The 123,732-nt window shown below is 29.7% G+C and overlaps 9 protein-coding genes across 12 annotated transcripts; 5 read left to right on the top strand and 4 right to left on the bottom strand.

Annotated features, from left to right (window-relative positions):
• Nucleotides 1–1,721: 1,721 nt before the first annotated feature.
• LOC132925098 (uncharacterized) lies at nt 1,722–8,069 on the top strand. Its single transcript, XM_060989521.1, has 4 exons — nt 1,722–2,120; nt 5,826–7,170; nt 7,252–7,261; nt 7,758–8,069. Exons 2-4 carry the CDS (start codon nt 5,888–5,890, stop codon nt 8,067–8,069), a joined length of 1,605 nt encoding a protein of 534 aa, XP_060845504.1. The 5' UTR covers nt 1,722–2,120; nt 5,826–5,887.
• A 12,079-nt stretch (nt 8,070–20,148) lies between these two features.
• Nucleotides 20,149–24,199, top strand: LOC132925097 (uncharacterized). Its single transcript, XM_060989520.1, has 3 exons — nt 20,149–20,270; nt 23,658–23,924; nt 23,989–24,199. Exons 1-3 carry the CDS (start codon nt 20,149–20,151, stop codon nt 24,197–24,199), a joined length of 600 nt encoding a protein of 199 aa, XP_060845503.1.
• A 4,685-nt stretch (nt 24,200–28,884) lies between these two features.
• LOC132927802 (uncharacterized) lies at nt 28,885–38,079 on the bottom strand. The gene is made up of 3 exons (XM_060992390.1): nt 37,630–38,079; nt 31,131–31,337; nt 28,885–31,057 (listed from the first exon to the last, which is right to left on the bottom strand). Exons 2-3 carry the CDS (start codon nt 31,312–31,314, stop codon nt 30,009–30,011), a joined length of 1,233 nt encoding a protein of 410 aa, XP_060848373.1. The 5' UTR covers nt 31,315–31,337; nt 37,630–38,079; the 3' UTR covers nt 28,885–30,008.
• A 6,581-nt stretch (nt 38,080–44,660) lies between these two features.
• LOC132925096 (SCAN domain-containing protein 3-like) lies at nt 44,661–46,592 on the bottom strand. The gene is made up of 3 exons (XM_060989519.1): nt 46,467–46,592; nt 45,608–46,085; nt 44,661–44,944 (listed from the first exon to the last, which is right to left on the bottom strand). The coding sequence occupies exons 1-3, from the start codon at nt 46,590–46,592 to the stop codon at nt 44,661–44,663; spliced, it is 888 nt and encodes a 295-aa protein (XP_060845502.1).
• A 10,567-nt stretch (nt 46,593–57,159) lies between these two features.
• LOC132925095 (zinc finger MYM-type protein 1-like) lies at nt 57,160–60,678 on the bottom strand. Its single transcript, XM_060989518.1, has 7 exons — nt 60,603–60,678; nt 60,391–60,450; nt 60,192–60,260; nt 58,697–60,057; nt 58,404–58,585; nt 57,898–58,019; nt 57,160–57,413 (listed from the first exon to the last, which is right to left on the bottom strand). The coding sequence occupies exons 1-7, from the start codon at nt 60,676–60,678 to the stop codon at nt 57,160–57,162; spliced, it is 2,124 nt and encodes a 707-aa protein (XP_060845501.1).
• A 2,148-nt stretch (nt 60,679–62,826) lies between these two features.
• Nucleotides 62,827–65,283, top strand: LOC132925094 (zinc finger MYM-type protein 1-like). Its single transcript, XM_060989517.1, has one exon. The coding sequence runs from the start codon at nt 62,827–62,829 to the stop codon at nt 65,281–65,283; it is 2,457 nt and encodes an 818-aa protein (XP_060845500.1).
• A 3,245-nt stretch (nt 65,284–68,528) lies between these two features.
• Nucleotides 68,529–71,071, bottom strand: LOC132925093 (zinc finger MYM-type protein 1-like). Its single transcript, XM_060989516.1, has 2 exons — nt 71,002–71,071; nt 68,529–70,423 (listed from the first exon to the last, which is right to left on the bottom strand). The coding sequence occupies exons 1-2, from the start codon at nt 71,069–71,071 to the stop codon at nt 68,529–68,531; spliced, it is 1,965 nt and encodes a 654-aa protein (XP_060845499.1).
• Nucleotides 71,072–86,000: 14,929 nt separating this feature from the next.
• Nucleotides 86,001–86,856, top strand: LOC132925092 (uncharacterized). Its single transcript, XM_060989515.1, has 3 exons — nt 86,001–86,034; nt 86,128–86,292; nt 86,441–86,856. Exons 1-3 carry the CDS (start codon nt 86,001–86,003, stop codon nt 86,854–86,856), a joined length of 615 nt encoding a protein of 204 aa, XP_060845498.1.
• An 8,612-nt stretch (nt 86,857–95,468) lies between these two features.
• LOC132926667 (uncharacterized) lies at nt 95,469–101,213 on the top strand. Of its 4 annotated transcripts, none has more exons than XM_060991054.1 (12): nt 95,469–95,627; nt 98,616–98,834; nt 98,909–99,031; nt 99,227–99,406; nt 99,492–99,572; nt 99,667–99,717; nt 99,811–99,891; nt 99,965–100,030; nt 100,195–100,260; nt 100,341–100,585; nt 100,644–100,803; nt 100,967–101,213. In XM_060991054.1, exons 2-12 carry the CDS (start codon nt 98,636–98,638, stop codon nt 101,095–101,097), a joined length of 1,383 nt encoding a protein of 460 aa, XP_060847037.1. In that variant the 5' UTR covers nt 95,469–95,627; nt 98,616–98,635; the 3' UTR covers nt 101,098–101,213. The 4 variants fall into 4 exon arrangements, with proteins under 4 accessions (XP_060847037.1, XP_060847038.1, XP_060847035.1 ...); XM_060991055.1 differs by having other exon boundaries at nt 98,606–98,834; nt 99,667–99,708; XM_060991052.1 differs by having other exon boundaries at nt 98,606–98,834.
• The last annotated feature ends 22,519 nt before the right edge of the window (nt 101,214–123,732 follow it).

Below are 123,732 nucleotides of genomic sequence, written 5' to 3'. Positions count from 1 at the left end.
ACCAACTTTTCTACAACTTTATCGCATGCTTTCAGTCTATACTGTTATCAAACCTCCCAAAACAGGAAATTGTACAATATTTGAAGGTGAAAAATTAAATGTTTAAGTTTTAAACAAAAACAAAATAATTCATATTATTATCAATATTTCTTAAAACAGAATAAAAATTATTAATTGTATACTCTTACACCCTTTATAGATTCAATTCCTGTAATATCAATTAAAGACTTGAAAGAAATTATAAATGACCCGGAAAATATTTCAGAACGAACCAAAAAAATTGATTTGTTGAAAGAAAAAATTAACAAAATTATTGAAGACGAATGCTGGGATCTGGATGATATTCTATTAGAACATGATTATGCCAACTCTACAGTTTTTGACTGTGTCGTTTATTTTATGGCTGGGTAAATTATTTTATGAATTAGTTACCTAATAACATTAAATAATACTTTTATTTACTTACTTCAAATAGGTACATTGCTAAACGATTGGTAAAAATTACTAAATGCCAGTTATGTATTGTAAGTATAAAAAACTTAAATACTTCGTCTGTAGGTACTGAAGCTGATTTACTTAACAATAAATCAAGAGGATACTTAACACACCCAAATCGTAATTTATATTTAATTTTGAAACATCTAGAAACATGTTTTTCAAAACATGCAGCTTCTCATGATGTGTTTGAAGATACATATAATGAATTTTTTAGTATGAATATTGGTTTAAAGTTTCCTTGTATAGAACACCAAACTGATATATTAACAAATATATTTTCGTTTTATATAACGATGAGAATGAGACAGTATTCATACTTGGTAAATCAAAACGAAAAAAAACAAAATAAAACAAAAAAAAAATTATCTAAATTAGTTAAGACGTGATTTGTAATTTAAGTATATTAGTACATAGTATTTTATTCTAATTATACATAATTATAAACATAAATATTTCGTTTTATTATTTTGTCATGATATTATTTAAAATTTGTTAATACGTTCCTACATTAGTATATATTTAATTCCCTTGGAGCGCTAGTATACCTTTGCACATGGAAATTCACTTTAGGACCTCCTTATCATTATTCGTTGGGTATCCAGTATATTTTAATTCGTGAGTATAACGTAGGTATATTATGTTTGTTATATACCTGTGGGTATAGACAAGGGTTTGTGACAAATCATCTGTGGATAAATATGCTAGAAGTTGCGTCGCGCATGTGCACGTTGAATACCTACCTAACTCGCCAACTCGGTGACTCGTCGCTGATATTGACAACATTTTTTTTTTGTTTTGGTCAATACGCTGTAACTACATCCATAGTACCCATATGATCTAAGGAGAGTACTACTGTAATATACGAGCAGTCTGTCTCCAATCCACATTGGAGTGGCATATCGATTTTTATATTATCTATGTGTCCTTTACATTTTTTTAATTATTACCTATGGGAAGATACCATCCATACTACCCATGAGCTCAATAGTGGATGTACGTAACATTTTGTCGTAATATTTTAAAGCTACTGATTGCTGATATGATGTACGAGACGTTTGTAGCAGGCTGGCTTGTTGGTCGGGCGACCATCTTAGTTTTTGGCGTCCATCGACCGCAATACTAACATTCGATTGTTTGATGCGGGGTTCGATTTTCGTTATTCGATAGACCGTATAACATGGTAAAGTTTTACTATATAGTATATTTACACGACTGGAATCGAATTAACGAAAGTCGGCAATCGATAGTTAGATAGGTTGAGAGGAAGCCGATGACGGTTCACGGCGTCGGAAATGGAATATGTACGAGTTTAAAGTTAAACGACTAGTCTCTAGTTCATTGTGAACTGTAATTAATTTTTGTACGTGAAAATAATTGTGACTTGATATGTTTTGATTTATATTTCTTGACATTACTTTTGAGTTGTGATGTGATTGTTATCTGCTGTTGGATTATCCATCATCAGCTTAATAATATTATTATTCATATATATTTCTTGTTTATCTATTGCCAATTGCCATAGTTTGTAGTGTGAAAACTACTGGCAATACCCGTCATTATAAATGTCACAATGCACGTTATATCAGCAGTACTTCAGTATTAGACTTAGATATACCTAGGAGGTAGGTGCGGTCATTACATCCGTCATTATTGTACATTTTTTTTATGTGATCGTTTGTTTTTAATAATTTTCTTACGATGTGTTGTACGCGTATTGTAGTCCGTTGTTGTACTTGACACGGCGCATTAGGATTTACGTAAATTGTTTGAGCGACGATGGCTGTAGAATACGATTTTACCATAATATTTTGCATTTATGCTGTATTTTTGAAAATAGAATTTTCATTTTACAAAGAAATAACGGTGATACTCGTTTGCGGACATCGAAAAACATGAAAACCAGCTAATACAAATGTTAACCCAAAAAATGACTCGTTTGCGTACAACTATTAAATTTCATTCCTAATGTAGACTTATATTGTAACTTGCAGTGCATAATAATGATATGATTTATCTTAAAAATTTGATAAGATACACGTAATCCAAAAAGTTTTTGATTAACTAGTGTGTGGTTCTGAACGATTAATGCGATTTTAGATAAATGTGTGCATTATTGACGACTACCGGATGTTTTGGCAATGTTTTGAGTCATCATATTATTATATGCCTATTGTTGAGTTAAATGTGTACTGATATTGAGACACTAGTTAATAGTGCATTAGTCATTTTATTTTGTGTAGTACCGTAGATATTAAAATATCCATGTATATAGTCCTAAGCCTGTAAAAGTGAGAAGAAAAATATTTGAGAATAATCCTACAAATCAAGTAAACATTATTTTTTTAAAAGTTATTTTGAGTTTTAGTAGACTTACCGCAGGTATATTATATGCATTTGTGTGTACAATTGAGTTGTACATTTGTACGTAAAAATGTTAAATGAATGCAAACGGGTATCACCCTTAAACAACTCTACAAAAGTGGTTTATGACTTTTTTATTTTAGATCATTATAAATAGTATGCTATTAGTCATATATTACATTAATAAGAACTGTACTACAACATCTGCATTATTTTTTAAATTACAGCTACTGACTTTCCAATTAATTTACATACTGTAGAGTACAGACTGATTCACGTTTCAATTGTTCTGCAATTGATAAAATAGTAAACACCTAGGTGAATTGTCATGTTCTGTGTAGATAGTTCATTTTTTAATTTTATTTATATCACTGAATATTATTTATTTATTAATTTAAATACAATATTTTCAACAAAGTAAATAAAATAAATATTTAAATATTGTTCTTAAATTAGTAAATATTTAAAAACTATAAATACCTATTGAACTTGATTAATAGGTATGCAATGTTGAAAAATATTAGTTATTTTTCAATAAATATTAGCTACTTTTGTTAAATTCTTAGTATATATGTACATTTAGTAAACATATTTGATACTTTTATTAATTATATTGGATTTTATATCTACATTTAATAATTTTAGAATAACCTTGTATTTTTATATAAAATAAAAATTGCAGCTTTGATTATTAAAACAGTAAATGATACTGTACAAATAAAATTTTTATTAATCTAAATCCAGTTTTCTTTAACTGGCTTACTTGCCAAGTACTAAAATAATCAAATGAGCTAGTAATTTGTGAATAAATTGTTCAGACAATTCTTAAACTTTGTCAAGTATATTCATTAGTATGTTAGTCGTGTCTTTAACTTGTATCAAATTTATCGACTATCATCAAGAAATGCATTATTAATTATTGTTCAAATACATTAGCTGTAGGAATGTAGCTTATTAATATTTTATTATTTTTCACATTATTTAGTTGTAATTGAAAGGTAGCGCTTACATTTTCTTTTAAACTTTATGGTCGTTTTGAAATTTTTGTTATTTAAACTACTTTGGCTATAACCAAGAATAGACAATATATATATATATATAATATATATAATTAATTTTTTTAAATTTATACTATTTTTAATAAACACAATTTAAGATAAATTAGGTTAAGATCTCTAATAAATTTAAAAATTTTGACTTGGTAGGAAGAATATTTTTTTGAAAATCATTTATCTATTATTTCATTATAAATTATATTTTGTTTATTTTACTTTGAAAAAAATATTGATAAACAAACCATTAATTCCATTTCCATAGCCACTTATGTGTTTAATTATTGTTAAAATAAAAATTTTAAAAGATCTATAGTGTTCTATCCATTAACTGCAATTAAATATTATTTAGTATAACTAATTAATTATTAGATTTTGTGGAAGCATAGTGATATTGTATAATTAAAAACATTTTATCCTAGATGAGTGAATAGTGCAGTATCTGATGATGAGATATTTTATTTTCAATAAATAAAATAATTTTTATAGTACAAATAATTTAAAAATTTAGCATCAGTTGAAATATTGTTTATATTATGAATAAAAAACAAATGTGGTATTATTTAATATTGTAGGTACTATTTAAAAATGATAAAATAATTTTAACATCAATTTTGTATGTTCTTGATGATATGTGATAAGGCATATTGTTATAAAAGTGTTTCCAGGAAATACTAATTTAAGTTTTTGGAGATTATTAGAAAATAGCCAAAAACAATATTATAAAATATAATTACTCAATATGAAAATTAAATTAACTGAAAACATTATTAATTGGTAAACACTATTCAATTTAAAAATAGAGTTAAGTGGTGTTGATTACAATTATAATTAATCATCATAACATTTTCTTATTTAAATATATTATATTACTTGTATTGAATTAAATTTTCATTTAATGATTATCAATAAAAACCATTGAAAATGGTGAAAATAAACATTCCATTATAACCTTAGGATTTAGAAAATGTTGTAAGTGCGAAAACATTAAAATAAAATAATAACTGTTCATAAAAAGTATAATTAAATAATATTATAATCAGGGTTGTAATTATTAATTTAAATGTACATAATTGTATTAAAGTAACATGTTGAATTTGTCTATTAAAATAATCATTAATAAAATTATATATTTATTTCATAGTATTGAAATGAAATTAATAAAAATAAATACTTTTTTGTGAAAGCATTTTTGTTTTTGTCTTACTATTGATTTTATCAAAATAATATTTTTTTATTCATTAGTTAGGTACCTAGTTATTCAATAATATAAATTTATTATCTATTGTTTTTTTCTGATTACATTAATTCTGATTCAGAATATGAAATATAACAATAATAAATATTAATAAATATGTTTAAAAAAAAAGTTATTTCAACTGGGAATTATGCAAAAAAAAAAATATATCAAAAATGTAAATGGATTTTTAAATAATAATTGTTTAAAAAATGAAACTTCATGTTTATCTATTGAGTAAGTTTTAGCTAAAAAAAAAAACTATAAAATATTTGTAAACAATAGGAATGTTTATTAACAATAATACATAATTAATTTAATTAGTTGGTTGTTATGTTATACAAAAAAACATTTACGGGTGGGGGAGAGGATTTACAAAATATAGCAATACAAATTGTACTGCAACCTAATAAAACAATTTTTACCTCATTACTCAAAATTATTTCCAGGGGGGGGGGTTGAACCCCAAAAACCCTTCCCTGTATACGCCCCTGGTTATGTTGAAATCTTCTTTAAGTATAAATAATTTATTAATATTATTCAATATGTCACAACTAGTGTTTTATTGTTTTATTACTTATACACTCAATATTTAAAAGTCAATTATAAAATCAGTACAAACTGATAATAATTTATTAAGTCCTACTAATAAACATTTTTTTATACTTATGTTTTAGGAATGAATTTTAATAAAATAACTTCTGTTTCAATGTAATGAATTGTGGAACTTGATAATGAAATGGAGTACTGTTCTACTGACATAACAAATGAAAGTAAATCTAATACTGAAATTATACATACATATGATGCAGAAGAAGATGAAGATGACAATTGTGTTGTTACTGATAAAACAGCGAAACAACTATTACCTACCAGTATAAGACTATTAGCAGGAAATATATGTGCTATAGATGACGAACCATGGACAGTTGAAGAAAGTGATGACTTCATTGAAGATAATTTGGATAATCCAAAAATTACACCACAAAAAACAATTGGTGATGAAAAACTTGAAAAATCTAGTTCGGTTATTTCAAAAATATTTTCCAATGTCAAAGAAACAGAAGAAAAATTACATCTAAAAAATAATTATGTAGAAATGTTCATTAATTCAGAATTAGGTAAAATATTTGAAAATATTTTTGAAACAGATAATGTCTTAAATATAGATCAATTAAAAATGGAAGAGAAATCTGAATTCGGTGAAAAATTAATTGTTAATGAAAATATAAGTAATGACCTAGACTTAAATGAAACCAATAACATTGCAAAGAATACTAAATACATGTCTGGTATATCTTCTCCTACATCTTTACCTGGCCCTTCATATTCAATCGACCTACCTGTTCCCTCTTGTTCTAAATCTTTACCTGATCACTCTTCTTTTACATCTTTACCTGGCCCCTCTTCTTTTACAACTTTACCTGTTCCATATAATTCTAAAAGTTTGCCAACTAAATTAGATACCAATTTAAACAAATCAAGTATAGAAAAAGACAATGCAATGGAAAATTTAATAGATAAAATTTGCAATGATTTTTTTAGAAAAATAGAAACAACTAAAACTAATACTGATACAAATCAAGATTATTCAGAATTCCCAAAATTAGGAGATGGCAATGAAAATGAAGGGAATTTTGAATGTTTTCAGGAAGACCCTGATACTGTTAACCCTGATATTATGTATAATATTGATCTCAATGAACATTACAAATACATGGATCTATTAGTTCAAAAAATTGAAAATGCAACTTCTAAATCTGAAAAACAAACAGTATTAAACGAATGTGTGCAACTTATGCCAATTCCTCAAATTGAGCATGAGCCCCAATTATTTACTGACAATGAACGTTCAAATTTTTCAAATGGCATTTGTGAATGGGAGTATAAAATTGAGCGTGATGATTGGGATAATATAATGATTAAACGTGCAGTTATATTTACAGCTCATGCTGGATTTGACGAAGCAAATGAAGAAAGTTTGAGTGTATTATCAGATATAATTATTCATTATATAAAAAGGTTGGCCATTATAATAAAAAAGAATTTTGATCTCCAAAGTCAAAGCTCTTGTCCAGATAAAATTGATCCTATTGATAATAGTCTTCAAGAGGTGAGTTGTGGTCATAAGTTTAAGATATCATTTTTAATAAATAATACATTTTATACCTAACTACAAAAGTAAAAAAAGAAAATTATACTATAATTTTGAGATAAATTGTATATATAGGACCTATTATTATACTTAAGCTTGCTAATTTTATAAAAAATAATGAATATTAACAATTATTTTAGGTCATAACAGTTTGATATAACTGTAATCATTACCTACATAATTTAATTGTTTGTATATGCAAATCTTCTTAGAACTATCATTCAGATTTTATTTTTATTATATTTTTATGTTACTTAAAATAATAATATTTTATGATTATTTTAAGTTTAAACTATTTTCTAAAAATCAATTAATTATTATTTAAAAATAATACAGTGTTTAATATTACTTGATTTTAATTCAACACTACTAACCATAATTAAACATTTAACTATATATTTTTTATAAATAAATATATTAAAATACTAAATCACTTGTTTATGGTTTATTTCAGATTGGTGTAAGAGGTGGTTTAAGGGAACTGTTCAAACATCATGATAATGATATATTTGGTAGACGCAGAGCATTAATAGATAAATGTAAAGAATTGCAAAAGATTATTGACAAGTTTGTTGAACAGGCCAAAAATACACTTTTTGATAAAGCCAATGAAGAAATCTTAACAAATAAAGAAGTTATTAACGAGGACATTTTAAAAGATCAAAGAGACAAAACTAAAATAGAATCAAAATCTAAGATGGATACCAAATCATCTATTGAAGGAAATACTGATATTCAGCAAAATTTAGAACATTTAGATGATTGACAGTACAATTTATATAATAATAAATTCTGATTCAAATTAAATTGAATATATTAAATTAATTTTCATAAGAAAATAGTGAGTAAAATATTATATTATAATGACATTTTTACAAAAAGATTTTATTTTCATATGTTTATTTTTATAATTGAAGAATTTCCAAGATTTAATTATTTATTTTATAGAATTCTTATCACATTTTTCTCAGTGTTCCTATAGATAAATTAGAAGCTGTGAAAATGTTATTTATTAGTATATTGATAAAATACAATTTTAAAAATATTTTGATGAAACTGTATTTTTTAGTAAGAATATTTTCTTAGTGAATGTTTTGTTATGTGTTATAAATTACTTAAAAAATAATTAAATCAGCCAAAAAACATGTTTTAAAAAAAAATTAATCGCATTTTGTAAAATTCATAATATAATTAATTAATTTTAATAATAACTTATTGTAAACACGGATAACAAATATTTAATATATATTTATTAATATGAACGTGATTCTGAAATGTAATTTAGGTAATTTAAATATTTAGTTTAATTAAGATGTTGAACACACTCTTATTGCTAATAATTAGAGCGTGGATTTTTATGTTCTAAAAATTATTAAAATATGTCATATAATAAGCAGTCAAAATTGTAAAAATATGCAATAAATATGCAAAAGAAAATTAATTATTTATAAGACAATTTTTGACAATATTAATAGAAATATTAATATTGGTATTTATATTTAAATATTATAAAAAAGGTATTATAAATTTAAAAATTAATACATATTTTATATTTTATTTATTATTAAAAAGAATAAACATTTTATGCATTTCTAATTATTCTTCAGTGAAGCTGTGACGTTTTCTGTCAACATATTTTTAAATACAGATGAGAACATCGTTCAGTGTCAACCGAAGTGGTTGGGGCATATCTGAAGCAACTATATATAGATAACTGTATATATATAATAGTAATAAACAATAGTAATAGCTTAAAATTTTTCTTTTATTTCATCAATTATTGAAATGCTTTTATATAATGTTATATTTTAAGTTTCTATACATATATAATTTCTTTATTGCAATCACTTAAAATTGCAAATTATTATACATAAAATAATAATTCATTGACAACATTACCATTTTAAAATTATATCTAGAACTTTTTAAATTTTTCTACTTGATAAAAATTTTATTTTAATTCAATGCAAGACATTTTGAATTTCGTTAAAATATTCAAAATTATGCAATAATCATTGAATATGCAGAAATATGAAAAAAAAATTGGCCAGTAACTTAAAACTATTACGATTTATAATTCAAAAAAAATTACTGACAAAAATTCAAAATTATGCAATTGCAAAGTTATTTATTATATACATTTCAGAATGTTCAATTCTAAGAATAATCAATAATGGTAGCTATAAATTTAACGTTTCTACTCAAATTATTGAGCTAATATTACTCTAGGTTTTATAAATAATTGAAAAAAGACGCTTAACGTCATTCAACCAGGCTCGCGGTAATCTATATGCGTAAATGTTATTCGCTTCACACATTAATTTATCTACCTAGTACGTATCTGATGTGTTATTATATATTGAAAACGTTAGTGGAACCAGCACTTTTCTGAAGTGTAGTTTTTTTGAAATATTTAAAATCTTATAAAAGTAATTTTGTTACGAACACGCCTCTGTAACTGCAGCAGTACAACATAACATGGGGATGGTTTTGTACCGCGAGCGGTTCATGTTTAGCGCGTAAATATTTCTTAGTATTTTTATTATTAAAAAAAAAACAAACGTTATAGTGAAATTCTGATACTTATATTGTCTTTAGCATAAAAAATTACATGTTTGAATGTTTCTACATAAACCAAAAATAAAATGTTTAAATTGATAAATCATTGTGTAAAGCGAAAACTTTTACATGCGTAAGATAGGTGATTATGCCGAGCCCGGCCCAATGATGTGACGTGGTTATTAAAACCAAAAAATTAACGGTGAATAACCAATGTGATAAAATTCACTAGTATTATATTAAATAAGTTATTATTATTATGTATCTATTATCTTTATACGACACTGCTGACACTGGTTAACTTTTTATACGATTACTAATTTATTGAATTCAGTCCTTTCAAATAAATTTAGTATTTGACGAATGATATAAGCTACATTATTTATTCTTATCAAAGGTTAATCTCTATTATTTACTTCTTCGGCATAAACTTTTTCTTTCATAAAACTACATAAGAAAAATTCACATAGGTTAAAATCAACGAAGTGCCCATATTATGCCTTGACAATATTTAGCGTTGTTTCTTCTCCGCTATCAATAAGTTGGTCAAGGAAAAGAAAATATATTTGTTGTCGAACTACATTTGTATGATGAGTAGGTGTGCCATCTAATACATACCATATTGTTTCTTGTTCTTTCAATGGTACGTTTTATAATTGTTCCGAGAAGTTATACGTTGGGGAACATGAAGCAAACTGGGGACGTTAATGTCTTACGGTTTGTAATTTACTTAAAAATCAATTTTTCCTTTAAAATGTTCACAATCTTTAGATCAGTGGTGTAGCAAGGGGGGAGGCTAAAGGGGCGATAGCCTCCCATCCATTAGCCGTATTTTTTATATTGTTTTGAAATATTTAAATTTAAATATGGAAATTGTCTTATAAATTTCATTTATTTAAAATAATAAATACGTTAACGGCAAATCAACGTTAATATGTTACCAGTATTGTTTTGTTGTTTCTTAGATTTTCAATAACTCGAAATAAAGGAATTTAGTCTCCCCCCAATAAAAAATACTGAATACGCCTCTGCTTTAGGTTATGGTAATTAATAATGTATTTATTATGAAAATTTGATTTGATTTTTTTGTAGTTTAAAAGGATGTAAAAAAAGTAAAGTTTACAAAATCAATAAAAAAAATCATTTAAATTCCATATATTTTAAATAATTTGACAAACACAACAAATTATTTAAAAAAATTATTAATTTACATAAATGTATAACTTAACTTAAAATAAATGAAAGTATAAATTGTAACTTTTTAAATGTAAAAAAAATATTTTTAGGAACACAATTCGCAGTTAAACATGGTTTCAAAATTGTATTCTTCGATCCTAGCACAGAGACCATGAATGTTGGTTGTTTTTTCTTTTATAATGACTAATTATTCTAAAAATGCATCATTTAGATTTCTTTATTTGGGGCCGCGGGCCATCCCCACCTTGCCTCAATTAATTGACTTACCTAGATCTTTTAATTTGACGGCATACTAGTTGTTGTCGCGGAGGATTTTTAAGATAAGTACATATTACAGTTGCGGTCACGGATCACGCCAATTGTAGGTAATATAATATTTGCGATCACTGCATATGTAGGTAATATAATATTTGCGATCACTGCATATGTAGGTAATATCTAAGTCGTAGTCACAGCAAAGATTAAGCTTTTACAGTGATATTAAAATAAGTTTAAAAAAATTAATTTTAAACTTGGAAGTCCACAGTTTTTTAAGTAGGACCAATCTGGGAAAGTTTTCTTATGTACAAGTTCAATGCTTTGATATTGGAGTTTGGAGTTGACTTTAGAACTATTAAATACTATTTGATATGAGTTTATACTGTATAGATATCTTGGCTGCATTCTAGTTGGGTTCCGATTTTTTTTTATAAATTAATTGTACAAATACAACATAAATAAACAATAAAATATTGTTCAAAATTACATCTGTATTGGTAAAAATGTATAAGACATTACAAAATCAAATCCATTAATTATTTCTGCATTTTTTTTCATTTACATTCATTTCAATATTTATTTATTTATTTTGTCATTTATACATTTTTCTTTTAATAAAATCTAGTTTTTTTTTAATCATAGTGAGAATCTCATTTTAATATATGTGTAAATTTGTACGTTTTTAAAACTTCTAAGAACTGATAAGTATTTGGGTGTGCTGTGTAAAACATATAATTAAAATGCAAATGAAACAACAATATTATATATTTTAACATTTATAACAAAAGCAGTACCAATTCTAATAGTACTGAATAGGAGTAAAAATGTGACTGTATTGTGTTTTCTTAGATATTAATTGAGCACTGGCATATTTCATAGAGGAAAATACCAAAAAAAAAAGAATAATAGCTAAATATAAGTAATAGCTGGTTATGAAAATTCAGAAAAAATTACTAGTCCGTCAATGTTAACATTTTTAATATTTTTAATTTGCGTGTATTGTACCTACCTATATTTACTTAAAACACTTTGTTACTTACTTAAAATAATCCCGTACCTTACAAGTGTAGTACCCGAAAAAATCCCAGACCCAACTAATGTAATATCTGTAGTTAGACCCTAGTACTTGAAATCTAACTCGGATGCACCGGTTATATTAAATGATTATTAACCATTGTCAGTTACCAAAATTTGTTACGATAGTTTGTACGATTAGTTACCAACTTTTTTGTTGGTTGGCTGCAACTAATATGTAATTTTTGATTTTGATCACAATTAGTTAACACCATTTAATTTGATTTTATTCAAATAGTTAAATTCAAATAAAGAACTTTAATCATAAAACTAACCATATATACTTTTTTTAATAAAATAAAACATAAAATAATTGAATATATTACAAATTTCAATTTTTACAAATTATAAAATGCAAAAATTCCTGATCGTTTAATCTAGCTGGTAATCTGTGTGGGCCTAATGAAGTATTTTCAATTAATAAAAACTTTTAAAACATGAAAACAAATTGAAAATTTTGCTTAATGCCGTTTATTGAATTGAGCTTTACAACAACTAATGTTGATAATGTATGAAGTAGGTCAATCTCAATTCAATAAAAACGAAAAGAGTACAATTGTCAATTATATTGCACTAATAATAATAAGTACAAAATAAAATGTATCTATTATATCTTATAGAGTCAAAATAATTATGTTATAGTGATAACCAAAAACTGGAGTTTTGTAAATTACACAAATAGTTCTTGTATATATGTATATATAGTTATATGTGAAACTTATGACATAGGTAACAGATAAAATATGTTATTTTTTATTAAACACTTAGTTTAAATTATTTATAAATTAATGAAAATAAATTCAATCATTTAAGAATCAGTTAACGTCAATTTTGTTATTAATTAATCGACTTTGCAGTTGTTAATGTGAACAATTTAGATAATTAATCGGTATGATAAATTACCTACATCAAATAAATATTTCCATTGTATATTTTTCGGTTCTCAAACAGAACGATTTGTCGTACTACTTTTTTTTTTATTCTAGGAACTCGAGCATTAGGAAAACGCGCAACAAGTGTAAAAATAATATTATGCCTCCCTCCGCATGAAAATTTTGCAAGAAATATCATTTGAGTGTGGATTTTTAAATTTGAAACATTATTCTAAAAATAACTAGATTTTGAAGATTATAAAAAAAATATTTCGTAAATGGCATTAGTTATGGAATTATATTAAAAAATAGTTAAAAACGTGATTTAGCTCTAATAAATTAAATTTATTCTAATTAAAACTATTAATGAATTTATTGCACTTAAAGTAGGTACCGTAATTAATAAACTAGCAAACCAAAATTAATAATGGTACTATTTAAAATAAAAGTTGATAACTGTTAGTATAATTGCGTATTTAAAAAATGTTAAATTTCTTATTATTGATCTATTGTCATTAAATATTAAAACATATTTTATTATTATACAATATAAATATTACATATAGTTTAAAACTGTAGTAACTCATAGAAATTATATTATTAGGTAGGTACATGATAAAATATAAATATAATTGTTATAAAGTTTATAAAGTTTTAGTTAGGGTTGTCTAACCCTCTCCCTTCTCCCCTGCCACCATCGCACACCACCACTAAATACGACCCAAAATCGATCGTTCTGTTTGTAATAAATAATAATACATTCGACCAGCAGACCTACAATAGTCATTGTCTCGATACTGGGAACTACATTTTTGGTAGCACTGGCAAAGCTGCAAAAGCCAAAAGGTCTTAGCTACGATGTGCCGACCGTCGAGCCCTGGCGGCCGAAATGCTCCAGGTGGCAATTAATACTGCCAAATGATTGTACACACTAGACAGGCCTTGTGAGTCAGAGTCGTCGGACGGATGATTATTAAACGTACGATCGTGAAGCTGGTCTTGTTGATTCCATCTTAAACGAACAGTCATATAAGGCCATGAATACTGACAAGATATTAATTTTCGTGTTTTTGTTCATGATCGTCTTATCTTTTTTGCTGAGCCTCGGCCATTTGCCAACAAATCCTGAACAAAGGAGTTCTATGTTTTTATCCAGCGTTTTCAATCGGTTGCAAATTGTTGCCTTCACATTTTATTCAATGATGCACGTTTAGCGACAAAATAATCCAATATTTCGAGTTCAACCATAATTTTTCTTACATTTTATCCCTCGGTTTTGAAAAAAAAATGTATAAAATAAAATATTAAGCATATTGGAGCAATATCATATCCGTGTTCTAATATTATCTAATGGCGTCAAGGTTAGTATGATTCAATAATGGACACTCTATTGTAACTTTCTTCTAATTTTAATGCATGATGTATTATTATTTATTATTGTTGGTTTAAATAAAATAATAATAACATAAATAAAAGTAGAAAGGTATCTATTTGTTATTTGTAGTTGTTAATCTGTCTATCTAACATTTTCTGATATTTTAATTAATGATTTATAAAAGTAAATTTAAATTAGTGATATTTTGTATCAAATAATTAATTGATCTGGGTTTGAAGAGTACAGGTAAATTTTTAGCGCAATCTAGAATATATTTGTTATTATATTTTTATAAGTTAAGCCATACATTATCTTTTGAATATCTGAATGTTTAATCAAATGTTTTACAAATAACTATATACCTACTTATATTTTTATGGTAAGAATGTCATATTATTTAGATAGATAGTATTTAAAATATTTTTTAAAACTTCAGTTTACATTATAGAGACCTAAAGAATGTGACGACAAACACTATAAAAAAGATGATATTATAAAGAAGAAAATAACAAATATTGTCATTTTGAATATGACTAAACAATTTTGCTTTTACTTTTTAAATAATGACATAACATAATTCAGTCGTCTTTAAAGCTTAGAAGTTACATTCAGATTTTAAAAGTTTTCAAAAATTTCAAGTTGCTAAAGATGATTTTTTAAAGTTTTTTTTTTAAATTACATATTGTAAAAATATACATAAAGATAATAAAATCAACATACTAGAATTTGTTCGTTCAACTTCAAATTTATTATTTTTAAGACAATTAGAATTTTTTAATTTATTTTATTCTAATAGTTGAATTTAGTTAAACTTTACATTTTTATAATATTTTCTAAAATATAGTATGGTTATCAGGTAAATTTAGTATTTATCAAAAATATTATGTTATGTAATTTAAATTATAGTTATATACACATAAAAATGTAAAGGTAAAATAATGAATTATTAATTATTAATATTTTTGTCATATGATTCTCTATTTATATATTTATATTCAAAGTATTAACTCATTTAGAATTTAACCATTCTTTAATGTGTATCCAAAAAAAGCTATAAAATATTTTTTAATATTATAACAAATGTAACTAGGTAATTATTGAAAAAACTATGTCTAAAAACTTGTTTTCAAACCTAATGTCAGAATAAATGTTACAGAGTACGGCTAAGTTTAGAATGAGTTGTTTTGGCTCAATAATATGCAAGTGTCACACAAAATTAATTTCTCAATATTTTATAGTAAAGAAATATTCAAATATATGTATATGATTGACATACTTTTTTCCATTTAACCTCATAAAATAATAACCATAATTATTCACAAGGTATATTTCTTAGGGTTATCCGAGCAAGCTTAGACAAGTTAATAATATTTTTTAATTGAGTTAAGTTAAGGTGAAAGAAACAATTTTAAAAAGTTAATAGTTATCGATTATTATTCTTTTTTAACTCAATTTAGTTTTATGGAAACCTGTAATTAACTTAATTTAAGTTAATTTTTTTTAATACATAAATAGCTAATAGATAATTTAAAATATTAAAAATCATAAATATTATCACTATTACACATATGTAATACAGTTGAACATTTAGAATACACAAAACTAAATTTAGAAAATAAAGGTTTAGATGAAGATAATTACATATGTTGTATTAACTAGTATATAAAAAAACTTATTTTCAAGTCGCCAACTAATGTAGGCTATTGTGAAAATTATTTTGTTAACACTGTAATAAAAAAACAAAAAAACCGACTTCATAGAAAGTCATGGTTTAAAAAATATTAATCAAGTTTTATCCTTTAGGAACAGTTGCAGTATATCAGAGCCTCAAACAAAGATTGAGGATTATTGTGTATTTTTGTCTATAATGACTATATCTAGTTCATAATCCATTGACTATTGACCGTTTACAAATAATTAAATTATAATTTTAAATAGATAAAAGCATTAAAAACATATTGGTTTTAACTAAAAAAACAGTAACAACACTAATAACTTACTATGGAATTTTAGCAAAACATTTTATTATTTATTTTTTCTAGAACTCTACCTATAAGGTTATAACTTATGTTTATAACTAATTAGTTTTATTGGCTATGTATGTTATTAAAATAAATTAATTGTAATAATTCAGACAAAAGAAAAAATATTCAAGAAATTTCAAATTTGATTAAATTTTTTATTTCCTTATATACTATAATATTACACAATATGCATTATCAATAATCACTTTATTTTATTTTTATAAACTTACTAAAATTTGATAGAAATCATAGAACAAATATTTATTTTGAGAGTGGACTATTGATGATTTATAAAACTTAATATTCCAGCTACAAATGTACGATGTTATATTATTTAGTGAATAAACTATATACGTTCACAATGTTTGTATAAATAATTAATAATTATGAATCATTAATCTTAGAATTATTACAGGGTGTATTAATTAAAAAGTCAATTGATACATTTACATTGTTTCACATTCATCTCAACAGGACTAAACTTATAGGATAACTTAAAGGAGAAAAATATAAACGAATTGTTAATAAAGATGATGCAATGGAGTGTTGTAGTTACAGTTCAGAAATGAAGAGGTGAAATACTACAGGTATTTGTATACTTTATTTAGTTTAAGAATAGCTAAATTTACATATAGATACTAAGCCGATGTAACAGACCCTCGTAACAAGATTTAAGTGTCACAGTCTGTGACTGGTTGGTGATTTTGTGCAGTGTACTCATGATTTTTACCAGTCGAGTAGAAATTCTTATCCTGAATAGAATAGTGCAGGGGTCAACAATTAATATTTTTGAAGGACCACATTAGGAATCTGAAAATTTTTTGAGGGACATCAAAATTCTAAGTACATATTTACATTATTAAAAACCAATAATATTTATCAAAAATAATAATTTACAATCATAACACATATAATTTTGTCGTAATATGTGTTATTTATTCTTTATCTGCGGGCCAGATAAAATGTGTTCGCGGGCCTGCCATTTGGTGACCCATGGGATAGTATATACAATTTTTTTTAATACACATTTAATTAGAACTTTTGGTCATAGCAGGAGAACATCTTCAGAATCCAACATTTAGTCAATAGAAAAAATTCATAAAATGTGGAAGGTATTCTCTACTAAGGAAGTGATGATCAACATTGATACAAAATATAGTACAACAGAACTTTGTATTTTACTTGATAGTTAAATCAAGGAGCAATGCTCAACTCAAAGATTATACACACTAATAAAATAATATGCAATGTGATAAAACCTTATTTCGATACTTTCTGAACTTTGTTTTGGGAATAGAAAACTTTAAAACTGTGAATTAACATGATGTATTTAAAAATGCCCAAGTACCTATCATAATATCATATTAAATGTATATTTAGAAATTTAAGTAATTTACTTCCCATTAAACTTAAGGTTATTTTTAAGTTAATAAAATGTAGCTAACAATTTCAGTATTATATATTAATCACATTTAAGTGATAATCATTATATATCTTTTTATTAACTGTATATACATTATACAGGGTGATTCTTTTATCATAATAAACTCATAATTTTTTCAAGTGATACTGGTTTCACTATTAAATAAAATGGTGAAAAAAATAAAAAATTCATACAGTTTGAGAAAAACATAATACAATATATTTAAAAAAAAAAATTAAAAATGTCAATACTTGACAAAATAATGAGTGTATAATGATAAAAGAATCATCCTGCATACATTTATACATACATACTTTAATAAACATATTAAAAATTTAAAATGAAAAAAAAGACATCACTCATAAATAATAATTAAAAATGTATTTGAATGATAATATTATATAATGACACATATTAATAATAATATTGTAATATTTATAAATGTCTTAATATAATATTTAAATAAAACAAACAGATTGAAATAAATGTTGAAAACTAAATGTTTTAATTTTTTGATTTTGTAAGTTATGTTAATACTTCATGGTTTTTCACATACAAAAATGTTTGCAGAGTCAAATTTAATTTTTATACAAGATTAAGATACACTGTGTTATTATTTACTTTAAATTCTACTTATATGTTGCATAAATTTAAGATATTAAAAATCTAATTATATTTGTTAAAACTAAAAGGAGCACACTACACAAACATTTTTTTTTTTAAATTATTATTAAATGTTAAATCATTGTAGTAATAACTACTAAAAACTGTTTTATCAAAAAATCCAATCTGAAAACAAATATTATTTTATATTTTGTACATTTATACGGGTTCAGGACTAAAATTAAGTGATAATTATTTAACCATTAAAACAAGTTACGTGGATATAATATAATCATTTTGTGATGTTAAAATTGTTTAACAATCAATTAACATATCAATTGTACGAAGTGAAATGCAAACATTTTATAACTACTAAATTCAGAACCGCTTAAATACTATATAGATCTTAAACCAATTTATGAAATCATTTAAATAGCGAAATCATATACACCGATATAATTTCTTTTCAAGCTAAGCAATTTTTTCATAGCATGGATATTCCAGTTTTTTTCTGTAATACAAATTATTTTGACAACATATTGGTTAAGTTTTTTTAAAATATGTATTGAACACTTTTTGTCTAGTAAAAATATTGAATATTCAAGTACCCACTTTTAAATAGTATTAAAATATCAAAGTTGGGAACATGTAATTAACCTTTAATGTAAATGACGTTAATGATATTTTTAGAAACAATGATTTTGCTGATACTGAAACATTTAAATGTGTCGTTTGTTATGCAACAGGATAATGATGGCATATTTTTTATAATTCAAATGATTAATTACTATTTACATAATCATAGGATATTTGGAAAAATTTGCAAGCAAGAAGACTAGTAGTATAATATATGTTTATCTAAAACCTGGTTTTTACCTAACCATTCTAATACATATGTTGCAAAACTTGTCAACTTGAAGTCTTGTGGTTACTTGACACTGTTGGTAATTTGTTCATGATTCTAAAACAAATTGAGGAGTGTTTTTTCAACTTAAAGATAACCAAAATGTACATGAAAATACAGTTGAAGAATTTTTTTAATAATAATTACCTTATTATTTTTTCATTTGCAATCTATAAAGTAGATACTAGATAGGATTGAATTTATAGCCAGATGATAATATTATATAATGATGAGAATGAGACAAAATATACCCATGACAAATCACAAGACAATAAGCATTAATAAGATCAAGTAAAAATAGCAAAATAGGTATCGAAATGGTTTTGAAAGTTTTTAAGCGATATTATTACACTAGTATTTTTAAAATCTATAAACAAGTATTTTACATATCGTATTAATTGTTATAAAATTTTATAATATTTAATACTTAAATCAATGATAACATGCATTATATTATCATAGTTGTGTTTTTATTATTTATTTTGTTTATATCTACTGATAATCTATCATAAAAAACTAGTTATGGATATCGCCACCGCACCAACTATTTTGCGCCATGAGTTTGTTTGGGAATATAATCGAAGGCAGTAGTTTGGAAAATTGGAAACTCTCTAATCGTATAAACATTGATAACAGACTCTCGTTCGGTATCCTGTGGATTTTAATTCTTGCTACGTAGTACGTTCTTTGATTGGCCGCCAGAGTGAGAGGACAGTGGATACTGTCGGATTGTCACGTATTTTGCATTTATGCATTATGCTTTATACGTCGTTTTGTCAATTGTGTTTACGGTTTACTTATCACCGCCCATAGTGATTACGGGATTGTTGCAGCTCGCAACGCTCAATATAGTAAGTTGCTGAATAACTTTTATAAACTCAACGCGGGTTAACATTAATTGTACATACCATAGTAATTCATGTAATATAACTTACTTACTTTTAAGTCACCCGTTTTTTACTACTGGCTACCAACACTAGTTTGAGTACCTGCAACTTCACAGGTGTCGTTGGGTGAATCAATATCGCAATTATTATTACTAAATTTAATAAATAATAGTTAGTAGGGTTACCAACTTTTATAATTTCAAAAACTGGACACACCTATTGAAAACTTTTTTTTTTTAGTCGTAAGTTATTAATATAATTTGGCAAATACATTTGGCGTCCAGTTGAAAGGTATAACTTTACACTGGACAGGTATCAGAATATCTGAACTATCCAGGTAAAACCTGGACGGTTGGCAACCCTAATAATTAGACATAAATGTACTTAAAAAATGCATTATTTTTTTTAAAATCAGTTACATACTAAATAAGGAAAAATTTGTACTATCGCTCGTTTTGCGTGTTTTGGAAGATACGCTGATGGGTGTCAGGGTTTTAAAAACTAATTTTTACATACAATTCGGCGTCATTGCGTGAGGTTTACGCCCGAGATTCGGCTGTGATTAAGGCGGCTATTGTGCGCGCGTGCCTACTTGTTGAGAACCCCTGGGAAACAACTCGTCATCGGCTATCGGATCGATCGCAGTGACGTGCACAAAGATCAACAGCTCACTTTTGTTTTCTCTCACTATCTTGCACATACCGCTCCTTATCACGGTTACAAGCCTTTTTAGCACTCTTACTATTCTTCACTCTCCTCGACAAACCGCAAATCTATCGTACAACGATTATCATGGAATCATTTTTAGATGTATTATGTAAACATTTCACGTTTTTTTATCACCTACTGCTCGTTACAACTATACCAACCGCCTTCCAATCACTTCAAGCTGATTAAGCTCATAGTAATTGGGATCATTGACCGTTTTCAGTATCAGACCCGACAGACCCTTCCATTTTAATTACAGAGTATTTTTCTAATCATATTTTGCATGTGCTGTTCACTTTGGCTCCATTTTTAGCTCCTCTTAAAAAAAATATATGTATAAATTAATCTTTATACTAGGTACTATTTAACATGCAAGAAAAAAGCATAAAATCATAGATTAGTGTCTAGGCTCATGAAGTCATGAAAAGGTGAAAAAAACAATTGTAACAATATTGTACGAATAAGTGAAAAACACTAAGTTGTAAACTATTGTATTGAGTATTTATATCGTAAATAAAATATATCCATAATATTCCGTAGGTAACATTTTGAAGAGGGTGTGGGTCAAAATAAAAAAAATATATAAATTATCTTACCTAGTGCCTACTTAATACGATAACGATTAATGATTGTATTTTGGCCGTATATCATTTGCGCATCGTCTGTTTACCTATACCAAAATATCGTAAATCATTTGTGCATCAACGCTAATTATTGTTTACGCATTGCCTGTTTTACCTGCACCAAATTATCATACATCAACATGCTGAGCAATAGAATTGTATAAAAAATAGTTAATAATTGAAAATGTAATGATTTTCATAAATCATATGTAATAAATAATTCCAAATAAATAAAATAAATTGAATTGTAGTCATAATAATTATACAAATACACATATTAAAATGAACAATTTTGTTGCACATTAGTCTTAGTTAAAATATAAATATAATTTGATTAGAAATAAATTAAAAATAAATTGTATGAATTAAAATAAATAAATTAAGCTTTAAAATAAATAATATTATAAATCAATACTGGGTATATTATAATATCTCATTATTTTAATAAAATGAAACCTGTTTATTTCACCGGAAGTATACTTAAGCCAATGTTTATTAATGTAGTCTAATTTTTGACGTTCTGGTGCCCGTTGTACATGATGAATACTGAATATCTGTACAATATTTGAAAGTTGATGTATACATTTTATATTAACTTTTGGGTATACACCTATTTTTTAAATTATATTGTTAAATAATATTGATGCGCAAATGATGTAAGACCTTTTAAACGGCTGATGCGTAAATGATATATAACCCAAAAATCGAACGATGCACAACTGTCTTACAAAAAAGGTCAAAATTAACAATAGCGATGCGCAAATGACAACCGGCGTGTATTTTATACCTTGTGCAGTTTTATACCAAGTTCATATTCTAATGTAGTTAAACAATTTATTTTATAATATCTAACTCTAAGTCATTAGGTAATAATATTATGGTAGTATTTATTAAGAGGACGCCATACCCGCATGTGTGTCTCTGTCTTACTAACATACATCATAACAAATTTTCATTCAGCAGAACACATTTTGTGATGTTGGCTATTATCAAATGTAAAGGTAAAACATTATCTAGAAAACGATATATGCTTTTATTGATATTATAATTTTAAAGTGAGTTGTATAGTTACATTTTAAAGTTGTAATATTTTACATAGCTATAACTCACTTTAAAATAATATCAACAAAAGCATATTTCATTTTCTAGATAATATTCTTACCTTTAAATTTCATAATAGGTAAATTTACTCTAATATTAAAGCTAGCATCACAAAATGTTTACTACTGAACAGAAATTTGTTATGATGTACGTTAGTAAGACAGAAACAACACATACGGGTATGGTGTCCTTTTAAATTATAAGTTAATATTATTTTTCTCGTAAGGGACTCCATCTACCCCCGCCTTTATGAGTGTCCATCATGGGCGTAGCTAGAATTTTAAACCATTAAAATTAAATTTATAAGGCGTAAGAAATACAATTTAGTTTGAAGTGCAAGGGGAGGGCACCTCCCCCTCTGCCCCACCCAAGGTATATAAGGTATATTATATAATATAAATAAAGCGAATATATTTATCACGTATAATTAATATAAAAGAAGAAGAAATTTGATAGTCTGCAACTAATTTGTCTGGTGTCATATGTGCATCTATGTTTAAATAGTAAATACAATTAACTTAATTGACACCGGTATTAAGAATCTGTTACTTAAGTCCATATGTATAATTTCAATTATTACTATATTTCAATCTAATATTTTATAATGAAAAAAGTACCAAATCTGAAAAAAGTAATTTATATTAGATTGAAATATATAATAATAATTGATTAAATAAATTACTTTTTTTTTTTCAGATTTAGTACTTTTGTCATTATAAAATTATGGATGAGAAAACATTTTCAAGTAAAAAATTACTAACTGTGAAAAAAGAACCGTATGTAAAGCAAGTTAAGGGCCGAGGACGTCCTAAAATTGAGTGTCAACAAATTCTATTCTGCCCTCCGTTTATGATCAGATACGACAATAATCTACCACATTTCAACTATTCTACAGTATGGGCATGTAGAATTTGCAGCAAAACATTATTAAGCAAAGCTGCCGCTATAAGTCATGCGACTAAATGTAAACTAGCAATTACAAAAGAAGAAGATATTTCAATTGAAGATTTGGAGTAAGATTAAGTGAACATTTCTGTTTATTAGTTGCAATTTCAATTTTACATTTTTATTTTATAGGTTTATGGAAAAAAATATGTGTTATCCATGCAAATATTGTGATAAAAAAATGCGGAGAAAAGTGATATGGCTCAAGCATTTAAACGAACACGAAACACCAGAGTATGATGAAAATAAATGGGGAGTTGATATACCGATAAAAAATTTTAAATTACCAAAAAAGGTTTATATAAAACAGGACACGGACTTATCATATCCTTCCACTTCCTAAGTAATTGAATTAACCACAATAATATGATGTTTTATTTATATATTTATATTAATTTCATCCTAACTTTATTGGATTTACCATAAATCATAAGTTTCTAAATACCCACTAGAAACAAATTATTATACACTAGTAAAAACTAAAAATATTTATTCATAAAGTAAATATGTCCTATAAAATTTAGAGAATTTTACTAAGACTACTTATTTTAGTTCTAATTAATTTAACAAAAGGAATATTTAATTTAATAATAAAAAAATGTACTTGATAAAAATTATATGTTTTAGAATTTTAGATTCTGAACGGAGTGAGGAATGTATTGATTTTACAATGGTGTTTTTTTTGTGTCTGTCGCCACGTTTTGGAGTAGAAATAATGCTTTGATTTGACTTCAGCCCCTCTTTGAAAAGGAAAATTAATCTAGTTAGTACTTTGGGGGAAGGGGATCAAAAGTAAAAAATGTTCAGTAGTTTTCAAAAGCGTCAAAAGTAACGGAAAAACGAGAATTTTTAAGCATGATTAGTTTTTGACAAAATCGATTTTTTGATTTTGCTGTACCTAACTCAAAAACGAATCATTGTAAATACTTAAAATTTTCACCAAATATTTATATTAGCGTTATCTATTTACGATTAAATTTTCAAAATATTTTGACTTTTATTATAAGTTGTACTTATCGCATTAAAAAAAAAAACAAAAATCGTTAGTCACAATTTTTGTTGATAAGCATTTAAAGTTCAAATGTTTACAAAATATGTCAAAATCGCGAAAATTAGCAAGGAATTTTGAAGTTGAAAATTCATAACATTTTTGTGATTTATACCTAAGGTTAAGAATCCCAATACAAAGTTCTCCATAACTTTTTCTTCAAATGATTGAAAACAAAAATTCAAGCGTCAATATAGAAAAAATTTTATGATTTATGAAATTTTATTTTTTACGACATCGCGTAAAATATCGATATATTACAATTTAAATATAGATAATAATATCCTATTAATTATATCCTACTAATTATCATTGACTGACAAATCATCTCCGTTCAGAATCGTTTTTCGTATACAATGATACTTGTCATTGCATTCAAATTTAACACATCCATTATAGTGACCTACTCCATCTTTAGTATACAGCAGAGCGATACACACTTGTCCACCCTTTTTTTTAAATTGATGTATCTTCCAAAAGTATTGTTTGTTATGTAACGATAAAGATTATTTCATAAATTAACTTTGTACGAATTATATTATGTTGTTTGATATAAAGGTATACAATTATGATTACCTAATTATAATTTTTGATAAAAATAAAATATATATACTATTATTATTATTACTAGTTATAAATAGTTATTTTATCTTAAAGTGTAATCGGGGATAAAAAAAGTATAAGTATTTTTATCCTAGCTTTTGAGGTATGGGTATTTTTTTTTTAATTTTTAAATTTTGATTAATTTCCGGGACTTGCATTGAATTTCCTTATCTCCTAATCAACTTCGAGGGTTTATTGTCTGCTTCAAATACTACATTTTTCCTTTTCCGATCTGCTGCATTAAGATTCCTTAACATTGTCTTCCCTTTTGTAAGAAGCATTGCTTTTCTTCATTATAGATAAATTAACTGAACTTATAGTCACATTTAATCTAGAACCCTCGGGTGCACTTTTCATTAATTTCAATGCATCATTGAGCTCAAAGTAGTCATCATTTAGCAGCACCGGTGGTTCAAAAAGATTATTCGGCAGCCAATCGCTTAGAGCTATAAAAGGTGTGTGCTCGTCCATTCTGTTTCTTATGGTTTTTTCGAATAATAGAAAAGATTTCATTTCTTCAGAATACCTGAAAACTACTGCTAGTAGGTTTACAAATCCTATATTGTTCTTCAATTGTCCCTTTAATGTAGTTTGATGGTATACACTATATTTGTCTATAGAAAATGTGTAACATAATGTGTTAGAATGCTAAATAAGTTTAGGAAACCATCGATTTTTGTTCTCCACAAACTGTTCTGTCCATTATCCAAGTGGCAGTGTTCCTTATTGAGTATCCTGCCTCTTCTTGAAACCATCCAGCAGCATGGGAATTGAATACAGTATAATCACCATCTAGTATATTTTTCACCAAGACCTCTCTTTCAATATGGTATTTTATTGTTTCTGGTAGGCTTTCTGTAAAGTGTAAATAGAGTATCAAGGAGACATGATTAGATTTTATTTTTGGTGAAAACGTCATATCCTTTGGTTTTTTTTGTTTTTATCTATCACATAAACTATCTTATTTTGGTGGTCTTTTAAAACAGTTCCTTCGTCACTCACTTTCAGTTTATGACTCACTTTTTCCCTCAATACATAATCTATTTCTATTTTTACTCTTATCCCTGTGGAAGTGTCAAATTCTATTGGTGCTGGGTCTGAGTTCATTTTCTCTAAATATTGTAGGATTATTTGTTCCTGTCCTTCAGTTAATATTTTCTATTATTTACGTAATCAACTCATTTCAAATTCAATTCCCTAAAATCTAAATAATGGACTAGTTTTAAATTGTTGATTTGTGATTTTTCAATCCTATTTAAATATTTCAACAATATTATTCCAAATTCTTATACTAAGAAGAGGATACTCAGTAACCTTAAAATGATCTTAATCATTATGTTATATTAAATGAGAATTTCTTTTAAACGTTTAAGATTGTTGTGCTAAAAATTGACTAATAGAGCAGCATATTACCATTTCTTTTCTGATTCATAAAATGTGTCTTGTATATAATTGAGGGGTCCACTTTTAAAATCTAAAATTAATTTCGGCAATAATTTAAATTGCATTGATTTAACTCATATTTAGATACTATAAAAAGCTAAATGTTACTCATTAATAAATTGATTATTTGATTTTTTAAATAAATAATTTGCAGTAAATGCAATAAACACTATTATTAATAATAGAATATATAAACCAAGGCCAAATAATTCTTTAAATATTAATAATAATACAGTAATAATAAACTTTTGAAAACTTTCTGCTTCATTCAGCTAAAGGAAAGTTATAATTTTCAATTTGATTATTATGATGCATTATTTATATTTTAATACTTTCATTATTTAAATGTCCTGGCCATGTACCAAATATTATAATATTGTCTACTAATGTTTCTTTCATATTCATGGGATTCATTAAAATCTTTTTTTATATAAAAATTCTACAATTGTTTTGACTGAAAATGATTGGTTAGTAGTAATTGAATTAATAGAATTATCATTTGTTATTTCATTTTCTTGAGATGTATGTTGATTTTATAAATTAAATTAAACTGAGATTTGTTATAACAGTACAGTATCACCTTATTTAAATTGTATGAAATTAATAAATATATTAAAAACAATATAAATTATAATATATATTCATGCAAGAAATTATTTATATTCATTTGTATTAATATTATCAATCAAATTTTTATTAATATAATCGTGATCCTTCAGTTTCTATAGTTTGATACTATATGGAATGATAAATTATTTCTTAAATGTCTGTTAGTGCGGTCAGAGTTGTGGACATGAGAATTGATGATTAATCAGAAATCCTAGTGGTGAAATAATTATCCCATGTATTTTCATTTTAAAATTGCATCATAATTTTAAATATTTTTATGTTATATAATAAAAATTAAAAACTTATCAATTTGGTAAATTAATTTAATTTTGATTTACAATTTTTTAATATATACAACATATCATGCTGGGCGTACAAAATTCGCCTAAGCCTTTAAGTTGAGAGTCTCGGTACAGAATGAATTTAAAGTTGGCCCCGATTTTGTTTTTGATAAATACAAAAAATATGTTTATTATGATAAAAAAAGTTTCAAGTCTCCGCGAATAATATTATATTGAATTTCAAAAAAATAATAAAATCTTTTTGTCAAATCATTTTAATATATAAATAAATGTAATTTACATATATAATTTTGTTTATCATCTTCCATTACTAGAAACCGTACAAAAGCTTGAAAATTAAAATACTTCGAAAAATATTATTTTTTATAATTTGTAAACACAATCACATCCATATGACAATAAAATACTTTTTGATGACTGGTATTGTTTTAATGAATACTTCTACTTAAAATATATTATTATGTAACTAACAAGATAATTTCCATAACCTACTATATATTATAGTTTTTGCTAAGTGTTGGAGCGTTACACACTTGCCTCTAATGGTGCAATAGATTTCAAAATTTCTAATCAGCAGTAATTTATTATTTTTACCTCTCCTCCGATAAAACCTATTTTTGCTATAAATCCAAAAATAATAGTGCACAAACGAAAGGACTTTTACACATTCTTGTATAAACGATGCACACTAGGTTAGTGAAAATTCCAAATTAGGAGGGGGTCTTAAAAATGGACCATATTAAAATGACTAAATATCTAAAATTTAATACCAACTTAAGTTTTGATAATTAATTTATAAATATGAAACAGAAAGGAATATATGAATAAATAAATAATATATAAATCAGCAAGGAAAATATCATTTTCTAGTTTTGACCTGTATTCTGATTGACAAAACACAACAATAGACTGCATAATGTTAAAAAAAAAAATGTGGATTGTGGATTTTAGTGAAAATAAAATCTACAAATATCAATAAGTATTTAAATTTTATTATAAAGGATAAAGGTATACAAACAAGTGTAGATTTTTTAAAGAAAAGTCATAACCTGCAATATATTGTTTTATGTTCTTCTGTACATATCATAATATAATAAGTTTTACCATAATTATTCGATTGATATGTACAGTTAATTATAAGTTGTCCTGGACAGATCTCTCACAACTGATAAATGCTAAAAAAAAATTGCTTAACATTCAAATATTATAATTATTATTAATATAAAATTGTACAATAAAACACAATGAATATCTAATTTAAAATTAAAATTAAAATTTAATTTGTATCGTCGGTTATTATTTCTATAAAAATTATTTTTATTGTTTTTAAACAGTTTTTTTGGTTTGGATTAAATCTAATGATCGTTCACGCAAATTGTGATGCCAACCTGTCATTACTATACAACTAAAAATTAAATCTAAGATTTAAGTAAGATATTGTATTCAACTAATTGTAAGCAGTAGCCAGTAGGTATAAACTACCGCAACCTACTCTACATAGTATAGATCAGGGGTGGCCAACTTTAATAGACTTGCGATCGACATCCGAGATTTTCTAGATTATCGCGATCGACCAAAAAAAAAAAAGTTGTCAATAAAAAAAAATATGTATATTATATATGTACATGCGTGTTACACTTCTTTTATTCGATATCTGTGTATAATCTCGTTTTTCATAGTTATATATTGCATTTTCTAAGTATAATTTTTATATTTGTTGATATAAAGATCTACAAATTTACTGAAAAAATTCAAAAATTCAAGAAAATACGAAAGGGCGTCGCGATCGACTGGTTGGCCACCCCTGGTATAGATAATATAACTAATAACAGTAATAAACTAATCACATATAAATGTAAATATGTATATAATATATGTGTAAATATTTACACATTTTAACTTCTATATTATAATCAGAGTAATAAAATGTATAACTACAATAAGGACCATACAAAATTCAAAATATTTTTTTTTTTTTATACTTTATACTTCCCTATAAAAAGAAAAAGAAAGTTCTGGAAATGCCACTGACGTTATTGATAGATTAGTAAAGGCGTCTAAATTCTATATATTATTATATTTACATTAATATTAAAAAGTTAAATTATTATTTGTACTAAATTTAAAATTGCATATCATGGTTGATTTTATTCATCAGCATTTTCTGTTTTAATGATTTTAGTAAGCGGTTCTTCATTAATGTCTGTATCATCTATGGTCAGATCAACAAACATTGGTTCACTAGGATTCAAACCATTTGTTATTGGTAAGATAGGTTTTTCTTCAGGTTTTACATCAGGTTTTTCTTCAGGTTTTACATCAGGTTTTTCTTCAGGTTTTTCTTCAGGTTCTTCTTCATCTTCATCAAAGTTATTTTTATCGAGGCCAATTTCAAAATTGGGATCATCCAAATCCTTAAGAACAATGGTATTTTCTGAATATTCGTTGTCAGATTCACTTTGATTGTGCTCAATACCATCCATTGCCTCTTCTATACATGGTACCCATTCACCATTGGCATGTAATGTTATTTCAAAGCAATTTTCAGGAAGAGTTGAATTATTGACAATATCCAAAAGAAATGAATCTATTCTCAATTCACCGATTATAATGGGTATCTTACAAATCGGGCATATCCATTTTTGATTTACCTTATTCAGTAAAATGAATGTAAACAGATCAAAACATTGTAAATGACTACATTTCAGAGATCTTGTTGGTAATTTCATTTTTAATTTGGATATTGGACACAATAATATAAACTTAAAGGACGTTGAATCAAGAATTTCTGTAACTGAACTTTTCATCAATTCTATGGCCTTAGCTTTTGTATTTAGGTTAGCAGAATATAGTCTATTGTTAAATTGTACGCGTTCCACCAATTCCTTAACCGAGACAATCTCTACAATATCTATCATCATGTAATATGGTTTTTTAGAAATTAGCCACAATACTGAAATATGATTGTTTTCGACTAAATAGGTACATTGATAATTTATAGGGCTTGTTTTGGAGCTGGATGATATCTTTGAATTGACAGTTATCCTTGTTAGTCCTGGTAATTTATCTAATACATCTCTCTTCCCTTCCAGCTGTTCTCCAAATCGGATCTGCAATCGGTAATTGTTTGTTTTGCAATTAAACATTTTTCGTATTAATAGTGGCACCGTAAATTGAACTATAAGCTGAGTGTGTTCTGAAAACAGAAAAAATAAATTGTTATTTCATTTAAGAACTTCAAAATATATTATTTTTTATTTGGTCTGTACCTTGTGATTGTTCATTTTCAAGTTTAACTTTTGATTCACAATATATAACCATCGGTTCAAGAACTGAATATATCTTTTTGAAAAAAGGTTGAGGTTCAAATATTACATCGCATTTTGTTCTGGGCACTGAATTCCTAATATGGAAATTAACTGGATTTTTTTTTTCTGGTTGAGGTTGACTCATTTCGGAATGATTACTTTTCTTATCTAAAAATTATTAATAATATATAACTTAATTTTTTAATTACTATTTTGTAAACTTAATTTTACAAAAGTAATAAAAAATAATTGAAAAATTATATAATTTTGTATGTCAAATGGATAACAATTACCACGCTTCTACTGAAAAATCAGTCTAGAATAAAATTATAGTTAAAAAACAATATAAATGTTACAGTTGATTTTTATATTATTATATCTAATTGTTAATTTAAATCCTTGATTAAATCAGAAAATAACTAGGAACATTTATCATAAAAATAAAGGAAAACATATTTAGGTCAAATATTTTTTTTTAATTAGTTTTCACAGTTTTAATAATCAAAAAGTTTTTTTTCAAAATTATTATAGCATTATTATCAGATCAGTTAAAAAAATTATTTATCTGAATTTTCTAGTCCTACTTTTTTTTTTAATTTTGAGGTACAGTAATACTTTACAATTGTATAATATTTAATTTGCACCCATATTATTAAAAATTAAATATCTATCAATATTACAGAAATATATATTACCTATATTCTCCCAAAATTAAATTTGAAAATTATTTCGATTTTATATAAAACGCCATATAAATTGTATTCTAAATTATTAGATTCACAATATCAACTAATAAATTAAGAACAATAAATTTTCATGTACCTCTCAACTGAATCCAAAATTTTAAAACTATAGGTACTTGCTAAATTTAGTTTAGAAAATCTAGCAATTTTAATTAAATTGTTCCAAATAAGTATTTGGAATTAAGTACCTTTAACATTTTTTTCATAATGGCAATCAAATGGACAGATCTAATGATAATATTATGTTTTATATCATTACAAATTACAAATTTATGCAATATTTAGTTATTTTAATCTACTCTAATAAATTGTACAGTAAAGAGTTGTGTTGGTTCCATTGGCGAACAGAAAGTATTATGAATATAGTCAGAAACTCAAAAATGAGCAAAATAAAATATTTATTATTTTTGTTGACTATAAATTCCATAATTGAAATATTAAATAATAATATTTATTAGGTAGTGGAATTGTACCTTTGATTTTATTTAGTATTGAATGTTAATAATTCATTTACTTTTTGATTTAGAAAAATAACCATATAAACCTATGACTTAAGTGTTAGGCTAAAATTAAAAAATAATTTATAAAGAGAAGCAAAGTATTATGTCATTTATTTGCCACAAAACTGGAAATAAATAAAAAATTAAAACTTTTAAAAACAAATTACTTTTACCAGAATCTAAAAATGTTTGTTGTTATTTCATTTTTTTATTTCATAACTAGGGAACGGATTTATATGAAAATGAATATTTTTATTAAAACAAGATATTTAAGAATCTATAAGAAATGTTCATGATTTAAATAATCATTTCTATTAAAATGATGCTACTTTTATTTTACATATTTCACTAATTTGTAAATATTTTTAAACATATTTTATCATTTCATCGTTCATACGTTTTCAAGCCATGTTGCAGTGGACAAAAACAGCCATTATGAACTGTGACGATCACGTGGAGCAAATATTTAGTAGTTATCTTTAGTTTTATAGTCATTATTTTATAATTTTCATATAGATATAATAGATATCTTAATATAATATACAATTATATACGGTCGACAGGCGATAGCAGTAGATTTTTATAGTTAGTGTTTGGCTGTAATCGTAATACATACCTACACAAATTTCAAAAATTAGTAAAACTATTTCGTCCAAACTTTCTCAGAACATTAATGAATTTCCAAACGAGACATTTAAAAGCGATGGTCAAGTTCTACTGTGTCGCGTGTGAAAAACCAGTATCAACAGCTCAGTGGTCTTTAATTATACAACACATTGCAACACGAAAACATAAAGAAAGCATACAACGTAAAGAAAAATTTAAACAAAGCTTTTACTCGTCAACACCTACATCTAGTAATAGTAAGTCCATTTTGTATACTGAATTTGTCTTGCACTAATTTTTTCAGATATACCATTATTTAAATTACAAAATTTTGATTTCAAAATGTTTTTGGAAAAATATACCGGTCAAAATATTCCAGATGAAAAACTTTCTTCAATTCGAGGTGAGATTCAAGATGGGCCCATTTGGGTGTCCATCGATGAAACGACAGACGTAGAGGGGAGGTACATTGGGAATGTAGTTATAGGCAAATTATGCGATGAGCCTAGTAATTCAATACTTAACTGTGAAAAAATTGAAAAATCAAATCATCAGACAATAGCAAAACTGTTTAATGACTATAAATTTACTCTGGCCGAGTGGAGTAAAACACTAAATAAAACATTAAATATTAAAAAAATTTTTTATCCAAAATTAATACATTTTACATGTTTAGCGCATGGTTTTCATCGTATGGCAGAGACAATCAGAGCAGAATACCCTATTGTCGATTCTCTCCTAGCTAATGCAAAAAAAATTTTTTTGAAAGCTTCTAGTCGTACCACAATTTTTAAAGAATTATACCCTGATCTTTCTCTACCACCCGAACCCATAATTACTAGGTGGGTCACATATATGGTTGGTAGCTGCTCAATATTATTGTGAACACGTTTCGAAAATACAAGAAATTATTTCAAAATTAGATCCAGAAACTTCTATCGCTATTGGAAAAGCTCAAAATATTATGCAAAATGAAACATTGAAAAATAATTTAATTTTCATCTCAGTGAATTTTAGTTTTATTGCACATACAATTACAAAATTAGAAACAAAAAATATGTCCTTAAATGATAGTATGCAAATTGTTGAATCAGCAATTGAAAAATTACTCGTAAGCAGACCAATAGGAGATGTTGTAAAAAATAAAATTCATGCCGTTACAGAAAAAAATCCAGGCTATATTGATTTTAAGACAATCAATGATATAATGAGTGGCAGACACTCTTCTAAAAATTTGGAATTATCGCCTTCTGATATTATGCGTTTCAAATATGCTCCAATTACATCGGTTGATGTGGAACAATCATTTAAAAGAAATTGTAATAATTCAATGCAACAAATCATTTTGATATTTTAATAATTTGAATTGTATTTTTTTTTAATTAAATTTTTTTCCCACATATTTTATAAATTATACTTCCATATATATATACATATTTTTATATTTTTATTACATATAAATCCGTTCCCTATTCATAACGATGTGAGGTGTAATAATTCTCTCTAAATGTAAAAGTATAAACGTAGAATATTGAATAAACATTTTTTTGCATAGAAGTATTAAATTCATTGATGAAATAGCACATTTTCTTTTAAAATCAAACATTAATATTTCATCATAAAATGTTACAGAAGTCTTTTGCAAATTAATTAAATTTATCAATAATCATTATGTGATAAAAAAAAAAACATTATAAAATTAAAACTACCAATTACAAATTAAATTTAGATATTATTTATCCCCATAAATTCAAAAAATTTACCAAGCAATAAGTGTTGTGTACTAAAATGTTGTATATTATCAATTGTACATTGAATTTAAGATATTAGTATTTATTTATTATAATAATACATATTAATATCATATTATCGTTATGAGCTTTGGAATTAACAATAGTAATACCTTACTATAAATACTGTAAAACAGAATGAATAGATACAATTAATAGATAATATGTTAAAATTAATCTACATATTTTAAAAACAACATTGCATATAGCAAAGTAACAAGAAATAATGTTTTTTTTAAATTAAAATGTCTAATAAAAATAGTTGTGAGAATATATTTTTCAGGTATCTTAGTTCCAGTATAAACTACTTAAGAAGAACATTGTATTTTAATTTTGAACCTTACTTATAAAATTTGTAGATTTTATAAATTGTTTACTACAAAATACTTGTAGTTTGTAAATTTTTGTAATTTTGTAAAAATCTAAACTTAAAATGTATATAAAAAAAAATATGTATAAATCTTTTTATAATTTTATACAGATACAAGAACAACTTATATGGGATCTTCTATTCAATTTTCAAAAACTTTAACCCAGCTAATATTATTTAGGTAATTATCATTTAATAAAAAAAAATTGTATATTTCATATGTCTTTATATAATTATATGTGTCAAAATATTTTGAAAATTATACCATGTTTAGAAAATGAACATATAAACATTTGATAAATGTTTCAGGTACCCCGTTTTCAGTTTATTCATTTTTAATTTACAACAAAAAACAAAAATCGTTTGAGAAATTTTAATTATTTGACTGTGGTGAACATTCAATGTCATAACAATTTGAACTTTAAAGGGCCATAAAAATGTAATTTAGTTTTTCGATAAAATTGTCTCTTGTATGTTTCTTCTATGCTGAAAAACTTGGATCATTCTATTAAATTTTAAAATGTAAAAAAACAAAAATTTTTATGTATTAATTCATAATATAAAATATAATTAAATTCTAATAAAAATATTGTAACTTGTTATTTTTCTTGATGTTTATACAGAAAAAAAACAAATTATAAAAATCATTGTATTATATTTGTAAGTGTTTCTTATTAGTTAATAATTTTTAATCTACGTTTATAAAATTTTAACGGTTTATAGAAATTGATACAATTCTGAAATTTGGTTAAAATTTCAAGCATCTATAGTTTTGTGTTTTTGAGTTACATCAAAAAAATAAAATTGATTTTGTCAAAAATTTAACGTGCATTAAAATTTCTGTTCTTCTTAATTGTTTGTTTTTCTTGATTATTTTGAAAAATATTTGAAATTTTTAATTTTTATTCAAACTAGATATAATTTTCTATCTAAAACCACCCCCAGTATTGAAAATAGAAGCATTTTATTGACTGCTTTTAAAGTACACAGATATTAAAAAAAACCAATAAACATCATTGTAAAATTAATATATTCATCGCTCCACTCATAAACATTGAATACATTATATAATAATATATACATATAAATAATTAGGTATTAGATAAAATTTTTTTTTTTTTGGTGGGTATAGTATTAGAGTAAGTCCTCTCAAAGCACCCCCTCATCATTATCTATAATTTAAGTATTATTTTAACTAATTAGATAAATAATATTCAAATCTCATCTACTCAATTTATTATTAGTTCTGTCAATTCATAAAAATAACCTTTTATATTTATTATAGATACAAAATATTAAAATAATAAAGAAATAAAATTACTAAAACAGTAATACTATAACTGAAATCAATGTTATTTATTATATTAAAAAAGTATTAGGTAGGTAACCACATTATAATGTAATAACAATAAATATTCATAATTATAAATTTCACTATGCACTTTTTATACCTAGATAATATCAAGTAGATATTATAGATTTTTTATCTTCAAAATTTTTAGATGATGTTACCTTAATCGTTAATCTTCATAACCAATTTTTGTCACTTTTTTAAGTCCTCAATTTAAAAAAATAACTTTTGTAATCTGTATACGTATTAAGTCACAGTTCTATGATTTCAGTTACTCTTATTAATAATGCAGTTAATTTGATTTTTAAACCCTAATTTTCACACGTTTACATAAGTAATTATTAATTTCTTATAGAACCATATTATCAAATTAAATATGGTCATTAACGAGACCTATTTGCAACAGCAGATATTTAGATTTTGGAGGTGTAAAATTTTGAAGTTCAATCGAATACAAGATGATGATTCCATCGTCATAAGGATACTTGAGTAAAATTTTCGATTTTATGATGCATGGGCCACGTCAATACGAACGTAATACTACAATCAAGTGCCGATATATATTAGTGACAACGGGATCGGATATTATTGTCGATTATTAATACTTATTAATAAATAATAAGGAAAATCTGGGTATAAATAATACCTACGATAAAACGAACGCGTTGATAATTGTATTAGTTTTGTAGTTTCCAGATATCGGTGTGGTTTTGCGAATGTTGTGATGACGAAGAAATGTCTTCGGAACTGTTTTTTGACGTTTAGCCACCAATGGTATAATACAATAATTAGTGATAACTGATTAAAAAGTAGGCAGAAGCACAAAAAAAAATGTATAATTGAAAATTATACAGGCATGTGGGGGGGGGGGCATTTCAGGTTTAGGAACTTCAAAGATATTGGCTATCGAGTCGAGACCACCTTCCGCCGTAGCGGCAGCCATTTAAACAGAGACACTTTTTCGACTAAACAGACACGCCAATAACGAAAGAGACGAACAGGATGAGTGGTCCTGATGACACTCATAATAATTATAAAACTATTGAATAAACACATCAATATATCATAATATTATAATAACAACGATGGCAAACAGGTACCTTTGCAAAAACTGAAAGATGACAGTGCAATGACCGCGGTAAAGTATTTTTCGTATTCCAACGGCGTCGACGATAACTTTTCTGTGAATTGGTGCGGATGAAAAAACAGTGAGCAGCAATCGACTGCGAAGACGAGTCACAGTGCGGTGAATCTGGACGAGTGGGACGATCGAAACGGCAACGGGGCACGGACAAAGGAGTGATACTTATTGATTTTGTTATACCTGGAAATGGACGCGACCCGGGCGCGGTAGTCGGTGGTTTGTTAACAGTGTTGACGCTATTTTTTTGTTTATAGTAGAGTAACGGAGTAGCTGCAGCCAGTGGGTGGAAAGTGTTCCGAGTCGATGTTTTCACCAAAGACGATAGATTTGGATATTTTATTAACTATTCTCTGAGAAGACGCCACACGGAAAGTGAAACAAACGTAATACGGCCAACGCCCTACGGTTTTTTGTACGGCATCGTACGACTGCAGCGAGCTGGTGTCGACAAACGGCAACTTGTTGTAGCAGTGTTGCATCCGCCGTGGCGTTAAATTATAGTATACAAACAACAACTGCAACAACAATAACGCAAAGAAACATAATAATACGGAATTTAGGATTGTGATTTTTATCACGACTACAATTGTAGACGCTATGCAAGCTGTACGGTAGCGCTTCTTGGACAAATATGAGGGAACTTCAAAACGCATTAATACAAATTCAATTAATATATATTTTTACGGTGGCTATTTTTTTTTTAATGCTAATAAATTAATATAATAATATAATATTTAATGATTATATTGACTAGATTATAGACTATTAAATACAATATTCTACTTGATAATAATTTGTGATAAAAATCGTATACAATAACATGGGTATTATTTAATATCAATTATCATCTTTTATTCAGTATCTATTCTCTTTATTTTGATACCAAAGTAGCTAACTAAAAGTAATTTGTATATTGTACTTATTAGTTTTACTTACTAGTAATTTCATTTATTTTATTATTATTTAAAAATCATAATGAATAACAAAAATAAATATAAAATGTGTTGTGTACTGCTGTCACCTATCAAACAGGACATAAATTATTCAGCTTTCCAAATAGAAATTATGAAAAATAATTAGAAGCGAAATGAATAAATAGTATTGAACGAATCAAGTATGTTTATGACTTTTATTTACTTATTTTTAATGTATAAAAATTGTTGTACTTAGTATTGATGGATCACCGTGGCAACCTAAAATACATGATGTTGTGTGCAGTGTTCATTTTGTTGGAAACATTTCATCTAAAAATTAATATATATTTATGCAAGAAATTATTTGCCTTCATTAGTATTCATATTATCAATATAATTGTGGTATTTTAATTTCTATAATTTGATACTGTATCGAATGATAAATTATTTCTTAAATGTTTGTTAGTGGGGCCCGAGTTGTGGACATAAGAATTGATGATTAATCAAAAATCCTAGTGGTGAAATAATTATCCCATGTGTTTTCATTTTAAAATTGCATCATAATTCTAAAAATCCACATAGTCCTGTCTATATTCCAACATTATTTCCTAATACATTCAAGAAAAGGTCAATTAATGAAATGTAGCAAAATGATAGACATTATCGATACGGAGCTAGATAAAGAAAATGCAATACTGTAATACCATTTACTTTAACAATAATTGATTAGAATTTAGAATTTAATGAAGATGATCTAGTATCAACTATTTCTAGCTATGGTGATATATATTTAGTTCTTTATTGTAAGAGGATTATAATGTGGATCAACCAAAGGTAATATAAATAACACAAATAGTTATTTGTAGTAGTATTTCAGCACTTAGTGTGCTCTTCAATGTTTTTCATATCATAATCAATAGAATATTTTTTTATACACTCACAGTTTAAATAATCAAAACTAGGGCATTTATATTTTGGTCATCTAAAAAAACAATCCAAGAAATCCTACCTGAATTATTTAAAATACATTTTTCTGAGTGTGATTGTATTATTTATTGCACAGAATTTAAAGTTGAGCAACTATTGTCAGTCGATCAAAGAGTTTATAAGTATTCTAGATACAAATCTTGTTAACTGCAAAAATCCTTGTTGGAATTACATCAACTGATTGTATATGTTTTCGCTCAAAGAGATATGGAGGAAGAAGTAGCGATTCATATATTACTAATGATTGTGAGTTTCTTAAAAAGGAACATTGTTTTGGCTGACAAAGGGTTACCAGGTATCAAAAATTATGTAATGACCAATATATTAGTCTATATTGTTAATGTCACCTATTTTTCACAATGAGAGATTTACTCAGAAAAATATAATTAATACATATTCAGTTGTTAGTGTTTGTATACATATAGAACATTTGTTTGATAGACTAAAAACTTATAAAATATAAAATAATATAAAAATTGATTTTCTTTTGCATAATGATATTATTAAAATATGCTGTGTCTTAACAAACGTACAGTCTCCAATTACCAATTATCAAACAATAATCAAACTATATTATTTTATTAAATATATATATATAGATTTAAATTGTAAAAACAAGTTTTATGGCATACCTAAATGTAAATTTTTTATTTATTTTTTAAAAATAAATTGTGCCTATAATACATTATAATATTGTTGTATATTGTCTGTATTCAGTGACGTAATTTAAAAGGTTCTTGGTCCTTTTGTACGGTCAAGCATTAAAAGTGCGAAACACGGTAAACGGTCACTTTGTACTGTCCATTGTTTAAAATGCAGAACGCGGACACTTTGTACGGTCTGGTAAAAAGGTATATTGCAGAACGCAGATACTGTACGGTCGGGTAAAAAGGTACTTTGCAGAACGCGGACACTATGTACTATTATATACATAAAGTATATATTATAAATATAAGTTTTATACATAAGTAGTAACTAATAATTATGTATTGTGTTAATTATTAAAATTGTTATTATTTTTATTTGTATTAGCTAATATTCTAAAAATTTGTAATAGTAAAAACTATTACTAAACTATTTTCATATTATACTACCTTTTGACTTATTTATATTGTACACATTTTTACATGTAGTTTTTTAAACATTTTTTCAATATTATATTTTTTTTTTGACGTTTGACATATTTCTATATTATCCTATTTTTATTTTTATTTTTTATTAGCTAATAATCTAAAAATCATTACATCTAAATACTATTTATATATTGTACTACTTTTTGACATTTTTTTTTTGATTTTTTTGATATTTATATTGTACACATTTTTACATGTAGTTTGAATGATATTATTGATTATTTGTTTATTTAGATTATTATTATTATTATTATACAAATACAATCAATATTTTATAACAATTTTATTTTTATTTTTTCTATTTTAATAATTAACACTATACATAATTATTAGTTACTACTTATGTATAAAACTTATATTTATAATATATACTTTATGTATATAATAGTACAAAGTGTCCGCGTTCTGCAAAGTACCTTTTTACCCGACCGTACAAAGTGTCCGCGTTTCGCACTTTTAATGCTTGACCGTACAAAGTGACATAAAACCGCGAAAAACGGACACTTTGTTCGGTCGGGTAAAAAGGTACATTGCAGAACGCAATAATAGTACAAAGTGTCCGCGTTATGCAGTTTAAACAATGGACCGTACAAAAGTGATCGCTTACCAATTGAAAATGTTTCATGGGGAGGGAGGAAATAAAATATACATTTACAATCAACTAAATATCAACAATCAATATCGACATTTTATATCTCATCACATGTCAATATAATTATTTTATATTGCATATAAAAATTAATACAAAAGTTTATCAAATTAGTAATTCATTTTTTTTATTTTTTATAATATTATGTTCAAATTCCTTAGCTATTTGGCAAGTTCATCAACCTTTTCGTTTAAAAATTTAACATCATCATGAATCGCCAACAGCTGAACAGCTATTAAAATAACCAACCTCTGACATATTGTTTCAAAGATACGTTTTGATTCTTTTAAGGGGTGAAAATATTTACTGTAAAAAATTGTGAAATTAAGAAATATATGTTCTAAATCCTAAATATTATTAAATTTGCAAAAATATGCACTGTAAATTTTTAATAATTTTATTCGTAGCGTTTTGAAATGGATTTCTAGCTCACTAAACAATAAATCTAATAGTAAAAAAAAAATATGCAATTGCAACAACTTTCAAACCGTAGTTTAGGTATCACTTGACACTTATTATTTAGATCCTTATTAGCTATAATATTCTTATACTTATTTTGTTTATTTCATACAATAAACCAACTTTTAAAAATGTTCAATTACAAATTTTACGAGACTATAAACTTTTAGATATAATAAAATAACTATGAAATTTTAAAACCTGTGTTTTAAAAACTAGTGTAAGCCATGTTGGAAATATTACTGAATTTATAGTTTTCATTTTTAAAATGAAATTCTTCTTCTTAATATTTAATTTGCAAAGTAACAACATTTATTTGATATAAATAGTTAGGTAATACAAAGCAGACTCATAAAAATTGATGCATTGATTTATTTGGCTAATTTTATTTCATTATCTTTGTATTGTGTAGGTAAATCTATTGAAATAATATTTCGTCTTATTATTCTAATTTATGAATACTTAATGAGGACGGTCATTTACAACTATTATTGTTATGTAAGATTTATTCTTATGCCTATAATTTAATTATGTTTAGATGTCCATGTTTATATACCAATATTAAAGCGGTGTTGGTAGCGGTGGTGTTAACAGCGGGCTCGTGGATGTGGTGGCGTTGCCACTAGGAATAGTAAGTACATATTTTAAAACCTACTAATTTGTTTTTTAAGTTGAGTTCTATCTACGGAAATTCATTATTGAGGTGTATCAAACGTTAAAATTATAATATAATATTATGTTAAACATGTGTACGAAGATGTGTGGTAAGAAGAATAATATGGCCGAGTTGCATCTCCAAAACAGGACGCAAGTTACCTATAAAATTTACCTTTTTTGTGGACGCAAGTAGTATGCAGCTGATCCATCGATCCACATGTCGCATTTGTTTTCATTTGAACTGTGTTGTTGTAACGTATTCCTGCCGTACAGTATGTAAACGTATATATATATTATTATCATTTATATTTTCTTCTATAAAAATAAAATGTCTCGTAAATTATTAGAGTATGACATTTAAAAATTATTTTCGTATGGTTATAAATTTGATGTTGAGAGTATAGATAATGACGTCGAATTTTTTCTCGTTAATGAGTGTATAGTAATAGTTCTTTGATTTTTAACTTCAGCCCCTCTTTGAAAAGGAAATTGAATCTAGTTGGTCCTATGGGGGGTCAAAAGTTAAGTAGTAGTTGTAGTTTTCAAAAGCGTCAGGAAAAACCCTGAAAAAGTAAAGGAAAAAAGGGAATTTTTACGCATAACCACTTTTCGACAAAATCGATTTTTTGATTTTGCTGTACCTAACTCGAAAACGAATCATTGTAAATACTTGAAATTTTGACTAAATGCTTATATTAGCGTTATCTATTTACGATTAAATTTTCAAAATATTTAAAATTTCTAACTATTTATAGACCATTAAAATTTTTGATTTTTCTAAATTTTTTTTTTGAAATACTGATAAAAAAAAGTTGGCTTTCCAAAAATGTATTAAAATGTAATACAAGGTTTATTATATGTTGTTTTTATTGTAGTCAAATAAAATCAAAAATCGTTAGCCACATTTTTTGTTTATAATCGTTAAAAGTTTTAATGTTTACAAAATATGTCAAAATCGCGAAAATTTTCAAGGAATTTTGAAGTTGAAAAATCATAAAAAAATTTATAACGTTAAAAAACCCAACACACGGTTCTCCATAACTTTTTCTTCAAAATCTGTAAAAAAAAAAACTCCAACGTCAATATAGAAATAATTTTATGAGCGTATGGAATTTAATTTTTACGAAATCGTGTAAATTACGATATATTACAATTTAAATATAGATAATACTATAATATATCCTATTAATTATCCTTGACTGACAAATCAGAATCGTTCTTCGTATATAATGGTACCTGTATTACGAAACGTCAAGATATTTAATCAGAATTATTGTATGTCAAATGTAGAAGAATATGCATTTGCATCAATATTCGGTAACCAATATTTCAAGTGGAAAATCAGAAAAATCAGTTAATTTGTTTTTATTTTTTCTTTAATGGAATGAAAATTACCACGCCGAGTATTGGTGATCGTGTGAATTGTAAATACTATAAATGTTATATTTATATCAAAATATGTACATACCGGACGCAATCGCCAATCGGGATATTTATTTAGTTTTAAAAACCACCGAAAATAGTATTTTTTTACCTATTCTATACAGGTTGAAATCAATATAAGTAAAAAGGAGTAATACGGAATTGGTTAAAATAAAATATACGAATTGGTTCCCAAAAAAATTATTTTCCAGTACATAACTGTTCAAATTGGCTCTCAAATAAAATCACTTCACTTATCGTCTTATCAGTATACAACTGTTACAAAATATGTACAAATCAATAATCTTATAATATTTTATTAGGTTTTAAGATGTTTGGGAAAGTTTATAAATATAATTTTATATCTAGTTGTTTTAATAGTATATGTTAAGTTGCACCTAATTATTATTATTGGCCAATATACGTATATAGCGTAAATTTGAATATAATATACTGAGGACTGAGCAACATTTTTAACCATACCTAGGTAATAGGTATTCTAGATCAGCGGTTCTCAACCTTTTTGAGTTCGCGACCCCCTATAATGTCACCAAGATGTCTAACGACCCTTTTGTAAAGTAAGCATTAAAAAATTGAATAAACTGTTATTGTATTTATTTATGTATATATTTTACAAAAAAAGTAATTATTTCGACTTACAGATAATTTTAAATAAATAGGTAATATAATATTAAATTTAAATTTTTTTTCGTCTTAAATATTTTACAAAAAAAGGTATACTATGTACATTTGAATATTTTTTAATTTAATGACTCTTTTGCTGTTGTTGATTTGAAATAATTTTGTCAATCCTTGGCTCAATAGATTTGGATAGACTTATTCTCATTGTTGGCGATATATCCAGCCGATTTCTCGATTTAGTTTTAATTGTAGTCATCGTAGAAAATCCTGCTTCGCATAAGTATGTCGTTGAAAATGGAATTAACTTTTTTAAAGCTTCCTCTGTCAATGCAGGATACTCAGATTGAATTTTGATCCAAAATTTACTTATGTTTTTATTACTATGAAAAATCTGTTCCAACCCTTTGTCTGAATACAACTCAATTAATTTTTCTTCATTTAATGATGATAATTTATTTTTTTCTGATTTAATAAATGGATTAATAACCCATAAATTGTTTAAACGAATATCTGTCGTTGGATCAAAATATTTAAGAAATTTTTCTTTTAGTTTTAATAAATGAATCGCAATAACATTTTGCATTTCATTTATTTCATTTTCATTTATTATTTTTTCTTCCACCATATTAAAAAAAGATGGGAACATATCAAACGTAAGCTTTTGTGATCTTTTTTCCCAAAGTTCGATTTTGTTAAGAAATGCTTCTATTTTATTGTTTGATGTAAAAATATTAGTATAGGACCCTTGTAAACTCAAATTTAAATCGTTGAGAATAGAGAATATATCTGAAAGATAAGCAAGATATGTTAACCATAAATTATTTTCAAAATAATCACCCAAGGGTGATTTTTTATCTTTCAAAAATATTTCCACTTCGGTTTTAAGTTCAAATAAACGAGTTAAACATTTTCCCCGTGATAACCATCTGACATGTGTATGTAATAGCAAACTAGTGTAATCTGAACCCATTTCGTCACACATGACTTTAAAAATACGCGTATTTACTGCACTAGATCGAATAAAGTTTATAATTTTAATGCAGGTATTTAAAACATTAAATAAATTTTCACCCATATCTTTAGTGGCCAATTGCTCTCGGTGAATGAAACAATGAGTTGAAATTATATCCTTATGAGCTATCTGTTTAATTCGTGCTACAAGACCATTAAACTTTCCCGTCATGGCTGCAGCACCGTCAGTACATATACCAATACACTTGGAAATAGATAGATCATTTTTGTCGAAGTAAATTAAAATAGCTTTGAAAATTTCCTCAGATGTACAAAACGTTGGTAAATTTAAACAACATAAAAACTCTTCATTTATGTCATTCAAATCGGTATCTACATATCTAATATAAATTAATAATATTGCTTCATTATTAATGTCTGTAGATTCATCGATTTGAATTCCATAAAATATAGATTTGTTTATTTTTTGAATAAGTTGATATTCAATGTCAACAGCCATAATATTTATTCTTCTGCTGATAGTATCATTGGACATGGGTATACTGTTTATTTTTGTTGCATATTCACTACCAAACAACTAAGTAAAAATATCTATCATGCAAGGTTTCAATAGTTTTTCACTGATTGTATATGCCTTTTTAGATTTAGCTATATGCATGGCTGCTAAATATGAACATTTTAAGTATTTTTTATCTTCAGTAGTAAAAGATTTGATATTTTTTTTATTTTCTTTAAACTCGTGTAATTTTCTTAAAAAAAAATCTTTATTTCGATTTTTATAATGAGCGTGATTTGTTTCAAGATGACGCAAAAGTTTATTAGGTTTTAGAGATGCATTGGCCAACACCATACTACATATAATACATTGAGGTAAATCTATATTATTTTCACGTAAATAAGTAAACCCGTATTCGACGTAATTTTCATTGTAGTTCAAAATTTTTGTAGTTAGTTTTACCTTTTTAAGTGGTGGTCTTAATTCATTTTCACTAACATCTGAATCAGGACCGTTCACAATTGCTGAAGATGAATTTGATGTTGAGGGTTGTTTAAAAAAATTTGACAAAGATGTTTGCTTACTCATTTTTTAATAATTAGGTATTGAATAAACGTACAATATGTACAAATAGCGTATAACTTATAATAACAATACTTTACCAGCGAGCTGGTGTACGACATACAACTGACGAACCACCGATAAAATACTCAGAACATCGCGTAATCGATTATATTGTCATCTTATCTGTAATTAGCCTTGCATTGTATTATAAATAAATAGTACGTTTTTATCGACTATCGGACTATCCAAACAAAAATATATATATTTTAACACTTACTATTAATAAAATTATAAAATTCTAAGTGAAACATTTTTTTTCCCACATGAATTGGCGACCCTAAAAAAATTGTTGGCGACCCCCAAGGGGGTCGCGACCCCCCGGTTGAGAATCGCTGTTCTAGATAATGTTTGAAGTGTGAAATATTTCATAAATCTATAATAATTCTATACAGTACCAACTCTATATAAAATGGGAATTGAATATATCATAATAATTTGAAAAGTTAATTTAACAAGATTGTATTATCATGAAAGGTTGTGGAACCAATTCGTACATTACGTGTAGGCTGTACATAATCAGGGAACCAACTCGTATGTTACCTGTAGAGTGTAGACAACCCGGGTTGTCCGTAAAAAGGTAATAAGAGCCACTTTTATCCGCAATCAGGTCACGTCCATAATTAAAAAAACCTAAAACTTTGTCAACAATTTTTTTTAGTTAAAAGATTGATGAAAAAAAAAATTGACATAAAAAAATTCAAGTCTGAAAGGACCAATTAAAAAACAATCAACATTTTATCATTGATACGTTTTAATTTCAATTATTTTGATTTTCTAGAATGCAAAATTTGCCACAAACGTGGCATTATGGTGCTGATTACTGGAGTAACTAGCATCCTCAGAAAGTGCAGCAAAAAGTGCTGAAATGGCCAAAAAAGCAGTAGTTTTGCCTTAGGTTTTGCTGAGGCTACTTCTACTGCTGCAGCAACTTTGGTCATAGTAAAAATAGTCACAACATAAACACCAGCTTTTTCTAAGTGAAAATAAAAATTTTCATTTTATTAAATGTTTATTTTTATTTCCTGGTTATCATTATAACTAGTATTATATATAATATACTATTTAAGGTTATTAATGATTTTTACGAGGTTTTAATTTAAAAATATGAGTAATTATAACGATAATGAGGTTATAAATAGTCATAACTAGGGCTCATAATAACGCATAATAAGTAATAATAATAAAAAAAATTGTTTTAAAAAAGCAAAAAAGAAACATATTTATTTTTTTGAAACTAACATGAACTAGCTATAAAATTAAATAAAAAAATTGAAAAATCAATTTAAATTAAAAAAAGAAATTAACTACCATTTATTTTGATAGATTAGCAGTACCTAGTGAAATTGGTTCTATTGGCCGATAGAATGTTTTTATACATAGAAAACGAACGCTCTATGTCTACTAAAGTAATCAGTGAATACTTCATAAAAGAGGTTTTCTTTAAATCAAACCCATGATAATAAATTTCGTTTGATGAAACGCTACACAGTATATTATTTAGTAATTGTTTCTAACTTTTGTTTTTTAAAAAAACACGATTTAATTTATTCGAAATTGTAGTTGCAATACTCCATTAGCTTTATTTTACTTCTTTTTTGCGTCTAAGACAATATTTATACATTTTGTCAACGATTCACCTAAAATTATACATATAATTTAGTATTATGATATTAAATTGTTTGAATACTTTGTTAAAAGTTATCTTTTCCATCTAATGTAAAAATATCTGGTAGAAATCGAAAGCTTGTTGATTGAATTGATTTAATTGAAGAGATACATTTTGAAATAGTGTTTCACTACTTTAACACATTGAGATTCTTCTTCAAAGTCTTCAATTAAATTTTTTAATTCATTAAAATATTTGCAATAATACTTAATGGCTTTGATCCATATATTCCATCTGGTTGTTATTAGGCTTGGTGGATTTGGCAATTCTGGGCATTTCTCATTAAAGATTGCTGTACGTTTGGGAAATTTAAAAATGTTTTTTTTCATTTCTCAAATCAACTGATCTACATCTTGGTAGTGGCACGTACTTCTTCGCAAACATTGTTATGCATGTGCTATAAGCAAGTCAAATGTATACATTTTGGAATTTTTGGATAAAGCGCTTTTATACAATCATCAGCTTTTTTCATATAAGGTGCCGCATCTGAGATAAATAGAAAAACATCGTTATGTTTTACATTATTTCCCCACAAAATATGCTTAGATTTATCGAATAGTTGAAATCATAGGCGTGCGCAGACATTTGTGGCAGGGTGGGCCAAGCCAATACTGATTAAGATTTAAGATACTTGAATTTTGAAGAAAGAAACAATTAAAATATTTCATACTTTAATTTACCTTCTCGTTATCACCCACTTAGTGTATAAAATATATAATCATTCATAAAATAAAAACAAATGCATTTTTTTTTCAAAATTAAAAAAGAAATATAATATTAAGTGTACAGTTTTAAAATTTAAATAAATACAATTTTACAATCTTTAATGATAATATAAATATTTAAGTTCATAACTCCATTCTTCTTTCAATTGGAGTTAAAGTTTTAAATGTCTCAATTACCTCATCGACATTGATATTATATGCCAATTCTTTCTCGTTGAACATTGTCAAGAGCCCATCCAAACGTTCTTCCTTTATTGTACTGCGTAGCTTTGTTTTAACTAAGCTAAGTTTTGAAAAAGTTCTTTCGCAAGTACAACTTGTAACTGGAATAGCCATAAATATTTGCAAAGCTTTAAAAAAATTAAAATATATAGTTTCTCTTCCACTATAAGGTTCAGTCAGCCATTTAATTCATTTATCAATATTTATTTTTTCATCATTTGGTATATCATCAGTATGTTTTAGTAGATCAATTTCAGTTTTTACAACTTTACTGTCTAGATCAAATGTGTCATATAATCACTATTAATTTGAAGGTTTAACAACATACCTACACTTTTTATTATATCAATTGTTTCTCGATTAAACCTGATATTTAAAGCAGAAATCATATTGTCTAATGTACTGTAATAGACTTTTCTCATTTCATGTTCTTTAGTAAAGTAATGTTGTGTGTGACTTGAGCTATCTATCTTTGTGGAAATTCTTCTTTGTTTAGTGACAGGTATATCAATGTTTTTATCATCGCAAAATCTAACAGAAATTTTGTAAATAGTATCAAAATTTGAAACATTGTTTGAATTAAGTGAATTTTTTAATGCTTAAACAAGTTGCATTGCTGTCAATAAATTTATAGTAGATGGTTGCAAGCATGTACTGGTTTTTAATATTAAAAAAAGGATCAGATCTAGTAGTTCCAAGGCAAATATAAAATCAAAACTTTTCATATGAGATAAGATACCTAAACCCTTAGCTCGTACATCTGCTTGATTAGTTGAGTCAGTAATCTCATAAATCGCAATCAAAAGAGAAGATTAGTTAGCCTTTATGGCACTAACCGCTTCAGAACGACATGCCCATCTGGTAGTTGAAATGGACTTCAAAGTTTTAAGCTTTACATTTGTAGTGTTAACTATTTTTTCAAAAACTGCATGACGCATACAACTACCCTCAACAAAGATGTATATCAACAGTATATATCCAAAAAAGTCAAATGTAACTCTATTATCCTTCCCAATGGAGTCAACCAGAACTAAATTTAGGCAATGCCCATAGCAATGTACAAAATATAGTTTTGGATTCTTTTCCTTAAATTTGGCCTGTACACCTGCAGTACTGCCGGACATGATTGAAGCTCCATCGAAGCAAACTGAAACCAAATTTTCCCACCTTATGTTATACTCACAAATAGTATCGTTCAATACATCAAATATACTTTGAGCATTTACTTGAGTCATTCGTTTCATACAAATGAACTGTTCGCATGGACATCTTTTTAGTGAATCATAATAACGTATAACAATCGATAACTGCTCATGGTGGCCCAAGTCACTCGTTTCATCAGCTATTAACGATACTTTTTTATTTGCTATTGTATTTTTAAATTGTCTTTTAATAACTTGATTAATGGATTCAATAAGGTCATTTTGAATTCGATTGCTTGTATAAAGAGAACTTTAAGGCCCTGATACAAAATGCTTTTCAAAGAGTGGGTCATACTTGCGCAATAGTCTGACAACATCCAAAAATAGCCCTTTATGCACATCATTGGATTTTTCAGTTTGTTCCAACTTGGAATATTGTACTATGATTAACTTTATCCAAATATTATGTGTGAATATCGTACAATATATTACTTGGATTTTGTGGTTGTAATGTACCTACTATTACATTTGCAACATTACAACATGTTGAGTCCGCAGTATCAATAGATGACCCACATTTTTTTTGATCAGTTCTTGTATCACGAATTTTTGCCAATGTTTTTTCGAAATGTCGTTTACGTAACGTTGGCTGGTTATGAGTCGTCAAGAATAGCTTTTTCGTAATACATTGTTAAAAATTCGCGAAAATGTTTAATTAATTTATTAGAATATTTGCAGCTACCATTGTTGAATACAAATCTGCATTAAAATCTGAGTAATGAGTAAGTTGTAAAAATAGTTGAAGTAATGCAGACTTTTTATTTTGTGTCTTTTAATAGTTTGCTCATATTTTTCTCTCCACATATTATATTTTTTTTCACACGACACTTATTTCGCATAGTTTAAAATGTAAAATTGATCCATCTGTTTGAAAAAACTTCACCAACTTCTAACACTATTTTTTTAAAAATGCATTAATTTTAACTTTTACCATTTTACGTGAAAAATTACACTTTTAAATTACAATACTAAATCTTAAATTTTAAAATGATCGATATCGATGTTGTAGGCGTACACCTGTAGGTTATATGTAGATGATAAATTATGGACCTGTAGCCCGCTGTAAGTCGATAATCTATTCATTTAATACATTTAATAATCACGCCGATAACTATTAAATCTGTATATTGAGTTTTTTTTTAAATTTCTTATTAATTAAATTAATTTATATTTTATTACTATTGCAAAAATAAATTGGTTTATTTCGAATCGAAATTACATTTAATGAATTTAACTATAAAAATTATATTTCTATCTCATATATAAAAAAAGAAACAAATGTTTTAAAATCCGAGCCCTAGTCATAACATACATACTCGTATATCATATTAGATAGTAAATTTAATATTTTTAATTTAATACTTGACATTATTAGATTAATACATTTAAAATACTCAATACTTTTAGTTTTGAAAATCGTAATGGTTATAAGTGGTTATACTAAATACTTTGTGAAATCATTAATGTTTTCAATAGTTCATTAATCATACGGAGCTTGATAAATTTAATTGGGGGCTTAAGCCAATAATTATTAATAACTTCCCATTTAGCTAGAAATAATCTCGTTTATGTATTGTATAAACAAAAATATATAAAATCAGCCAGCGTTCATCGTGTGGCAGCTAATTTAGTTAATTATATTTCAATAAATACAAATATGGATAAATAAACTAAAATGTATTAATGTATTGATTAATATTGCAATATTACTACAAATACAAAAATAAACTGTAAAATAAAAAAGCTGATGCAGAAGAAATTACTTTCTGTTTTATTAAATAATATTTTAAATTGTAGGTTAAAAAAAATAGAGTTGTTATGCCCTTTATACTTTATAGTGTGAATTTATATCTGTGAATAATGATACAAACTATTGGTACATAACTAGGGTATATATTCGGGGGCTAATCAGGTATTTAGGGAGGTTTAATCCCATAGCCTCCCTCCTAGCTTCGCCTATGGTTTGTTTATTAAATGCATATTGATTCCATAACAATTTTTAATTTCACATTATTATTTTTATATATTGCTGTTGGTGGTGGTTTATGACATAATATATTATGTTACTTTATAAACAGCAACATATGAATGAAAAAAATACTAAAACCAATTGGGATAATGTTCAGGGAATGTATAATACTATAATATGTAGGGCTAGGGAATTCATGCCCTAAAAAACCTTAAAATATGCATTAATTTATGCCCTAAAGAATCACTAAATATGCTATTAAAATATACATTTAAAAAAAAATATTTTTAATAAATAATAATAATATTTGTAGATATGATACATAAATAGATAAATTTTATTAAATTGATTAATTTAATTAATTATTTGAGATAATTATTGCCTTTTTTTTTAGATTTGTTGTCACCTTATATTGAGTTTAGTCTAAAACAAAAATTTTTAAAATCACATTTACAAAAGAATGGGGTGGGAATTAGAATACACCTGCGGTAGTCCATGCCAGTCGTAAAAGGTGACCAAATGGACCAAACAATGGGCAGCAGCTTAATAAGCTTAATAAGCAGCGCTATTTGTATTAAGGCGATTGGGTACCGGCCGTAATTAAGGAGTTGTAGGTAGGCAATTTTTGATTTTTCTCTGTTACGCGTTGTCGTTGTGTGCGTAGTAAATGAACATTAGTGTGAGTGTTATTATCTTACACCCTCCCGTCAACGCACCGGTCCAATTCATTGTTGTCTGTTGACAATGAAAACAATAATAACCAGTTTTTCGTTTATCGCGGATTCTAATAATTGTAGCAACCGTACGCCGCATAATATAGGTCATTTGCCTTATAATAAAATAATTTACTTATTGGTTCTATTTATTTAGGATTACAAAAAAAAAAAAATTATCTGAAGTAATTAAGCATATTATTAATGACCCTAAAATTTTTTTTTGACACCTAGTTTTTAAATATAAATAATATAATATACTTGTAGTGTTAATAGTATTATAGAATATAGATGTAAGATTACTTTTCTATTTACTTTACCATTTGGTAATATTCATTTGAATATTAGCAGCTACTAGTTATTTCAACCAAACTATATTTTTTACAAAATCTGTTTACTCAAAAATTATATATAAATACTTAAGTAATTTAAATAAACATTACTTTTTACAATGATATATTCAACATAGTGTTATAGAAATATAAAATATATTTATTACAAAATATTAGTAAAAAATGGTACTATAAACCAGTCCTTAAAGGAAGTCCTCTGTCAAAACGCGAGTCTATTAACTCCGGGAACAAGCAGTCCATGTAAAATTTTATTAAAAGAGGCTCAATTTTCTTCCAAAATTCATTGTTTTTAATTATTTTATCAACAATCATTCCTAGGGAAAAAAATAAAATTTTAAATATTATTTCTCTCAGCCATGGCAAACTAAATCCCGGCAATGCCAGATTAGGATAGCTAGTAATATTATAAGCTATAAAATAATAATATAAAACTAAATAATACCTTTAGGAGTCCATACGGCAAAGTAACAATATTTTCTATCAGTAATGTGTAATTGCCCCTGTACTTGGTAGTAATAATCGTGAGAAGTTTTTAATTTTAATTCTCCTTCAATAAGATTCATAAACTTCAATTTTTTATTTTCGAAAGCTTCTTGTGGTGTGTAATCTTTTATTGACGCTGGACATTTAATTTCTATAAGGGAATTATTGTCAATCAAACCGTCCGGGCTAGCTGCTAAAAATGTTAATTTTTTATCAACAAACAGACCACATGGCATAATATTTGTTCCAAGTTTAATTTCCAAAGCTTCTTTTGCTAAAGGTTCATTTTGAATGCCATACCTAAATAAAAGTAAAAAAAAATTAACAAGTCATTATTAACAAAACTGATTTTTAAGATATAAAAATGTAATTGTTACGTAATGTACCTTGTAGCTGCATTTCCACTAAACAACTCATAAAGAATATATTTCACGGTACTTGCACGGGAAGTCGTGTTTCTTAATTTTGCGACTTTACCGAAATTAGAAGCTGTGAGTTTTAGTTTTCGTTCTCGTCGCCATTCGTCGCATTTTAATTGGTCCGCTGTATTTCGTTCTAAAAGTTGTAACTGTTCGGACGAGAGTTCTAACTTTTTTAAGAAACAGGCTTTTTTTGTTTCATATTCATCATATGGCATATCAATAATTTCACTTTCAGTGTGAACGGCTCCATATTCCTCATCTGGCCCTTGTGAAATGTTTTTTTAGATGAATTTCTATAAAAAGTGTTTAACAATTAAGTTGAATATAGTTTAGGTATCTATAACCAGAAAATTTTAGGAATTGGTTAAACGAACCTTATAGACTGACCAAAAAGTAATCTCCTTTGGGTAGATTTATTTCGTGAATTTATATTTTTGACAGAAAAATTGACTGGCATCCAACAGCCTTAACCATAGATTTGTGTCAATACCAGCTATAAATTGATTTAAGTTCTCATTAAGTGAACGATATAATAATACCTTTGTTAGTATATTTGATATCATAAGCAGATAATATAAACTCAATTGAATTATAATTCAATGGTTTTACCGAAAACCATTTTATTTATGTCTAACAAATATATAAATACAATCAAATTTGTTTAAAGTGCCTAAAGAAAAAAAAGATTTATATCCCATCAGGGAAAAATTTACATTATCAAGAAGCCTTGCCTCACTTAAACAAATACCATCAAATTTATAATCTTTAGAGTTAATAATCAGGCTATTAAAATGTGCCCTTATACTTCTAGTATTTAGAGAAAGTAAAGATAAACTAATACTATTGTACCTAATCAATACTACTTAAAGAACTAATTTCCAACTTATGTTATTAATACAATGAATGTTGTTAGTTAAATTTTTAAAATTATTCATAAAATAAATTATGTAAATAAAAGACACGATACATAACATAAAAAATAAAATTTGAAATTACTCATCAAAACAATTATCCAGCTTATTATTAATGTCTAATTTCTGTAGTTGAACTAATGAAATGATCTTTATGAATGGATCACCTTCACCTTTCTTCAAGAAAACACCTTCCGCTGTAGTTCATACATATTTGAAAGAGCATTCATTAGCTATATTTTTGGCGCACCATAATAATTTGCGATTTGTAGCCGTTAGATCATGATTAATAAAGACGTAATTATTGTTGTTTCTACATCTGTATCAGATGTAATGGTTTGCATCAAATCCTATTTTAAATGTATAAATCTCATTTTTAAAATAAGTTATTATTTTTAAAAGTTTAAATAATGGAAGCTTTATAAATATTCATGATATAACATCCACACAAGACTGTACCTAATATTAATAAACATATATAACACATATGACATATATATGTATAAAATGATTCACAAAATACATATTGCACATTTAACATCTGCACCCATTTTAAAAGAAATAATATTTGTACAATTATAATTTTCTTATAATAAATAGGTATATGCAATTATACATAGTGTATTATAAATATATAAACAACAAAACCTGATAAAAACCCAATAGTTTACCGTGGAAAATTATTTTTATTTTTTATTTTTACTTAAAGCTATTAGTATTAAATTATGATAGTTCAACAATTACAAAAGGTGTAAACAAAATTGTTGCTTCATGTTCGCGCCAAACATATGTTTATCACTTCTGCGCGACGATGACACCGTCTTAATTACTTCTCTCCCGTCTCCTTCACACCACTCCGTCATTTATGTTTTAATTGTTAATTATTATAATATTATTATACTATATATATATTTATTCTCTTTGTTTTCCTATTATATTATTTAATTATTGGTCGGCCTTTTGCCGCATATGTTTTATTATCATATTTTTTCATATCAGTCGTATTACTGAATTTTTCTTATTGTTATTATTCTGCGGCCAACGCCCTTTTTTTTTGTTGTATATTATTCTTTTATATAACTTTTTATAGGGTCGCTCTTATAGCACCTCCCCTTTTTGTTGAGTCAAAAACAACTCCTGTAAAATTATTATAACATCGTTACATACCCTACATATTATACCTAATTTCGTTTTGTCTCGTTGTCATTGCGACGCGAACTATTTTTTATATTATAATTATTGGTATTATATAAACTTAAATAAAACGACTACATCTACACCAGTTGAGTGAGTTTTCTTATTGTTTTTATAATTATTATTCTGGTCACAAATGTGTAACTGAGAACCGGACTATCGTTGACATCAACTCACTCAACTGTAACTTCCATCCTGAGACAGCGTCGATTTTGGGTCTACATACTCCTTCTTCGTCATCCATGGTCACCGTCTGCCTTGCGTAAGTCCACCAGCACCCATTGTGGGTTGTGTGAAAGTCTGCCCCGGTCGTCCAGTCATCAGCCCACTAGTCACCAACCCGCCAGAATCTGCCTTAGTTATAAGTAGTTTTTAAGTTTTCCCAATATTGATAGTTCCCCCCTGTGGTTATTGCACCAGACCGGATCGACCACAGGGCCCCTCGGCCCCATTTAACTAACTTGCATCATCCTACTTCCCTTACATATATATAGATCTCTTCCAGTTCCTCAGTTGTCATCGTCCTGCGCATAAATTGCCTACTCGCAATTTATAAGGCGTAAACATATTTGGTTGCCTACCCGCCACTTAGTCGGCGTTGACCGTTTTTGACTCTTATTGTTCTCGGGCATTTTCCGAGTGGTCCTTCGACAGCCCATCGTGTTGGGCGCCTACACTTCACATTGTTGAACTTGTTCCAAAACAATAGAAATATCAGTATTCTGATTAGTATCACTTGTAGGATATACATCTGTAATAGCAGCTGGATCAAAGTCGTCATCATTGAAAATCAATAAATTAAACGGTTCAGTCCCATATGCCTTAAATCTATTTAAATCTGTTCTTAAGGTAGCTGCTCTTGAGTATGTATCCCCAAATAATTGGCTAATTAGTGCTTCAGTTATAATATACCCAGCATGACTTACTATATAGTGGTCACATACTTGGTTATTATATGATTTTAATGGCACAAATAAGAAATATCAAGCGGCTGTAACCAGTGGCGTAACTGGGGGGGGGCAATATAATATATTTATCATTATCAAAACCCTGATACCCCTCCCTCTCCCCAGTTAAAATATATTTTTATTATATGTATTTTGTACAGTATACTTAATTGTTTGAATTACATAAGTCATATTTTAACTCATTTTATGGCTTAGATAAACATAAATTGTAGGTAGCAGGTACTTGGTACCAATATTGTTAAATAATACCAATAAGAGTTCATTAATAAAAGGTGCTACATGTAGCTTAAAAAAGTAACTAGTATTAATATTATTTACTTATATTTCATATTTACTTAATAATTAATAATAAATAACAACTTATTGAATCATATTATTTATTAAATAAAACTTATAAAGTAAATAAAAAAAAAAATTATTTCAATGCTAGCTTTCTATTACCCCCTTCTCCTTTTGAAACAAATTCATCAATAATTTGATCAAAATCAATTGGTACTGATCGTTGAATCTGTAGAGATGCCAAGCTGCTTAAACGTACTTGGCCCATGCTGGTTCTTAAATAACTTTTCAAACGTTTTAAGCATGAAAATGTTCTTTCGCATGAACTGGTATTTGTTGGTATAGTCAAAAATATTTTTATCATTTTTGTATAGTTAATAAATCCTATTTGTATATCACCACATAACAAATATGTTATTTTATTATTGATGTTGAACTCATTATATTTTGTCTTAAACATTCGATTAAACATGGTAAGCTCAATAGTGGTTTCATCAAAATTTATTTTATATGTATCACATACTAATTTAATTGAATTCTTTTCAGGTTTTTCACTAACAATAACATCCTTCATAGCTTGTAGTATATTAAGATCATTTTCTTTAAATCTGTCTTGTATTTCTTTTATAATAATATCCAAAACAGTGTTATAAATGTTGATTTTATACATATCTTGAACACTTATTATGTTTGAAGAATTAACTTGACCTCCTCCCAATTTCAGTGGAATAGTTCTTTTTCTAGGAAGTTTTGGAGAGCTAATATTGTTTTTTTTTGTTATTTCCATAGCTTTGTTCCAAGTTATATTGAATTCTGTATCTGATCTATACTTATTTAAAATATCTACTGTCTGTAGTGTCATTGTATTTACACTAGCATAATTAATATTAGGGGATTGTAAATATTTTGATAAAATATTAGTTTCTCGCATTACATTATTTAAAAAAACTATACAGAACACAAATTCAAAATTTGATATAGAAAAAAGCAACGAAGAAGCATCAGATCCATTGATTGAATCTTTTTCTGAAATGTCTTCTAGAGTTTTGAGAATGACAGTAAAATTAGAAAGAATTGAGTTTAATGCATCTATCCTGCAACTCCATCTTGTATCACTCAATCCTTTTAAAGTTTTTGGTCCAATGTTATCACCTAATTTTATCCATATTTGCTCAAATATTTCATATCTTTTAGAAGAAGCACCAATAAAACTATGTAAAGCCTTTAATGTTCCAAAAGTATTTCTAACATATGATACTTGTTTTGCCAAATCAACCAAACAAAGATTAAGAATATGAGCGTGACAATGAACATAAAATGCTAATGGATTTTCAATTCGTATTTTGGCTTGAACACCATTATATGATCCTCTCATGGAAGCTGCCCCATCATAACATTGACCTCTTAAATCTGTAATTCTAAGATTATAACTATTGAGTACTACCTTTATTAAATTAGTCAAAGACTCACCATCAGTTCGGTCTGTTCTAAAAAATCCTATGAAATCTTCATGGGGATTTAAATTACTATCAACATAACGTATGATGAATGATACTTGTTCGTGCCTAGCAAGATCCTGAGTTTCGTCAATTAATAAACTATAAATACCAGCCAATTGTATGTCCTTGATTATGTTTTTTGTTACAAATGCACCCATTAAACTAATAAATTCATTAGTATGTGTACCACTTACATATCTGAAGGATTTCTCTTTTTTTAAAAAGTAACGATCCAAAATATTATTGTCTTTTGCACGTAATTTCATCAGTTCTAGAAAATTGCCCATGTTTTCAGAATCTTCATTTTCTCTATGACCTCGAATTGGAATTCCTTGATAAGCACAGTATAAAATAGTTTCCAATAAGCATTTTATATATTCTCTATTTTCTTTTACTACTTTGTTATGATTACTATCAATTTTAGATATGATATTGCCTTGTTTAATAGCTGATTTGAAACCAGCATATTTTGTCAATGATTCTTTATGAGCAACACTTTTGGAATGATTATTAGAATATTCGTTCATTTTTTTCCAAGATTTAAAACCATTAGTTATAAATGCTTTATCACAACTGGCAAATGGTAAAGCACGACAATAAAAACAAAATACAGAATCTTTTGAAGGGCTGTATTCAAGCCATGGAAATTTCACGTACCATTCTTTTCTAAATTGTCTACCTTTAACTTTAGGAAAATTACAATTAGTTGGCTGATATGGACCAAGACCAGAACAAAGTAAATTGTATGCATTGTTAGAATTTCTAGCCGGATCACGATCACAGTCAATTTCACACTTCAAATTTTCTTGTTTTTCAGGGTTTCCTTGAAATGCAATTTAAACAATTTAGTAAACATAATAAATAATCATTTTTAAAAATTATAATAAATACATAATAAAATCTTTTATTATAATATTTAATAATTAATATAATAGGTATATAACATTTATTACTTACCAATTGAACAGTCTTCATCTATAGAATTATTTATACATGTGGCAACATTATCTAGTTTTTCTGTATTTCCTTAAAATACAATTTAAACAATTTAGTAAAGATAATAATAATTTTTAAAAATTATAATAAATACATAATAAAATCTTTTATTATAATATTTAATAATTAATATAATAGGTATATAACATGTATTACTTACTAATTGAACAGTCTTCATCTATAGAATTATTTATACATGTGGCAATATTTTCAAGTGCTTCTGTTTATTAAATTAATTTAATAATAATAATAAAAATAAAAATAAACAATCTAAGATTATACTAGAATTTATAGTATACTATGTATAAGAACGCCATGTGTTACAAAAAAACTTTTGTTTGAAAAATGTATTAAACATTAAGTAATACTCACTGCTTTGGGCGTTTGTAGTCTTTTTACATTTTGATGACATAAAATTAAACAATGTCAACTGCCGTTTATTGGACATTTTTTTTGTTGATATTTTGATATAATTAATAATAATTAACAAATTACAGCAGAATGAGGAAGTAAAGTCAGTATATAATATAAGAATAGTGTATTCAATAGACTTTAAGTAAAGCACTAAATCACACTAGCACATAAAAATTTAATGTGGTAATGACTAACGTAAAGTACGTAGGAATAAACTATAAACAGGACAAAATAATAATTATATTATCAGTTGTTATTATTGTAATATGTTATTGATCTAAAAATAACCTCCCGTTCCTTTAGTCATAATCACGATTTCAAGATAATGTTCATACTGTCTATCACACTTTAATAGATATGCAATGGTATTATTATTATCATTGTATTATTTTTATTCCTAACCCAACTAATGCGATTATTGTAAATTGCGATGACATAATACATAATAAGAGAAACCTAAAATTAATGTTAACTTCTATGAAATAATTCAAGGAAAATTTTTTAGTCTTATAACACGTATGTTAAATTATAAAAAATTACATTTTTTCTTAACTTATGATGATTTAAATATTTGTACAGTTGGATTATCTGGGGGGGGCAAAATTATACCGTTATCTCTGTAAAAATTGCTAGGGGGGCAAGTGCCCCCCCTTGCACCCCCACAATTACGCCACTGGCTGTAACTTATGGGTGGTGTGTGGTGGAAAACCAAGCATAGTTTTAAATGTAATCCGCAAAACGTAATTGCTTCTAACGATGTATGTGAAGCATGGTTATCAGGGCCGAACTTCCGCCTAGGCAAACTAGGCAGCTGCCTAGGGGCCCTTGCCTTTCTGGGGCCCTCAGGGAAACACACACAAAAAAAAAAGGTATCACACACATAAATTGATTAACACGGAAAATAGTTCGTGTATAATATAGAATATTATTGAGAGGAAGTAATTTAGAAATTAATATTATTATGTTGTGTTTTAGTTTTATGGAACCGTATATAAACATAAATAAATACATTTTGTGGTGTTTATCAGTGTTTATTTGTTTCTATTCGATTATATTTATAGCCGAAACCCGTAAATAAATGTATAGCCGTAAACACTTAGCATTCTTAAAATAGTGAATAATTATTATCGCGTCGCCCGCTCGCCAGCTCGCATGCAAAATCAGTTCAGCTGGTACACGGCGTTATCTTTATCTTTACATCAAAACCAATAGTCTATGGTACATAAAGTTATAAATAATTTGTTTTGAAAGCCAGGGGTACGATTATCAGTTATTACGATTTAATTTTCATTTACACTCCGATCGTGTTGCCGTGTTGGTGTCAACTAAAAAATTACGTAAGTACAATAATATAGCTGTTCATAATATAAATCAGTAATAATTTAATCTCATACGTTATACCTACAAAACGATTTTAACTTTAAAAATGATACGATATATTTAAGTCAGCATGTTAGTTAAATATATCCAGTTCATCTAAGCCGACGTGACTATTTAGTTTCAAACAATAACAGAGATTAAAAATGTTTATTTTATTGAAAAAATGTAGGTACTAATGTCAAATGTAAATTATAAATTTACCCGTCGTCAGTGGTTTATACGTTACAGTTTATAGTTTATACTAACTATATTGCATTATTGCTACTATATTATAGTACTTTATAGACTATAGTAGCAATGTATACTATAATAATATACTAATAATAATAATATATTAATAAAATAATAAGATTATAGTAATTAATTTGTGTTTTATTTAAATTTTATTTTGTAAACGCTGAATAATACTGATTATTAATAATTGATCGACCAAAATGACCACTATTATTTACTATTTATTTTTTTTTACCACTTTATTTGCTTTTTACTATTTTATATGATGCCACTATTGTATGTGTAGTTTGGTCAAAATGATGTTATTTTAGAGGACGCCGATGATAACAGGTTAAATTGTAGGATATTTTTTCAAATTTAAACGAATGTCACAGGCTAAGATAAACTGGACAAATTATAAATATATGTGTTTATATGCAGATCTTAACAATATTTAATTCTTTAAAATATTGTTTTTTTGAACTTGTTAAAATTGTAAATAAATTGGTAATCAATAAAATATGAAGTAATTTTAAATGTATTTTTGGTGAATAATTTAAAGGTAGACCTTTTGAGAATAAGAGTGAGAATGTCTAATACCAACAAACCATTGAGTGGGTTCCAAAAAAGAAAAAAGAATTTAGAGAAATTGCTGAAAGAAAAAGAGCTTCTTCGTAAAGTTCCTAAAATGGATTCGTTCTTTGCCTCTTCTAGATCTAATAATTTAAATGTATTAGTATCTAATGATTGTAGTGAAGACAATCAACCAGAAAGAGTATCTGAAAAAGAAAAGTCACCTCAAAACTTAATTTCAGAAAATATTATCACTCAAAACGAGAGATCTATTAGTGATGATCCTGCCAAGTGGGTACTGGATGATGCTACAATTGAATACTTAGTTCTAAATGGTGTTAAACAAAATATGGACATTGATTTTTCATCTTCAAAACGTCAGTATGCAGATACTACCAGATTTCTATCACTATCACTTTTCAGTCGGAAATTACCGAATGGTGAAATACAACCTCGGCCTTGGTTAATATTTTCAAAGACCAAAGGTACTGTTTTCTGCGCTCCTTGTAAACTGTTTAAAAAATCGGGGTCTTTATCAAATGATGAAGGATATAACGACTGGAAAAATGCAGGTCAGAGAATGAAAGAACATGAAAACTCAGATGATCATAGATCTGCATGTGCTAAACTGTTGGCGAGAAAGAACGCTGGTGGTAGGATTGACGAGAGACTTGTACTTCAAATGGAAGAAGAAATTAAATACTGGCATGAAGTTTTGAGGCGTGTTGTTGCTGTTGTAAGATCATTGTCTGCACGTGGATTGCCATTTAGAGGTTCGGAGGAAAAATTTGGATTAAGAAATAGCGGAAACTATATCATGTCTTTAGAACTTTTAGCTGAGTTTGATCCTTTTCTAAATATACACATCAAGCGTTATGGGAACAAAGGCTCTGGTACAACATCATACCTTTCATCTAAGGTGTGTGACGAAATTATTGATATCATGGCAAAAAAAGTCATTAGTACGATTGTAACGGAGATACGACAAGCTAAATATTTTTCTATATCAATAGACTCGACTCCTGACATCTCCCACGTAGATCAGCTTTCATTCATAGTGCGATATGTATCTAAAGAAGGATGTCCCATTGAACGATTCATTAGGTTCATACCAAACTGTAGCCATAAAGCTAAAGACATGGCCACCATCGTTCTTCAAACGCTGAAAAATTATGACTTGGATATTGCTAACTGTCGTGGACAATCGTATGACAACGCAAGCAACATGTCCGGTGCATATTCTGGTCTACAAGCGAGAATAAAAGAAGTGAATTCTTTGGCAGTTTTCGTCCCTTGTTCAGCTCATTCACTAAATCTTGTAGGATCGTGTGCTGCTGAATCTTGTGAGGCAGCTATATCTTTTTTCAGTAACTTGCAAGCATTGTACAATTTTTTTTCGATCTCGACACACAGATGGGGATTGTTAGTTTCGAAACTGAAGCCAAATTCAACAGTTTTGAAAAGCCTTTCTCAGACAAGGTGGTCTGCTCAAGGCGATGCTTGTAAAAGTCTTTGTATTTCCTGGATCGAAATCATGGAAGCTCTTAAGATCATCGCCAATGACATGAGTGAAAAACCATCGACGCGTTTTGAGGCTTCGGGTCTTCTTAATTGCTTTGGCTCACTAGAAATGTGTTTTCTGACTTTAATGTGGAATGATGTACTTGAAAGATTTAATAAAGTGAGCAAATCTCTGCAATCTGTAGACATTGGACTAGGTACTGTTGTTGAACTGTATCATTCTTTAGTTACGTATCTTGAAGGTATACGAGAAGACGGAATATTCGATATTTATGAATCAAGAGCTATAGAGTTAAGTGGTGAACAAAACTATACATATGATTTGAAAAGAAAACCTAAACGAAAAGTACAGTTTGATGAAGTAAAAAGAAATGATACCGAACTCTCAGGCAGGAATAGATTCAGAGTTACCACCTATAAAGTAATTATTGACAGGTTGATAACTGAACTACAGAGACGTGGCACAGCTTATGAAAAATTAAGTAATAAGTTTGACTTTCTTACAAAGCTCAATATTTTAAATACTCAAGAAGTTTGCGAAGGAGCATTTAATCTAAAAGACTTTTATCCAGGGGATTTGGACGAGAATATAAAAAACGAATGTTTGCATTTACAAGCTCATTTGTTATCCACAGAAGCTACAAAAGAAAAAAAAATGTCATCACTGGAGCTATATAAATTTATTTTAGAAAACGGTTTTATAGACATTTATCCAAATATAGGAATATCACTTAGGATGCTGTTGAGTACCCCTGTATCAAACTGCTCAGCTGAACGGTCATTTTCGGCTCTTAAAAGAATAAAAAATTATTTAAGATCAAATACAGAGGAAAAAAGACTTACTTCACTCGCCGTGTTATACATTGAGTCAGAAGTAATGCAAGCAGTGGACTACAGTGAAGTGATACGTTCTTTCGCAGAACAAAAAGCTCGACGTGTAAAAATTTGTTAATCATTTTTTTTTTATAAATCTGTTATTTTATGTTTAATTTATATACATATATTTATTTTATAATTATGACAATGGTATGTGTATATAGTATTTGTTTTATCTATTAGTATGTTGAATATATACAAATTAAAAGCAGTTTTTATTAATATATATTTAAAAGGGCCCTTCTTTAATAGCTGCCTTGAGGCCCTGAGACCCTTAAGTTCGGCCCTGATGGTTATCGAGAATTAATAAAACAGGATTATACTAGGTTATGCAAATTTGACAAAGTGGCCCAGATATAAAATAACTTTATCATTCGTCATCCAACCACTTTCATGTGTTATTCCATGACTGCCTGGGGAGTTCCTGCCATAAATTCTAAACGTCTACGTTTCCGTGGAAACATAAAAAATGGTAGAATATAATCACCTGATGAACTCATACCACACACAACAGTTACATTCTTGCCCTTTATGCCTGATGAAATTTTTGTTACATGCTTTTTGCCCAATGGTGAAATTACTTTCGGTTGTCTAGTTGGCACAGTTGATAACCCTGATTCATCAACATTATATATTTGATGTGGTGTGTACTTTAAACTTTAATCTTATATATTTTAAAGCAGAAAAAAAGAGGAACAAATGCACTTTACCACGCCCCTCACGAATTTCGAAACTTTTTTTTTTAAAAGACGTGTTTTTCAACGCTGATTTCAAAACTGTTTGAATTTTTGTGCGGAAACCATTATTTTTGGAAGTTATAGCCTTCCAAAGTTTGCGATTTTATGTTTATCCGCATGCGCGCAACACCACCACATTACTGCCGCGCGGAGCGTGTATAACCTATTTAAATTCTTTTTAGGGGGATAATAATTTTAAAATTCAAATTCAATTTTTTTATTTTATTGTTTATTGCACTTATATACATTATGAAAAACCTAACAGTCAATACAATTAACATATTATATTAATAAACAATATTATCATCAGTTTCTTCATTATCATCTGTATCGCTGTTATCGTCACTTGAGTTTTGCTCAACATTAATTGGGACGTTCGCGTTGTATAAATGTCCAGCCAATTTAAAAACTCAATTAACGCGTCATTTTTATTTTTAATTTGTTTTAAAAACAGGTGTTTGGCGAGATATCCTCCTATAAAATCTTTCTTCCTATGGTATTGAGGTAGTGAAAATTTGGCATGTCTCCATAAGCCTTCAATTGTATTTGTATAATTCGGGATTGTTTCGGGATTTTTAAAATTAATACTATGATCAACCTTAAAATGCACATATCTCTCTTCATTCATACAGTCGTATACCTAATATATTTAAGTATTCAAAATCCACTCTTATCCACTCTTTTATAATGTTGAGTAATGTCGTTTTGTCTCTTTTCTCCACTGGGACAAGAAAACATTTATTGGTCCCTCGCTCGACACCTCCAAACACCCACTGACCTTCAACTGTAGGATCGCGCGGGTTTGGCCCGGTTAGTGTCCGCCTTGGGCGCCGTCCGGGTCGGGTCACGATCTTAGAGTTATGTGGTTTTCGCCGTGACTCCGGTTTGGAACCCGGTTTCGCGCCCATGATTCGAAGCTTCTTCGTAGCGGTGGATATCAACGGCCTAGCCGGCTAATGTCGAATCAACTCCACCCGTCGACTACCGCCGCAGCTTACCGCGCGGTAGTCATGCGTCCAGGCAGTTGCTGTCGACGTTAAAGTATTCACATATATGCTTGTCTCACACGGCGGGGTTTAGTTGGTGTCACCTGACGGCCCCGTCGAAGCACGCATATTGTGCTTATAGCGAATACTCGATGATTGCAAATGTTGACTTGAATCGCGTCCTCGCGGCAGCTTTTGTGGCTGTCGCGGAGATGCTGACCGACTCGTGACGCAGACGTGTGTTCCGAGTCGGTTCGCATTCCGTCGTCGCTTCCGGAGCGGCGGCGTCGTGCGCGGACAGGGGGATTGCCCCGGCGTAGAGCCCATTCGTGGGTGTCTTCGTCGGGGTTTCTCTCTTTGTAAGTTCAGGGTTGACCACTACGCACCGGCTTATGGAACTTTGGTTTTGGCCAGGTTCCCACTGGGCTGGTTCGTAGGCGGGATACCCGGCGGCCATGGCCTGGGGTATGACAAGACTTATCCTAGGTTAGCGTGCTGGCTCTCAGCTCGCACAGTCGCCGCTCTCGGAACTGGCGGGAAGGGTCCGGGATGAAACCGAAACCCAGAGCCGACTCGGGAGGAAAATTTTTCCTCTCCTATAATAAATAGGGAATACGTTGACGGATTATATCGGCAATGAAACACATGCCGAGGAAAGTTGTCCAGATCTTTTCTGTTCAACTGACATTAACGCCCTCTACCAGGAAGGCGGGCCTTTAGGGCATTAGAACTGGGGCATTAGTTGGATGTGGCCTAGCGTGGAGAAGAACTTCCGGAGGTTGGCAACTCCGGTCGTAGGAGCCAGGACCCAGATATCGATCGGACCTCGACAGTGGCGGATTAAGCAATTTGCCGCCTCCAAGCAGGGCATTTGCCGCCCTTTCATTTTATACTTTTTTTCAAAACAAAATACATAGGTATAGAAATACATTGTTAGTTTAATAATTCTTTATTATATTAAATTTAATACAATCGTCAAATATTATTAAAATATTATAAATATTATATAATAAATTTATTAAAATATTTTTGTTCGGCTTTTTAGGTTAGCGAATGTTTCGATTAGGTCTTGAAAATTAATTGTCGACACTAATTCAGATTCAATGCAAAGGAGAGCCAAACTATTTAATTGATTTTCGACAATTGTAGATCTTAAATACGTTTTCGTTCTTTTGAGACACGAAAACGATCTTTCTGCTGAACAATTAGTAACCGCCATACAGGAATATATTCTCAAAGCGATGCTTACATTCGGAAATAGTTCTTCTAAATTTTGATTCCTAAAAAATGTAAACAAACTTTGATGTTGTTGTTTTTTTTCTGTTGCATTTTGCATATAAGTTTTGAAATGTATGCATTCTTGAGTAAATGTGGTTTCGTCAATGTCTGTTTCATAAAACTGTTGGAGTTTGTTGGCTCCTTGGACAATATCATCGGTATCAATTAACTTATTGTCTATGTTGATCAAAAATTTGAATTTATCGTAAATATTTTCATACCCAGAATGTCTCATTTTGAGTTGTTTTCTGAGTTGATCCAATACAGCAAAATAAACGGTTTTTAATTTGTCTTTACCACTAAAAACTACTTCATTTGCTCTAGAACTGCATTCGTCTAGTTCGTCGCATAAAAGGGGTCGCGTAAGACGACGTTTTTTTGTCCAATTCATATTCTTCTTTTCTAATTTTTTTTGCTTCATCAATGAATTGTTGGAACATTTCATCAGATCTTATTTCACTCACATAATAAATTAAAGATTTGTATAGATCAACAACATGTTCTAAGTTAGCTGATGTTGATTGTAAAACTGTGCTTGTTTTATTGAATCGTTCCAACAAAGAAGTCCAAAATACGGCCATAAAGACCGACTCAAATGTACTCAAGTTGTTTTTTAAACCTGCAGCTTTTCTACGATTTATGTATTTTTCAGAATTATTATTTTCTACATCATTCAATGTTTCCATAAATTCTTCCCAGCTATTTTTGAAAGAAGATGCATTATAACGACTAGACCACCTAGTTCCAGTAGCTCTTTTTACTACCTTCTGATTTGGTTTTAATTTCTGTTTCATCAATTGCCACCGATAAGTAGATTTTGCAAAAAAATCATAGATGGCTTCTAAGTAATCAAAAAAAAATGCCGCTTCTTTGATAGAATCGACAGCGGACAATCCAACGAGGTTTAGACTATGTCCTCCACATGGTACATAAATTGCTAGTGGATTTAGATTTTGTATCCTTGTTTTTAATCCTGAGTAACATCCAGACATGTTTGCGGCAGTATCATAAGATTGACCGCGGCAATCCTGTAAATTCAAACCAAATTCTTCGAGTGTACCTGTAACTGCATTTAGCATGTCTATTGCCTTATGTCCAACATTGGGTATAAATTTTAAAAATCGTTCAACTTCAGCTGGCGTATCTTCTTGAATTTCTCGTTTTACATATCTGATTACAAACGACAATTCATCCACGTGACTGATATCGGGCGTTGAATCAACAACAATGGAAAAATACTTACTACGATTTACTTCGTCAATAATCACATTTAATACTTTTTTCGCAATCAAAGAAATAAACTCTTCACAAATTGTAGAAGACAGATAGGATGTTTTACCCCGACCCGGGTTTCCATAAGTAGCTAAATGATTAGACATAAAAGGATCGAATTCCGCAATAAGCTCCAAGCACATCATAAAATTCCCATTCTTATTTGACCCAAATTGCTCATTCTTCCCTCTAAATGACAATCCTCGACTACCAAGTTTTTTTACTACCGCTACAACTCGCTGAAGCACATTTCGCCAATAATTCATTTCATTTTGAATTTGTAGTTGGAGCCCTTTATCTATTTGATTTTTCAACTTACTTCTGTTTAAAAAAGTGCTAGAGCTTTGAACATGCTCTGAGGAATTTTCATGGGAGGTTAGGCCGCTGTGTACATTATTCCAATCATCATATCCATCTGTACCAAATTTTGAACTACCATTACCAAATAAACGACACGGAATGCAAAAAAGTGCCTTTTTACTCGAAGAATAGCATAAATATTTTCTGTGCAGTTTTCCATTTTTTATTTTTCTCTCAAATGCAAGTTTTGTCAATGACCAATATCCACTTACTGAGGAGTAATACCTTCTAGTGACAGAAAAATCTTCGGGTATGTTCTGATCGATGTCTCTCGAAAGTAGTTGGTCTATTGTCGTCTCGTTCATTATCCATTTGGCAGGATCTGTATTTACAGTTATATCATCAAGAGATACAAGAGATTTCGGAGCTGTACATTTAGCTATATCTATTGAAATCAGATTTCTAGCATCACCTGCGTGGTTTCCTTTCTCTAGCTCTAAAGGTGTTGAAACGGATAAAATGGTAGGGCTAGGCGTAATATCTAATTCAGTATTAGGATGACAAGTTGAACTCGTTGAAGTACTTGTAGTTAAAGTAATAGTACTTGTGATTAATGTGAGAGTAGTAGTTGAAGTAGATGAGTCTATATAAATATAATAATATTCAGTAATAAATTTAGCATTTTTTCGTGCATATTTATTTTTGAAACGTTCACTGCGGATCATATTACAATACACATTCCTATATTACCTACATGCTATCTATATTACCTATATTAATATATTATAATATAATTTCGCACACGGAGTTAGGTACAGTAATACAAATAAGAAATGCCGATTGGCGCACAAAAATAATAAAATAATACAACTGCGATTTGCGACTGTGATAAATCAAATAATTTTAAAACATCTAATATTATAAAAAAACGTCGATTTGCGACTACGAATCGATCGGTGGCGAAGTGGTACGAGGGCGATATTATATAATTGATATAATTTAATTAATATTATTTTATTCAAGCGTCGGCCGAGACACATTGTATTGTAAAATATTGTGCGGATGACGCCAATTTATTGGCAGGTTAACCTAACCGCAGTGAACGTGTCATCAAAAATTAAAAAAAAAAAATATTTATTTTATAGAAATATAGAGTAAATTGTTTTTACCTGTTTTTAAATTTGTGAAAAAAGTATCGAGTTTTCTTATTTTTGAATAAGCCTTTTCTCTTTTTCTTCATGCTCTTCTCGCAGCTTTTTGTATCTTGCACCACTTTTCCTTTTTCTACCATCACTCATTGTGATGTAATAATTTGAAGAATTATAATAAAAATAAATAAAGACGTCGTTACACTCGTAACACAAGTTGCACTGTCGCGGTCGCAGTGTCGCGGTTTACTAATAACCAATAAGCAGAATAATGTTATGATAAGGATTAAAGAATATGTATAACACATTCTTTGTAATTGTAAGTAATAGAATCACGAAAATAAAATATAATTGACAAAAACAACGTCGTATCGGCTATCGCCATAATGTATAATATGTATAATCATATATTTAATATAAACCGTTTCCGGGAAAAACATGGATTCGCTAATAATAACAATTCTAGTTGATCGCATTCACCGAAACCATTTCAGTATTTTACTGAGTTAATAACCTAGTTGCTAATACTCATAACTCATAAGAAGTTACAATATAATTTTATAAATACATTTTTTTCTTAAGTGCGGCAAATTTGCCGCTCCAATCACCTGATTGTTTTGCCTGTAGGGTAACCCGACGCTGGACCTCGACCAGGCTGATACACGGATGCAACGTACGCCAGGCAGTAGGTTCTAAAATGCGGGGAAGGACACCCAGCCAAACCAAAAGATGGAAACGATAAAAAACAGTATTACCCCAAGTGATAAGCCGTTGACGACGGTAAATTCACCCTCTGCGGAGGCATGGGCCCACGGAGTTTTGGGGGGGGGCGATCGTTTTTTATCATCGACCAGTGCCGTGCAGCCTGGTTGACGCGCCTACGGGCAAGATCATTGACCATAATCCTGACCTTATATTGACAAATAAAAACTCTCTTACTCACTTGCCGGTTCTTCGTCTGAAGGGTGGCGCAGATGAACACACTTTTGAGGAAACTCTTCAATCAAAAAAGCGCAAGACGGATGAGTTAAGCCCAGAACTCATAACCCTTAGTAAGAACGTTAATTTCGCAGAAATCGATGAGAATATAAATGCATGCCGGGCCATCAGTGACGAGATGGTAACAGTAAGAAAGGTAGCTCGAAAATGGCGGGACCAGATAGTTCACCTCCTCGATGAGATACTGATCACATCTAGAAAAATAGCGGTTGACAGCGCAACGGCCATTGGCCAAGCTTTAGCCCGGAGCGAGGATATTACTTACATAATGAGAAACAATGGTAATCTCAATATTGAGCTAGGCACTCTGCGAGAGAAGCTCAGACAGGCAAACCTTGAAAGGGACACGACGCGAGAGGAGGCAAGGACACTTCGTCTAGCTAATCTCCACGTTCCTCCAGTTCAGTATGACCAAGTCAACGAAGACTGCGTTATGATCGTGAGCCCGTCAAGCAAGAAATATTCAGATAAAGTTAAATCGTCTCCACGTCCCAATAAGGAGAACTTCCCTAAACTTAGGACTCCTAAGTCTAAGATGGCGAAAAAGCCGAATGACGTCACAAAAGCTACACCGAGCATAGCGAAAAAATCGACTAAAGCTAAAAGCGACGCTAAGGCAGGACCCAGGATCGAAGTCACGACCGATGACAACGACTGGAAAGCGATCCGCAAGTCAATCGAACAAAAAGTTCGCAATCCAAAGGTCCGATCGATAAGGTCGAAAACAGGTCTAATTCTCTTCCCTGAGGACGACGAAACCACCATGGCTTTGCGTCGTACGTCCAATCTAAAAGAAATTCCAGCTCGCAGACCCCGCATTATTATCAGAAACGTAGATAGCCTACTTGAAATTGACGAAATTCCTTGGGCAATTGTTAATAAGAACACTTCCCTGAATATCGGCGAGGCTGACATTGGCAATATCAAGCCTCTATTCAAAATGGGTCCTATAGGAACAAACACGTGGTACATTGGGTGATTGAGGTCCACCCAGATGTCTTCTCTAAAATGGAGAATAAAACTGTGTACCTTGGCCTTACAAAGTGCAAAATGAAGGTCTATACGTAAATGACACAGTGTTTCAACTGCCAGAGCTTTGGTCACACAGCCAATTTGTGCAGGCGACCACGACTCTCGAAAGTGCACATCTGACCAGGTAAAATGCGCTAATTGTAAATCGCTAATCCACAAGGCTTCGTCGGCGACCTGCCCAGCCAAAACGTCGGCAGTTAGAACACTAATACAACGCACAAATTTTAATGTGACCAACGATGTGCAACAAGTCTGACAAAATAAAAATTAAAGTACTGCAACATAACATTAACCGTGATCGTATTGCTAGTCATCAGCTGAAATCTATTTGCGAAGAGCAACGCATAGACTTTGTGCTAGTGCAAGAACCATTAATAGTCAACTGCAGGATTTATGCCTTTGAATGCTGTAGGTCTTCGTACATCAGCAAGACTACAGGCGCAGCAGTAATCGTCATGACTAATAAATACAAAACTTTACACTTAAGTGCGTTTTCGTCAGACCATGTAGCCGTAGTTAGGGTAACCTATGGTTCTAGGTCCCAAGACACGATAGTACTGGTCTTGGCGTATTTTAAATACAGGGTCCGTCAGAACAAACGCATGTTTTTCGAAATAATACTACACTAAAAGTAATTTCTGTAAAATAATTTTTATTTCATCAAAAAATGTAGTAACATATGCAAATTTTTTTTACTGTAACAAAATTTAGGTTTTAAAAATAATGTCAGTCATATGGCGCCCTTGAGCCGCAATGCAGGAATGCAGGCGCTCCCGAAACGAGTCCATCGCGTCAGTCGGCATCTGTCCCGGAACTTCACTCACAACTCGTGTGATCTCGTCCTTAAATTCATCTAGGGTTTGTGGCTTGTATTGATAGATTTTGTGTGGTTTCAACAAGACGGGGCAACATCACACACAGCTCGTGCCTCAATGGAGGTTCTTCGCCAAAAATTCCCCGGACGTCTCATTTCACGCTTTGGTGACGTTCCGTGGCTCCCTCGCTCCCCTGACTTGTCATTGTGTGATTTTTTTTTGAGGGGTCACTTAAAATCAAAAGTCTATCAATACAAGCCACAAACCCTAGATGAATTAAAGGCCGCCTTTACAACCAGCTCCGCAACGATTTTCTAGCTTCGAACCGTAAGCATAAACTCGCGGCCTGGCAAGATTTCGCGAACGATCTCAACGCCAACCCTTGGTCGAAGGCCTTCAAGTGGGCAAAGAAAGGAAGCCAATCGTGTCCTATTCCAAGTTCCCTACTCAAATGAGATGGTACTTACACAAACTCCTGCGATGATACGGCGACCGCAGTATTTGATAAATTTATCCCTGCTGACCCGAACCAAGGTAACATCCTTTATATGGGCCCACTAGAAAACAAGGAGGAACCAGTCTCGGCTCTTATAAAAGATGCAGTATGGCGCATAAAGCCTTCAAGCGCCCCTGGTATCAATGGCATTACGGCCGGTATGCTTAGAAAGGCTTGGCCAGCATTATGCATTCCTATTACCATCCTATTTGGTAAGTGTATCTCCAATGGCTTGTTCCCAGATTGCTGGAAAACCGCCAAACTCATCCTCATTCCCAAATCTGGCACACAGGACGCGGCTCATATAAAATCTTATAGACCGATCAGTCTTCTACCGGTCCTCGGGAAAGCCCTAGAAACACTTATCATTAATAATATTGTAGCCGAAACCAACCTTAATGCATATGAAGAGCAATACGGGTTTACTACTGGTCGCTCTACAGTAAGCGCGCTAGAGGTGGTAATGAAGAGCGTTAATTCGACCAAATCTAGGCACGTCTTCGGCACTTTCCTCGATATCACGGGCGCCTTTGATAATGTCAAATGGTCCCCTCTGATAACACAAATGATAAAACTTGGCGCGTCTCTAAACACCGTACGTATGGTTCGCTCTTATTTGGACAACAGATGGGCGTGCTTCGACCTGGAGAATACCGAGTACTCTTGTAGACTACAGCGAGGCTGCCCTCAGGGCTCCCAGCTAGGCCCGACGCTGTGGAAAGTCGCAATCTCTGCCATCTACCAAGAGTGCACTAGCACGGAAAATTCGAAGCTGATTACATATGCGCCGCCAGACCCATAACGGCGTGCGGACGCATCGAGAAACAGCTCGATAAATTCAGCTTATGGGCAAAAGAATTCGCTCTCAAATTTTCGGCGGGAAAAAGCCAAATGCTGTCCCTTAAAGGAGGCTTGGAGCAGGGCTTCACAATTGGTTTTGGTACGGCAGCAAACGCACCTAGAATTTTGTCCTCAGCCACAGCTAAATACCTAGGCGTGATCCTAGACCCGAGACAGAGCTACTGGGGCCACATCCTAGCCGTCTCAGGGAAATCTAGCGATCTTTACAGTAGGTCTCTCTAATTGGCCTATAATTCAGCCAATTGGGGCATGGGTCAGGCTGCAGCTCGCGCCATATACAAGGGGGTCTTTCTACCAAGAATAACATACGCCGCCGAAATTTGGGGCAAGAACGCGCTTCTGGTAAAAAGCCGCAAAAAGTTAATCAGCGCATAAACAGCCCCATTATTAGCCATTACTAGCGCATATAAAATTTCGTCATCAAATTGTCTACCAGTTGTTGCGGGTACACTCCCCCTCGATCTTGAAATCAGACACGCAGCCGCCAAGAGGCAATATGCTAAACAACTCATAACGCTAGAAGAACTAACGTCCCACTTCGACGGTCTGATAAACGAGTGGCAGGCGCGATACGACGCTTCTGAAAAAGGAAGTTGGACTCATAAGATAATCCCGTCGATTCGGCATAGAAAAGAACTTACACTGCGCTCAAAATGTTCGCGAAAGCAGCTTTAACAAACCGCACCGACCGATAATCATTCAAGCTAATCATTTGGGTTTAACACCTGGGTTAAGACCCTATGGGTCAGAACGCAGCCCCGTCATTTGACGGAAGGCATAGTCTCGGGGTTTTCCCGATGGACAAGTATGGCGGAAGCGGCACAAGAGGGGGAATTCGCTCGAGCGCGTTTTGGCCCGGGTCGTGTCCATACGTCAGGGACGAGGAGTACGGCCCTGCTGCGGGGGCCGTTCAGAATTCCACATCAGTATTTTCTGCTCATCGTACGAGGCGACTAAAAGGGTATTTGGCCAACGGGGTCGGCGCCCGGGGCGCGGACGCACCGAGACCTCCGGGAACTAGGGCGTCGAGAGGTTCTCACCGCGACCTCACGAAGAGCGGGTCGATCACTGGGCTTAATCACCTGGTGATGCCTCTGATGGCGGGGACGGGCCCACCGTGAGCCCAAGGTGCAGGACCTAAATCTCGGGAGAATTTGAAGCTGAGGCTAGCCGCCTACGAAACTTCGTTCGAGCATTCCACCAATGATGCGCTTCATCTTACGAGGAGCAATAATGGTACTTCGGGATGTGGGGGGCCCCTAGGTGCTGAGAGATTGGCACCGAGCCCTCACACGTCGATCATGGCGGACACCGTCCTTGGACGACGGCGGTTTGGTTTCAGAGTGGCAGTTTGCTGGAGCATATTATGTGGTTAAAGATCGCATGCTTGATCAGGGGAAAGTTGCCGAGTGACTGTACCGGGCCGACTCGTACGGCGACAGCCGGCTGAGGATGCGCGGTCTCTCCTTAGCGCCCACCCAGCTTTTCGCTGGAGCTATATGCAGCGAAGGTTGTCCGTAACCAAAAACGGAAAGAAACTTGGATAGATTGCGGCCTTACCAAGGTGGCAAACGGTACCTGTTATGCTCCAGCCAAATGGTACGGGCTCGCCGGTGCTTGTCTCCGCGTAAGCCCGGTGCTCGTGGTCCTTAGACGACGTGCGTCCGTCAATGCTCGGCAACTCTCCTGCGGAGGGTTTGTCGAGTGGCGGTCGTATGCCTCTACGGCCCTTGACTAGCACGCCGTGCTAACATAAGGTCCGTAGTTGTAGGCGGACGATTTGCCGCAAGTCTTCTCTGAAGATTTCAAACCCGGGAGCTTTGTGACCTTCAACTGCGTGCCCCCTATGGTATTTCCGCTTTCCAAATTTACTTTCGTCAATTTCCACTTCAACACCCACTCCACCGATTTTAACTTTATGAGCAACTAGTCCATCATACATAGCTTCTCGACAGAAATTTGACCAATCAACAATAGTATGACGGCTAATTTCTAACTCACTCGTAATGAATGAATGCGTGGTATGTTGGAGGCACAAATAGGACAACGCAACTATTTTAAATATTGAAAGGTGTGACTTTTCAAAAAATGTATTTTTTCTCATTGATACCTGATAGTTACACTTAGTAGCTTTTTGATTCCTAACCGAACATTTCTCACGGCACCTGGGTTAAAAAAGGATCGATTTAGAATGTACTTACTAGATAGCCAGATAGGTACTTACCTCCAAACAAAGCCATCGATAGTATCATTCCGTGACACTACTTTTAAATTATGACCACGAGAGCATTTGTATTCTCCACTTTTTGGAATTAAATTCCACTCTTGGAATAGAATAATAATATCCTCATTAATTTTCCAGGAGGTTTCGCAATTAAATATTTCAAAAAATTTTAAAAGATTTAAATTTGACATTATAACAGTAAACTGTTTAAATATATTAAAATAAGAATTTCTTAAAAATGACCTACTCGCTATTGCACTTTCGCACAGACTGATTTTATCGTATTTATCGTACTAAGTACCTTTTAGTCTTCGTTCTATATTTATATCAATATCGCTATCTTATAACTATCTCATTATTACTAAATTGTATATTATTACTAATGTTAACCCGATTAAATTTTTTGTTTTTAAATACATATGTGTATATTCTAACGCTATGATAAAATAAACTTGCCCACATAAACCGAATCGAGTGCCCATATTAAGCGGCTTTATTTAACATACATTAATATACATTTGTATTGGGACCAGATCTGTTTGCCCACAATGAGCGGACACCCATATTAACCGGTGCCCACATTAAGCGGAATCCATTGTATATACATATAGTTACATATACCTATATAATGGAAATTGATTCAATAGAGTATTTAGCAGGCTGGGTGGCTAAAAAATATAGGTCTATAATGCCTGAAATAGGATGTACAACAACAGAGTTCAATAAAACAAACAATTTATCAGGTCACGACTACATGGTGCCATCGTAGATTAATCATTTGTCTTATGGTGGATTAATTATTCCAAGTAATTATTTTAAAGAAATTATTTTTCGAATTGAATGGTGTTAATACGACTATTGAGATCGATGAAAGCTGTTTCAGTAAACATAAATATAATAGAGGAAGATAGTCACCAAATCATTGGATTTTAGGTGGTATTTGTAGAAAAACCAAAGAAACTTTTCTAGTTCCTGTTCCTGAAAGATCAGCACGAACATTTTTGCCATTTATTATTGAACATGTTGCTGCAGGTACGACAATAATTACTGATGAATGGCGCTCCTACCAAAGGCTAGATCTAACTTTTCAACACATGACCGTGAATCTTCTATTAATTTTGTAGATCCTAATACTCTGGCTCACACTAACACTATTAAGAGTTCTTGGGATAAAATAAAGTCTCGAAATAAAAAACAGTGGGGTAACTACTGACCAATAGGTACTTGGTCGAGTACATGTGGCGTAAACGTTACGGTCCTAATAATTTATTTGAAACAATGCTACAACATAATATTGCACACTTCATACGCCCAGAATCAAAATGATATAATATAATATATAGATTAAAATCATATATCATATAATCATAGATCTAAAAACACGGAAAACCCCCCAAAAAATGGCGGTAGTGAATTAACGGAACAGGTTCAAAATGGATTTATTTATTTATTCAAGAATGTCAGTTGAAGAAAAGTTTGAAAAGGTAATTCAGACTTACATTAAACAAAGAATAATTATACGTTTGAAATATTTTAATTACAACAGTCAATAATTTAAACAAAAAAGACAGTCTAAAATTCAGTTCCAAAAACTCAACAAGTAGAGGAAAGTAATGACCAAAAAATATATATTTTGTATTATATATTATATTTTATTTATTATTATTATATATATATTAATATTATTTATTTTAACATATCATACAGAATATAATTTGTAATTTTAAATTTAAAGTATAAATAAATGCCCTTAAAAATGCTATATCATTTTTTTTTTTTATAGAATTTGGTATTTTAATTTGGAATTTATAAATAATTTATAATTATTATTTATTATTTTATTCCAAAAAAAAAACCAATGAATATTGGAAAAATTGACAATGTGTATGGTCAAATCTAATAAACCTATTCAACGAAAACAATTTAAATATTTTGAATAAGCTAATTATGTACTTAGAAAGCATTATATTAAGATTCTTCTTCTTCTGACCTGTTAATACGGACCATTGAGGTCCTTTGCCGCTTCCACAATCCTTCTCCACTGATCCCTATCCGTTGCCATGTCGATGCTGAAGGTGTTGTTTATTTTTGACAGGTCTTCTCTTCACCGAATCAAACCATCTCTGGCGTGGTCTCCCCAGCGGTCTCTTTCCAGTTGGGTTCCCCAAAATAAACTTCCATATGAGGCATCCTTCTGCCCGCCAAACGTGGCCTGCCCATTCTATTCTCTTACTACGAATTGCCATATACTTGGATTGCTAAAAAGTCTTTGTATCTCGTCATTCTATCTTCTTACGAATATCCCAGAATTCACATTATACACTTGCCCATATATTTTCCTTAAAATTTTCTTTTCGAAGATTGAAAGTTTTTCTTCATCTCCTTTTGTACTTGCCTATGTTTCACATGCATATGTTGCTATGGGGCGCAAATATGTGATATATAACCTCTCTTTCGTTCGGCGCGACAGAAGCTTTGATGAGAACATCTCTTTCATAGCATAATAGCTTCTATTCGCTGCGCACATTCTAAGCTTGATTTCGTTGTGGTTATTATTTTTCTCGTTAATATTTACACCCAGATATTTAAATTCTTCCACTTGCTCAAATGAGTATCCATTTACCTTGATATTTTTCTTTAGGGTCACCTGCCTTGACATAACCATATATTTTGTTTTGGCTTCATTAACTAATAAACCCATATTATGACTAGCTATAAATAGTCTCTTTGCCCTTTCTTCAATTTCTTTCTGAGATATTCCTAGAATGACGATGTCATCCGCATACGCTAAAAGTGTGATAACCCCAATTCTTTCCATCTCTTGTTCCTCCAGGATGTCTCTTATTACTTTTTCAAGCGCCAAGTTAAAAAGTACTGGCGATAATGCGTCTCCTTGTCTCAAACCGGTTTTAAATTCAACATTTTCAGATGTCTCTCGCGTGAAACGTGTCTGTTGGTTGCATATTTCAACTAGTTTCACGATTTTCTTAGGTATTCTAAAATTTCTAAGCGAAATCCATAATTGTTCTCGGTCTATACTGTTGTACGCTTGCTTAAAGTCTACGAACAGAATATGAAGATCTTTATTGTACATTTTTTTCATTAATTGTCTTAATGTAAAAATATGATCGGTGGTAGACTTTCCTCTCTAAATCCAGTTTGGTATTCTGCTAATATTTCTTCTGCATATACTTCTAGTCTTTTTAGTAATGCCATTAACAGTACTTTATACGCCTAGTCCAATAAAGATATTCCACGATAATTCGACACTATCCCAATATCTTCCTTCTTAAAGATTGGGCAAATTATTCCTGTCTTCCAATCATTAGGGATCTGTTCGTCACGCCATATATCACTTATCAGGGATTGCATTTCTTTCATTATATCTTTCCCCGCTATTTTGAATAGTTCCGAGTTTATGTCATCTTCTCCTGGGGCTTTGTGATTTTTTAGATTTTTGATGATATCTTCGATTTCTTCCAAGTCTGGTTCTCTACATTCTGGTTCAGCCGTTTGAAAGATCAGTTCTTCATATCTAGTTCTGGTGCCTTTATTTGTCTCACTCGCGTTTAGTAGGATATCAAAGTGCTGCCTAAAATTTTGTACCATTTCTCCTGGTTCCGAGATAAGATCATTCTGGTCGTTTTTTAGAAAGAGTGTTTGTTGTTTGAAACCTTGCTTAAGGTACTTACAGTGTTAGAAAATTTTTCTTGGGTTATTTCTTTCTTCTTCAAGTGTTTCTAGTGCTTTCTTTTCAGCTAGTCTTTTTTCTCTCCTAATTGTCTTATTTACTATCTCTTTAGAATGTTTATATTTTGCTTGATTTTCTATCGATGAATTTTGTATCATGTTCAAGCGGGCTTCATTGCGTTTTTTAACCGCTTCCATACATTCATTATTGAACCAACTGTTCTTTTTGCTGGATCTCGGTTCTGTTTTGAGATTTTCTGTAGCGGAGTTTATAACCTTTTTGATAATTGTCCTTTTGGTTTAATGACTATCTGCTGCAGTGTTTTCTACCCTTTCATTTATATTTCGAAGTTCTTCAGCTTTTCTTGTCCTATATTGTCTAATTTCTACTGGATCTTTAAGTCTTTCTAAGTCTATTGTATTTGTTTTATTCCTACCTTTATTCTTCTTCCAGCTTACCGATAGTTTTTCAGTTAGGGTCGCTACTACAAAGTAATGGTCAGTATCCCCGTCTGCTCGTCGATAGCTACGAACGTTCTTAAACCATGAACGATGCAATTTATCAATCGTTACGTGATCGATTTGGTTTTTTGTTGTCGCATCCGGGGACACCCATGTCTGTTTGTAGATATCTTTTCTCTGAAAGTAGGTACTGCTAATGATGATATCACGGGACATCGCAAAACTTATAAAACGAGTTCCATTATCATTGGATACGATGTGGAGGCTTTCTTTGCCGATTATTGGTCTAAATACATTTTCCCGGCCTATTTTTGCTTTCATGACTCCAATTATTATTTTGATGGCGCGTCAGGGGAGTCAATCATATGTCCTTTCTAGTTCTTCATAGAAAGCTTCTTTAGTTTCTCCGTCTTTATCTTCTGTCGGAGCGTGGCAATTAATTATTACTATATTCTGGTCACTAATTTTTAGGCTGATGAAACATATTCGTTCATTTATGGCTTCAAATTTATTGACGTTATGTAATAGTCCATCGTTTATCATAAAGCCAACTCCAAATTCATGCCTCTCATCCCCACATCCACTGTAAAAGATTGTTGTTTCATTATTTTGATGCTGCCATTACCCTGCCATCTCATCTCTTGTTATGCTACAATTTGCAAATTATATTTTGTTACCTCATCAATAATTATTTTCAATGCTCCTGGTTTGAAGAGGGTTCTAATATTCCAAGTACCAATCCGTAAATTCCTGATGGTTTTCCTGTTTCCGTTTCCATTTCCATTTCTGTTATCCTTAATCAGTGTCCGAGGCTTATTTAGAAGTTTCTTAACAATGAGATGTTTTTAGAGTGATGGGGTTTTGGCCCATCGACAAACCTTCATTAGGTGATGGTGATGGTGCTTCAGGGATGAGATCTTAGTGTCCGCCTACTTACCTGCGACGGCTCGAGGCCTTCATCTAAATGATATCTTCGAAAAGAAACTAGCTATCTGGAAATCTAGCCCAGGTTTGCCATTCAGATTAATGGGTTACAAAACGAAAGGTGATGTCAGAGATGACTTTCATCAGCGCAACAACATCAGACTGTTCTGTCATCAGATCAAGACAGTCAAACGCGTAGCTTTACCAGACTGCTGTGCGTACGTACGTACGAATTTGCCTTGGGTGGTACCCGCCGTGTTCTGTCTCGATTCGGGCAATTGAAGAACATCAGTGCATATTAAGATTAACCAAAAAAATATGCACTGCATTGAAATCCGGGCACTATTTATTAATCTGCATACTGCATAAAAGATACAACATTTATGGGCTTACGGCAGTCAGCATTTCGGCAACAGAGCGTCGTCGCCGACTATCGTGTACGGCTGACGCGGCCCAGCGCAAAGACCGTTTGAATTTGAACGGCATTTGCGTGAATAGTCTCGCCAGAAGCCCTCTCTCAACCACAAGTTGACGACGGACGACGCCGACGCGCGACGATCCGCGTCGGAGCGTCGGACCCGCCGCGACCGTGAACCGGCCCTAGACAAACCAGTCATTTCCACCGCACCGTACGTAACCTGTTCGCCACTACGGACCCGGGCAACACAACCAGCGAGCCCACCATAACACACGCTACGCTCGTGACGTGGCAGTCCAATGACCCCGACACACGTGACATAATTGACAACGGTACACCGGACACGACGGCGCGCAATACCAGGCAAGCCGCGGAAAAAAAGAACAAATACGTTCTTACCGATGGCCTCCTGCGAATAAATTTGCACGACCACACACCCGTCATTATACCACGACAAAAAATACAGAACGTGATTTGGACATACCACGATCACGTCCTAGCAAACCACCCAGGCTGGAAAGAAACATACAGGGCGATAAAACAGCGCTTTTACTGGAAAGGTCAAAAGAACGACATCCGACTGTATGTCAAGTCTTGTCACATATGCGCGTGCACCAAACCCCTAAACGCGCGCGCAGATGACCCAATGACCGCCAGAACACCCCGCCACCCCTGGGAGGTAATCAGCATAGACCTCATGAGCCCCTACCCGCGCACGAGTAGGGGAAAACAATATTTACTGGTTGCCACGGATATGTTTAGTAGGTGGACCGAGGCATACCCCCTAGGTACAGCCACTACAAAAACAATAACCGAAACGCTCGAAAGAGAATTCTTTTCGCGTTACGGATACCCCCGTGTGTGCCTAAGCGACAACGGCCCCCAGTTCGTAGCAAACGATATGCGCAACGCGATCGAACGGTGGGGAGCCGAGGGCTGGACAACCCCGGTATATCACCCGAGGGCCAACCCCGTCGAACGGCGCAACCAGGAAATAAAAAAAGGTCTACGCGCTTTACTCACCAACGGTAACCATAACACATGGGACACCAAAATTCCCCCTATATTATTTTCGATCAGGAATAGACGCAATGTCCAGACAGGATACCCCCCCTCGGTACTCGTCTTCGGCAGAGAGGGCAAACGACCGGGTGTTTGGGCACTGAGTAGGACAACTGCCGACCCAATCGAACACATAAATAGGGAGAGGGTAAAGCGTGAGAAAGACGTACTGGACATACCACCGGTAACAGGTGGCCAGACGCAACCCACATATAAAACAGGTGACGTCGTTTACTACAAAGCGCATCACCTGTCAAAAGCGCACGACAAATTTCACGCCGGTTTCGCACCAAAATGGTGGGGACCGGTAAGACTGCACAAACTCGTAGGAAAAGGTGTATTCCTCACGGACCAACAACCACCGCGCAAAATTCACGTGTCATGTCTGAAACGCGCGCCAACCACAACACACCCACACCCCAACACCACCACAAAACAATAACGGCAGGTAACGCTAATTATTGGTTATTTTATTTTGTTTTCATCACCCACAAACAGTCGACAACAGCACAAGGATGAACACAAAGCCACAGTCAACAGCAACCACCCCCCTACAGCAAGCCGCAGAACTGCTGGAACGCACCCAGCAGTTACTGAAGGTAGCTACCGCGGAGGCAGCCGCCCACGCGACTACGGCAGCACGGGTGCGCCGGATGTCCACGGCAGAGCTACGCCGGGACCCGGTACTGTGGGCAGCCTACACCCGCGGGTGGGACGACCGCACGTCGGTCTTCCGCAAGGCGACCGACGTGAGTCTGACACCCGCGGTGACCGACAGGTCCCGGAGCCCTAGACGGCACGTACAGCCGGCTGGCACACCGCGACCGCCCCAGATGCCGCAGTCCGCACGGTTGATCCGCCCACCCCCGCAACCACTCATGGCAGCACCGGTCCCACGACCGAGGGCGTCGACGAAACCGCCCGCGCCGACCACAGAGGAGGCTAAAACGACGCCGAAAACGGCAACGCCGATGTCGTCGCGGCAGCGCCGGAGCATCGCAAGGAAGCGGAAATTTGTGGACAAGAAGAAGCCTACCGACCCCACCTCCTCTCAGCAATTCCGCCTGGAGAAACCGGCGTCCACAACCCCAGAACCGGCAACATGTTCAAGGTCACTGGAGGCGACCGACAAACCTGTCCCCGAGACCAAGGCACCGGAGGTAGCAATACCTACCGGACAAGCCGAGGCCACGGAGCTGCTGTGCGACATGGATGTCGGTCCACCAGACGACGTGGACATGGAAACCGTGTTCCAGAACTAACCCCGCCCCCACGACGCCACCACAACAGGACTAGACAGGCCGGAGTGAGACCGCTGCACCCAGCCGGAATACCCCTCCTCCGAAACCTATCTACCCCAACCACCCAACCACCCACACAGCCACCCACACAACCACCCACACAGCCACCGGATGCGGCCGGACAACCGCCGTCACTGGTGGTTTGGGGGGGGGGAGTATGACGCGGCCCCGCGCAAACACCGTTTGAATTCGAACGGCATTTTGCGTGAATAGCCTCGCCGGAAGCTCTCTCTCAACCACAAGTTGACGACGGACGACGCCGACGCGCGACGATCCGCGTCGGAGCGTCGGACCCGCCGCGACCGTGAACCGGCCCTAGACAAAAACCAGTCATTTCCACCGCACCGTACGCGACAGACCTTTTGCGCCGTACCGTGCCCACCGTCTATTCAACACCTTTCTTTTTTTTTCACATTGGGGTTTTTATTTTTACCACTTTATTTGTGTTATTTTTTCTGCCTACAAATAAAGCCCCGTCGTACCCCAAAGACTTGTGTTGCTTTATTTATTCATTTTTCCCCCGTGCTCCTCCCGTGTGCCGTTCAACCACCATCCGACGCTACCTCACCATCACCCAGTGACAACCGTAGGTACGCGTCAATTGTATGTATCTTTTATATATAATATATATAAATATATATGAATATGTTATACCGTTACACGTAAGCAATACATCTAAATTATTATTATTTATTATCCAAGAAAAAGACCAATAATCAGTCCAACGCCAGGACTTGACCCCACAAGACTCTGCTCCGCAACAACGGGGCTCAAGTGCTGGATCTTCGATGACAAACAAGGATAGTCATCATACATGTGGACGTAAGTAATATTAAAAAGTTGCGATTGTGCATTCACACAGTGAGGTTGTGCGTACTCTTGATAGTGTTATTGTTATTACAGTTTTAATTTCAGCAATTATGACTATGACATCTACAAATACTCAAAATTGTTCCATTTGTTCAATTACATTCGCTGAACTTGATACGCCCGTTAAATGCGATGGATGCAATTTAGTATTTCATACTAAATGCACCAGTCTATCGGTGAGTGAATTAAAATGTCTGTCTCTAAAGAATCGTAATTTAAAATTTTTTTTGTGAATCCTGCAATAATGGATTACGAGATATTCCAGAATTAAAAATTTTAATAAACCGTTTGCTTAGTGAAGTTAATGAACTTAAAAATCACAAAAATAATATTAAAAATTTTTCAAATTTTTCTGAAGAACTTATCATTAATGAGATCGGCGAGCGTAATATAAGAGCTTCCAATCTAATATTATACAACATTACAGAGTCCAACTCAGATAACACCACGGACAGAATTACCCACGACTCTAATGTTGTAAGTAATCTTATCGATTCAATTATTACTAGTGGTGATAAAAATATTAGACCGATAAAGTTATTACGTTTGGGTATTCGAGGTCATGATAAACCTCGTCCAATTAAAGCTATATTAAGCTTACCAGCTGATGTATTCGAAATATTAAAATCAAAGAAAAAATTACTATCACTTAATCCGCCTTCCAATATTGGTATCAGCTCAGACCGTACATTAAATCAAAAAAACTACATGAAAAAACTTCGTGAAGAGCTGGAGTCTCGTAGATCAAGTGAAGGGGGAGCAGAAACGAATTAATTATCAAATACGTAAGAGGTATTCCAACAATAGTCTCCAAGAATGATCGTCCTAAAACTCGTGATGTAAATTTTTTTTTTTAATTAATATGTTTTACCAAAATGTTCGTGGTCTACTGACTAAAATTCCTTATTTACGTAATGCTTTATTCAATATTTATTATGATGTTATTTGCTTAAATGAAACTTGGTTAACTAGTAACATTTTTGACGCCGAACTAAGTTTTAATAATTATAATTTATACAGAAATGAACGGGTTTTTAAGTCTCAAAAAAACTAGAGGTGGTGGAGTATTAATTGCTATAAATAAAAATATTATCTGTGAATTATTAACTGTTCCTTCTGTAGTTGGAATCGAGCAAATATTTTTAAAACTCACAGTTAACAATATAAAAATTATAAAAGGTTGTGTTTATATACCACCAGATGCATCCACTGATATGTATTCAAATCACTGTGATATAATTGAGTCTATACATTTTAAATTTCCCGAACATTATTTTGTAATAGTTGGTGATTTTAACTTAAGTAATTTTGACTGGTCTGTTGATCCAAATACACAAAATCATAGTTCTGGTGGCATCATATTTAATAGTTATATCAATTTTTTGAATCTAAAACAATGTAATATTATTAAAAATTGTCTTGGCCGAACACTCGATTGTTTAATGCTCAGTGCGAATGCTGAACTTACGTCTATCTCTCAATCGGTTGATTGGAGGTGCATACAATTGATAAATATCATCCTCCCTTAGACTTTGTTATTAAATTTAAATATTCCTCAGTACGTGATTCTTATGAGTCACCGTATATTTTCAATTTTAAAAAGGTTAATTTCAATGATATATCTCTTTTTCTTTCCAATATTGATTTTGATCTTAATCTTAACAAGGATCTATCACTTGACGCAATAGTTGATACTTTTTACGAAATTGTTTATCAATCATGTAATCTGTTTGTTCCGAAAACTAAAATTTATAATGATTATTCCCCTGTATGGGCAAAAATCCGGAGCTCAGATATCTTATAATTAAAAAGAAATGTGCTCATAAAAAATATAAACTATCTCCTTCTCCTGTCAATTATAAAGAATTTTCTCAGCTTCGTAAAAAATGTAAACAATTAATTAAAATCTGTCACGACCAATACATTTCGGATCTGGAGAATAATTTACAAATAAGTATAAAACCTTTTTGGAAGTATGTAAATTCTTTAAAAAAAAATAAAAATAATATCCCAGACTGTATGAAATATAATAAAGTGACTTCAAGTAATACTTCTGAAACGGTCAAATTATTTGCAGATTATTTTTCCAGTGGCTATGAAAAAAGCTCTTTAAACTCTGACGAGGCTGTAAAGTTATCCACTATTTCTTTAAATAATAATAATATTAATTTAAGTTCATGGGCTATTAATCCTGATGAAATCTATGATTATTTATTTTCTTTAGATCCACATGCAGGGACAGTACCCGATGGTATACCATCAGAGTTTTTAAAACAGTGTTGTACTGTACTTGTAAAACCACTACATTTTATTTTCAATAAATCATTGAACCTGGGCTAATTTCCGGATTCTTGGAAAAAATCGTTTGTGACTCCGATTCATAAGACAGGAGATAAACATAATATTACTAATTATAGACCAATTTCTAAACTATCTATTATTCCAAAAATATTCGAAGCAATAATAACTAAAAAATTATCCATAATTGTTTCTCCTATCATATGAAACCAACATGGGTTTACACCAAAAATGTCAATCTCCACCAATATTTTACTTTACCAATCTAAAATACTAAAAGCCTTAACCGATCATGTTCAAATAGATTCTATCTACACTGACTTTCAAAAAGCTTTTGATAAGGTCACTTACTTATTAAAAAAATATCTACATTTGGAATCCATGAAAATTTTTTAAATTGATGATTATGGTCCTATTTAATAAATCGTACTCAAGCGGTAAGTGTCACATTCCATATCTACTTACTTCTCAGTTACTTCTGGTGTACCACAGGGTTCCAATTTAGGTCCTCTTTTATTCATAATATTTATCAATGTTTTACCTTCAATTTTCGATAGCACGGTCGATATACTGTTATTTGCTGATAACGCAAACATTTTTTCTACGATTTATTCTCCATCAGATGCAATAAAATTACAAAATAACTTGAATAAATTTGTAACTTGGAGTCGTCAAAATAGCTTATCAATAAATATCAATAAATGTAATGTTATCACTTTTTCACGCGCAGATAATCCCATTAGTTTTGAATACAAAATTGACAATTGTTCCGTCATAAGAGTAACCTCAATCAGAGACCTAGGGATTATTTTTGATTGCAATTTCTCTTTCACTTCTCATATAAATACTATTACTAAAAAGCCTTTAAAATGCTTGGTTTTATCAACCGAAATACAGTCAACTTTAAAAATATTAAGGCATTGAAAACTTTATTTTTTGCGCTTGTTAGATCACACCTTGAATTTGGTTCGACAGCCTGGTCACCTAATTACATCACTTTTATTGGTCTAAATGTTCAACATAAATTTTAAAAATTATTGAGTTATAAAATAAAGGTTCCATTTATTTCAAATAACTCGCATAATATACGAATAACAACTGTTATTATAATACTATAATAATAACTGAATTAGGCTTTATATCTTTAGAGGTAAGAAGAAAAGTTACAGATATTATGTTTGTTTATGATTTGTTAAATGGTCATATTTTTTCCCCAGAATTGCTCTCTATGATAGAGTTTAATATAACAAACCATCGTTTAAGAAATTCAAACCTATTTCATGTACCATTTTACAAAAATAATTATAGCTCCATTTCTTTCTTCCCAAGAGCATTAAAACTAGCAAATCTTATTACTGAACATGTAGATTTTTTCTTTATGTCACGTACTGTTTTTAATAGAAATGTATATTTAGCTTTAAATTTAAGTGTAAATTAATTATTGTTATTATGTTATTATTAATGTATTGCTGTTTTGTATTATCATTATCCATTACCACTGTCTAATTATTATTATTTCGAAACTGTATTTTCATCATTTTTTGTCTTACTTTTATTTTTGTTCTTACTGTTAATACTTAAAAATGTAAACCTGATACTGTTCACACAAAAGGGTTATTACCCGTTTACCATACATAAATAAATAAATTAAAAAAAAAATATTTATTTATATATTATATTATTATTTGATATAATTTGTTAAAAATATATTAATTTAAATAAATTGTTTATAGGAAGATGAATTCTGTGAAGTGGTAAGCACAAAGTAGTTTCTATTTACTAATTTTTATTTTGTTGTTTTTGTTTTTATTTTTAATTTTTCATCTTATTTTTTCAGAATGAGTTATAAAAGATACAACATTAATTTATATGTGTTTTTCTTTAAGGGTGTTCCTAGTATAATAGTACAAGATATGATATCATATATATATATATTATAATATGTTAAAATAATAAATAATAAATAATAAATAAATAATATACTTAAATAATGTCTTATTGGTTGGTTCTGTATAAATCTGCACAACTTATTGAATGTTACTAACACTGCGATAGCAACGTTTTATTGTAGGTAAGATTATTTAGCTATTTATGTTTACCTATTATAGTATTACATAATCATTATATATGTAAAAACGTTGTCATAAACATTTGACACCAAGTTCCTACTGAAACTCTTAGCTATGAGTTAAAGGTACTGAAATAACTGTATTGCAAAAAATAATTGAGATAAAAACTCTAAAGTAGTAACATGTAATCTGCCTAATATATTTTACTCCAAGTTGCTTTTCATATTATATATATATAATTTTTTTAAATGTTTTATTAAAACTTAATAATTTATCATTATACAAGAATACAGAATGAGTAATATATATGTTTTTCTTTAAGAGTGCTCTGTATAAGTTTTTACAGCTTAAATGTTTATAAGATACTAGGAAAGCATAAGTTTGATCAAATTACTGCAGGTATTTGTGTAGTTTATAGGTTATTTTAAATGAATCATCATTGAATAGTAAAGGCAACACAAAAAAAATGAATTTATTGAATGTTAGTAACGTTATATTGTAGGTAAAGTTATTTAACTTTTTATGTTTACTTATTAAATATTCTTGTATATGTAACAACGTTGTCATAAACATCTGAACTGTATAATATTATACTCAAATATATTATATTATATAATATGAAGTACAAAATTGAGGCCATAAAACTATACTCTTGTGTAAAATTTAACATACCTTACTCATGGTAGCTAATGAATACTATTGTTTAATACTGCATTAGTTGAGTTTTGGGCAACTATAAATCTTACCACCGAAAAACGTTATATATTATTTTATGTATTTGTCTGCACTTATTATCTATATTATAATACTTACTATATATTAATAAAATCAGAAATATATTAAAATATATATTTATCTCATTAAATGTTGCAAAAAGAAAAATATCCCAACGTTGACAGCAGAATCAATGTTTTAATAACATTTGCATTATTTGGTGTGCAAAACTCTGAACGTCAGCAATCAATACTCAACAATTATTCACCAATCGTATTCACATTTATATGTATGACATATGTATTATTATAATCATAGGCAGATCTACAGGATGTGCCGCATGTGCCAAGGCACACCCTAATGTACAAAAAAAAAAATTAATTAATAACATAACACATTAATTGAATTTCAGTTTTTTGTAAATTAAACACGAATGCTCAGAATAAGTCTCTAAAATAATAACTACATATATGTATTTTTTACAAATCGTTATTTTACATTATTAACGAAGCCTGGATGTTTAGATTTTAAATCACTATATTATCGTACTTTTGAAATTAGATTCAATGTTATTGTCGTCGACACCGACACGAAAACTTGGAATAATAGACAATAATGGTGACTGGTGACTGCCGATTGGTAAAGCCGGGTTCACACGTGTCAGTGAGAATGATCATTATGACTGATTCATTTCCACTGACGATCCTATTTACTGAACAAATCGTTCACACGATTCAATGAAAAAATGAATAGTCATTGTTCCATGTTCAGTGATTACAAATGATAACTCGTTATAGTGATACCACGTTATAGTACATACTACATTAGGGTTGCCATACGTCCCGGTACACCGGGACATGTCACCAGTTCATGACTTCGGTCCCGGTCGTCCCGCTAGACCCTACAAAAGTCCCGGTTATGTGTAAATAATGTTAGTACCAATAATTATATTAAATTATATTTTTATAAAAATTACTGATAATGGCCCAGTGGACAAAAGAACGTAACCGTCTTCAAGTAGAAACTGTAGAAAGTATCATTCAATGCAAATTTAATTTCAAAATGACTTGTTCAGAATTTCATACGTATGCTATGGGAAAACCAGAGCTATTGAAACAGGTGAAAAAGTCAGAAAAATATAATATTTCAAAATAAATAAATAAATAATGTTTCATTAATCAAATGTATCTTCTAATTTAATTTCTTTCATAATTCAATACTATTATTATTTTATTCTACATATATATATATTCATTACACTGTGTTCTAAATTTTAATATTATAAAAAAAAAAATGTTCAAATTATTTTTGTAAATGTCCCGGTCAGTACTTGAACTTTTATGGCAACCCTATACTACATACATCTTTTTTTGTACCTACTTGTACTAATAAAATACAAATATTTTTCAATGGCTAGTTCAAAAAAAGCTGTAATGCGCACTAGTGTTAAGTTATTATGTTTGCAAATATCACAAGAACTACAAAATGTATTAAAGAAATTGAAAAATAAAAAAACACGTAGATGGTGGGTCAAAAAATGGATTCAAAGGCGCAATACTTTGGGTGCTAGTGAAAATTTATTACGAGAAATTGCAACAGAAGATGAAACTTCAAACAAAAATCATTTAAGAATGAATAAAGACCAATTTGAAGTACTTTTACATCGAATTACTCCAAAAATTCAAAAACAAAACACAATTATGAGAAATGCTTTACCAGCGCATACAAAATTGGAAATCACTCTTCGATTTGTAGGTAAGCTAAAATATTTAACTAAAAAATGTTCATATTGAAGTAGTATTATATATAAATGTATATACAATATACATCATATCTTTTTAAAATAAATGTATAGCCACAGGGGACTGTTATTCATCGATTGCTGCATTGTATAGAGTACCAAAAAACAGTATTTCCGTATTTATTCCAGAAGTCTGTGCGGCAATTTAAACGAGTATATAAAGGTAAGATTTTTATAATCAATAAAATATATTGTTGTTTCTTTAGAAAATAATAACCCTTTCAAAAACAATTAGTATAATAATAAACAAATACATATAAACAATAAAAAATAATAATTAACCTTCTATAAATGTTCAAAAAAAAAAATATTCTGTCATATTTAAATAAAAATGTAACTTTTAGTTAATTCAAATAAAAAAAATTAAGAAAACTACGTGAAAACGTAATTAATATAACGAATTATGTATTGCTGTACTCAATATATCCGACATTTCCGTTTGAGCTTCATTTACGGCGGTATTTGTAGCATTATATGGCCATGATGTAGTCGATTGCTCATCAGAAAATAAATCTGATGGAGATAATTGTTGCGTGTCATAATATGGTTGAGGTTTTCGATTGGTCACAGTTAATTGGTTTAAAGTTTAAACGTTCTTGTTTCATAACATGCATTATTTTTTCTTGACAAACAAAGGCTCTGTCGAGTGGCATTTTTTTCAATTGAACAGCAATACTTCAGGCAAATAAATCAAATTCGTCGTCATAATCTTTACACGAATTGCTTATTGCCTGAAGTTTATTGATTCTTCAAGGAAAATTTGATTTTCCTAGAACAATACCCACACGGCATTTTTCAATGAAAGTATTTGAATAAATATTTGTTTTAAATTAAATTTTAAATATTTAAATTTTAAAATTTATTAAAATTTTAATAAATATTAAAAGAAAAATATTTAAATTTAAATATTTAAAAGCATTTAAAAAAATATAAAATAATTAATATTGAATTATCGTTAAATGTTAACATTTTATCAATTTATTAAAATAAATATTTAACAAACACAATTATTATTCAATGTTAAAAATTAATATTGATTTAATTTTTAAAATATATTATTTAATAAATAACAAAACCCAATTTGCATTAAATATATTAATTATATTTTCTATGCGAGTAGGTTTTTTTTTTCAATTTTTTATTGCAAGAATTTATAGGAAGTGTACCGTAAAAAAAATAAGATGTATGTATTATAATATTCAGTATTGTATGAGTTATATGACTATTTGTCATCTATTTAGTCGTGTACTACGCATATATTCCGCTATATATTATTGTACGTACAGGTATAATATGTTTGTAGAGTTTACTTTATTTATTAAAATTATAGAGCGATATGAGCGAAGAACATATTGCGTATCCATTACATTATATTGTTATAATATAATAATTTCGTATATTATATATTATTATGTCCCTGCAGTAGTGCAGTTTTCATAATTTTAATTTAATATTTAAATAATTAATTAACAATGATATATTATATAGGTAATAGGTATGGTTATAATAAGGAGTGAATGTAATAAAAATAACTTAAAATTATTATAATTTATTGGTCGGAGGTTTTATCTAAAGTTTACGTGTAAGACATAAAATATGGGTATGTACCTACATAGAATAGGTATTAGAATATACTAAATTTACCTAATCGGATTGTTTGCTCACAAAATCTCCTTTGTAAAGTCGATAACATAATATATTAGTTGTAAGTGTAAATAGTGTAATAGCTAGTGTACCATAAAAATAGTATTTAATATTTATAATCAATGGCAATATTAAAATATCCACACTAGTAAGTAGTAAGAAATTGGAATTGGGAAAAATATTGTTTAATTCTAGCTGAAAATCGCTACAGAACGCTCAACGTTAACTATGCGTAATGCCGTAATGCCGTAAATCATCGTAATGCCGTAAGGATCGAAGACCGAACACGACCAGACGCAAGCAAAAGCTGCCGCCTGCCAGCTGGTCTCATTTGTATCATCTCATATTATGTGTGAATACAACTACCCATATAAAACTGCACGTTTAATTTTGAGCGATTACCTATATTGTATTTAATTACGTTTTAAAAACGAAGATTCGAATCGCCTAGTGTGTAATCAGCTCTATTATAAATTTAACCGGGTATTTTGTCTGATATTACTTTACTTATAATAACACACTTTGGGCATTACTATTAATATTATATTGCATGTTTTTGTATAATAGTAACTATTGTAATAATTATATACGATAAGACCGGTTGGTATATAGATATAAACTTCAACGGTTCGAAACCATATTTATATTATTATTATTGGTCTTTCCCCGAAATACGAACACAGTATTATAATATTACATAGCAATAGCTAAATTTAAGTAAATGTTGGTAATTCTTCAGTTGTTTGTGTTAGTTCGTGGCTTCGTGCACTCGTCACTCGTGTCCCTGGCCTCTGCGTACTTGCTAGGTTTAAGTAATAATTTTATTGTTGTTCGCGTGTATATCGGTATCAACATTTAACACTATATTGTAGGTATATAAACGGTTTTTCTTTATTTCACTACGTCGTTGTCGTCGTCGTATAAGTGTACCGCGTCCGACCCGTCGTCGTCGTATATTAACTGCGTTTAGTGCATTATTTTATTTTTTTTTTTTGTGAATTTATGTCATTGAAAATAAGGTAAGTATTACTGTTACTAAGTAATAAGTATTATACTTAGATACCTATAATATAATGTAATGTATAGTCAGTACGTAAAATACTCAAATGTATTTTGATTATTGGCAGAAGCTTATTTATTAATACCTGCCTATAGCCTATAATAATTTGATTTTTAAATATATTATACTGTTGGTACTTAATACTTATGCATTTTAAGTTGTACCTACTTGTATTACACTTTAAAATATAATATTATGTACTTATCTAATTTTTAAAGTGGTAGTATAATAATTATTTATTCTACCAGTTTTGTATTATATTTAAAAATGTTTTTATTATCTGCTGTGTTTGTATTTTATTAAGTCTAATAATTTACCTATTGTTTGGTATTGAACCCTGTATTCTATATTTCTCAATTCACTATTACTTTTACAGTTTATTTGAAATTCATTGTATTAGAACTTCTAATTGTATTCTTTGAAAAGCATATTCTATACTTTATTATGTCATATTCAACCATTAGCAAATCTACTAAGCGCAGAAGGTATTTAGAGGAATTAGAATTGATAGAACTGGATAATGAAAGTATTCATAGTGAACCAGAAAGTATAGTTCAACCAAATGTATCTAGTTGTAGTGCCAGTTTAAATCTAAATTCCGAATCAAACTCTTTACTGTTACCAAATCTAATTCATAATTTACCTCACTTTGATAGTAATAATATCTGTGATGATGAATATGATGCAATTAGTTTTTCATCCAATTCTGATATTGAGGATGAGGATAAATTAAGTTTTACTAATGAATATCCAAATGAACATCACTCCCTAGATAATGAAACAGATTCATCAATTTTAAACAATTTAGCTAAATGGGCCGTATCTTATAATATTTCTCAAGTTGCTTTGAGTGCATTATTGAAGGTTTTAAAAATGCATAAGTGTCATAATTATTTTCCTGTAGATGCCAGAACTATATTAAAAACCAAGTCATCTGTTCAACCTTTGCAAGTACAGACAGTGACACCCGGTAGTTTTTATTATTTCTCAATATGTAATAGTTTGAAGAGTATTTCTGATTCTGACTATGAATATTTTGTTGAAGACAAAATCAAAATAGTTGTAGGGATTGATGGTCTGCCCTTGACCAAAAGTTCATCTAGCTGTTTTTGGCCAATACTTGGATATGTTCGTCATCCTGTTTATAAACCTCATGTTTTTTTAATTGGGTTATATTGGGGTAAAGATAAGCCTCTCAACTGCAATCCTTTTTTGTTAGAATTTGTGAATGAAACAAAAGCATTATATGAAACAGGGTTTCAAACAGCATTTGGTATAAAACAAGTAATTATAGATACTATATGTTGTGATTTACCAGCAAAGAGTTTCATCTTAAAAACTAAAGGACATACTGGTTATTATTCGTGTACTAGGTGTTTAATAAGTGGTTTTTATTTTGAACATAGAGTCTGTTTTCCCGATACAGATTGTATTACTAAGAGAACTCACTTAGATTTTTTAAATAGAACTGATGAAGAATTCCATATGACTGATGAAGTTTCTATTATCACTGAAATACCTGGTATAGATATAGTAAATAGTATTAGCATTGACTATATGCATCTAGTTTGCTTAGGAGTGACAAAAAAATTAATTTTGTTGTGGCTTGGATGCATTAAAAATGCACCTGTTTCGGTTAGATTGCAAAGTAAAAAAGTCAATGATATTACTAAAGAACTACTTTTAGCATTGAGACTTTCAGTATGTAGTGATTTTTCTAGAGTTCCTCGGGGGTTGAATGAAGTTAATAGGTGGAAGGCAACTGAATTTCGTCAATTCCTTCTTTATACTGGCCCAGTTGTTCTACAAACCATTTTAAATAGTGAATACTACTTACATTTTCTTTCTTTACATGTTAGTTTTCGAATTCTTTTAGCACCAAATGTTAGCACAGACCTTGTTAATTTTGTTGAAAAATTATTAAAATATTTTGTAGACAAATTTCGTGAAATATATGGTAAAGAATTTATGTCACTTAATGTACACAACTTATTGCACATTGTTGATGACTATAAGAAATTTGGTGCCCTCGATAGTTGCTCATGTTTTCCATTTGAAAACTACATGAAAACTCTTAAAAAAATGATAAGAAAACATGAGAAACCATTGGAGCAGGTTATAAAACGATATCATGAATTTCAAATGTTTGGTGAGTATGAATTGAATGCAAGGTCTGGGTCTAGTATCAATATAAAATATTTAAAAATATATAGCGGTGGACCATTGCCTGAAGACTGCATAAAACCGGAATTTAAAATTGCTATAAAAGATAATATAAAAATTAATATAAAATCATTTTCTGATGCTTACATAGGTTATACTTTTGAAGGCAAACTTAATATTTTTAAAGTTGTTAATATATGTGTTCATAAAAGTAGTAAAAAAAAAGTATTTGTAGCTCAATCATTCAATACAATTCATCCGTTTTATGAAAAACCAATTAATAGTATGAAAATAGGTATAGCTATTGTGAATGAACTGTCTAATCACCTTATTACAATTAATATAGAAACTTGTGATTTTTCAAAATATGTTATTCTAAACAATAGTCTTGGTAATAAAGTTGCTTTTCCTATTTTACATTCATCTAATAACTAGTACAGTAATTAAGAGGTTGTAATTAAATTGTCTATATTATATAATTTAGTTTTTTTGTAAATATGCTCTTAATTTTAAATATTAATATATATAGTAATATTGTAATTAAATTATTTTGAATACCTATTATAATATGATAAAATACTTTATTACCCTATTATAGTGGTTGAGCTTGAATAGTTACTTATTATGTTTTGTTATTTTAAACATTTAATTCTTTAAAATGATATTAGTATTTTTAATTTGTTCCTGATATTTATATTTTAAAATTATGAATTTTGTTGACATAATTTATTTTTCATATCTGCCACTAGTTTTGTTAATTTATTAAAACTTCAGTTGTTTTTAGTTTTTACAAGCATTGAAAAAATGGCCACATATTCTGTTGTTCATTTTTTTGGAGATAATAGTGTAGCAGCCGTTCCAAGATTTTGGTATTCAGATAAAAAAAGTACTTGCGCATGGCCAAAAAAACCTCACAATACCAAAAAATTGATCGAGCAATGTAGCATACCCAACAAAATTGAATATGAGTATTTAGAAGCAAGAGTAATGAGCTCAGGAATAGGTAATAATTGTGTAATTACAAATATAATGTTTATAAGTTAAAATATTTTATGTGTGATTTTTACTTTTGATTAGAATCTTTAGCAGCTGCAAAACAAAAAGCTAAAAAAGCCATGTACATTTCCGATCTTGATGAAGATGAAATTAAACCTAAGACTAAAAAACTTAAAACATCAATTGATTGCCCCGTTTTTTCAGGTAAATATAATAGTAAATAATTAATTAATATTATTTATTAACATATATACTTCATTTGTACAAAGTTATCTATGTATTATCTATTGAAAAAGCTATATAGTGTTCTAATATTATGTATATCAATAGAATATAATATGATTTATACAGTAGGCATTTTAATTACTAATTAAATTTCTATGAATAAATGATTTATAGAAAATTATATTGCTCCTGAAAATCTGTCCGAAAATTCTCTACATTTACCTGGAAGTAATATAAAGAAATGTGAAACTGTAGTCAGTCAACCTTTTGCTGCTTCAAAGCAGCCTTTAATTGATAAGTCACCTGTTTCAATTAGTGGTTGGTCACCATCACCTCTAAAAGCTGCTGCTAAAGGTAACTTATTATAAAATAATAACTAATAAGCATCCCCAAATAAATTGTCTATAAATAATTACTAAACTTTGACTGATTAATATAGACCACATAAAAAATGCATCTACGGATAAAATATCATTAAAAACAATCGATTCATGTACTAAAAAAGTTATCTCCACTACAGGTATGTTCCAAAATATCAGTATTAAACGATAAACAATATATAGTTAATAAAGTGTGCAAATGGTTAATAATATTTCAATTGATTTTCTTTTTAGTTTCAAGAAAACTTGAATTTGGTGATTATAAAGACAAACCATGTAAATATTGTAAATATATTTACAAATATTAGCGTGATATATTTTTATATAGTATAAGATTTAGGTGCTTACAGTATATTACATTTTTTTTTTAATTTACAGACAACAAAAAAATAAATTTTGACATGCTGTCAGATGAAGAATCTTTTGGAACACCAATTATGAAAAATAAAGTTTCTCCATGTACGTTTATGCGAATTATTTGAAATCAATTATTGGATATATAATAATAATAATATTTATTTATTGTTTCTAGTTATAAACAAAGTTACACATAATAATGAACAAACATTAAAGTCCAATACCAATGACCGAAAAAAAAGTAAAAACAAGATTAATATATACCTAGTTATAATCACGGCATTAGAAGATCTACTAAGACCGTGGTTATAAATTAGTTAATTAAAATAACATTTTTTACATACAAAAATATCTGATATTCTATAGTGATATTATAGTGTTTTTTTTTCAATTGCATTATTATAGGTTGTACACCATTACAAACAATTGATAGCGGTTCTCGAATCTGTAGTAATTCGGCAGTTGATAATGGTTAGTTTATAGTATAATGGGTCTATCAATACCTAATAGCAATTCAAACTGTATTACTTTAAACTTCAAACTTATTATAGGTACTCAAAAAATATTGAAGTCTATATTAAAAAATATGGTATACATTCAAACTGACATTAAACATCTAAGTATGCAACAAAAAGAAATTCTATCTAAACTAGATAGTACATCAATGTTAAAAAACAGTATTAAGTGTTCATCTAACAATGAATTCTTAGACAACTTCAACTGGCCAATAAATGAACTTGAATATCTTGAAGTTATCGAAGAAAAAATAAAAGATCAAGATATGCGTGACTATTTGGTATGCAAATAATTAATTAACATTTTTTTTATAAATTACAATAAAATGTTTGTTTTAGGTAAATGACTTGTCACATTTGGGAGGAAATTCTATAAAAGCTATTATAAAGAGAATAGTTTATAAATTATTTACTGATGTCTTACTATCCAATTTTTCATTTACTGGCAAAAAGGGGAAACAGAAGTTTTGTAAACTAAATTTATGTTCTGTTATTTTTGGTAAGAATAATACAGTTAGGTATCTAATTATTAATATACATTTAATTTGACCTGAACATTAAAAGCTATTAATGTAATAATATATCATTACTGTTATGATAGCAGTTCTAGATCATAAACTTTTTTTATAACTTAAATTACAGATATATGTACTTGATTTTAGATGCTGTTAAAAATCAAACCAAGGTGAAGAATGTCGACCAAAATGAAATGGAGGAACGATTGAAATACCATTTAGCACAAGCTCCGTTTAATGTAAAAAGATTAAATGATAAAATTAGTGAAAGTGTATAATTAATGGTTAATAAGTATTTTATATTGTAATAATTTTATTATATATATGAATAAAATTAATATATAATAAATTGTTCATACATCAAAGTAATAAAATTGTATATTTCTAAATTAAATTCTTCAATTTTCTAGTAAAATATTTAATATTATAATGTTAAAGTGTTCAAGAGAAGGGAGGTGTTATACAAATCTTAATAAATGGGGTATAATTAAAAATAATGAAATAATTATTTCCAAGTGCGTAATACTGATACATTTTTGAGGGAGTTTGAACCCCAAAAAACCCTTTCTAATGTATGGTTTTGTTAGTATTATGTATTTATAATATATTTTCTGTATAATAAATGAATACATATCTATAAGGTCTAAGGTTAATGCAATATTAAAATATAATATTGCTGAGGTATTACAAAGCAATTTTAAATAAAATTTAGTTTTTAAAGTTGGTTCAACATTACAAAAGGGTTCAAACAATGAAATTTAAACTTTAATTAAGATTTAATAAACATTTATTCAAAGAATTTTAAATGTTGATTTAATATATCTTTATTCAATATTTAATATTTAATATTTAATAGGCTTTTATTAAATATATCTATGTTGTGTGGGTAATAGGCTCAAAATATAGAAGTATCCAAATCGAATGGTATGATAAGTATTCGTGGTTAGAATATAGTAAAGTTCTTGATTCTGTATTTTGTTTTTACTGTCGTGTATTTTGTTTAAACGATCCAGCAACAAAAGGTCATATTGATTTTGCTTTTATAAAAAGGGGATTTAAAAATTGGCATAGAGCAAACGAATGTTTCCGTAACCATGACAAATCTAAAGGCCATCTTCGCCTTAAAATCAGCTTCTAAAAGCGTGTCTTCTTGGAGTAGTTATACAAAAGACAAATCGGTTGATATTTTATTAGATGAGCAACAGGAAGTTTTTATTTCAAAACAAAATCAAGTTGAAATGAAAAATTTATGCTATGGCCAGCATAAAGTCTTATCGAGCAGCTTTTATAAATTTAAGAAATGAGACAGAGTTTCTAAACATTTTTAATGTAGCAAAAAATGTGTGCATAGAACTAGAAATAGATATTCCATTAGTTAAAAAACGGAAGGTATCAAGTCGCTTCGATGAATTTGCCAAAACACGACATTATTATGAAACTAAGGAAGAAGGATTACGAAATTCGTGTTTTTATCAAATGTTAGATAATATGGTAGCGTCATTAAATTTAAGATTTCAGTAGAAAACAATCAAAATTATAAATGCTGTGGGAAATCTCTTAAATCTAAAATTAAATAAAGAAGAAGCAGCTGTTTTAGAAGAAAAATTCAAAATTTCTCAAGATGAATTAATGTCAGAAATAAGATTGTTAAAAGCAGATCAGACTGTACTAACTGGAAATTCAGCAACAACATTAAGTGGATGGATCCAGTGGATGCAAGAAAATAAAAAATATAAAATTTACACGGCTTTTAATGCAGCAATTCAAACTTTTTCTGCCATTCCCGTGACAAGTTGCTCATGCGAAAGAGCGTTTTCTTAACTGACTCACGTGAAAACGAAGTTAAGGTCAAATACGAAACAAGATCGGTTGGAATCACTCATGTTATTATATGTCAAACAAGAATTAACGGCCAATGTTGAAGCTTCTGAAGTTATAGAAGAATTTAAAAGTATTGTGCCATTTCAAAGACGATTGTTAATATAAATTAATACAATAAATTATACTAGTGTTGTTTCAATTATTTATTAATAAATATAAAATAATGATTCATGATTCATGAAGTATTATAAGATTAAACAACAAAATTATTATAATCATTACCTACTTAAATATTACATAGTAATATAGTTAGCTTACAGGAGGTTGGTAATCAAAACTGTATTTGTATAAAATTGTAAATTTGTAACCATTTCTTTTGATTTCTTTAGTAATAAAAAAAAAAATAGTATATTGTATATCGCCAATAGCTACCAATAGGTAAATATTATACAATAAGTTATAGTATTGGTTAGTAAACAAGTGTCAGATATTTGAAATATTTTATTTTTACATTCATTTATACATATAGATAAAAAAATAACTACAAAAAAAAGGCCGGGCATACTCAAATGTAAGACTCTGGGTCTGCCTATGATTATAATTTATACTTAGGTACATGAATATTGTACTGTTTAGTACACGCGACGTCGAGAAACACTTTTATACTATACAGCACAACTCGTGAATGAAGATACAGGTCGATTCTCGATAATTTAAACGTTCGGTAATTCGAAGTAAATGCTCATTCTCTTGAAAATCTTGCGGTAATTCGAAATTAAATTTTGGGTAAACTGGCCACTAACACATGATAATTCGTAGTTTCATCCGTTCATTGTTCAACGCTCGGTAATTCAAAGTTTATTCACCAAATATATTTCTTATAATCTTTTCGTTAATAGAGTTATTATTGCAAGAACTTTATAGTTATTCCTTAATCGTCTTTTATCGTAAAGTAAATACTATTAAAAAATTGAAACCAAGTTTAATGAATCTGAAAACAATTAGAGATTTCTTCAAAAATAATAATGTACGTACATACAATAATAAAAAATTAATTTTTTTTCTTAAGTCTCAGTAATTCGAATTATTTTTTTTACTCTTGATATTTCAAACTACTCAGCAATTCGAACTCTCGGTAATTCGAAATTTTTTATAGTCTCGCCCACTTATTATTGAGAGTCGACTGTATGGTGAACGGCTACCTAGACCCCGTCCAAATAAATCCCCATGATCTAAATGACACAACGGGATCCAAATTACCTTAGGGAACTAGTTGACATCAACCTAGTTGGGGATCTAAATTACTCATTTTGCGTTTAGATCCCCCTTGATCTACTAGATACCCTTTTGTGTGGCGGCAATCTATATTATTCTTTAATTTTATATATTAATTTAGTTTATTGTTTTTATTCTTAATAAGTGATTAATTTAATTTGAATTTGTATTATTCTTATTATTTTCAATTAATGTTCGAAAATCTAGGTTACTTGCCTCTATTTAATATAATAATATACAACTATAAAAATGTATTCATTTAATGGACCAATTATAAGCCACAAAATCATGCTTAAAAATTAGTTGGTATCTCACCACTGATTCATTCAAATGTTAGTTGCTTTTATTTTAGAGCTATATAATCCGGAACATTAATGATTTTAATGTTCTTCATTTAAAAGCTATTTATTATAAAAATGTAATCTAAAATAAATTTAAAGTAGATGTTAGTCCATTTATTCCACAACATGAATATAATACTCGTTAAAAAAAATAAAAGTAATTTGAATATTAAAAAAGTTAAAATCTATTATTATTATATATTTTTTTAATTATCTAGCTATCACATATATAAATATATTATTTTTTATTATTATTATTATTTTTTTTATAATATATATATATATATTTATATATTATGTTATTTTTTTTAAAATCATGTAGGTATCCTTGTTTTATCTATTATTAATCTTTTTTTTTAACTCACTCTCTAAACACAAGCTGTGCTTATTGGAGGGGTATCATCATAGTATCATGTACACTTTTTGATATGTATATTTTATTTTTTGATTGTTGTTCATGATTTAATAATAAAATTATTATTATATATTATCTGTACTTTGGGTGCCACATAACAATATATATAATTGCAATATACAACATAGTAAACAAAATATTGAATATAAAAAAATGACGTACACTTTAAAGATCGGTATGTGTAATCGTATCGATCGTAACACACGGTGGGTGCGGAAAAACTGAATATAATATAATTAAAACAATCGACACGAATAATATAAGTAATATAAATAATATAAAATAATAATTATCACATCGGTCTAAGGTTGCGAACCCACGACAAGTTATTTCCATAACGAATAATTTATTTATAAAAATGTATTAATATATACAGTGAAACTTCCATATAACGAAGTCGAATAAGCAGCAAAAAAAATTCATTATATAGAGGAATTCGTTAAATAGAATTACGTATTTTTTTCAACTTTTTTTTATTATGTATATTGTATGTATGTAAAAACAACATCAAACATCATACGTATTACGTTATATTATGTTTAATTTAATTTTTAACCTTAAATATAATTTAAAAGAAATAATCAGTAAGTTTTGTTTGATTATTATTTTTGAAAATTGTCCTTCTTTCGTAAAAAGTTTCTATATTGTCAAGTTTTAAAAAAATTTCATCGGGAACATTTGCTTCTTGTCTAAAATCATTTCTTACCACCGATAAAGCGTTTAATATGTCTTCTTCTGTGAGTTTGGATTGTTCTACTGCATGTTCCTCTTTGTCGTCTTATTCTTCAAATTCATCAGGATTTTCTTTTTTCTAACCTCTTTTACAATACTTTCTTCAGTAGGTGATTCATATACGGCGATATCTTCATCAATTTTCAAATAATCTTGTAAAGTAACGCCATCGCAATGAACTAACTCCCATTCTCGTTGTACATCTGGTATTTCAATATCGGTTACAATATTTTCATTTATAAATCCAGCTTTGAAAAAACATTTTTTTATGGTTTCGGACGTTACATCACTTCTCCAAGCTTTCGATACCTCAGAAATACAATCTCGCAGAGTAATTGTTGTTCTCTGTTCAAGATTTGAAATAACTTTGTTCAAAATACGTTTTCGATAATACACTTTAAGATTATTTATTATTCCTTGGTCCATTAGTTCATTGGAGCTTACTTGTTGTATTTGGGGGAAAATATGCGTTATAGATTTTAACTTTGTAGATAAGGTACGAGGATGAGCAGTACAATTATCCACGAATAAAATTATTTTTCGATTTTCTTGACTCATTTTTTGATCAATATCTAGTAACCACTTTTCAAAAATTAATGATGTCATTCACGCTTTTTTATTAAAATCGTAATTTGTTTCAAGTGATTTTATGCCTTTGAAACACCTTGGATTTTTGCTTTTTCCAATAATTAGAAGTTTTTGTTTTTCAGTTCCAGTCGTATTAGAACACACCATCAAAGTAACTCGCTCTTTACTATGCTTACCTCCGAAACATTTGCTATTTTTAAAAGTTAACGTTTTGTTTGGTAAACATTTAAAAAATAAACCTGTCTCATCAGCGTTAAAAATATCTTTTGGATTGAATTTTTCAATTAATTTTGGTAAAACATTTAATTTCCATGTATCACAGTCATTTTCTTGGACATCAGCACTCTCACCACAAATAACTTTAAACACAACATTATGTCTCGATTTATCTAACCATCCAGAGCTTGCACGAAAATCGATAAAACCAAATTTCTGAGCAAAATAAATTGCTTTTTTTTTATTAACGAACCTGATATAGGCAGATTGTTATTTCGTATACAAGTCATCCATTTAAGAACAGCGTTGTCAACTTCTTCATAGACACAAATTTTCATTCGTTTTCTATTGCTGAGGAGAGAAGAATTTTGCATTTGATTGGTTACGTTTTCACGGTTTTTCAAAATGGTTGATAGAGAACTTGTTGGAATACTATATTTTGCGGCAATATTTTTTTTTTAACACCTTTATCAACTTCGTTTAAAATTTAAAATTTATCGGCGATGGATAAACATTTACGTTTTGACATTTTTTTTGTACGGACGAAGAGAAAACGAAATAATGTATACTCGTATACACCAATATTGGAACTGAAGTGTACTACAGTAAAATTAATCAGTTTGCCTACCTTCTGTGTCTTATCTTTATCGGGTACATTGTTCATGTACAATTTTAGAACTATGACATAAACTATCAATTTGATAGTGACAACATTTACAAAAACTGGTTTTTATCAAATAATTATTACGTTATATAGAATTATAGAAACATCAGATTCGTTATTTGGAGATAAATATACGTGTAACTAACAATGAAGGTCATAGTTCTTAAAAATATTTCGTTAAACAGAAAATTTCGTTAAATGGAAGTTCGTTATATGGAAGTTTCACTGTAGTTACGCGTTTATCATACGATTTATACGATACAAACGATATTATAATATTATATATAAGTATACCTATAACACAACTATATATTTCCCAGTTTCCCATATATTAAAATAATTATTAATTAAGTACCACTAATACCAGAACTGGTATAATAATATAATATGCTCGCACATCATTATAATATATTAATATATATATTTTAAATTTAAACAAAATCATTTTTTTTTTTTACAAGAAATACACAATCTATACAATTAAGCACAATAAGTATATGTGAGATTAGGGTAACAAAACATTATAGGGTTACGTGAATAAGAAGCTACCCATCAGTAGCACTTAGTTTGTTTATTATGTGATAACTTTACTTATTACTTATAGGATTAAGTTAGATGATCCCTACACCATTTCCTTTTCAGCCTGCGACGGGGATTACCAGGAAGTGACGGGATATATAGGCCTTTTATTAGAGGATTTTCATGATTTTCTAATTTATTATAAAATCGTTTGTAGAAAATAGCAGCTTCTTCTTCTACTGTTTTTATGCCTAGGTCTTTGTGGAGGGTCATGTTAGAGACGAATGGTGGGGCATTTGTGATTTTATGAAGGGTAATATTTTGGAAGGCCTGAATTTTATTTAAATTTTATTTTTTGCCGAACCCCATAGTTGAATTCCATACGTTCATATGGGTTTCAGAAGAGATTTGTAAATTTGAAGTTTTGTTATTAAAGATGAGAATTTATTTTTTGAAAGTAATACTTTTAGAGAGCGGGAGCGGGCATTAAGTATTAGTCTTTTTTTTTTTATATGATTTTGCCATGTTATTCTTTTGTCGAGGTTTAGTCCTAAGTATTTAACAATGTCAAGAGCAGGGATAGGTAAATTATTTACAGTTACGTTAGGGCAAATTCCGTGTCTTAGGGTGAAGGTTGTGTGAATGGATTTGTTGTTGTTTAATTTAATTTTCCATTTGGCATACCATTCTGAGAGTAGATTAAGGTGGGATTGTAAATTTCTTGAAGCAATTAGTGGATCATTATGTACTGACAATATGATTTTATCGTCAGCATAATCAGCAACAATAGTATTTTGTATAGAAGGTTGATCGGCAGCATAAATATTAAATAAGATAGGAGAAAGTACACTTCCTTGGGGTCCTCCTGCATTAATTATGGCTATATTTGAGGTGGCGGAACCTTGGCGTATTTGAAAATGTCGGTCTGTAAGATATGACTCCATTAGTAGAAATAGTGTAGGAGGAAGAAATTTACGAAGTTTAAACAGAAGACCTTCATGCCAGACTTTGTCAAATGCCTGGGAGATGTCTAAAAACGCACAAGTGCAGTAGCATTTGTTTTCAAGAGAGGTAGAGATTGCATCAATAACTCTATGGACCTGGTGTACGGTGCTGTGTTTGGTTCTAAAGCCAAATTGTGAGAACGGGAGTACATTTTTTGATGTTATGTGTGGATAAATACGTTTGAGAATAAGTCTTTCGCAAATTTTTGAGAAGTATGGCAATAGGCTTATAGGTCTATAGGATGTAGGGAGGTCAGGAGACTTGTCCGGCTTAGCAAACATAATTATTTGCGAAAACTTCCAAAGAGTGGGGAAGTATGAAAGTCTCAAAATATCATTGTAGATATAAGTAAGCAGTATGATTGCTTTGTTCGGTAAGCAATTAGTAACATTAGCCGTTATTAGATCAAACCCTGGAGATTTTTTGCGAGAGCAATTTGAGATCATACTTTTAACTTCATCAGGTGTAAAGTATTTTTCTGGGGGAGCACTTGGTAAGGTAGAATGTAAATAATTTTCAACATCGATAATATGTTGCGGAATATGGATGTCCTCATGCGGATAAAAGGTTTTAGAAAGATCGGTTTGGAATACTTCAGCTTTTTCAGCATCTGAAACGGCGAGCGAGTTGTCAGCATTTAACAGTGGGGGTGAAGCAGTTTTATATTTAAGTAATCGTTTAGTTTCCCTCCATAAACTCCCATCAATGACAGATAGAGAGTGTAATTTTTGTTCGAATTCATATGATTTATATTTTGCCAAAGCTTTTTTTAGTGCATTAGCGAGTTTATTATAAGCTCTTTTGTGAGATGGAAGCCTAGTGACTTGGTATTTAGGTCTAGCTCTTCGTTTTTCTACTATTAGGCAGTGAATTTGATCAGATACTATTGGGTAATTATTTTTAGAATTATGTGTTTTATTAGGCTTGGTGGCTTCCCAAGCAGCTGATTGTATTAGCATAGTCAAGTTATTTACCGCTTCGTCGATATCATGATTTGACTTAAGTTTAACTTTTAAATCAATTCGTTGATTAAGGATATTTTTAAATTCGAGACGGTCAGTTAAATGGGAAAAAAGTCTAGGTGGTTCAACTCGTGCAAAAACAGTGGCGGACAGAGTTTAGATCTAATATGTTATTGGTTAGGCAGTGTAAATTACTAGGAATTTTAGTGACAAATATATCTAAAATATCAGGTTTTTTTGTTGAGGAAGAAGGCCAATAGGTAGGGCCTGGTGGTGCAAGTACATTGAAATTATTTGTGTTGACAAAATTATATAAGACAATTCCACGAGGGTTATTTGTGCGAAAACCCCATGCATTGTGTTTAGCATTCAAGTCGCCATCTATAATAAAATTATTTTTGATTGAATTGAAGTAATCTGTGAACGTAGCATTCGATATATTGTGACGCGGTGGAGAATAAAATGCACCTACAGTAATGGGTATGTTATTTAGCTTAACTATTATTGTACATGATTGAATATAATCGAAACAGTAATTGGAAAGAGGTTGGAAGTGGATTGAATTTTTAATAAATATTGCAACACCACCATGTGCCGTATTATCAGGGTGATTGGCTTTAATTAGCTGGTATCCTGGTATGAAGATATGTGTATATTTAGTGAAGTGTGTTTCTGTGATAAGGGCAATGTCGATACGTTTATTATATAGTACATTTTGTACATTTTGTAACAAAATCATGAAATATATTTTTCTATGTATAGGTAATTGTTTTTTTTTATTTTATAGTTTGAATTAGGAACATTTTAATCAATAGATTTGATTATTTTGTAATAATTGAATAATTCTTTATTATTATTTGCAACCATTATACAACGACCTCGACAACAACGGATATTATTATCACCAATTATTAAATAATATGTTATTAGAACTTCCGCCCGCACTGTTTCCTCTTATGGCTGGCAGTATTACTAACACTAATGATCATTTACTACGCACCCTCCAGTACGGATCGCACACATGTACTTATATTATTGCCTATATTGAACTGCTTAAAAACTGTCCGTTTTCAATCCCCTTAAGTTCTCGTCGCCATTAAGGATTTTCTTCGTCAAACACATATTTTCCTCGGTTGTTCAAATGTTTAACAATTATTCAATAGGTATTTCTCCTCATCAAGTTCTTATAAGTAATGTGTATATTCCCCCGTCTGCTGGTATATCAATAGAAGAGAGTTATTCAAAATCTGTCGAACTTGGTTGGGAAACAGCTATTTGTGATGTTGATTTGTTTTTTGATATATTTAGAAGGTTCTTCGATTAAAATACCGGTATTTTTAATTAAATTTCTAAAGAATCAAAAAGAGTTCAACCAAACAACCACACAAATATACCTAAATATTGTTATTTAAGTTTCACTAGAAATTTAAAACTTTAGTACACAATATGGGGACAAATATGTAAAAAACGAATGATGTGTAACGATAACTACAACTTTAATGGTAATTCACAACAGCTACTCTTCCGTTTTCGTAGCCATTCACGTTTTATCCACAGTATTCTTGAGATCTTCAGTAGCGCTGCGGCTGTTAGGATGGTTGTGTAGAACGTGCAAACCGTATGCATATAGCATGTTGGCCATAAGTCAACGTACACATCATTTGTAAACGAAGATAGTTCAGCCGTTGCTTGTTTCATAATAGTTAGCCGCTTATATAATGCAGCCACCGTAGCGGTCACTAACACAATCAGCAGCACGTCATATGCTGCTGACCACTGTGTCCATCGCCGGTGGTTGGACCACTGGAGCGCAAGTACAAACAAACATGCGGCACCTGCTATTAACAGCAAACCTGATGCGGTCACTGTGAATACAGAAGTGTCCCATCCCGCAATTACTGAACTTGCCGGCACCGTTTGTACCACCTGCAGTACCAACGTCGGTTAGAGAATGTTTAAACACCAAGTTCTTGTTTTGGGGTTGGCCTTAAAAGCATGACTAATCTATAATGAGATTATGCTTAATTTGGATGCTCTAGACCTCAGAAGGGATACTGATAGTATATTATAATAATCAGAACCAATCTAAAAAATATATAGTAACTGAATATTGTAAAATAACGTAAATTACATTAGTTATTTATGGTGAGGATTTATTTATGTTAATCGGATTTAAACATTTTAAAAAATGTAATATTAAATATTCAATACGTTTTTAATTTAATATTTTACATACTCATAACTTGTTTAAAAATTTAAATATCGTAAAAACCCGCCCACAGCACACAGACAATGTTTTTACTTTTAAATTTGATTAAAGGTCATTACTCATTTCACTCTAATATTTAAACCAAACACACATAATATAAAATGGCTAATATATACTTTAGTATTGTGTTAGTAAGATGGATACAACACATGCAGGTACGACGTCTGCTTAATAGTTTAACCTAAATCCTAAATGCACTTACGTCAGTAATAATCGTGTACATAAGCCCGCAGTAAGTTTTCACTCGTATTTCAACAACAGTTATCAAGTCCACGCCAGGTGTGTAGATCTGAAATCTCACATAAAATCTTCTGACTCTCGTGTCCAACCATTTTTGTTTCATATGTTCGTCGATAGTTAACTTTCCATTAATTAAGCCACCAGCTACATGCAGTTCATAGCCTGCCTCGTCGTCCGATACCATCCGATTTTCTGTAATGATTATGTCACGTTAAATACTTTTACTTTTACTATAGGTACAGGTTAAAATCGTTTGCTGGAGTAAGGTTAGGTTATGTTATTATTCGCTATTAATGTGGTAAAAATAAATCACTGTTAACATTGTATTAATATATCGTTTTATTGTATTCTTTAATAAATACCATACAACAAAAAGTTCCCAAGGTGCGTCGGTTTCGAGTACGTCCACGGATTGTTTGATACTACTTTACCATCGTATTCTGTCCACCCGGCGCCATAATTCCCGTGATCGATCTCACCGTTTGTATTTACCCGTTTTTGTCTGAATCTAACACCCCCGCCGACCAGCCTACTGTTGTATAGACCAAACCACCCTCTTTTGTCGTCTTGAGGAGACATATCAAAATAATTATAAAATCAAACGTTAATTTATACACTAACGGTTATAATATCGTATACGTACATTTTATTGTATCCATCGTGTCGTTGGCAATTGGAACGCCATTGTATAGCTCCAATGAATGTAATGATTTTAATAACTTAAACAATAGGACATTTTTTAAACTAAAAAAAGAACAAAACGCAATTAACTTAATATGAAAAAAATAATTAGCAAAAATTTACTTGTCCGAGGTAATTTGTCGATTGCTTGATATTCCTTGACGTTCCAAATATGCAGACACTAATTGGTTGGCACGGTATTTATCGTTTTTACTACTAAATACTTTTAGATTATGAAGGAAACCTAAAGATGTTAATATCAAAACCATACAAATGACCCCGTCTGTTATTGCGTTTTTATAGTCAGTTATTAGTTTTCTCCGTTCTCTTAAAATCTTCATATGGTGAAAATATCGCTTAGTAACAACTACTGATACCTATAGACTTTAAACATCTTACTTTCAAGGTTTTTCTGGTCAATGGTTCGTAGAAATACCTTCGTCTTCGGTAATTTCTAATCGCCCTCACATACTCGACGTCTTGTAAAAACGTTCGCGTTTTTTCCCTATATCTGCGTAACGTCAAATTATACCTGAACGTCATACTTTGGTTCTAGAAAATAAATTACAGTAAATTAAACGTAAATTAAATTGACATTAAACTCAAACTACAGTTCTTGAATTATATGCTGCAATGACAGCACTCATTAATATGATCTTAAACGGCGACGACACCACAATTCCTTGAAGAATTCCAATTGTTATCGACGTAAGCCAACAGAGGCTTTTTACTCGACCAAATTTTAAACCGTATAGAATTATGAAAAACACAGTTATTACATAAATTATTACGCAACAAGTCCTAGAATACATAGATATTTATGTTAACGATTAATATTATATTAGTAAATAATATCACAAAAATCATCTTATATATACTTGCCATCCAATTATAAACCAATAATTCCATTGACGTATTTCCGTTATCATTTCAGTATGAACTGGATAGTATAATTTATTTTCAATCAAACGCCCAATAATAAAATCGAACGCCTTTTTTGAAATTGATTCTATAACAACATGAAATGTGATGACTGATGAGAAATAAAATTATTTATTTTATGAAAATAGTCCAAGTACGAGTATACTACGCACGATGTTCATTATCGGATATTTCCTTTTCTTGCGGTCCCGTGTTGTGTGTTATTTTATTCAATTGTTTTACTCTACCTTTTCTATACATATTTAAATAAAATATATTTTATTTAAAATAAATAAACAAATATTTTATAGTTCATCTTTACCGAAAACATTTATGTACCCCGAATGTTAATAAGAACTGTATTATTCCACTTTGTATGGCTATTATAATTTCTCTTGATTTTAATTCAAATTTTTGAAAGTTTTCTTCGTTTGCTGAATAAGATGATAAAATATTAACAATCAATAATTATAATAACGAATGTCTTTATTGCTATCATTACTGTGGACTTTTTCGTAGAACATCATACTGGATAACATTAAACATAAAATGGTACACAACATAACACTAAGCCTCTGGCATCGGGTTATAGGAGACCTCGGATGACTGTTGTGTAAAAAATCAAATTAGCATTAGTTAACATATGTATTCATTTAAAATAGGTACTTGCATATAATATTATATATTTAAAGGTTTAACTTTACAACCCTAGATGTTTGAGTGTAAGCGTGTGCGTGCTTGAGATTAAAGAGTGAGTGAGTACTCAATTGTTAAATGTCTGCGGCATAAAGAAAAAGGCCAGTATCCTTGTGCGAATCGTTTGTACCTATGTGTTGTATAAATCTCACTTTTTTTGTTAAAATTTATATTTTCTAGTATTGTAAATCAACTAAATTATTAAGTCATATTTCTGTTTTCTGTTGTGATATAAATTTACATAACAGTATACATTACTTTTCATCTACCTTTAATTGAGGACCAAATTAATCGATTACACTATGTGCATTAAAATTACGTAACAGATTTTTCAATGTATCTGTGGAAGAGGAGAGTGTGAAGTATAGAGACTTGTCGCGGTCGTTATCGGAAATTCGCAACGACAGCGACTGCATATCTAAGTTCGCGAGAGCGCTATCAAGTATCAGGTGAAGCAGTCATAATTGATCCACGGTCGCCGTACGTACCTAACAGCGTCAATATATATTTCATTATATATAATAAAGTACTGTGATATTATTAACGCGACGTGTGTTGTTATTCATTCCAATCCCCGACACCCACAGACTGACATAAAATCCATGGATAAAAAAACATATACCTCTCGTATATTTTGATTACACAACCACTTAGTGTAATATTGCAAAAAAAAAATTTTGATAAGCAGTCTGCAGTCAACAACATAAATAAAACTACCAACATTTAAAATAAACTTAGATTGGACAGCAAAAAGAAGTTTGCAGATTTGTACTTGAAAGCTGTTGAAAAAATGGATACATTAGAGATTACTGTAAAAAAGCCTAGAACAATATCAAAACAGCACCACAGACCAAATCCAGAGCCTAAAAATGTAGAAGACTATTTCCGTGAACAGTGTACATTCCGTTTTTAGAATTTATGATAAATAATATGAAATTTAGATTTACGGAAGAAACATTGGGTTTGTATAATTTAGGAATATTTGTACCGAAAATATTAATTTCTATAATACAAGAAAACACAGTACCAATATTTGAATCTATTTGGAATCAGTTCTTAAATATACATGGATTAAATGACACGTTTGTAAATAGAGAAGCTTTTATTAGACAGTTGCAAGGGGGAAATGATTTTGTGGAAGGAATATTGGAATAAAGAAATAAATGATATTCCTGATACAGCTCTAAACTCTTTAGAACACTGTGATAAAGACCTGTTTCTAACAATACATTCACTGTTAAAACTGTTAGCTAGTTTTACAGTTAGTATAGCTTCAGCAGAGAGGAGTTTTTCCGCCCTTAAAAGAGTAAAAACTTGGCTACGATGTAACATGTTACAAGAAAGACTCAATGGTTTGGCGATCATTCATTGTCACCGAGATCAACATGTTGCCATAGACCAAGTGATCGATATTTTTTCAAAAAATAAAAGGAAAAAGGATTTTATAATTTAAAATATTATTATGCATAATCATACTAATGTGGTAATTTTTTAGTATTTTTGAATTTTAGATAAATACCTATTATTTTAACATTTTTTAAAGGTTAATTGATTTTTTTTTAAATAAATATAGCATATTAATGTACAGTAAAATGTTGTCTATTACTCTATTACAGTTATTGTTCCTTATCTAGAAAATCAACGAAGTTTTTTTTTTGAAATAGATGACCTTTTTTTAGTTGATAACTAACAAATTCCCCCCTCCCTTTAGGACCACTGTATCCGCCATTGTTTCTATTAACTGATTGCATAAGTTTATAACTCACAAAAATAAAGAAAAATCAATTTTGCATTTTATCTATTTAAAGCGCACCTAATCCAATCATAATCATAATCCACGTTATTTTAAAATTGAAGTACAACATGTAATAAAAAATATATACTAAGTACACGTTGTCCATTTTAGACAATGTAGTTTTAGATAAATAAAATTATAAACAGTTTTCAAATTCAAACTTTAAAAACATAAGTATTAAATAGATAACAATGGATAACAAGTATCAGGAGATACCAAAGGCGTATAGCTACTGAGCATGCGCAAAAAAAGTAAGTGCCATACGCATTAGCTATAAGCCCTTTGTATAATATGTTGGTGACACGTTATATGCTTATAGCTCTATCCATTGTATAAGATCTAAGGATATTACATTGATTAAATATGCATAGATAGCCCACGTCAATGAGCATAATGGAAACAAGGTAATTAATAGCCCAGTGTATCGACGATAGAGAGCGTGTAGTGTCATAATAGAATAATCAAATAATTATGATCATAATAAAATAGGTACTAATATACACAGAAACGCCCACAATCGACGACAGTTCAAAGTCCACTGTTCATTCGTGGAATTATGAGATAAGAAATAATCTAAGATCGTATAGAATATTATTTTCTTATTTTATTTTTATTTTCATAATACACATGTTGGATCCTCAAGACCGTCTAAATTTGGTGGTTTAAACATTTTTTTAATTAAATGTATTATTGTAATAAGTAATCATCGTATTTTTATCATTTAAATTTTGATTTGAAGGAAATTAACTTTATTTTATTACCTATATCATATAATTTTAAACTGATAGTCATATATTTAATTAAGAAGGGCTGCGTTATTGAGTAACAACGTAAAGATGTAATCACCTAATATAATAGGTATTATATATTTCACTTTTTCCGAACAATTGCTGGTCAAGACAATTCAATATTTTTGAACATTATTTTTGTTATTTCTTGTAACCTAAGCTAACACAAATTAATAATCTAAACATTCTACTTTTGAATCAAATTGTTTTGATAGGTCATTAGATACAGCTAAATATTTAACTTACATTTGTTCGAAATTTATTATTTAAAATACCGCAAGGAACGAGCGCTTTTACTCGAACAAGGCTTCGACCCGCTCTCGTTTCGTCGACGGAAAAGAAAATTAGTTTTTGTTATTTTAATATTTAATTATAAGATTATTAGATACTCAAGTTAAGTTACTTTCCGTTATTTTAATTTATTTAGATAAAGACAAATCAATTTAATATTTGTTAATTTTTGTAATAGATAGTTAGATTATTTATGAAGTACAAACATTTAAACCAAGTGCCAAAGACTAGATTAACACTGGTATATAAAAAGAAATTGACTTAAAAAAATATAAGTATTTTTTAAAGAACAATAATTTAATCGAATAATAAAAAATTAAGTTGCCAGACTGGAGCCGTTCCCTATTCAGCTATTATATAAATTAACATAACATCATACTGTTCTGTTAGTTGGTCCAGTGGCGCAACCAGGATTTTTTTAAGGGGGGGTCCAAAAATATAATTATTTTAAAGTAGCATGCAAATTTAATTATTATAAACATAAAAAATAAAGTTATGTACAACGTGTACCTATACTGCTGTAACAACAATAAAATTACGGTATAAAATGAAGTATAATAATAAAAGTATAATATAAGTATAATATTTATAATTATAAGATGAAATCTAAACGATGTTTTGTAGAGCTTAAATGACTTATTACTTCCTCTGGTGTTACACTGACTTCGTAGTGGATATTGAGGGCAGCTAATCCATTGAGTCTTCTTTCTGATGTGGAATTTCTTAAGTAACTCTTGATTCTTTTAAGTGTGGAAAATGATCTCTCCGCCTCACATGAAGTAATAGGAAGTGTGATAAGTATTTGTAATAGTTTATATATATTTGGGAATAAATCTGGATTGCATTCATTAAGTATTTGAATTACACTATTATATTGTATATTACTGTCAGTCAAATAACGATTCCATAAAATAGTTTCTGATTTCACTCGATCAAAATCATCAACATCGTTAGCATAAAACTCAACAAGTTCTCTTAGTTTTTCTTCATCAAACTCTGAGCTTTTAACTAACATTTGAAATCCAGATATTATGTTTTGATGATTAACAAAACGATCATTTAATTGTTGTACAAACGAATCAAGAAACGGTAAAAATAAAGTGATTCTAAAATATTCTTCGGGATCTTTTGTCGGAATATTATCTCGGTATTTTTGACGCTTAGCTAATCTAGGCATTTCAATAGTAAGTTCAAAATCGTTTAGTCTTTTATTAATATCAATAAATAATTTGTTAAATTCAGTAGTGGCGTTTTCCCTTATACAACTTAATTGATATTTTACTAGATTAATATGATTAACAGCTACCACCAAATCAATATTTTTACTTTGTAAATATTTGCAAAGAGACAGCGTATACTGAAAAATGTGGTTGAGAATACTGAGGGCTACATTAAATTCAGAAGATTGCAATGCTAAAAGCAGTTGATTAGCTTTACTCGATGTATCAATATCTTTCCATGTAATCATTTCTTCCGAGCAATAAATAACTGCAGGGAAAAATTAATTTAACGTTTCTATTGAATTATAACGTTCAACCCACCTAGTTGGGCAAAGCCTTTTAAGTTTTTGTTTATTTGAAGAAGTTTCTTTTTTTTTCAACTCGGCCAGATGTATATTGAAAAAATGTTGTCGTTTCGGAGTATTTAAGAAGTTATAACATGCTTCTACAGTAGTCTATAGTGTTTCTTATTCCTTGAATATTGCAAGCATATCTTGCATGCAAGATTTTTGATTTCAATATTTAAGCCTTTTAACTCAGTAATAATATGATTTGCTAAGCTTTGACCACTAACATCATCCACTGGAACAAATTTTAAAAAACTCTCACACATTTTTTTTTCGTTCACGTCATAATAACGAGCACATAAAGCGAATTGTTCAACACCTGATATATCAGCCGTTTCATCGGCTATTATTGAAAAAAACGTACTATCATTTATTTTTTTTACAATTTTCGATATAATAATATCAAAACAAATATGAACTATTTCATTTTGAATTTTCCAGCTGATATATTGAGCATTTTTACTGCAATTTTCTCTAGCTAACTTAAAACTTTCATCACCAGATAAAGTAGTAGCCTTAAGAAAGAATTTTAATAATGATCTAAAATTGCCTTCATTTATTAATGGTTCATCTATATTAAGTGGTCCAGAATCGCGGTGACCTCTTAGAGCTATGCCTTGCCTACCACACAATATTACCGAATTAATAACAGGGATTATTATTTTTCGATTATTTTCTTTCTGGATTTTTTCAGTTTTGTTTAATTAATGGTAAACAGAATCTGTTTTTCCTGTAACAATTGACGAAATTTGTTGAAAATCTATTACACTATTTTGATGGTAGTTTGTTTTTTCGTGCGCAGAAAACTTTTCTAAAGCGTGTTTCCATTTGTTAAAAGCTTCGGTGCAAAGCTGGCCTAATAGCTGACTACCCTTTCCACCTCTATATTCGGAAAAAAGCACACAATATTTGCAGTAAACACCGTCTTCAATTTTACTATACGCTAGCCATTTCCAATTTTCTAACCTTACAAATTGAAATTTTAATTGTTTTTTGCCATGCTGAGTAGAAGGAAATACTGAGTTCTTACCTGGTGTCCATAGATTTTCTAGATGTTGAAGTTTTTCAGCATCAGTAAATTTTTTACCAACCATTAGCTGTATGTCAAAAATACTATGTACATTTGAAGTGTCTAGATCCGAATGTATTTCTGAAGTTTGGACTTCTAGTGGTTCTTCTCCCCTAGAGACTTTAGCCGGTACATTTGATGTTTTAAAATAATCAATTATGCTCCGTTTACTCATATTAAATTTATAAGTATTTTATAATATTAGTAAAAGTAAATATACATATGTAAATGCCAAAAAAAAAAACTGAAAACTACGAAAAACGACAAACGATTTGTTAACAGTAAAAACAAATAATACACGATAACACCAATTATTATCAATGCAAGCGCGTGACTGTATGGTAATACTCAGAAAAGTTATATGGTAATCTTTTGCAACGGTGACTTCTCGATACGAGCTTACACGTAATTTGTTCTTATCAACTATAAGGCGTTTTTATTATCACAATATCACAGCAGCTGTACTCGGTACTGAATCGGATCAATTATTCAATTTTGTCAAACATTTTTATTATTTTAGAAAGATACGACATGGTTCAAGGGGGGGGGGGTCCTAACCCGGGACCCCCCCCTTGGTTGCGCCAATGAGTTGGTCACAAATCTCACATATATTATATATTGTATTCGCTATATTTTGTTAGTATTACTATTGTAAAGAAAATCAATATTTACCGTATAAACACACTGGCCCACAAATGATTCTCTCGTATTCCCATTTCAACGTTTTTTCTAATTTTTTTTGTCCAGTTGTTTTGTGAGTTTGAGATGTAAATTGTGTGTTCAATGTTTCTCGTAGACTCTCGAATTGAAAACAATTGTTCAACTTCAAACACCCAAAGTTTATTGTTACGTACCTCCGTTACTATAATTTCTTGACAATACCAATCTGGATTTGTGCCATAATTGTCATGCCAAATATGAATGGATTGAAGTTCTCCTAGGCTCTGAGGTGTAAAAATAATGAACCAGTCGTCATTGGAACGCTGCATCGTCGGGTAATTATCCAAACTATGGAGCCAATGAGGCTTCAATATTAATTTTGATTAGAATAGGTATATATATATATATATATATTAAGAAAATTATTTGTTTTCAACAAAACAGTCCAAAAATAAGTACAATTGTGTTTGTATGAATGGTAATCCATAATTTCTTTGTATGGACAATGGTAGTCAATACCATAATAATAATTGTATAGTACATGTTAACATAGAAATACAATAAGGGTGAATCAGCTATAGGGCTGCATCCGAGTTGGGTCCCGAATTTAAAATTACTACACTAGTTGGGTCCCGAATTATTTTAGGTACTACACTAGTTCCTGAATATGTTTTGATAAGTACTACATTATGCTAACATTTTATGATCAGTATATGATCTATTTAGACCACAAAACCCCATTATTTTTAAATTATATAATTTATATATTATTTTTATATTATAGTATTGGAAAGTTAGTATAGCGTAATACAAATATTATACAATAATATTAATACGATGTTATTAAATTGAAAAGTAAATGAAAATTACCTATGTATATAATATTACTATTGGGATATTCGAAATAAAAAAAGACGTAAGTGGTTTTCTCTTATGGATTTTTCGAGCATTCGTGTAATAATATCAGTATTCAGTGTTATCGGTAATATCTGATAATTTCGTTAGATTCAGACATTTATTTTGACATATCTTATAATAAACTATCTGAAACAGCAATAAATGCCGGTTTTCTGTTTGTCGACGAGTTATCTGGCGACGACTATATAGCCTGCACGCCTATAGTTCTAGGTATAAGTGTTCTGTGTTCTAACGACTAGCACTATGGAAGACTCTAACGTTATGTTCAGTGAAAAGGGTAAAAAAATATATGTTATAGAAGGATTTAAATTTTAATTTCATAAACTTTTGAAAAATGATATTGAACGATGGAGATGTATTCACAGATCATGTAAGTCATTTTTTAAATATACCAACAATGAATTTATTGATCAATATTTGATACACAACCATAATTGTTATTCTGAAAAAATATTAAATAGGCAGATATTGAATAATAATTTAAAGAGAAAAGCTCAAGACGATATATGTAAAAAACCATCTAAATTACTATATTCTGAATTAAAAAACAATGATATAAATACTTTAATACGTTACGATTGTACACTTATTAAAAAAAATATTCATCACGCGAGAAAAAATATTCTACCAAACATTCCACAAAGTTATGACGAGATTCACAAAGTATTGGACGAATTAAATAAAAAAACCAAAAAGCGAGAAAATTTTTTATTAGTTAATGGTAATCAATATAACATTGTTATTTTTTGTACAGTTGAAAATTTAAATTTTTTATGTAACAACTACACATTTTACGTAGATGGTACATTCAAAAGTTGCCTAAAAATATTTATGCAAATGTTTACAATACATAATAATCACTATATTCCTCTTATTTTTTGGCTACTCCCAAATAAACAAAAAGATATTTATACTCAAACTTTTCGGATATTATGTAATGAATGCGAAAAATTTAATTTGAAATTTTTACCTCAAACAATTTATGTAGACTTTGAAGAAGCTATTCATAATTCTATTTTATCAGTAAGTATGGCCGGAAACAAATATTAAAGGGTGTAGATTCCATTTAGGACAGAGCTGGTGGCGGAAAATTCAAAGTTTAGGATTGTCAAAAGAATATAAAATTGACTTTGAATTTAGTAAATATCTTAAATATTTTTTTGGCATACTATTTCTACACCCAGAGGAGGTGGAAGATTGTTTTACCCATGACCTAATGTCTATCCAACCAAATGACAGCCGAATCCGAGAATTCACTGACTACGTTTTTGGTAATTATATTAATGAAGAATCGAGATTTCCACCAACAATTTAGTCAGAATTTAATGCAACGATAATGCGAACCACAAATTCTAGCAAATCATTTCATTCCCACTTTAATTCAATTTTTTACACCGCACATCCTAATATTTATCAGTTCCTAGAAATTTTAAAGAATGTACAAATTGATACTTATATTAAAATGAGAAGTGTAGAAGTTATGAAAAAAAGGAACTGCATTTTACTAAAAGAAAAATGTATAACTGACAATATAACTAAAAAAATTGCAGGAACAATAAATAGATTCGATTTTGTAAAATTAATGTCATACATTTTTACCAACACAAAAGTGATTTTTAAAAAATATTATTTTATTTTTATTTATATTATATAATGATTTTAACATTTAAATATTGTAGTTTATTCTATTTTAAAGGACATGGTACTGGAAATAAAAATGCTATGCCTCTAGGTATACTTGTCACTAAGCCTTTGGTGGAATTTAAAAACTTATTGAGAAATTCGGGAGATTTGAATACTCATCAAAATACAAAATATCACGGTGAAGCTGTTTTGAAATCTAAAGATTTTATAAATAACTATGAAAACCCGGAAAAAAAATAATAAACTTAGTAAATACTCAACGTAAGAGAAAAGTTGACGAAAATAAGAAAAAAATACGTGCTATTATTCAGTCACTTTTATTTTTAGCAAAACAAAATATTGTCATCCGTAGCCATAGAGATGATGGAAATTTACTTGATAATATGGATTCGAATCAAAATTCTATTGTAGGAAATGATGGAAATTTTAGAAAACTGTTAAAATTTATAATTGAGTCTGGGGATATCGAATTAAAAAGACATTTTGAGATATCTAATTCAAATGCGACGTATATAAATAAAACTTCAAAAAATGAAATTTTATCGGTAATAAATGATATTACAATAGAAAATATTTTGAAAAAAATTTCCGTTTCTACCTTCTGTAGCATCATGTTTGATGAAACTACGGACAAGAGTCATCACTTTTATCGATCCACATAAAGAAAATTTTGATGCTATTAATATAGAGCCTAAAATAAGTGGTGAAGTTCTTGGTAAAACAGTCTTAAAAATCATGAAAAGACTTGGATTAGTTTTGAAAAATTGTGTAGATGTATCAACAGACGGGTGTAGTGTAATGTCCTATAAAATTTGTGGAGCTGTTTGAACTATTCA

The sequence above is a fragment of the Rhopalosiphum padi genome, chromosome 3 (genome assembly GCF_020882245.1).
Source record: "Rhopalosiphum padi isolate XX-2018 chromosome 3, ASM2088224v1, whole genome shotgun sequence".
Lineage (NCBI taxonomy): Eukaryota > Metazoa > Arthropoda > Insecta > Hemiptera > Aphididae > Rhopalosiphum > Rhopalosiphum padi.
Note: the sequence above shows the minus strand (reverse complement) of the source record. Positions and strands in the feature narration are given on the sequence as shown.

What these genes read in the sequence shown, in the direction of transcription:
- LOC132925098 (XM_060989521.1), top strand. Translation starts at nt 5,888, where the DNA reads ATGGAGTACTGTTCTACTGACATAACAAATGAAAGTAAATCTAATACT.
- LOC132925097 (XM_060989520.1), top strand. Translation starts at nt 20,149, where the DNA reads ATGAGTTTGTTTGGGAATATAATCGAAGGCAGTAGTTTGGAAAATTGG. An exon ending in ATTTTAATTCTTGCTACGTA is followed by an intron (nt 20,271 to 23,657) that starts GTACGTTCTTTG and finishes AACATTTTCAAG; the next exon opens with TAAAAAATTACTAACTGTGA. An exon ending in ATTTCAATTGAAGATTTGGA is followed by an intron (nt 23,925 to 23,988) that starts GTAAGATTAAGT and finishes TTTATTTTATAG; the next exon opens with GTTTATGGAAAAAAATATGT.
- LOC132927802 (XM_060992390.1), bottom strand. Translation starts at nt 31,314, where the DNA reads ATGAGTCAACCTCAACCAGAAAAAAAAAATCCAGTTAATTTCCATATT. An exon ending in TGAAAATGAACAATCACAAG is followed by an intron (nt 31,058 to 31,130) that starts GTACAGACCAAA and finishes TTCTGTTTTCAG; the next exon opens with AACACACTCAGCTTATAGTT.
- LOC132925096 (XM_060989519.1), bottom strand. Translation starts at nt 46,592, where the DNA reads ATGAGTAAGCAAACATCTTTGTCAAATTTTTTTAAACAACCCTCAACA. An exon ending in TAAGACCACCACTTAAAAAG is followed by an intron (nt 46,086 to 46,466) that starts GTAAAACTAACT and finishes ATTTTTACTTAG; the next exon opens with TTGTTTGGTAGTGAATATGC. An exon ending in ATTGGCCACTAAAGATATGG is followed by an intron (nt 44,945 to 45,607) that starts GTGAAAATTTAT and finishes AGTTGTATTCAG; the next exon opens with ACAAAGGGTTGGAACAGATT.
- LOC132925095 (XM_060989518.1), bottom strand. Translation starts at nt 60,678, where the DNA reads ATGTCCAATAAACGGCAGTTGACATTGTTTAATTTTATGTCATCAAAA. An exon ending in AGATGAAGACTGTTCAATTA is followed by an intron (nt 60,261 to 60,390) that starts GTAAGTAATACA and finishes TTGTATTTTAAG; the next exon opens with GAAATACAGAAAAACTAGAT. An exon ending in TGTTTCAAAAGGAGAAGGGG is followed by an intron (nt 57,414 to 57,897) that starts GTAATAGAAAGC and finishes ACCACTATATAG; the next exon opens with TAAGTCATGCTGGGTATATT.
- LOC132925094 (XM_060989517.1), top strand. Translation starts at nt 62,827, where the DNA reads ATGTCTAATACCAACAAACCATTGAGTGGGTTCCAAAAAAGAAAAAAG.
- LOC132925093 (XM_060989516.1), bottom strand. Translation starts at nt 71,071, where the DNA reads ATGGTAGAAAAAGGAAAAGTGGTGCAAGATACAAAAAGCTGCGAGAAG. An exon ending in CATGAAGAAAAAGAGAAAAG is followed by an intron (nt 70,424 to 71,001) that starts GCTTATTCAAAA and finishes ATATTTATATAG; the next exon opens with ACTCATCTACTTCAACTACT.
- LOC132925092 (XM_060989515.1), top strand. Translation starts at nt 86,001, where the DNA reads ATGACAAACAAGGATAGTCATCATACATGTGGAC. An exon ending in TAGTCATCATACATGTGGAC is followed by an intron (nt 86,035 to 86,127) that starts GTAAGTAATATT and finishes TTTTAATTTCAG; the next exon opens with CAATTATGACTATGACATCT. An exon ending in ATGTCTGTCTCTAAAGAATC is followed by an intron (nt 86,293 to 86,440) that starts GTAATTTAAAAT and finishes ATTTTTCTGAAG; the next exon opens with AACTTATCATTAATGAGATC.
- LOC132926667 (XM_060991054.1), top strand. Translation starts at nt 98,636, where the DNA reads ATGGCCACATATTCTGTTGTTCATTTTTTTGGAGATAATAGTGTAGCA. An exon ending in TAATTCGGCAGTTGATAATG is followed by an intron (nt 100,261 to 100,340) that starts GTTAGTTTATAG and finishes AACTTATTATAG; the next exon opens with GTACTCAAAAAATATTGAAG. An exon ending in AAGATATGCGTGACTATTTG is followed by an intron (nt 100,586 to 100,643) that starts GTATGCAAATAA and finishes TGTTTGTTTTAG; the next exon opens with GTAAATGACTTGTCACATTT.